General features: G+C 30.6%; 1 protein-coding gene across 5 annotated transcripts; it reads left to right on the plus strand.

Annotated features, from left to right (window-relative positions):
* Positions 1-14,248: 14,248 nt before the first annotated feature.
* Positions 14,249-73,008, plus strand: LOC126738135 (uncharacterized). Of its 5 annotated transcripts, none has more exons than XM_050443308.1 (5): positions 14,249-14,634; positions 20,213-20,567; positions 61,900-63,790; positions 67,015-69,656; positions 70,551-73,008. In XM_050443308.1, the coding sequence occupies exons 1-3, from the start codon at positions 14,554-14,556 to the stop codon at positions 62,022-62,024; spliced, it is 561 nt and encodes a 186-aa protein (XP_050299265.1). In that variant the 5' UTR covers positions 14,249-14,553; the 3' UTR covers positions 62,025-63,790; positions 67,015-69,656; positions 70,551-73,008. The 5 variants fall into 5 exon arrangements, with proteins under 5 accessions (XP_050299265.1, XP_050299263.1, XP_050299262.1 ...); XM_050443306.1 differs by having other exon boundaries at positions 67,015-69,215; positions 69,657-73,008; XM_050443305.1 differs by having other exon boundaries at positions 67,015-69,215.
* The last annotated feature ends 71,171 nt before the right edge of the window (positions 73,009-144,179 follow it).

A 144,179-nucleotide genomic window follows, 5' to 3' on the forward strand; every position in this document is an offset into this window, starting at 1 on the left:
CTTTAAATGTTAGGAAGAAAATAAGAGTCACTTGAAACCTTAAATCAAGAACAACAACGACTTTCATAAGGCCTTCGACATTGTTGACCTATATAGAACTCTGGAAGTACCTAGACCCTGAACATTAATTTTGTTATTGTTTGAAAAAAAAAATTTACCGTGGAACTTTTTCGACAAAACCTCTCTATTATCGTCGGGTTTAGTATAGGCGAGCCAAACTGTCTGTCTCGCAACCCAAACCGCGAAATTTCGATCGGATAATAAATAAATCACGTTCTGACACACTCTCACCGAAAAAATCGTTGGTGGATCGTGTCGTAATTGTTGTTTTTTTTCTGTTCTCTCGAATTTGTATTTGGACCGTACTGTTTTGTGGTTTCTCCTTGTTTTTTTTCTTAGGAAGGCTTATAATAGAACAGGTTCAGGTTTTAAGATGCATTTTGAGATTTATGGGAAAGTGGGCGTCGTCTGCTGGCAATAAATTTTCAAGACCACAAAAATAACGTTTTGATTAAAAGAGTCATTTTTGTTTAACATTTTTCAGGTACGTCTTTTCCATTTTCTCAAATTCCTGATAGTTAGTTATTTTGTATTTACTCCAAAAAGTAGATGAAATTTTGGTCTTTTTCCAGGCAGTTGAGGTCAGTTTTCCTTCCTTTAGGCTCTTGATCCAAACCAGGTATAATCAACATTTTTTTAATAAAATATACTTTACAATAAAATCTCTCTTTTTCTATAGAAGTCTAATAATTTTATTCGAGGTATCCCCATACAGAATTTTAAAAGTCTGGCAGTCTTCATTTTTGAGTCTAAATCCCTGTATTGTTCTTGTTCCAAGGAATTGACGAAATTTTGACGTTATTCCAGGCAGTAAAGGTCAGACTGTCATTGAAACCTCCGAAAAAAAAAAATTGGTTCTAAAACTTTAAAAATTCCAAAAAGTGAAAATTTTCCATTTTTCAAAAAAACATCTTAATTACCGTTGATCCAAAAAAGAACACATAACTTGGGAACCCCTGGAAATATTTTCATACTTTTTTCGCGACAAAATAGTAGGATTCCTGAGGATGAATTTGAGTATAGAAACGTCACTCTGAATTAAAGATTTAAATAGAAAGAGCATTTTTGGTTGGACTCTCTTTTCTTGCTAATTTTTTTACCAATTTCCCAATTTTTTTGCAAATATTTCTATGAAATAGTTGGAATATTATTAAATGAATTACACATGAAAAAGTCCAATTATTTTCGAACAATTTCCTATATAAACATTTTTTGTACCGCAAAAACTTTTCAAGTTAGAGGGGATTTTATTATCTAAGGTTCAAAAGCCATCAAATTTGATGAATTTAAAACCAAATTGCAATTTTATGATTTTTATTTTTTAACCGACCTTTTTGGTCATACCTTGAGAACCACTGGAAATATTTTCATAATTTTTCCAGGACAAAATAGTAGGATTCCTGAGGATGAATTTGAGTGTAGAAACGTCACTCTGAATTCAATATTTGAATAAAAAGGGCATTTTTGGTTAGACCACTTTTTTTGCTAATTTTTTTTACAAATTTCTCAATTTTATTGCAAATATTTCTATGAAATAGTTGGAATATTATTAAATGAATTATACATAAAATAGTTCAATTACTTCCGAACAATTTCATATGCAAACGTTTGTCGTACCTCAAAAACTTTTTGAGTTAGAGGTGATTTTGTCATCCAAGGTCCAAAAGCCACCGAATTTGATGAATTTAAAACCAAATTGTTATTTTATGATTTTAATTTTTTAAGAGACGTTTTTGGTCATAACTTGAGAACCACTCGAAATATTTTCATAATTTTTCCAGGACAAAATAGTAAAATTCCGGAGGATGAATTTGAGTGTAGAAACGGCACTGTGAATTCAAGATTTGAATAAAAAGGGCATTTTTGGTTAGACCACTTTTTTTTTGCTAATTTTTTTACGAATTTTCCAATTATTTTATAAATGTTTCTATGAAATAGTTGGAATATTATTAAATGAATTACACATAAAAAAGTTCAATTATTTCCGAACAATTTCATATGCAAACATTTGTCGTACCTCAAAAATTTTTGAGTTAGAGGTGATTTTGTCCTCCAAGGTCCAAAAGCCACCGAATTTGATGAATTTAAAACCAAATTGTTATTTTATGATTTTTATTTTTTAACAGACGTTTTTGGTCATAACTTGAGAACCACTGGTAATATTTTCAAAATTTTTGCATGACAAAGTAGTGAGATTTCTGAGGATAAATTTGAGTGTAGAAACTTTACTCTGAATTCAAGATTTAAACAGAAAGAGCATTTTTGGTTAGACCACTTTTTTTGCTAATTTTTTTTACGAATTTCTCAATTTTATTGCAAATATTTCTATGAAATAGTTGGAATATTGTTAAACGAATTACACATAAAAAAGTTCAATTATTTCCGAACAATTTTATATGCAAATGTTTGTCGTACCGCAAAAACTTTTCAAGTTAGAGGGGATTTTGTTATCTAAGGTCCAAAAGCCACCGAATTTGATGAATTTAAAACCAAATTGTAATTTTGTGATTTTTATTTTTTAACAGACATTTTTGTTCATAACTTCAGAACCACTGGAAATATTTTCATAATTTTTCCAGGACAAAATAGTGGAATTCCTGAGGATGAATTTGAGTGTAGGAACGTCACTGTGAATTCAAGATTTGAATAAAAAGGGCATTTTTGGTTAGACCACTTTTTTTGCTAATTTTTTTTACGAATTTCTCAATTTTATTGCAAATATTTCTATGAAATAGTTGGAATATTATTAAATGAATTACACATTAAAAAGTTCAATTATTTCCGAACAATTTTATATGCAAATGTTTGTCGTACCTCAAAAACTTTTTGAGTTAGAGGTGATTTTGTCCTCCAAGGTCCAAAAGCCATTAAATTTGATGAATTTAAAACCAAATTGTAATCTTATGATTTTAATTTTTTAAGGGACATTTTTAGTCATAACTTGAGAACCACTGGTAATATTTTCAAAATTTTTGCATGACAAAGTAGTGAGATTTCTGAGGATAAATTTGACAGTAAAAAAACGATTTTGAGTTCATAAGTTTGATAGTTAGGGTCATTTTGGTTGGAACACTTTTATGACGAGGGAATAGGCCTCAGGATCGGATATTGATAGACATGACAACAAATTGTGGGTAATCCAAGACTCTCTAAAGCGGAAACAAAAAATTCCTATTTTTCAAGAAAAATTTTAAAAATCATAATTACATTGAAATTTCTCAAAAAAAAAACAGTGGTTCTAAAAATTTAAAAATTCCAAAAAGTGAAAATTTTTAATTTTTTTTTTAATTGGTTCTAAATCCCATTGATCCTAACAGTGGTTCAAAAACTGCAAATAATTTGTAGAAAAACTGAGTCAAAAATCGTCAAGTTTCGCCCCTCAATAATTCCAATCAAACGAACAATCGTCATTATCACCATCAATTGTCGCTCTCAATTTAGCATTTAAATCACGTTTGTCACGGTCCAAAATTAATAAAAACGATGTTTTAATATTTACGGGGTCACCGCCATAATTGACCGCAGAAAAACAAAAGAAAACAACAAACATGGCGACGACAGTCACATCACTTAATATCATTGTTCATTATATTTTCTTTATCACGAGAAATTGTTATTATGATTATTATTATTGTTGCTACTGCACTTGTAAACAACTTTTATTGGTCTTAATGGTGTTTTAAGATGTGACCTTTGCGTTCAATCTCGTTCAATGCGAATTAGTGCAATTATATAGGTTTTAATTAATGTTCCTTTGCAAGAATGAACAAAGAAGAGGAAGGTAGAAATAAAAGTGAAATGAGATGAAAGAAGAACGGACGAAGAAGTAGAGAAACATATCATGGAAAAAGAAGAAGATGTAATGGTAATAGTTAAAGAGAAGAAAGAGGAGGTACAGGAGACGGGAAATTAGGAAAAGATGAGATAGAGAAAAGAGACATGAAAAGGAGAGCAATACTCATAATTCACTTCTTCTTCTTCTTCTTCTGCTAGCAAATTGCTTGGACCGCATTATGATAAGAAAAAAAAAGAAAGAAACATAAGAAGGTATGATTGAAAAGAAAAATTCTTCCACTTCTTGGAACAAAATAGCCGAAGTAATGAAAAGTGATATTTTTATCCCATTAAGAATATTGCTACAGAACACTCTTCAAATTAATCTACAATTTATTTCATAAGAATATTCCCAGTAGTTTTCTATATATAGAATTTTAAAGTGAGTGCTCACCTTGAAAAGCAAACCTTGTTCTTGGACATCACTATAAAAAAAGAAGGATAACTTCTAAAGTCTTACATGTATCATTTTACTTCATTAAGGGTATTGTTATAGAACACTCTTTTAAATAATTGACAATTTATTTCATAAAAATATTCCTAGCAGTTTTCTAGATACAGGACTTTAAAGCGAGCACTTACTTTGAAGATCAAACTTTGTTCTTGGACACTACTACTAAAAAGGAAGAATAAGTCCTAAAGTTTTACATGGATTATTTTACTCCATTAAGGATATTACTACAGAATACTCTTTCGAATATTCTACAGTTTATTTCATAAGAATATCCCCAGTAGTTTTCTATATATAGGACTTTAAAGTGAGTGCTTAGCTTGAAGAGCAAGCCTTGTTCTTAGACACCACTACTAAAAAGAGCAAATAACTCCTAAAGTTTTATCTAGATCCTTTTTCCTTATTTAGAAGATCTCTACAGAATACTCTTCTGAATATTCCTCAATTTATTTCATAAGAATATTCCCAGTAGTTTTCTATATATAGGACTTTAAAATGAGTACTCACCTTGAAGAGCAAGCCTTGTTCTTAGATACCACTACTAAAAAGAGCAAATAACTCCTAAAGTTTTATCTAGATCCTTTTTCCTTATTTAGAAGATCTCTACAGAATATTCTTCTGAATATTCCTCAATTTATTTCATAATAATATTCCCAGTAGTTTTCTATATATAGGACTTTAAAGTGAGTACTCACCTTGAAGAGCAAGCCTTGTTCTTAGACACCACTACTAAAAAATGCAAATAACTCCTAAAATTTTATCTAGATCCTTTTTCCTTATTTAGAAGATCTCTACAGAATACTCTTCTGAATATTCCTCAATTTATTTCATAAGAATATTCCCAGTAGTTTTTTATATATAAGACTTTAAATTGAGTGGTCACCTTAAAGAGCAAACTTTGTCCTTGGGCACCACTATTTAAAAGGGAGGATAATTTCTAAAGTTTTCCATGGATTATTTTACTCCATTAAGGATATTACTACAGAATACTCTTACGAATATTCTACAATTTATTTTATAGGAATATTCCAAGTAGTTTTCCATATATAGGACTTTAAAGTAAGTGCTCACCTTGAAGAGCAAACCTTGTTCTTAGACACCACTACTAAAAAGTGCAAATAACTCCTAAAGTTTTCCCTAGATCCTTTTTCCTTATTTAGAAGATCTCTACAGAATATTCTTCTCAATATTATTCAATTGATTTCATAAAAATATTCCCAGTAGTTTTCTAGATAGAGGACTTTAAAGTGAGTGCTCAGTTTGAAGAGCAAATCTTGTTCTTGGACACCACTATTGAAAAAGGGAGCATAACACCTAAAGTTTTACCTGAATCATTTTACTCCATTAAGGATAATGCTACAGAACACTCTTCTAAATAAATTACAATTTATTTCATAAGAATATTCCCAGTAGTTTTCTATATATAGGACTTTAAAATTGAAATTCTCTAAAAAAAGTTGGCAGCACTGCTGCTCACGTGTCATTGCTTTTGATTGATTTTCTGGATCTTTGTGATTGTTTGGTTTAGGTTGGTATGCAATTTATCATCAGCTGTCAATTTACTTGTCAACTGTTAATTTACTTGTCATTTTCCAGTCGGTTACTAGATAAAAATTACGTAATTTAACACAAACCACGTCGGAACTCGTTCATATATGATCTTTTGTTTACATCATTTTACGCCGACGTCATTAAGACTTTTCCCTCTACTGTATACTTAACATAAGACCACCGTGAAAAAGAAAGAGATAGAACATTTTGGAAAAAATCTGTCCGACTCCTTCTCCCTGCTAAAAAAAAAACAGTTGACGCCATAGTTTCTACTTAAGGCACTCTGTATACGAATTTTTTAACGCGCAAGTGATAATGCTAATCAATTACTCGTATATACAGGTTATATAAGTTAAGGCACATTATAACCTAAAAATCTTATTTAGCAGATGATTTGTTTTTTGTCATATTGACAAATTTAGTTTTTTGAGTGGTCTACGTAGTAATTTTCTTATTGTTACTTTATTTATTATTGGCCTTCAATATGGATCCATAATTGAGCATTTTTTTACATTCACACACAAATGTTACCCATGTTTTAAAAAAAATGTTGCTCTCTGTTGTTTGTATGCGTAGCGCCACCTATATCTTGAATATCAAATTAGTAGCAACGTTCGTTGACAGTCATTGATGTCAAAATGTCAATGAATATTATAAAAAAATAATGTGTGTAAAAAGTTAGTTTTATATGTGTACTGTATACACAAGAATGTCTTAAACGTAAAAACTTAAAAAAGCCCAAAACTCCTTGTTATATATCAAAATGATAACGCCCTCTTTGTTTTACACACGATTCTGGACATAAGTCCGTCTTTCTCCTATCAAACATTTCTTTGTTTTACAATATATTTGTAAATTTTTCCCACGCACCACTCCCCCAAAAAAACAGAGACGTGATTTCGATCCCTTTCAGTGGATGTTTCCTTCTTCCTGCAGCAGATGGTCTGGTGCACTCGCTCTTATTCGTCATCCCGTCGAACGGACGGGATTTTTGACGCGTACATCCGCCTTTATAGGGTCGCCCTAAAACCCGAAAAACCCTTAAAAGGTGTCAAACATTTTTACTTTCTTTTACATTCCAAGGACGACGAGAGGGTGAGATGATGAATTTCCTGCCTGTCAGAGGAAGGAACGAAGTTAGGTGGAAGATAAAATATGAAAACAGCAATAATAAACTAACTGCATATATTACATTAGAAATCTCTTCTTTGCAGAAGAGTATAACTGAATAAGGTTCTTAAAAATTGTTGCTCAAACTGAAACAATTTCTTATTTCTTATACAGGATGATTCATTAAGAATAAGCAATCGCTAAACTGGAGATACTATACATCAAAATATGGCGATTGAGCTTAACATGTCTTATACAAATGTTGCAGGCTTACCAGATACAGGGTATTTAAAGTTGGAATTTAATTTTGTGATTTTAAGCAGTATCGTCTTGAAAATTGTCGACTTTATGTGTTTTGACATGAAAATTATGAATTTTGTGGTGAATTTAGCATTATTTATACAGGGCGTTAGTTACACCCTGTTGTTTAGGAAAATTACAACATTTTTTGCCTAATTAGCTATGGCTAAAACGACTAGAAAATCTCAAAAAGCAGTTCAATTTTGAATCAAAAAGGTACTATTATAAGACTTTGTAATTAAAAGTAAGTTTCTAAAACCAATAGTTTTGGAAATAAAATAATTAAAAGAAAATTTGGCGTCTATAATAAAACACCCTGTAATTCACGAACTAATAAACATTTTGCAACGCGGTAAAAGGATTTAGAGTAAGCATCAAAATCGGCAACTTTTTTCTAATGTAACCGCCCTCGTATCTCCTATAACAATAGTCACACATAACAAATAGGACACCCTGTATATCAACCAATAAAACAAGAAAGAGACACAAATTCAGTCGCGTGTCGCGTCCCCCCCCGCCGCGCGTAGCCTACTACATTTGTTTTTCTTCTAAAATTACCGCGACACACCCGCCCTCTATACATCTCTCTCTCGCACTCACTCGCTTTCTCCCCCCCCTCTTATTTAATTCGCGTCTTTTTTCAAATAACCTTAAAAACCAACAGATATAACATTAATAATAATAATAATAACAATGTTAAAAGTCACCTTGAAAACGTCCAACGTTGTGCATAAAAATTAAAAAACCGAACGAATTTCATTCGATTTCTAATTTGCCGCCGTACGCCGCTCACCACGGCCCGCTAGATCGAGTTTTGTATCGTTCGTTTCCCGCTCTCCGCGCTCCACAACAAACAACGCTGCGACGTTGCCGGTTGTACCGATAAATAGTCGATTATGGGGAATTTATTATTTCCTACGTAAAATCGGTTAATTTCAATTAATAATTAATTCATCATATAAATTAGAATTATTACTTTTACAATGACAGATAGGATTACGTTGCGATCAGAAAAAAACCTAAAATATATTATTCATACAATTATTTGCGATTCAAATTTTAAGTGCATACAGATGTCTAATAAATATCTAATTAATTAAATAAATATATAAATGTAGAATGGCCTTTTATTCGGTTAAACAAATACACAAATTACAACTCATAACTTATAAATACATTAATTAATACGTCTCGCCATAATCGAGTCACGTTATAATAATCTCCAACTTAACAAAACGTAATAACTGTCAACACATATGACGTTATATCTAAAGGCGCGAAATTCAAATTTTAAAATTAAATGCTACATAAATAAAAAGATATATTCTCTAGATCTTGATTGAATTGCTCCTCTATTACAGGAAGGTTTTCACGTGAAAATGAGGTACACGATTGCAAATCTAATGCTATGCCGTAACATAAAATGATTTATACTGGATTTTATATCGGCAACATATAAAAAAATAGCAATGACTCCAAAATAGAATCTTAAAGAACATCGACATCGTTAGAAACAGAATTATAACCTGATTTTCTGGATTGAAACTCGACAATGTTTTCTGTTATTGAGATATGAGCTAAAGATTTTCATTTGATTTGTCGCACTTCTAGATATACAATCAATGAAAACTTTTGAGGTACTCTCTGTGTTAAACAGTTTTCGAAACCATTAAAAAATATCACCGGCAACCACTAATTGACATGTATGACATTTGAAGGCACTCTCCGCTATCTTAAGGACGATAGGCGTAGCCATAAACATAGCGAAACGCATGCGTATTGATTTTGCTTACATTATTGTCAAATAATAATAATTTATTTAGTCTCCTTTTGTCTGAAACGGTAAAAATAAATTTGTTTTTGTTTTAATTTTGCATAACAATGACCACGACTAACCCAAATCTAAATTTCAGTGTCTTGACAAAATTCAAGAGAAGTAGGTTTAGATTTAATGATGAAGATGACCAAATACTTCTAATGGACATCCTATGTTGATCCAGCATAATGGAACATGATACACAATAATTTTTGTCTGATTCTAGAGCTTCAAAATCCTCAATCATATTGTAACTTTAGGTACTTTCCAATTTTTAAATAACGCTACCTAATTAGATCTATTGTAGACCAAATATTAATAAAATATTTCTAGTTGGTTTAATATTAAATAAAAATGAGGTTAGAAAATTTAAGGATTAATGCTATCGTTAGGTTAGCGGTAAACGTATCACCCATATTGAAAACACTTTTTGGAGAGCTGTCAAACAGCGGCCAAGATAACGTTTACGTCTACGTTAAGCATCAAAACTCTATAACTATATTCTCCAGTCTATTTAATCAAGCAGGCTGGTTAAAGATTTGACAGCTGACAACAAAATGAAAATCATAATGGCACATGACCAGTGCTGCCAACTAAGAAAAATTGTAAGTAACAAAAGAAACCTTCATTTCAAATTTGTGACGTCATCACTATGCATGATGTTTTACTGTGAAGAGTCGCATTTTAAAAGTGGCATTTGTTAAAGAAATTCATTTTGGCAACATTGCATGTGTAATATGACAGACGGTTACGTCATGAGCGAGAACGACCGAGTTTGGTCGACATTATCCAATCCAATGAAAGTAAATCCAGGGTCACTTAAAAGAAAATAATCATTTTCAGGTTAAAAGCTTGACATTCTGTCATTGTTAATATGACATCGTATATTTTAAAGAATTTGAAAGTTCACTCGATATTCTTTGGTCAAAGAGTTTTCGAGATATAAGTAATTCAAAATCGCTTCTTTGGACCATTAAATATAAAGGAAAACAGCTTTTAAATCTATAACTAATTTTATCAAAGACTTCACTCATCTTAGTAAAAATATCAAAATCAATGCCATTTGTCACCAAAAAAAAAACACTTATTACTTTCCGGTGTAATCTGGCAATACCGCTTTACTTGTTTGTACTATTTGACAGACGTCAATAAAATTATCCAGCTGACACATTGATGTTTTATAGGTCAGGGTATTTCTCAATTTTAGAACAATAATGTAATGTTGGTTTATGTCTAAAAATCTAAAGGTATTTAGGTTTTTTTGACAAACTTCATTTTGACGTACGTCACTTGATTTCTTAGTGACAGCTGTCAAATAGATTTATTACGTGTTACATAATATATAGCAATTTCGCAAGACGGTGCCATGTTCCAAGTTCCAGTAAGACCTCCTCCAGCAGTTAATTTATTTTGACGTACATCACTTAATTTTTTACTGACGGCTGTCAAGTGATCAGTTTTTAATATCGCAAGATTGCGCCATTTTAAAAGTCCTCCTTGTCAGGGTACATCCTTTCACTTTGACGTACGTCACTTGATTTTTTCTGACAGCTGTCAAGTGATCTATTTTCAATGTCACAAGATGGCGCCGTTTTCAAAAATGCGAAGGTATGGTCAATGCGAGTAGAGCGCCGTTTTGCCGCCATTTTGACGTCAAATCATCATAGGCCCAAAAGAGGGAGGGATGTTGCACTTGCAAACTGTCTTCTTGTGCTGTCACATCATAGGCCTGAATAAGTTGTTCAAATTTCTTACAGTTGCTACATATTATTAAATCGAACGACCTGATTGCCGAGTTAAACCTAATCGTGCGTAAAACACCGTAAATAGTTGAAGGATTAAATTACCGTTAAGTACAACACTAACGGCGTTTAAGCATCTTCTAACGGGCAACAACAATAACTTAATTTTGATGAAATAAAAATTGTCACAGGACCGTTGTAAAACACGGTTTCACCGGCAGGAGCCAGGGTCTTAATAAAAAGAAAACTTTTCTTTTTCTGGACAATCTGGCTTTATTGCGTAGTTTTTAAAATACCTTCGCTTAGTACAACTATACAACTGCATTAGTCTGCATTACATTAAAAAACTAATTTATTTTAGACTGAAATCGATGACCCAGAGAGACCGGAGAGTGGAGACATACCTACTAGCACAGAACACAAATATATAAGAAAGTACGGGTTGCCGTGTTAACGAGAAGAAATTTTGGCCCTCTACTGAAGGTGCAATAATTCGAACTAATTTTGACATTTGTAAGCCGTAACTATTGGCAATCCTTCTAACCAATCAGATTTGAAAGAAGGCGTGGTCGGCACCAAATTTGAATATAGCGCGGGAAATTCGAATTCTAAGACGGCCCAACTTAAGAAAACTACTAAATGTCACAACCTGCGGGTACTCCACTCGATTAAAACAGATTGTCATCGATACTTGTCCTCTCACATTTCCTTTTTTTATTTCTTATCTTACAAAAATATAAAAAGAATTTGCATAAAGGGAACCAAATTCCCCATATACAAATCGATTTTAACCAAGAGAACACTGACTGTGCAATTTAATTTTCTAAATTGGGAAAATATGTATAGAAGATAACTTGCAAATTTAACTTTTGAAATTAAAAGAATTAAAAAACCTTTATACCATTAAATCCTCTGTAGAAGTACTTCTATTAAAGATCTAGGGGTTGTATTCGACGATAGGCTCACATTTGTGCCACATATTGAACAGACAGTGACCTCCTCGTTGAAACTTCTGGGTTTTGTCATTCGAAATAGCCGACTCTTTAACAACTCAAACTCAATAAAACTATTGTACTTTTCCTTTGTTAGATCAAGACTGGAATACAGTTCTTTGGTGTGGTGTCCTTTCTATGAATGCCATGTTGGCTACATCGAGAGTGTTCAGAGAAGGGTTTTAAAGTTTCTTATGTTTCGTGAGGATGGAATATATCCTGTTAGGGGCTATGATCATGATCTGATGTTAGGTAGATTTAATCTGCAATCTCTGGCCATTCTTATGGAAGTTGGTCAATAATCAAATAAATTCTCCTCCTCTCTTGAACGATATTCTATTTCATGTACCACGATTTGCTTCTAGAGCAAATATCACTTTTGCTTTAGATCGCGCCAGAACTAACATTAGGTTTCAGGATCCCGTATATCAAATGTGCAGAATTTTTAATTCAGTATCATCAACCTGTGACATATTTGTATGCTCCATAAAGGATCTAGTTTTGTCTCTGACAAACCAACTAAGTTACCATAATTCCTTTTCTTTTCCTTTTTTCCCTTGTCCCATGAATCCCTTTCTTTGTTCATTCTAATGTTAATTTACATCTCCTTTAATTTTGATATATATACTTGATGTTACTATAGTAATTTAAGTTTTTCTTATTTTTCTTTCTTTTTGTTATTTAATTTATAGTAATTTAATACTTGTTTACACTTTCAAAACATTAATTGTAGATTTTCCTGTAACTGGGCTTTGTCTGTTGGAAATAAAGTGCTAAATAAAGAAATAAATTAAACAACTTTTTCTACACACTGATGCTATATAAAAAAAATAAAAAAAAAGTGTCCCCCGGTATACTTGAAATGTCACCAAAATGTCAAAAAAAATTTGCAGCCGTTTTTGACATATCGCATTGTAACACTTTAAAAAACTCACCCTGTATATCTGTCTAGCTTTTCGCACGCTCAGTTTACTTTCTCTTATTTGAAAAATAGCCTCTTGTAAGGATTCCTCCCTGTATTGATGTATGGGAGGTTTACCGCCTTTTTTAATGTTTTTTTTCTGCTCTGAAGCTCTGTTTACTTTCACCATTTGCTGAAAAAAATTTTTTAAAAACCAAGATTAAAAAAAACGTCATTAATAATGTAATAAACTTAAAACAATCAGACAATAGGGCATGTGCACGTGACGTCAGCTTGTAGGTAAAACAAAAAATTTGAAAAAATAAAAAGTGCAAATGGTCAACATTTTTCAAAAGGTTGTCTTGCTGTTAACGTTTTTTGTTGTTTCACATGTATGGTTCTATGATTTTAATGTGTACCTACTGTGTATTATTTTTTATTTTTGAAAATTGTTTTACCTACAAGCATTTGTCATTACTGTCAAAATTAGCGTCATCAGGATCAATTTTCATTTTCATGCACATGCCCTATAGAGGTAAAAATACAGTAATAAACACGGTCGACTTCTAGAAAACGAAAATCCAAGTCGACCCACCTTAATATAAAATGTTTAAAAGCGGTCGTCAATTGGTAAAATGACAAATAATTACTGATAAGTTATTAAAAAAATATAGCTGTTAATTTTCTATTCATTTCTACATGAAATCTGTCTTAAAGCTTCTAAAAACACTTTATACCAGTAGTCTACCGGTTTTTTGCAGATTTTTGTATATCCAGAAGTCGACCTCTTAAAATTAATCGTATTTAGACTAGTTTTTTTCATTTTTTTCATTAAAAATGTGGAAAAAAGCTAATATTTAATAATCACAAGGGGATGTACAAACTCTATTTCAACAAATTCGTTCCTGGTGAAGTAATAAAATAGTGCAAATACTTACCAAATTTGTATATGAGATGCGCAAAAAGGTGTTACCACTGACTACGCCACATTGATAAACTTTGGTTATGTTTCTCCAGAGTAATGCTTCTTTCCGATTGGTCAAATTTGGCGCGAAACTATTTGATTGCTGGAGAAACTCAACATTCTATGTTAAAATTTTCAAAAAAAAAAATCAGTTTTTAGACGCCCCTTTAACTTTACCGGACCCTTAAACCAAATGACCTGATTTAAAAATTAAACCTAATCGTGCGTAAAACACCGTTAATAATAATCGAAGGATTAAATCACCGTTAAGTACACTCACGGCGGTCTTTTAATGGGCAACAATAAAATTAATATTTTAATAAAACAAAAAATAAAACTTTGCCAGAATCTATCTTGTTGGCCCGAGACGCCGTTTATTTACGTCGGGACGCACGGCAACGTCGCGTCGGTTTCACGTTGCCCGTAACAACGACGCATGTCCACGTTTTATTTTACAACATCGTAAAGACGAAGCCCGCGCGCTACGTACGCCGTTCGTTCGAAAACAGTCGCGTCACCAGCGTTGCCAGGGCGATTTGTACGCGAGCGTCGTTTCTACGTCGAATTTCCCTGAAATTTTCCCGTTTTTTTCACGCGTTTTCAGTGTTTTACGGCCGTTTCGTTTGATACGGCGGGTTCCGAGCGTAATTCCCGGTACGGTGCGAGCGTTGCCACAGTGGAAAACCGCGCGATTTTTTAACCACGACGGTGGATGATAAAAGTGTTGGAAACTTGAGTAAACTTGGCGCGTGGCTTTGTTGTTTAGTTGGTTGCCTAGTTTTATTATTTATTTTTTAAATTTGTTGGAGAGGTTTTTTTTTGAAGAGAAAAAATGAGTCCCAGTTTATATGGTTCGACGAGGTTGATATTACCGTCTACGAATCAGGATTTAAGGATGTTTAATAATAGCAAGGTTAGTTTATTAGGGGACAGCGGTTTTATGCCATGACAACTAATATTTGTGTGTGAAAAATTGGTTGAAAGGGGGTGATCTAATTACACGCTTTTAACCCTAAACCAACAGAGTTTTCTTTAATTATTTTAAATAATTAGTACATTAGAAGCATCAAGAGGCAGTGACATACTAAAAGATTCAATATGTCAACAGTTTTTCATTAGAAACATTCACCTAAGCTTTGTCTAACTAAATCAATGTTTTTGCATTAATTATACCCCTGAATCAACTTACAACATTCTACGTCTTAATCTCTAGATAATATTTGCCCAAACGCTACTGTAATATTAAATTAGATTATACCTAAGAGAATTTTAATTTAATAACCTAGAACTGTTATAATTTTTGATGGTGATTAATTAGAAAATATAACCTAAAAGAACATAACCTACAATTGGTGTTGAATCATCAAGTTAGAATCCTAAGGAGCACCTATAAGAACCAATTTTACATAAAGAAAACTGGTCTACTAGGCCTAACCTAAGTGACAAAAGTGTAGTAATTTTTTGTAGCAATTTCGCTTCCTCGCTATGAATTTAATTTTCATAATAAAAATGCTATGAATTTAAAAATTGCAAAAATTTTAACATTATAATTAAAAAATTCTTCCCACGGACATAAACAATCATTACAGGAGGTTTTTAATGAATTTTAACAGATTTTTTCAATGCTAAATGGCAATTCGCAGTTTGAAGTTTTTTATTTCAACATCATCACCTATAAAGTCTACTAAAAGTATGGACTATTCTTCATCATTTTTAATGCCTGAAAAAAACAATAAAAACTGTGTGCGTAAAAGTTGTACATTATACATAGGAATATAAAAATAAACACAATTTTTGAATTTTCAAAAAATTTATTGTCCCTTGAACAAACTATGATGTCTTATGCATTCTAATTTATTTGTTTTTTCTTTGGCAAGATAGTATAATCTAATATTTGTGTACCTATTTGCCACAGTTTTTATTAACAAAATTCGGTGGTTGTCAAATACTGACTGATCATAACTATGAACTACTAAATTTGAAAATATGTTTCTGTTCACAAACTTTTTAAGAGTTATATTTACTACAGATTCTGCTCAGACTTTTTTATAACTTTTTCAGTTTGCATACAAACATCTGTTGATACTGACGGATATTGAAGTCCTTTATTTTTATTATTTATAAAAGAAAAAATCCCTGGTAACGCTTGTCAAAGCAGATACACAGTCTGAACATATAATTTTTTTCTTTAAATACTGTACAACATATCCTGCTATATAGGTAATAATATGCTTAGAAAATTCTGAAAGAGGATCTGGCAAATAATCATGATCTCGGTTAACTAATTCGGCTAACTCTCCTTCAGTATTTTCATCAAATTCAAGAGCTCTATAATCTCTAAAAGTAATATTAATGTGACTTACAGGCCCACATTTTAAAATTGGAAGTTGCTCTAAGGGCACCGCATTTCCATGAAAACTGTAGAGCGGTGGGGTTATTATAATAACCTCCTTGAGAGTGGGTAGACCCAAAGAACAACTCCAAGTGATCTTGAGAAAATTTGTAAAGGGGTAAAAACTGTAAAATATTTGTGGTCACTAAATTTTTAAATAAGATCTTCAGACTGGCTATACATATTTTCAGCCCTAAAAATCCTGTATGTCTTGGAGAATCTAAAAGTAAAGTTTTTTTTTTAAAAAGCTTAAATATTCATCTGTAGAATTTAAGAACAAATGGATTTTTTCATAATTCTTGAGAGATAAAGGTTTTTTGAAATCATATTGAACTAAATTCCTAGAGTTTAAAATATCAAATAAATTGTTAATTATTAACATGAATCTCGCAGTAGCCCCAGCTCCAATGAATTGTTTTAAATGGAGTTCATTTTCACAAAAAGCTAATGCAGTGGCAACACTTTCACTAAACACTTGAGTAGCAAGTTTTACATTCATTTTTTGCTTAGTAAAAGCTACATGTTGTTCCCTTAATTTATTTGCCAAATGAAATGATTAATTTTTTTTTGTAAAGTAATTAATTCCTTAACATAGTTCCAAGACACTAATTATTCATCATTATCATCAGCAAGTGAACCCTTTTCACCCAGAGTATTACGAAGCAACTTCACCATATGATATGGATCTAAAAACAAAACAACATCATCGTTCGTTGAGGGATGTTTAAAAAAGGTTTTCAAATTTTTAAATTTAATTAAATTTTTCTCTAGTTTTGGGCATATATAAGATCCTTTTATCGGCATAGATTATTACTACTTAGGTATCTAAGTAGTCAATAGATAATATTATGTAGGTAGAAAACGAAATTTGTTAAGAGTTCATTCTCAAATATTATATTAAATATTAAAGCTAAAATTAAAATAAAAGCACCATTTATTTAATTGCCAAAAATTTATTAAACATAAGTATCCATTAATTTCTGATCACTGACAAAAGGGACACTGAAGTTCATCTTTATCACTCTCTGTTAAACCAAGACAAGCCTCATGGTAGTATTTCAGACAGAAAGTCCACAGACGCATGTCGAGCTGTTCGTCAGTATCGCACAATGTACAATACCAAGATTCTTCTAAAGGTTTAGATGTTGAAGCTTCAGTGGTTAAATGCCCAGTGACTGCAATATTTTCTTTTGTAGAAAACAGGTCCGTCTTAACATTCTGTACTTTATTTGTCACTCTTCGGTTAGAAATTCTTCTTGAAACCTTTTGTGGAACAGCAGTCTTAGTCTTAACCTTCTTCTTTTTGTTTCCCACTTCTTTCTTTTGGCTACGCTTTATCTTTCTTTCTAGCTTTAACTTGTTTCTTCTTTTTTTTTGATAATATTGTTGCCACTGAGATGAACTTGCTACAGCAGGTACCCTATCCTTAACTGGTTTAGGCTTAGCACTGTTTTCCTTAGGTGTAGGCCAAAATAAAATTTTCTTGAATGGAGTCGGAACAGATTCATCTAAAGCAACATTTTTGTTGCAAAGGCGACATTTTTTTTTCTTAATTCGAGTTTTTCTCGCTTATAGAATCTGTTTTATTGCTGGGCATTGTCGTAATTTGGTCAGAGCCAATTTGTTGAAAGTTTTATTTTACAGGAGAAGAAATATTATGCCAAGAGTTTTCCACATGTACGTCATGTTGAGATTCATCGAATGTATTTGCAATTATGATGGGAATATCTTCAACAACACCTACTGGAAGAGATAAATTTGTACAGTCAATCATTTCTGTAAGATCAATTTCAGTGTCTTCTTGAAGTTGATTATCCACTTGTGACTCGTCATTCATTAATTTGTCATTTTCATTGACACCTATGACATCTCTTGGAGTTCATTTTCACCTTGTGCTTCATCAACAAACTTTACTATTGCATTAGTATGTTTATTGGCTCCTTTGGTCTTCATTTTCATCCAGAGTGAAAACAGACTAGTATGTTCTATTGGTCCTTCCCAGACTGGGAATTGCATATTGGCACCTCTGCCGATAATTGGGTCACTAATTAATATTTACGTACTGATTATCGGCACTCATAAAATTCTCGAAAAAGCAAGAGAAAAATAGTTTTTAACAGAAAAAATATCAAAAACAATAGTTTCGAAACATAATCGTAAAATATGCAATAACAGCTTTCATAAAGCCTTTGGCACACATTGTTAATAATTTAATTAAAATCTGGCATACTGCCTCAGCAACTTAAACTAATAATAATTGTTACATCATATAAAAAGAGAAGACAAATCCAATATTGAGAATTAGTCTGTTACTTGATTTTCACAAGTGTTTGAAATTTTATGCTTTCTAATAACTTGCTAAGTAAATCAAAACATGGTTGTTTAAGGAACATGTCGACTTATATGACAACAACTTAGGTACTCAGATCTTTAGATGGAGGTAAAATCCCAATGTGTTTATATCTCGATCTAAGCAAGGCATTTGACACTTTTGAATTATGAAATTTTGTTTGAAAAGTATGGAATTCATTATATAAAATTGAAGTGGATTGGGTGGGTCATACTTATCTAGCTCTCGGGTAGGGTCCTTTCAGAAATTCCAAATATTACCTTTTCATTATTGAAACCATCGACAGATGATACCATTTTCTTTGAACATCCCTTGAAACTCTCTTTTTTAAGACAGATGACATACAAACTAATGATTGTAAAAAAATAAATTATTTTTTAATAAATTAAAGACTAGCATGGCACTCAACAATAATAAAACATTAGATCATACCTGGGACCAACATGTAGACTTTATTGCTGGAAAACTAAACAAATTTAATATGATGTTGCAAAGTGTATCAAAATATGTAAACAGGATATTATGATGTATGGATTATAGGGACATGGGTAGATTCATTCAAAAAAGAGTAATTAGAAAGTTTTTAAAGTTTGATGCTAAGAAGTCCTGTGGAGGAAAACTTACCATATATATCCAAGAATGTGTACCTATTGCATTTTTTTTAAAGAGTTCAAACCACAAAATGCGTTATCTATAAGAACATATAACTGCTTTTACAAATCTCTTCTCGCATTTTATTTGAATTATATATGTTTATGATGTACCTACTTTTTGTATATTTGTATCTATTTCTAAAATAGTTTGTGGAAACAACAATATCATAAAAGAGTATTTCATTATTTTTAATATTAAAACATTTTTGCCTAACATTTTGTTGACACTGTCTTCGGGATACAAATTACCCTGGACAGAGAAAAGTTAGGTTAGGGGATGAATCGCTATGCAGCACTACCAAGTTACTGTAATTTATTTTATCAGTTTTTAATGTAGAGACACTTTTATCATTTTAGTTACATCTTACAGGAGTACCTATATTCTAATGACACTATTGTTTGGGACACAAATAAAGCATGGAAAGAGAAAAGTTAGGTTAGGGGGTGACTCACTGTCCAGCACTACCAAGTTGCCGTTTTTTGCAATAAAACTGTTTACTTTTTTATTTATTTGTAAAAACTGTTTACCAAGAGCAAATCAAAGATCTGCCATGAACTATGAAATCTACTTTACATGTTACCTACATGTTGGTTCAATCGACTTTTTTCCATGTCGAACAATTTAATGGTTCACCCAAGCAGCTATTTAAATTAAGTTAAATCCTACACTAAACACTAACTAAGATTATTAATAAATACACAATTTTTCCACAAGAATTAAATAATTTTAGATAATAATAATAATAACACGTTTGGCGTGTTATTATTATTTACTTTACTATAACATAACCTAAAATTCGTAAAAAGAACCAACGGTTAAACTCGATGACACTTGACAGCACTGACGTTGCGCTTGTACTTGACGTTATTCTTATGAGTTGGTTTACACCGTGACTTTTATGGGAACTTTGAGTACGTTTACATTAGCATCTTTTTATATTTAGTTAGGAAAAATGTATGCGATATGTACAAAGAGATTAATATTGACACAGTTTATACTAGAGAAGATTTAGGTTGCTAAAATAATAAAATTTCACGTGGGAACAGTTACTGTTTAAACGATTTTATCAGGGTCTAATCGAAACCGAATTTCTAGGTGAAAAAAGTGAAACGAATGCTTTTCGGTCCGGTGGACCCGATCGCCACCCAAAAATTCCTCGAGCAAGAAATGAAGAAAATCATCACGGCCAAATCGGAAAAATGGAACATTAACCTCGAGACCGGGTCGACGTTGACCGCGGACGGTTTGTACACCTGGAGGCCGGCCACGCCCCAAAAGGAACGAGTACCGCTCAGAAGGATAGACGACTCAGAGACGGACATTTCCGATCAGTACTGTCCAATGGAGACGGATAACGTGAGGAGACAGCAGCCGTCGGATAAATGCGAAAACAACAACGTCCACCATCATCATCATCATCATCATCATAAAATCCAAAGCAGGATAACAGGTAAATGAGGTTAAGAACCGTAAAATTGAATTTATTTGTTCGTTAACGTTGCAGCAGCAGCAGCAGCAGCGGTTGCAACTGGCAGGAAAATTTTTTGTGTATTTTTAAAATTACGATTCCGAAAATAAAACTTGCGAAAACAAACAGTTTGTGTGTGTAGCAAACAGTCGAACAGACGCTTGTAAATTTTGCGGATTATGTTACCGCGTTTAGATGGTGCATAGAGATAAAACAAAAAATAAAATGGTTATTTATATCTTAAATAGGTACATTTCCTCTTGATCCTACAATAGGCTTACACAAAATGAGCATTTTATTAAAACCTCCAAATGTTTCCCTAGGGACTCATAAAGCCCTATCGTTCCTATGAGAATTTCAATTTTTTTTTTCAAGTGCATTTTATAATCTGCTTCCTCCCAGCTGTACAGTTTTTTCTTGCTCCCGATTTTAAACAATTAATTTATGACGTAACACGTTTACGACCGTCATACTACTAGAGCCATTAACTATTTAGGTCACATTATACAACTATATCAAGTGACATTTACCATGTGTTTTTTGGGTGTTAAGTACTGTTTCGGCTACTGTTTTCATGTCTTTGGGACATAAAGGTAATTTTTTTTTTTAATTGCAGGAATTTCTTGTTTTATTCAGGCGGATTATTGATGTCTTCTTCGATTTTTTATTTCTTATAAGAAGTTTATGTTTTGTGCAGGAATACACTAATACTGGAAAGAACCAGGAAAATCCATCCAAAGATTATTTATTGGTTTCTTGGGATTTTTTTAGATTGGGTTTGGTGCTGATTTTTCCATTGTAAACAAATTACATTATATTCCAGGCAGTTGGGTCCATTCTTCCCTTTTTCCAGGCAATTACATGAATTTTATTCAAGGCACTTGACGTAATTCCTGGATGTATGATCAACTGCCTGGAATTATTTATCCATGGTCTAATTTTATTTGTAATTCCAGGCAGTCAAACAACTCAGTCTCAATTGTCTGAGATTGAAAAAATAAGATTTACGTAGTTGAGGTAATTCTGTGAAGTAGGTTCAACTTCCTGGAATTCTCAATTTATAATTTTATTTGGTTTGTAATTCCAGGCATTGCATGCAGTCAAATAGCTCTCAATTGCCTGGAATAAAAAAAAAATATATTTACGATTAAATAATACCAGAAATTATATTATATTCCAGGCAGTTGGGTCCATTCCTCCCTTCTTTCAGGCAATTGCATGAATTTTATTCCAGGCACTTGAGGTAATTCCTGGATGTATGATCAACTGCCTGGAATTATTTATCCATGGTCTAATTTTATTTGTAATTCCAGGCAGTCAAACAACTCAGTCTCAATTGTCTGGAATTGAAAAAATAAGATTTACGTGTTATAGTCCATATAATTCAGGGGATATTTTTGGCTATTCTAGGCAGTTGAGGTAATTCTGGAACGTAGGTTCGACTTCCTGGAATTCTTGAGTCATAATTTTATTTGGTTTGTAATTCCAGGCATTGGATGCAGTCAAAGAGCTCTCAATTGCCTGGATTAAAAAAAAAAATGTATTTACGATTAAATAATACCAGTAATTCTGAGATATTTTTGGGAATACCAGCCAGTTGAGGTAATTTCGAGACGTATGTTCAAGGGTCTGGAATTCTTGATTAATGACTTAATTTATTTTATTTTATTTGTAATTCCAGGCTTTTAAGAGTTCAATCTCTATTGCCTAGAACTGAACAAAAAAAACAGGATTTACCACTGATATTTTCTATCGTTTCAGGATATTTCGGGGAATTCCAGGCAGTTTACGTAATTCCTGGACTTGCGTTTAACTGTCTGGAATTCTTGATTCATGATTTTATTTTATTTGCAATTCTAGGCAGGTAAGCTCAGTCTAAATTGCCTGGAATTAAAAAAATATATATACGACAATATAGTCCACATAATTTCATGTATTTGAAGGAAATTCTGGACGTGAATTGAACTGCCTGGAATTCCTTAACCACAATTTTATTTTATTTGTAATTCCAGGTAATTTGATGCTGTCAAACATCTCAGTCTCAAAAGCCTGGAATTAAAAAAAAAATATTTACGACTAAATAACCCCTGCAATTCTGGAATATTTTTGGGAATTCCAGGTTTTAAGGTAATTCCGGAATGTATGTTCAAGTGTCTGGAATTCTTGATTAATGATTTAATTTTATTTGTTGAATAATGATTTAATTTCAGGCAATTAAGGTAGTCAAACAGCTGTCTCAATTGCCTGGAATTGAAATAAAAAACAGGACTTTTTGGGAATTCCAGGTAGTTAATGTAGTTTCTGGATGTAAATTCAACTTTCCGAAATTCTGGATCTATTATTTAATTTGTAATTCCTGGCAGTTGAAGCAGTCAAACAGCTCAGTCTTAATTGCCTGGAATTGAAATAAAATTATTTACGTCTATGTAATCCCTGTAATTCTGCGATATTTTTGGGAGTTCCAAGCATTTGAGGGAACTCCAGGAAGTGGATTCCACTGTCTAGAATTCTTAATTTCCGAAAAAAGAGGATTTACATATCTTAAACTCCGAGATATTTTTGGGAATTACAGACATTTAAGGCAATTCCTGAACGTATGTTCAACTGCCTGGAATTATTCATCTATGATTTTAATTTATTTGTAATTTCAGGCAGTTGGGTCCGTCTGTCAGTCTTAATTGCCTGGAAATGAAAAAAAAAATTTACAAATATATAATCCCCGTAATTCTGGGACATTTTTGGGCATTCCAGGTAGTTAAGGTAATGCCTGGACGTGGCTTCAACTGTCTTGAATTCTTGATTCATGAGTTTATTTTATTTGTAATTTGAAGTAGTTGAAGTAGTCAAATAGCTCAGGTTCAATTGCCTGGAAATTAAAAAGAAAACAGAATTCACGAATAATAATTCCAGGATATTTTTGGGAATTCCAGTCAGTTGAGGTAATTCCTGGACGTGGACTCGACAGCCTGGAATTCTTGATTCATGATTTTATTTTATTTGTAATTCCAGGCAGTTGGGTCTGTCTGTAAATGGCTTGGAATTGATAAAAAAAATTATATATGGCTATATAGTCTCTATAATCGCAGGATATTTTGGGAATTCCAGGCGGTCGAGGTAATTCCTGGACATAGGTTCAACTGCCTGTAATTATTCATTTATTATTTTATTTGTAATTCCAATCAGTTGAGGTCAATCCGTGGCTCAACTGCCTGTTATAATAAAACGACTTTTTTATTACTTCAGATGTTGAAGGGACTCTGCAATTATCAACTATTTTTGTCCTCCTCTATTGATTTTTTGTTTCTTCCAATCAGTCGGTTTCTGTTGAATATTTCTGTCTCTTGCACACAGACGCGGTATTCATTTTAACTAGCTAAAAGAAGATTATAGAGGCAGCAGTGCTTCAGTTAAACTATCTGGAAAAAACAAATAAGGTCTTGAATATAGAAATAGAAGAACAGACAAATAAAAAAAGCGCTTTGTAATTGCATTCACGTCAGTACCGGAAGCGAATGATGACGTGTAAAACGAAACATGAGATTCCATCAAGTTGTTGAAGCAAACTTCTTGGAGCTGTATTTCCAAAACTGTCATTCTCACAAGAAAAATCATTCTTACCATTTTTGTTCGTCTCACTAAAAACTACAATTTTGAATATAACTCTTAACATCCTCAGATAAGTATTAACTGAGATATTAAGGCACAAGCGTGAGTGAACAGGTCCAAGTCTGAAATGCGTCGAAGCGAACTTCCAGGAGCTGTATCTCGAAAACTGACATTCTCACAAGAAAAATCATTCTTACCATTTTTGTTCGTCTCACTAAAAACTACAATTTTGAATATAACTCTTAACATCCTCAGATTAGTATTAACTGAGATATTAAGGCACAAGCGTGAGTGAACAGGTCCAAGTCTGAAATGCGTTGAAGCGAACTTCCAGGAGCTGTATCTCGAAAACTGTCATTCTCACAAGAAAAATCATTCTTACCATTTTTGTTCGTCTCATTAAGGACTACAATTTTGAATATAACTCTTAACATCCTCAGATTAGTATTAACGGAGATATTAAGGCAGAAGCGTGAGTGAACAGGTCCAAGTCTGAAATGCGTCGAAGCGAACTTCCAGGAGCTGTATCTCGAAAACTGTCATTCTCACAAGAAAAATCATTCTTACCATTTTTGTTCGTCTCACTAAAAACTACAATTTTGAATATAACTCTTAACATCCTCAGATAAGTATTAACTGAGATATTAAGGCACAAGCGTGAGTGAACAGGTCCAAGTCTGAAATGCGTCGAAGCGAACTTCCAGGAGCTGTATCTCGAAAACTGTCATTCTCACAAGAAAAATCATTCTTACCATTTTTGTTCGTCTCACTAAAAACTACAATTTTGAATATAACTCTTAACATCCTCAGATTAGTATTAACTGAGATATTAAGGCACAAGCGTGAGTGAACAGGTCCAAGTCTGAAATGCGTCGAAGCGAACTTCCAGGAGCTGTATCTCGAAAACTGTCATTCTCACAAGAAAAATCATTCTTACCATTTTTGTTCGTCTCACTAAAAACTACAATTTTGAATATAACTCTTAACATCCTCAGATAAGTATTAACTGAGATATTAAGGCACAAGCGGGAGTGAACAGGTCCAAGTCTGAAATGCGTCGAAGCGAACTTCCAGGAGCTGTATCTCGAAAACTGTCATTCTCACAAGAAAAATCATTCTTACCATTTTTGTTCGTCTCACTAAAAACTACAATTTTGAATATAACTCTTAACATCCTCAGATTAGTATTAACTGAGATATTAAGGCACAAGCGTGAGTGAACAGGTCCAAGTCTGAAATGCGTCGAAGCGAACTTCCAGGAGCTGTATCTCGAAAACTGTCATTCTCACAAGAAAAATCATTCTTACCATTTTTGTTCGTCTCATTAAGGACTACAATTTTGAATATAACTCTTAACATCCTCAGATTAGTATTAACTGAGATATTAAGGCACAAGCGTGAGTGAGCAGGTCCAAGTCTGAAATGCGTCGAAGCGAACTTCCAGGAGCTGTATCTCGAAAACTGACATTCTCATAAGAAAAATCATTCTTACCATTTTTGTTCGTCTCACTAAAAACTACAATTTTGAATATAACTCTTAACATCCTCAGATAAGTATTAACTGAGATATTAAGGCACAAGCGTGAGTGAACAGGTCCAAGTCTGAAATGCGTCGAAGCGAACTTCCAGGAGCTGTATCTCGAAAACTGACATTCTCACAAGAAAAATCATTCTTACCATTTTTGTTCGTCTCATTAAGGACTACAATTTTGAATATAACTCTTAACATCCTCAGATTAGTATTAACTGAGATATTAAGGCAGAAGCGTGAGTGAACAGGTCCAAGTCTGAAATGCGTCGAAGCAAACTTCCAGGAGCTGTATCTCGAAAACTGTCATTCTCACAAGAAAAATCATTCTTACCATTTTTGTTCGTCTCACTAAAAACTACAATTTTGAATATAACTCTTAACATCCTCAGATTAGTATTAACTGAGATATTAAGGCACAAGCGTGAGTGAGCAGGTCCAAGTCTGAAATGCGTCGAAGCGAACTTCCAGGAGCTGTATCTCGAAAACTGACATTCTCATAAGAAAAATCATTCTTACCATTTTTGTTCGTCTCACTAAAAACTACAATTTTGAATATAACTCTTAACATCCTCAGATAAGTATTAACTGAGATATTAAGGCACAAGCGTGAGTGAACAGGTCCAAGTCTGAAATGCGTCGAAGCGAACTTCCAGGAGCTGTATCTCGAAAACTGACATTCTCACAAGAAAAATCATTCTTACCATTTTTGTTCGTCTCACTAAAAACTACAATTTTGAATATAACTCTTAACATCCTCAGATTAGTATTAACTGAGATATTAAGGCACAAGCGTGAGTGAGCAGGTCCAAGTCTGAAATGCGTCGAAGCGAACTTCCAGGAGCTGTATCTCGAAAACTGACATTCTCACAAGAAAAATCATTCTTACCATTTTTGTTCCTCTCATTAGAAACTACTATTTTGGATATACTCAAACTCAAAAAGTGTTCATCAGGAGATTGAAATTACTGTGAAGGAAATTGTATTGGAGTGTTTGTACTAATATCGCATCACATACTTCAAGAATTTTAACAGTTTCATCGGTCACAGTTGAAGAAGACGTTAGGGGATCTCAGGATTTAAAACTGACCTAATTTTTATCTTCAGATGTCAAGATATCGAGCCAGAGATAATTGATTTTACTGAGTACAAGACCTCTTGTAATAAAACTTCAAATATTTCAAGTTCTACTGCAAGGATTCCGATGATTCCTTTGATCATGGTTGAAGCAGACGTTAGAGAATCTCAAGGTCCAAGAATGGCGTCAATGTCAAAATTTTGACGGTAATAAAACTTGCAATATTTCAACTTCTACTGCAAGTATTGCAATCATTTTTGAGACGTGAAATGAATCATTTTCTAGGAATCAACTCTTATATTAAAATCCCGTGTGCAAATCTGTCTGAAAAACAGCTGGTTAGAGGGTGAAGACCCATTATACAAACCGCAGACTGCACATAAAGCAGACCATACATCGACCGATTTAACTGAAAAATCCCATTTTCACATGCATATAGAACGTGTTTGTTCAATCGGTCCGCCCGTACACGGCGTCCACCTTAGGGCAGATGTGCGAAAAGGTGCACCCCACGAAGAGAGTGTGCTATGACGGGGTGGAATGGAAATAAACATTTTATTACGGGGGTGCCGTTAATGAAACAAACATATGACTAGAATGTGTGTATCTTTCTACGCGAGGGGGGTGGCTGCTTTTATAACGGTTTTTCCTCTTGTCAGGGGTGGAGTATTGATTTTCATCCACTGACAGAGCAGATAAGAACCGAACCCGAATGATATTCATTAACCTTTGCCTGCTATAAATTGAGACTCATTCGCTCCTGAGGGCGTTGAACTTTCGTGACGTCGTAATTAAAGTTTGATTGAATCTGTGAAGAGCACGACGAGCAACGGCATAATTGGACTGTCGTGCATCATTAGATCAGGAGAGATGTTAGAGGAATAAAGGACTTCTTGATTCGTTAATAAATGTTTCTTCTCGCTCATGCGGAAAAAATGAATAATCTTTAGCTTTTACTTTCCCTAAAGGCTTCTCTAATGACTTCTTCACGCCTCATTGAAGAAATCATTGAAATCCTTGCAGTAGATGAGGAGATATTGAAAGAATTAACATAAGAGTGCCTGTACTCAATAAAATCTTTATAAATCAGTCAATGTCTAAGCACAGGGCGATCAAAATGGTGTGATTCTTAAATCATGATTTACTCGAATGATTCTTTAACTATTATTGAAGAAATTATTGAATTTCTTGTAGTAGCTGATGAGATATTGAAAGATTCATCACAGGAGGGTCTGTACCCAATAAAATCATTGATCTGTCGTAAATCATCCAATATCTAAGCATTTAATGATCAAAATGGTGTCATTCTTGAGCTGTAAGTTCCTTGAACGATTCTTCAGCTCTAATCGAAAAAATCATTGAAATTCTTGCAGTAGATGAGGAGATATTGAGGTATTAATCATAGGAGCGCCTGCGCTCAATTATAAATTAGCCAATATCTAAGCACCCCATGTTCAAAATGGTGTGATTCTTGATTCGTGGGTTTCTCGAATGATTCTTCAATTATGACTAAAGGAATAATTAAAATTCTTGCAGTAGATGATCAGATATTGAAACATTAATGATTCTGTTGAGTACACGACCTCCTGTAATAAAACTTTTAATATTTTAATTTCTACTGCATGGATTTTAATGATTTCTTTGATCTTAGTTAAAGCATACTTCAAGGAGTCACTACGTTCAAGAATGATCTAAGTTGCATCACTAGGTGCTGAGATATTTAGTGGTTTGCAAGAAATTAATGATTTGTTTGAGTACAGGATCTCCTGTAATAAAACTTTTAATATCTCAACTTCTACTGCAAGGATTTCAATAATCCTTTCAGCATAGTTGAAGCATACTTCAAGGAGTCGCGTAATTCAAGAATAATTTAATTTGTATCACCAGGTGCTGAGATATTCACTGTTTAACCAGAGATTAATGATTCTGCTGAGCATAAGAGCTCCTGTAATAAAACTGCCAATAATTTCAACTTCTACTGCAAGGATTTTAATGTTTTCTTCGATCATAGTTGGATCAGACATCAAGGAGTCACAAAATTCAAGAATGATCCAATTTGCATCACTAGGTGCAGAGATATTCGCTGATTTGCAAGACATGAATGATTCTGTTGAGTACAGTAGCTCCTGTAATAAAACTTTCAATATTTCTACTTCTACTGCAAGGATTTCAATGTTTCCTTCGATCATAATTGGATCAGACATAAAGGAGTCACTAAATTCAAGAATGATCTGATTTGCATCACTAGGTGCTGAAATATTCACTGATTTGCAAGAGATAACAAAAAATGTCAATATCTCAACTTCTATGCAAGTATTTCAGTGAGTCGTTCGGTCACTTTTAAAGCAGACATCTGTGAATCTCAAACTTCAAGAATAACCTCATTTTGATCACCAATTACTGAGATACTAACTGATTTACGATAGGTTAAGGATTCTAGTGAGTAGAGGAGCTCCTATAACAACAAATGCGAATATCTCAACTTCTGCTGCAAGGATCTCAATGATTCCTTCAATGATAGTTGAAGCAGATATCAAGGAATCACAAAATTCAAGAATGATCTAATTTGCATCAGTAGGTGCTAAGATATTCACTGATTTGCAAGTGATGACTGATTCTGTTGAGTACAAAAGCTCTTGTAATAAAACTTTGAATATTTCAACTTCTTTTGCAAGGATTTTAAGTATTTTTTCGATTATAGTTGAAGCAGACATCAAGGAATCATAAAATTCAAGAATGATCTAATTTGCGTCACTAGGTGCTGAGATATTCACTGATTTGCAAGAAATAATCGATTCTGTTGATCACAGGAGCTCCTGTAACAAAAATTTCGATATCTCAACTTCTACTGCAAGGATTTCAATGATTCCTTCGATCATAGTTGAAGAAAACACCGAAGAATCACAAAATTCAAGTATGATCTAATTTGCATCACGAGGTGCTGAGATATTCACTGATTTGCAAGAGATGATTGATTCTGTTGAGTACAGGAGCTCCTGTAACAAAAAATGTCGATATCTCAACTTCTACTGCAAGGATTTCAATGATTCCTTCGATCATAGTTGAAGAAAACATCAAAGAATCACAAAATTCAAGAATGATCTAATTTGCACCACTAGGTGCCGATACATTCACTGATTTGCAAGATATGAATGATTCTGTCAAGTACCGAAACTTCTGTAATAAAACTTCCAATATCTCAACTTCTACTGTACGGATTTGGATAATTTTTTCGATGATAGTTAAAGCACACTTCAAGGAATCACAAAATTCAAGAATGACCTAATTTGCTTCACTAGGTGCTGAGATATTCACTGATTTGCAAGAGATAATCGATTCTGTTGATCACAGGAGCTCCTGTAACAAAAAATGGCGATATCTCAACTTCTACTTCAAGGATTTCAATGATACCTTCAATCATAGTTGAAGAAGACATCAAGGAATCACAAAAATCAAGTATGATCCAATTTGCGTCACTAGGTGCTGAGATATTCACTGATTTGCAAGAGATAATCGATTCTGTTGATCACAGGAGCTCCTGTAACAAAAAATGTCGATATCTCAACTTCTACTGCAAGGATTTCAATGATACCTTCAATCATAGTTGAAGAAAACACCGAAGAATCACAAAATGCAAGTATGATCTAATTTGCATCACGAGGTGCTGAGATATTCACTGATTTGCAAGAGATAATCAATTCTGTTGATCACAGGAGCTCCTGTAACAAAAATGTCAATATCTCAAGTTCTACTGCAAGGATTTCAATGATTCCTTCGATCATAGTTGATGAAAACATCAAAGAATCACAAAATTCAAGAATGATCTAATTTGCGTCACTAGGTGCTGAGATATTCACTGATTTGCAAGAGATAATCGATTCTGTTGATCACAGGAGCTCCTGTAACAAAAAATGTCGATATCTCAACTTCTACTGCAAGGATTTCAATGATTCCTTCGATCATAGTTGATGAAAACATCAAAGAATCACAAAATTCAAGAATGATCTAATTTGCGTCACTAGGTGCTGAGATATTCACTGATTTGCAAGAGATAATCGATTCTGTTGATCACAGGAGCTCCTGTAACAAAAAATGTCGATATCTCAACTTCTACTGCAAGGATTTCAATGATTCCTTCGATCATAGTTGAAGAAAACACCGAAGAATCACAAAATTCAAGTATGATCTAATTTGCATCACGAGGTGCTGAGATATTCACTGATTTGCAAGAGATAATCGATTCTGTTGATCACAGGAGCTCCTGTAACAAAAAATGTCGATATCTCAAGTTCTACTGCAAGGATTTCAATGATTCCTTCGATCATAGTTGATGAAAACATCAAAGAATCACAAAATTCAAAAATGATCTAATTTGCACCACTAGGTGCCGATACATTCACTGATTTGCAAGATATGAATGATTCTGTCAAGTACCGAAACTTCTGTAATAAAACTTCCAATATCTCAACTTCTACTGTACGGATTTCGATAATTTTTTCGATGATAGTTAAAGCACACTTCAAGGAATCACAAAATTCAAGAATGACCTAATTTGCTTCACTAGGTGCTGAGATATTCACTGAATTGAAAATTCCAATATCTCTTTCCCTACCCCAAAAAGTCAATCCCAATTGCCTGGAATAAATGATTCCAAATGTGTGACAAGATCGCCTTGACTGACTCCTTAAGTCACTACTTAACCATTTTCCATCAATAACCCTTTAAGATTCTCAGCAAATTCTCGAAAGAAACCTGTTCGTTCGCAAACATACCCCTCTGACACAAAAATTAGGGCCAAGAAGGGCCAGGTACAAGTCCCATTGTGTCACAAGTTAAAGACCCTCCCTTTGTTGCGAAACAATGAATGGCAAACAGGGTGGTTCGATACATCTAGGAGGGTCGTTGGTCATCTGTGCATCGTCATACCAAAAAAACATAATAAACAACCGAAAAATTTAACATGGCAGAAGCCGAATGGCCTACGGAAGGACAACGCCGGTCGTTCACATAGAAACATAACTGAACTTTAATCTCTTCTCGTGCTTCGGGTATGGACGGCCCATCAGATATATTAAGGTTAAGTTCTCGAATACCTTATGTGGTACCGCGGTACCGGTACCCGGTTAAAAAGGGAGTTTTCCAATTGACGTCCTCGTTAGAGAGGCATAATCTCCATGTTTCCATGAGGAATATCTTGGCGTTTGTTGATGAAAATGAGGCCATTATTGAACCTTAAGATCCCCTGATGTCTGATTTAACTATAATCGAAGGAATCATGGAAATCCTTGCAGCAGAAGTTGAGATATTGAAAGTTTTCATTACAGGAGCTCTTGTACTCACCAGAATCATTCATCTCTGGTAAATTCGTCAATATCTTGGTGGCTAGTGAAGAAAATTAGGTCATTATTGAACCTTAAGTTTCCCTGATGTCTGCCTTAAAGATAATCGAAGGAATCATTGAAATCCTTGCAGTAGAACTTGTGATATTGGCATTTTTGTTACAGGAGCTCCTGTACTCACCAGAATCATTCAGCTCGGGCAAATCGGTCAATATCGTGGAATTTTTCAAAAATTTTATTATATTTTTGATTTTGGAGTAAGAAATGCTGAAGTCTCTCATGAATAAAAAAATTTAATGGGCATAAGTAGGAAATCCTGGAATTATTCAAATAATTATTTAATTTCTTTTGATCGTGGTCATACGAAGTCAGGATAGAAAATGAAAAAAAAATACATTTAATTAACGAAATTCCTTTGAATGAAGTCGTTTTCCATTAAATAAAAGACTAAAAAGAGGAGAAAAAAAATCCAGAATTGAACATAGAAAATATTAATTTATGCGAATTAACAACAAATTGGCGCCCAACATGGGGGAAATATAGAAAACGTTATAGTAAACAATTCGGCTCGTGTAACCTAGAAAATCTATTGCTAACTAAATCTTCCTGGATGTTTCCGAGTAACTGAAGCTTATTTTCTCTTCCAGGTGGTTAAAGAAGGTGAATTTGGCTTAAAAAATTACCTTAACTGGATGGAAGAAACAACTTGATTTTCTAAAGATACGGTTTTTTGTAAAGGCTTAAGCATTTCAAAAATTAAAAAAATATCTGGATTAAAATATATAGTTTGGGTTAACTACAATCGAAGGAATTATTGAAATCGATGCAGTAGAAGTTGAGAGATTGAAAGTTTTCATTACAGGAGCTCCTATACTCATTTATCTCTTGCAAATCAGTGAATATCTCAGCACCTGGTGATCCAAATTAGATCATTCTTGAATTTTTTGATTCCTTGATGTGTGTTTTAAATATGATCGAAGGAATCATTAAAATCCCTGCAGTAGAAGTTGAGATATTGAAAGTTTTCATTACAGGAGCTCCTATACTCAACAGAATCAGTCATCTCTTGCAAATCAGTCAATATCTTGGCACCCGGTGACGAGAATGAGATCATTCTTGAACCATAAGACTCCCTAAGACCTTCTTCAACTGTAATCGAAGAAATTGTTGCAGTAGGTGATGAGATGTTAATACTCAACATCTCCAAGACAAGTTTTTCCATTCTTCTGACGAACTCGATCATCCCAGGAGGTCATTTAACGTTCGTCACAGCACAGATTTCGTCTCTTTTCAGCTTGACCCACTCTTCGATGTTCCTTTGATTGAATTTGATGACCTCTGTCGAGGTCACTAAACGACGACGCCTACTCGGAGCCGATCGAACGACCTCGAGAAGAGCGGCTCCCGTTTGCCGCCCCTGCTACGACTTCGGCACGAGCAGGACGGCTTGCCGTGTCTTTTCTCCTTAACGAGGTCCATTCTGCGAGAATTGTCTTGAAATTATCTTTTTAAATTTGCAAGAATCGTCGAAATCGGTGGGGTAAATGATGAGATATTGGCATTTTTTTGTTAGAGGAGCTCCTGTGAACAACACAATCGATCATCCCTTGCAAATTATTGAGTGTCTCAGCACCTAGTGGTGCAAATTAGATCATTTTTTAATTCAATGATTCCTTGATGTCTTCTTCAACTATGATCGAAGGAATCATTGAAATCCTTGCAGTAGAAGTTGAGATACTGATATTTTTTGTTACAGGAGCTCCTGTACTCAACAGAATCAATCAACTCTTGCAAATCAATGAATATCTCAACACCTTATGATGCAAATTAGATCACACTTGAATTTTGTGATTTCTTGATGTCTTCTTCAACTATGATTGAAGGAATCATTGAAATCCTTGCAGTAGAAGTTGAGATATAGGCATTTTTTGTTACAGGACCTCATGTACTCAACAAAATCAATCATCTCTTGCAAATCAGTGAATATCTCAACACCTCGTGGTGCAAATTAGATCATTCTTGAATTTAATGATTCCTTGATGTCTTCTTCAACTATGATTGAAGGAATCATTGAAATCCTTGCAGTAGAAGTTGAGATATTGGCATTTTTTGTTACAGGAGCTCCTGTACTCAACAGAATCAATCATCTCTTGCAAATCAGTGAATATCTCAGCACTTAGTGGTGCAAATTAGATCATTCTTGAATTTTCTGATTCCTTGATGTCTTCTTCAACTATGATTGAAGGAATCATTGAAATCCTTGCAGTAGAAGTTGAGATATTGGCATTTTTTGTTACAGGAGCTCCTGTACTCAACAGAATCAATCATCTCTTGCAAATCAGTGAATATCTCAGCACTTAGTAGTGCAAATTAGATCATTCTTGAATTTTCTGATTCCTTGATGTCTTCTTCAACTATGATTGAAGGAATCATTGAAATCCTTGCAGTAGAAGTTGAGATATTGGCATTTTTTGTTACAGGAGCTCCTGTACTCAACAGAATCAATCAACTCTTGCAAATCAATGAATATCTCAACACCTTATGATGCAAATTAGATCACACTTGAATTTTGTGATTTCTTGATGTCTTCTTCAACTATGATTGAAGGAATCATTGAAATCCTTGCAGTAGAAGTTGAGATATTGGCATTTTTTGTTACAGGACCTCATGTACTCAACAAAATCAATCATCTCTTGCAAATCAGTGAATATCTCAACACCTCGTGGTGCAAATTAGATCATTCTTGAATTTAATGATTCCTTGATGTCTTCTTCAACTATGATTGAAGGTATCATTGAAATCCTTGCAGTAGAAGTTGAGATATTGGCATTTTTTGTTACAGGAGCTCCTGTACTCAACAGAATCAATAAACTCTTGCAAATCAATGAATATCTCAACACCTTATGATGCAAATTAGATCACACTTGAATTTTGTGATTTCTTGATGTCTTCTTCAACTATGATTGAAGGTATCATTGAAATCCTTGCAGTAGAAGTTGAGATATTGGCATTTTTTGTTACAGGACCTCATGTACTCAACAAAATCAATCATCTCTTGCAAATCAGTAAATATCTCAACACCTCGTGGTGCAAATTAGATCATTCTTGAATTTAATGATTCCTTGATGTCTTCTTCAACTATGATTGAAGGTATCATTGAAATCCTTGCAGTAGAAGTTGAGATATTGGCATTTTTTGTTACAGGACCTCATGTACTCAACAAAATCAATCATCTCTTGCAAATCAGTGAATATCTCAACACCTCGTGGTGCAAATTAGATCATTCTTGAATTTAATGATTCCTTGATGTCTTCTTCAACTATGATTGAAGGAATCATTGAAATCCTTGCAGTAGAAGTTGAGATATTGGCATTTTTTGTTACAGGAGCTCCTGTACTCAACAGAATCAATCATCTCTTGCAAATCAGTGAATATCTCAACACCTCGTGGTGCAAATTAGATCATTCTTAATTTAATGATTCCTTGATGTCTTCTTCAACTATGATCGAAGGAATTATTGAAATCCTTGCAGTAGAAGTTGAGATATAGGCATTTTTTGTTACAGGACCTCATGTACTCAACAAAATCAATCATCTCTTGCAAATCAGTGAATATCTCAACACCTCGTGGTGCAAATTAGATCATTCTTGAATTTAATGATTCTTTGATGTCTTCTTCAACTATGATTGAAGGTATCATTGAAATCCTTGCAGTAGAAGTTGAGATATTGGCATTTTTTGTTACAGGAGCTCCTGTACTCAACAGAATCAATCATCTCTTGCAAATCAGTGAATATCTCAGCACCTAGTGGTGCAAAATAGATCATTCTTAATTTAATGATTCCTTGATGTCTTCTTCAACTATGATCGAAGGAATTATTGAAATCCTTGCAGTAGAAGTTGAGATATTGGAAGTTTTATTACAGAAGCTCTTATGCTTAGAAGAATCATCATCATATTTCATCTTCATCTCTATTACTCAAATTATTATCATTAACGTCAACTTTTTTCTAATCAACGCCATCTTCATTTTCAACATCAATATCATCATTATCATCTTCTTTAACGAAATTATTATCATTATCGTCTTCACCTTTACCTTTATCATCAATTTCTTTCCAATAAATATCATCTTTATCATTATTAGCATCATCATCATTGTCATCTTTATTAACCAAATTATTGTCGTTATCGTCTTTTCTTTAATCACATGATCAACTTCTCTTTATTCAAGGAAGCTTATGATCAGGTTAAGGGTGAAGACGATAATATGTTGGTTAATAAACAACATGATGATGATGACGTTGAACGAAAAGAAGTTGATAATAATTTTATTTAAAAAAAACCTGATGATCACGTTAAAGTTGAAGACGATAGTGAATGTTCCTTTGAAGTTGATAATGAAGATGACGTTAAATGAGACGAAAATGACATTAGTGATAATAATTCTATTAATAAAGATGATGATAACGTTGGATGAAAAGAAGTTGATCATGTTAAAGGTAAAGATGATGATAATAATAATGTTTAAGATGATGAAGATGACGTTTATTGAAACGAAACTGATGATCATGTTAAAGATGAAGACGAAAATAATGATGATTACGTTAAATGTTAATAAACTGATAATAACGTTAAGGATAAAGACAACAATGAAGTTTATAATGAAGATAATCACCTTAATAACTGATGATCACCTTAAGGTTGAAGATAACAATAACGTTGACGTTAATGATGATAATAATTTTATTAATAAAGATGATGATGATGATGACGCCGCTGGATGAATAGAAAATAATGATGAGGATCAAAACGAAAATGATGTTAATTATGGAGATGACGTTGATTAAAATGAAAATGACGTTAATGATAATAATTTAGTTAATAAAGATGATTATGATAAAGATGATGTGAAGGTGACGTTTATCGAAAAGAAATTGATGATCACATACTGATCTAACGGATGGTTATTATAGTGTAATGATAATGAAAATAATGATGGTGCTGATGAAGTTTATTAAACATAAAATGGTGATCAGGTTAAATTAAGAAGACGTTAATGAAGTTTTCTTTGAAGTTGATAACAAATATTAAGTTGAATTAAAGAAAGTTGATGTTCATGTTGAGGGTGAAGACAATAATGATAATAATGTAATTAGTAGTGACGTTGATAATAATTTAGTTAATAGAGATGATGATGATGATAATGATAATTTGGTTAAAAGAAATGATAATGATAAATATCATGAAGGTGACGTTTACGGAAAAGAAATTGTAGTGATAATCAAATTTTTTCTGAGGTTGATGTTGAATGAAATAATGTCGATGATTAAGTTAAGATGATAATGATAATGTAAGAGACCATAAAGAACACCTTTATTTTGAAGTTGATGTTCAATGAAAAGAGACCGATGATCATATGAGAATGCTAACGATGATGATGTTGAAGTTTATTGAACAGAAAATGATGATCAGGTTAGTAAAGTTCTCTTTGAAGTTGATAATATGATAATAAAGATTATGTTGAATTAAAGAAAGTTGATGATCATGTTAAAGGTAAAGGCGATGATGATAATAATGCTTAAGGTGATGAAGAAAATGTTGATGAAAATGATGAAGATGACGTTTATTGAAAAGAAAATGATGATCACGTTCAGGTTAAAAATGATAATGAAGTATGCCTGGAAGTTGATAAAGAAGAAGTTGATGATCACGTTAAAGATGAAGACGACAATCAAGGTGATATTGAAGATGACGTGGAATGAAAAAAAGCTCACGATGATGATAATAATTTGGTTAATAAAGATAGTGAAAATGATGATAATGTTGATGAAGCAGACGTTGAGTTTGAAGATGAGGTTGAATGAAAAGAAACTGATGATCATGTTAAAGATGAAGACGATAATGATAATAATATAATTAGTAAAGATGATGATGATAACGTTAAAGGTAAATACAATAATGAACGTTATAATCAAGATGATGTTGAATGAAAAGAAACTGTACTTGATTCAATTTTTTTCTGAAGTTGATGTTGAATGAAATAATGTCGATGATTAAGTTAAGATGATATTGATGTTGATGACGTTAATAAAGATAATGATAATGTGAAAGACCATGAACACGTTTACTTTGAAGTTGATGTTGAATGAAAAGAAACCGATGATCAGGTTATTATCATTTTCAGGTAAGAAGACATTAATAAAGTTGATAACAAAGATTGAGTTGAATTGAAGAAAGTTGATGATCATGTTAAAGGTAAAGGCGATGATGATAATAATGCTTAAGATGATGTTGATGAAAATGATGATGTATATTAAAAAGAAAATGATCACATTAAAGATGAAGATGACAATCAAGGTGATATTGAAGATGACGTTGAGACGTTTAAGATGAGGTTGAATGAACAGAAACTGATGTTTATGATAAAGCTGAAGATGATAATAAAGTGTGCCTTGAAGTTGAAAATGAAGAAGACGTTTACTTTGAAGTTGTTGATAAAAATAATAAAGGTGACGTTTATTAAAAATAAAATGATGATCATGTTCAGGTTAAAAATGATAATGAAGTACGCCTGGAAGTTGATAAAGAAAATTGCGTTGAATGAAAAGAAGTTGATGATTACTTTAAAAATGAAGACGACAATCAAGGTTATATTGAAGATGACGTGGAATGAAAAAATGCTGTCGATGATGATGATAATTTGGTTAATAAAGATAGTGAAAATGATGATGATGATAATGTTAATGAAGCAGACGTTCAGTTTTATGATGAGATCGAATGAAAAGAAACTGTACTTTAATCAATTTTTTTCTGAAGTTGATGTTGAATGAAATAATGTCGATGATTAAGTTAAGATGATAATGATAATCATTTATTTAAAAAAGATAATAATGATTTTCATGACGTTAATAGATGATGATAATGTGAAAGACCATGAAGAACACGTTTACTTTGTTGCTGTGAATGAAAAGAAATGACAATCAAAGTGATACCTAGTGAAGATGACGTTGAATGAAAAAAAGCTGCCGATGATGATAATAATTTGGTTAATAAAGATAGTGAAAATGATGATGATGATAATGTTGATGAAGCAGACCTTCAGTTTGAAGATGATGTTGAATGAAAAGTAACTGATGATCATGTTTAAGCTGAAGTTGAAAATGAAGAAGACGTTGATTATGATGCTGATAATGATGATAAAGTTAAAGATAATGAAGGAGACGTTTGCTTTGAAGTTGTTGATGAAGATGATGATGATGATCACATTAAAGATGAAGACGACTATTAAGGTGACATTGAAGAGGACGTGTCAAAAAAAGTGAATCAAAAAAAGCTCACGATGATGATGATAATTTGGTTAATAAAGTAGTGAAAATGGTGATAATGTTGATGAAGCAGACGTTGAGTTTGAAGATGAGGTTGAATGAAAAGAAACTGATGATCATGTTAAAGATGAAGACGATAATGATAATAATATAATTAGTAAAGATGATGATGATGATAACGTTAAAGGTAAAGACAATAATGAACGTTATAATCAAGATGATGTTGAATGAAAAGAAACTGTACTTTAATCAATTTTTTTCTGAAGTTGATGTTGAATGAAAAGAAACCGATGATCAGGTTATTATCATTTTCAGGTAAGAAGACATTAATAAAATTGATAACAAAGATTGAGTTGAATTAAAGAAAGTTGATGATCATGTTAAAGGTAAAGACGATGATGATAATAATGCTTAAAATGAAAATGATGACGTTTATTGAAAAGAAAATGATGATCACATTAAAGATGAAGATGACAATCAAGGTGATAGTGATGATGACGTTGAATAAAAAGAAACTGATGATCATGTTAAAACTGAAGTTGAAAATGAAGAAGACGTTGATTATGATGTTGATAATGATGATATAGTTAAAGATAATGAAGAAGACTTTTGCTTTGAAGTTGTTGATGAAGATGATGATGATGATGACATTAATGAAGTTTATAATGAAGATGACTTTGAGCTGATGATACGTGAAGAGAAAGTGCTTGACTACATTGCGGAGAATGACCCATGACAAAATTTTACAAAGGACAAAGAGCCGGAGAGAGACAGAGAGAGATAGAGGGAGAGAGAGAGTAAAAAAAAATGCACGTACCACACGCCATCGTATAAATGCACATGTGTGCATCGGCAGCAAACCTGGACCCGAGGAGATGGGTCGCATGCAGCGAATAATAAGAAATGGTTTATTTTCGTGTGTCAAACCGGGCGTAGGGAAAAAAAGAAAAAGGAAAAGAAAGACCCGCGCACACACACGCACACATTTACCCGATTTATTTTTAAAATCACATCGGGGCGTGGGCGTACGTGCGCTCCGGTAGGTTCGAACCCGCCGCCGCCGTCTCCCCCCCGCCATCGTCGGTGAGCGGATTTTTACCTACCGGGCGTGTGGAGAAAGAAGTCGGAGTCGGGGCGTGGGTTGTTCAACTTCGCCGGCCATATGGCCATGTACAACGTGGCCCGGGGGAGGCGGATTCTTCGATCGATTTTCAATTGTTTTACTGCTTCTGCTGCTGCTGCTGCTGCTCGTTACTGTCCCTTGATATCTTTCTTATTTTATCTCATCATCATCATCATCATCATCATCATCATGACGTGGCGAAGATCTTATTTTGGCTTTTAAGGTTACAATGTCAAATGCCTTAATAAGGTCCTTTAGATGGAAAAATGAATCTTCGGATCCCTAAAGCGGTGTTATCAGCATATCATACAATTAAATACAGCCACTTCCTTAAAGAAAACAATGATTAAATGGGGTGAATGCACTCATCAGTTATCTCCTAGATCCACTCTGAAAAGTCCGTTTTCTCACTCATATGCAGCGCATCCCTTTGATCTCACTCTATTTTAGCACTTAAGGAGGGCCATGTGCTTTTCTGTGGTACTTTGAGCCCTAATAGGCCCGTCTAAGTCTTCAAGTACCCCCCATGAGTGCATTTTTATATAGGGGTGGAATAATGCACCCTCTCAAACCTTTACCCTTATAATTTGATATTTTTTCTGTTAGGGGTTGATGTACTGTCTCTGTGTGTGTGTGAGTGTATATTGAAGGGCGGAACCTTTTTGAATCTTAAAGGTACTTAAGTGGGTCGATGACTTGTCTGTGCCTTCACCTGTTTCTCCAGAAAAGTCCCGAGGGAAGAATAGAAAAAATCACCGTATTTAAGTAACAAAAGCGCCTACCAGCATAATGCTCTAATTTCGTTTTTTTTTATTACCCATCACACATTCATAAATAACTTTGAATAGGACGTACGTAGATTGTCTAATTGATGGTTTACGAGATGCTCCAATCAGTGCATGTCATAAGGGTCAAATTATCAATTCTTTGAACTCGTCAATCTCACTTAATACTGATCTGATGATGTTAAGGGTTATATCAAAATTGTAGTTTTTAATTAGACGAATAAAAATGGTAAGAATATATTTTTTTGTAAACATGATAGTTGTCGAGATATAGCTCCTGGAAGTTTGCTTTGATGCATTTTAGGCTTGGAACTGCTCACTCACACTTATACCTTAATATCTCAGCTAAATGTCACGATGCTAAGATTGTATCCAAAATTGTTTTTTTTTCAAGATCTCATTTTCTCTATTTCTTTGGAATAATTGGATTTTCTTAACCCCTGGTTGGATGGACCAAGGTTTCTTTAACTATAGTTGAAGAAATCATTGAAATTTGCAGAAGCTGATGAGATATTGGAAGATTTATCACAGGAGTGCCTCTACTCAATAAAATCATTCATCTGTTGCAAATCTATGAATATCTAAGGGTCTTGTGATCAAAATGGTGTGATTCTTGAATCATGGGATCCCTTGAATGCATTTTCAACTATAACTGATTGAAATTTCCAAAGTGTTTCAATTTATATGCAAATATCGTGATAATTGAAAGAATGCGTGGTAGTGCGTTGACAGTGTAAAGACCATGACGTATAACGACAGTTTTTCTTTTCCAGGATTTTGGACTTTATACTAGTTTGAATTCAAAACAAATTTTATAAAGAATATTCTTCTGAATATCATGCTTTTTGTTTGACAAGAATAGTTCCATTAGCTCTTGAGATCTTGGACTTTGAAGTGAGTGGTCACCTTGAAAGTGAAACATTCTTTTGAGGCATCATTACGTAAGTCTTGATATCTCTGTACATTTTGCTTAAAATGGTTTGAATCTTAACCAATCTTTTAAGAATATTCTTCTGAATATTAGGTTTTTCATTTTATAAAAATAGCTCCATTAATTCTTGAGATTTTAGACTTTGAAGTAAGTGGTCACTTTAAAAAGTCACCACTATCTAAGACGTCTTACATCTCTGTAAATTTTGCTTAAACTGTTTTGAACCTTAATAAACATTTGTCAGGAATATTCTTCTGAACATTATGTTTTTTATTTCATGAAAATAGCGCCATTAGTTCTTGAGATCTTGGACTTTGAAGTGAGAGGTTACCTTGAAAGTGAAACATTCTTTTTAGGCACCATTACCTAAGAAGTCTGATATCTCTGTACATTTTGCTTAAAATGATTTAAACCTTAAACAATATTTCTTGAGAATATTCTTCTGAACATTAGGCTTCTTATTTTATGAAAATAGCCCCATTAGTTCTTGAGATTTTAGACTTTGAAGTAAGTGGTCACCTCAAAGGTGAAACATTATTCTTAGACATCATTGTCTAAGAATTTTAATATTTTTATAAATTTTGTTTAAACTGGTTTGAACCTTAAATAATATTTGTTAGGAATATTCTTTTGAATCTTGTGCTTTTTGTTTCATAAGAATAGTCCCATAAGTTCTTGAGATATTGAAGTTTAAAGTAAGTGGTCACTTTGCAAGTGAAACATTCTTCTTAGACACCACTACATAAGAAGTCTGATATGTCTGTAAATTTTACTCAAACTGGTTTGAACCTTAAACAACATTTGTCAAGAATATTCTTCTGAACATTATGTTTTTTATTTCATGAAAATAGCCTCATTAGTTCTTGTGATCTCGGACTTGTGACTGATCACTTTGAAGAGGAAACATTCTTCTGAGGCACCACTACGTAAGAAGTCTGATATCTTTATAAATTTTGTTTATACTGGTTTGAACCTTAAACAACATTGCTTAGGAATATTCTTCTGAACATTATACTCTTTATTTCCTGAAAGTAGCTCTATTAGTTCCTGATATATTGAGCTTCAAAGTAAGTAATCACTTTAAAGCTGAAACATTATTTTTAAGCATCACTACCTAGGACATCTGATATCTCCGTAAATTTTGTTTCAACTGGTTTGAACCTCAATGAACATTTGTCAGGAATATTCTTGAGAACATTATGTTTTTTATTTTATGAGAATAGCCCCATTATTTTCTGAGATTGACGATTTCGAAGTGAGTGATTATCTTGAAGATGAGGCATTATAATAATAATAATAGTAATCTATTTTATTGTCCAAATTTTTTTATAAATTTTATAGCCAAAGCTAATAAAGCACTGCTTAAGAAGTCTGATATTTGGGTAAATTTTGCTTAAACTACTTTGAACCTTAATCAATATTTGTCACGAATATTCTGCTAAGTATTATGTTTTTTATTACGTGAGAATAGCTCCTTTAGTTCCTGAGATATTGGACCTAGAAGATGAAACATTCTTCTTAGGCACCACTACCTAAAAAGTCTTATATCTCTGTAAATGTTGCTTCAACCGCTTTGAACCTTTACTAACATTTGTCAGGAATATTCTTGAGAACATTATGTTTTTTATTTCATGGAAATAGCCTCATTAGTTCTTGAGATCTCGGACTTTGAAGTGAGTGGTCACCTTGAAAGTGAAACATTCTTTTTAGGCACCTTTACCTAAGAAGTCTGATATCTCTGTACGTTTTGCTTAAAATGATTTAAACCTTAAACAATATTTCTTGAGAATATTCTTCCGAACATTAGGCTTCTTATTTTATAAAGATAGCCCCATTAGTTCTTGAGATTTTGGACTTTGAAGTAAGTGGTCATCTTAAAGGTGAAACATTCTTCTTAGACTTCACTGTCTAAGAATTTTAATATTTTTATAAGTTTTGTTCAAACTGGTTTGAACCTTACATAATATTTGTTAGGAATATTCTTTTGAATATTATGCTTTTTGTTTCATAAGAATAGTCCCATAAGTTCCTGAGATATTGAACCTTAAACTGAGTGGTCACTTTGCAGGTGAAACATTGTTTTTAGACACCACTACATAAGAAGTCAGATATGTCGGTAAATTTTACTCAAACTGGTTTGAACCTTAAACAACATTTGTCAGGAATATTCTTGAGAACATTATGTTTTTTATTTCATGAAAATAGCCTCATTAGTTCTTGTGATCTCGGACTTTGAAGTGAGTGGTCACCTTGAAAGTGAAACATTCTTTTTAGGTACCATTACCTAAAAAGTCTGATATCTCTGTACACATTGCTTTAAATGGTTTGAACCTTAATTAACATTTATCAGGAATATTCTCGAGAACATTATGTTTTTTATTTTATAAGAATAACTCCATTAGTTCCCTGGATATTGAACTTTTAAGTGACTGATCACTTTGAAGAGGAAACATTCTTCTGAGGCACCACTACGTAAGAAGTCTGATATCTTTATAAATTTTGTTTATACTGGTTTGAACCTTAAACAACCTTGCTTAGGAATATTCTTCTGAACATTATACTCTTTATTTCCTGAAAGTAGCTCTATTAGTTTCTAATATATTGTGCTTTAAAGTACGTGATCACTTTAAAGATGAAACATTATTTTTAAGCATCACTACCTAGGACGTCTGATATCTCCGTAAATTTTGTTTCAACTGGTTTGAACCTTAATGAACATTTGTCAGGAGTATTCCTGAGAACATGATGTTTTTTATTTTATGAGAATAGCCCCATTATTTTCTGAGATTGAGGATTTTGAAATGAGTGATTACCTTGAAGATGGGGCATAATAATAATAATAATAATAATAATAATAATAATAATAATAATAATAGTAATCTATTTTCTTGTCAATTTTTTTTAATAATTTTTTTAGACAAAGTTAATAATAAAAATCATACAAAAAACAAACAAAAGATCATAGTACAGACAACATAACATATAAATACTCATAAATATATATTATAAATCTTTGTACAATAAAATAAAATTTTGTACAATTTTACGTGGGCATAATTATAGTAGTATAGTACAGTCTTTGTATAAATTTAAAAAAAATGAAGTTAAAAAAATATTAAAAAATTTAAATAAAACGCACAATTCATTCTTTTTAGACAGCACTACTTAAGACGTCTGACATTTTGGTAAATTTTGCTTAAACTACTTTGACCCTTAAGAATTATTTGTCAGGAATATTCTGCTAAGCATTATGTTTTTTATTACGTGAGAATAGCTTCATTAGTTCATGAGATATTGGACTTTGAAGTGAGTGGTCACCTTGACAGTAAAACGTTCTTTTTAGGCCTTGTTGCTGATTAACCTGGTTTGAACCTTAAGTAATTTAAAACTAGAAACAATTCGTGGACTTAAGAAGGTCCTGGATCCGACCAAAAAAAAGTACCAAGATTGCGAATGTTTTTTATCTGATGATTCAAGATCTTCTTTTTGGAACGTTTTAACTTTAGATTTCAAGGACTTTACTCAATTTCAAGGGGTTTCTTTTGTGATAACCACTAAGTAAGTGGTTCTTAAAATTGCAATTACGAGGAAAACTCCCCCCAAAAAAAAAAACCATGAAAACAAATCGAATTCCGACCTACCCAACAACACAACGTTAATCAACCGCTATGAATAAAACGAAACAAAATAGAAAGTGGGTCGGATAACAGTCGGCGTTAGTTTATTACAAAACGTGATACGCGAGCGAATGTTTTTTTTTTTTTTTTTGCAGCAATTGAATGCCAACCAGGTTGTAAATTTATTATGACCAATGACGAACCGTGGACCGGTCGCATTGTGGGTAAACCTTGCAACTTTATTATTTTTATGCATTTCTATGATTTTATCGAAATAATTTTCTCGTTATTTTTGCCATGCTGCGTTCACATCTGGCCTGTTAAGGAGTTGTGTAATCGAGTGCAGATGGTGCCCTTGAAAATGACGCAGCTAATCGCGATTATGATCGTGATGATACAAACATGGGATCTATTTGTAAATATTGAGAGAACATCGTGCAAAATCTTGGGTACTGTACTGAAGTCTAAAATTCTTAAAGCTTATTCAGAAAAACATTGTTTCAGGTTCGAAGCAGTTCAAGTAAAATTTACCTGGAAATATCAGACTTCTTAGATGGAGGTCTTTTGAAAGAGAATTTTTGATATTCAAGGTGACCATCAAGTGCAATATCTTAGGAACCAATAGGGCTATTATCATAAAATAAAAAGCATAAAGTTCAGAAGAATATTCCTGATAAATGTACCCTTCTACCGTTTACGTGATATTTAAAAATATCAACAAGCTAGCTTGGAGCGTTCTTCAACATCCATTGAAAAAATTATGAAAATCCATGCATTAGAATCAATTTTATTCAATTTTTTGACAATCAGGTCCAAGACAAAAGACACTTCCAGGTACCTTGGGTCATAAATTTACTCCTAGTGCTTAGATTGGCTTCGTTTTTATGTTATAAGTTACCTGTAACTTCCAAGGAAAAATCGTGAGAATCTATCAAGACAAAATAGACTTCCAGGTACCTTAAGCATAATTTCATTTTTAGTGTTCAGATTGGCTTGGGTTTTATGCTAAAGGCTACATTAGGGTGTTCTTCACCTTCCCTTAAAAAATCACGAAGATCTATACATTAGAAGCATTTTTTTTTTCAAATTTTTGAAAATAAGGTACAAAACAAAAGACACTTCCAGGTACCTTGGGTCATAAGTTTACTTCTAGTGCTTAGATTGGCTTGGTTTTTATGTTATAAGCTACCTTGGAGTGTTTTTTAACTTCCATGAAAAAATTTATGAAAATTCATGCTTTAAGAGATTTTTTATTTAAGTTTTTGGAAATCAGGTCGGAGACTAAACACGCCCATGTACCTTGCTTACATTTTTTTGGTATTTATGTTACAAGCTAGCTTGGAGTGCTGATCAACTTTCATTACAAAATTAATCAAAATACATGCATTAGAATAATTTTATTCAACCTTTTAGAAATTAGGTGCAAGGCAAATGACACTTCCAGGTACCTTGGGTCATAAGTTTACTTCTAATGCTTAGATTGGCTTGGTTTTTGTGTTATAAGTTACCTTGCACTATTCTGCAGCTTCCATTAAAAAATCATGAAAATCTTTAAATTAGAAGTATTTTTATTCAAGTTTTTGAAAATCAGGTCCAAGTCAAAAGACACTTCCAGGTACCTTTGGTCAGAACTTCATTTCTAGTGTTCATATTGGCTCGTTTTTTGTGTTATAAGATACCTTGAAGTGTTCTTCAAAAATCAAAAAACGTTAAATAATACTTGTTTGCTTTCTGGTCGTTTTTTCGAAAAAACTATGAAAAGCTTTTCGATTGGCTTTTTATTGTAGAATAATTTACATAAATGAAAAGTTTAATTTTTTCCATAGGGCTCGAGAAAATCGACTTCAAAAAAATCCAGTTTTTCTCGATTTTCTCAAATTCTATTTAATGAAAAGTTAATTCTCTTTTACAAAAATATTCTTTCTTTTATTCCCGATAACTTTTACTTAAGACATTTCCTTGTAAATCGTTTGCTTTTTTCATTAAAAAAAATATAATTTTTTTCTCGTAATTTAAAAAAAAATATATTTCTGGCTCTCCTATAGGGAATACAATTTTTTGTCACTAAGCTTTTATTTTTATTTTTTTGTGTTTTATATAAAGAATTTTTTTGTTTTTCAATTGGACCAGTTTTGAATTTTGAGTTTTGATCATTTTAGGAAAATGCGTTTCTTCTAACTAATTTTCTCGCTCTTCTATGGGAAATAGAATTTTTTGTTATAAGAAGTTTTAAAATATTTTTTTATGTCCTATAAGATGCAAAAAAGATTTTTTTGATTTTGACAATTTTTTTAATTTTTCGATTTTTTTCTTACAAAATCAAAAAACGTTTAATAAGGTGCTTTCTGGTCGTTTTTTCGAAAAAACTGTAAAAAGCTTTTCGATTGGCTTTTTATCGTAGAATAATTTACAAAAATAAAAAGTTTAATTTTTGCCATAGGGCTCGAGAAAATCGACTTAAAAAAAATCCAGTTTTTCTCGATTTTCTCAAATTCTATTTAATAAAAAGCCAATTCTTTTTCACACAAATATTCTTTTTTTTATTCCCGACAACTTTTACTTGAGACATTTCCTTGTAAATCGTTTACTTTTTTCATTAAAAAAAATATAATTTTTTTTTCGTAATTTAAAAAAAAAATATTTTTTGCTCTCCTATGAGAAATACAAATTTTTGTCACTAAGCTTTTATTTTTCTTTTTTTGTTTTTTATATATAGGATTTTTTTGTTTTTCAATTGGACCAGTTTTGAATTTTGAGTTTTGGTCATTTTAGGAAAATGCGTTTCTTCTAACTCATTTTCTCGCTCTCCTATGGGAAATTGAATTTTTTGTTTTAAGAACTTTTCAAATATTTTTTTATATCCTATAAGACGCAAGAAAGATTTTTTTGATTTTTACAATTTTTTTAATTTCTCGATTTTATTTTACAAAATCAAAAAACGTTTAATAACGTGCTTTCTGGTCGTTTTTTCGAAAAAACTGTAAAAAGCTTTTTGATTGGCTTTTTATTGTAGAATAATCTACAGAAATAAAAAGTTTAATTTTTTCCATAGGGCTCGAGAAAATTGACTTCAAAAAATTCCAGTTTTTCTCGATTTTCTCAAATTCTATTTAATAAAAAGTCAATTTTCTTCTATACAACTTCCATTGAAAAAATCATGAGAATCTATGCATTAGCATAATTTTTATTTAAGTTTTTTAAAATTAAATCCAAGACAAGATAGACTTCCAGGTACCCTGAGGCAAAACTTCACTTTTAGTGTTCGGATTGGCTTAGTTTTTATGCTAAAAGCTACATTAGGGTGTTCTTCACCTTCCCTTAAAAAATCACAAAAATCTGTACATTAGAAGCATTTTTTTTTTAAATTTTTGAAAATAAGTTACAAGACAAAAGACACTTCCAGGTACCTTGGGTCATAAGTTTACTTCTAGTGCTTAGATTGGTTTGGTTTTTGTGTTATAAGTTACCTTGGACTATTCTGCAGCTTCCATTGAAAAATCATGAAAATCTATAAATTAGAAGTATTTTTGCTCAAGTTTTTGAAAATCAGGTCCAAGACAAAAGACACTTTGGGGTACCTTGAGTCATAACTTCATTTCTAGTGTTCATATTTGCTCGTTTTTTGTGTTATAAGCTACCTTGAAGTGTTTTTCAACTTCCATTGAAAAAATTATGAGAATCTATAAATTAGAATCAATTTTATTCAAGTTTTTTAAAATTAGATTTAAGATAAAATGGACTTCCAGGTACTTTAGGGCATAACTTCACTTTTAGTATTCAAATTGGCTTGGGTTTTATGTTAAAAACTACATTGGGGTGTTCTTCACCTTCCCTTAAAAAATCACGAAGATCTATACATTGGAAGCATTTTTTTTTCAATTTTTTGAAAATAAAGTACAAGACAAAAGATACTACCAGGTACATTGGGTCATAAGTTTACTTCTAGTACTTAGATTGGCTTGACTTATGTTTTAAAAGTTTCCTTGGAGTATTCTGGAATTTCCATTGAAAAAATCATGAAAATCTATGCATTAGCATAATTTTTATTCAAGTTTTTTTAAAAGTAAATCCAAGACAAGATAGACTTCCAGGTACCTTGGGGCATAACTTCACTTTTAGTGTTCAGATTGGGTTAGGTTTTATGCTAAAAGCTACATTAAGGTGTTCTTCATATTCCCTTAAATAAACGCAAAAATCTATACATTGGAAGCATTTTTATTCAAGTTTTTGAAAATCAGGTGCAAGGCAAAAGACACTTGCAGGTACCTTGGATCATAACTTCAGTTCTAGTGCACAGATTTGCTTGGTTTTTGTGTTAAAAAGTACTTTAAAGTGTTCTTCAACTTCCATTGAGAAAATCATGAAAATCCATGTATTAGAATCAATTTTATTCAAGTTTTTGGCAATCAGGTCCAAGACAAAAGACACTTCCAGGTACCTTGGGTCATAAGTTTGCTTCTAGTGCTTAGATTAACTTTGTTTTTGCGTTTTAGATTACCTTGGAGTGTTCCTTAAGTTCTACTGAAAAAAATTATGAAAATTTTATTCAAGTTTTTGGAAATCTGCTTCACTACACTTTTGTGTACCTTGGGCTATAACTTCATTTCTACTGCTTTTCGTTTAAAGTTTTTCGATTTTCGCTCTAAGACAAAAGACCCTTTAAGTTACCTTGGGTCATAACTTCACTTCTAGTGCTCAGATTGGCTTAGTTTTTGTATTTAAAGCCACCTTAAAGTGTGCTTCAATTTTCGTTCAATAAATAATGAAAATTCATGCATTAGAATAATTTTTATTCAAATTTTTGAAAATTACAAGACAAAAGACGCTTTCAGGTACCTTGGGTCATAACTTCACTTCGAGCGCTCCGATTGTGTTGTTTTTTGTGTTAAAGGGTGCATTGAAGTACTCTTCAGAAATCATGAAAATCAGTTTCTCCAGAGGCCTGGAACTATTAATAAATAACTTCAAAATCCTGGAAGAGAAACTCTAGTTTCTCCATAAGCCTGGAATACAATAATTCGGCGCTCCTAGAATTTATTAAGTTACTCGTACAGGCATTTGGTATCAAATTTTATTATATTTAAAAAAATTATTGCTGATACTTGAAGCTGTCTCTTCTTTCTAAAACTGGTCATAAAATGTTCTCTTTGTTTGCTTAAAAAAGATGAAATATTAACAATTATTATTTTTCATGTTACGATCTTAAATGTGTTAATAAATTTATCTCAACAGTGATTCAAATGATGACAAAAGGGTAGAAAAATTATTTTGTTCTTATGTGCCTGGACATAATACGTGATTTTCAACTTTGAAAATAAATAATAAAAGTACTATTAAAATGTGTAGCTGCTGTAGTAGGACCAGTTCGTTATCTACTGACCTCTAAAGCTTCTTAGTTTCAAGGATCAACAACTCCTCATATCAATCCCATTCTTGGTCAATATTTTCACTAATAATTTCATTATTACAAAATCAGTAATACTTTAGTGAGAGTTTTCGTATATTGAGCTCTTATGTCCATGTTCGTTTTGAAATTTCCAGGATTTTTCTAGATTATTAACGTCGACTTTCGACCGACTTCCTGGAATTCAAACTTGATTTAATCAAAACGTTTATTTACTATTTATGTCTTAAACAATTCCCCAGTAATTTCACCGTTTCCAGTTAAACCTAATTAACCCACACCCATAAATCCTTTACAAAAGAATCTTTCCCGGGCATAAGCATATTATAAAACCGTCGGTCGGCGTCACATCAAAGGCGTCTCCCAAGAAACGTGGAAATTTCAACAAACATGTCTCCTACGTCACCGAGATACCATCGGGAGGAGGAATTCCTTCTCGCTCCGATTAAATACCGTAATTATTAAAGAATTTAACCGCTCTCTGTGAGAAACCACGCATAGACCAAGGATAATACAAAAAAATTTATATAATAACAACAATTTAACTTAACCGGGCCATTTAATCAGTGAAAGGCCGGCCAGTGACCCAGATCCGCACCCCCTTGGGTTCGTTTTACTGCCTTAACGTCTGAACGGTTGAATTATTACGTATAATAAGGTGGGTTGTTGCTTCTTTTGTGGTCTAGACGTTTTTTTCGTTTAATTTAAACAGTTCGGAAAAAAATACGGCCTTAGAGTTCAATAAACGAAAACGCATTATTGATTATTTAGTAATCAAATTATTGATGAAGATGTTGATCAGGAATGGGATTGACCAGGATTTTGAGGCGATTTTTTTATTAGTTCCAGGCCTCTGGAATGAGTGATTTTCACGATTTTTTCAGTGGAAGTTGAAGAACACTCCAAGGTAGCTTTTAACACAAAACCCAAGTCAATCTGAGTACCAGAAGTGAATTTATGACCCAAGGTAACTGAAAGTGTGTTTTGTCTAGGATCTGATTTCCAATAACTTGAATTAAAATGCTTCTAATTTATAGATATTCGTGGTTTCTTCAATGGAAGTTGAAAAACACTCCAAAGTAGCTTTTGACATAAGAACCAAGTAAATCTAAGCACTAGAAGTGAAGTTATGACCCAAGGTACCTGAAAGTATCTTCTGTCTCGGACCTGATTTCCAAAAATTTGAATAAAAATAATTCTAATGCATGGATTTTCATGATCTTTTCAATGGAAGTTGAAGAACACTCCAAAGTACTTTTTAATACAAAAACCAAGCAAATCTGAGAATTAGAAGTGAAGTTATGACCCAAGGTACCTGAAAGTGTCTTTTGTCTAAGACCTGATTTTCAGTAAATGGAATAAAAATGATTCTAATGCATGGATTTTCATGATTTTTTCAATGGAAGTTGAAGAACACTCCAAAGTACTTTTTAACACAAAAATCAAACAAATCTAAGCACTAGAAGTTAAGTTATGACCCAAGGTACCTGAAAGTGTCTTCTGTCTCGGATCTGATTTCCAACAATTTGAATAAAAATGATTCTAATGCATGGATTTTCTTGATCTTTTCAATAGAAGTTGAAGAACACTACAAGGTAGCTTTTAACACAAAACCCAAGTCAATCTGAGCACTAGAAGTGAAGTTTTGACCCAAGGTACCTGGAAATGTCTTTTGTCTTGCACCTAATTTCCAAAAACTTGAATAAAAATGATTCTAAGGCATGGATTTTCATGATTTTCTTAATGGAAGTTGAAGAACACTCCAACGTATTTTTTAACACAAAAACCAAGCAAATCTAAGCACTAGAAGTGAAGTTCTGACCCAAGGTACCTGAAACTGTCCTTTGTCTTGAACTTGATTTCCCAAAACTTCAATAAAAATGCTTTTAATTCATAGATATTCAGGGTTGCTTCAATGGAAGTTGAAAAACACTCCAGGGGAGCCTTTGACATTAGAACCAAGCAAATCTGAACACTAGAAGTAAGATTATGACCCAAGGTACCTGGAAGTGTCTCTTGTCTTAGACTTGATTTCCAAAAACTTGAATAAAAATATTTCTAATGCGTGGATTTTCTTGATTTTTTCAGTGGAAGTTGAAGAACACCTTAAGGTAGCTCTTAAAAAAAATTAAGTCAATCTAAGCCCTAGATTAGCTTCTAGAGGAATGACTCAGATAAAGTCTTCCTCTGGAATTTCCAGGGGTAACTCAGACAGAAAGGCTCTACACTTTTAGGCACAGTTCTCTCTATGTCTCTTGCTCAAGTGCCTGGAAGAAATTAATAATTATTGGCAAATTCCAGGCAGTTGATCGAGTTATTCTATTACTCTTGTGACGCTCTCGCTCTCTTTCTATCTATCTTTCTGTTTCAATTGCTTGTAAGGGATAGAAATATTTTAATAATTCCAGGCAGTTTGATTGAGTCGTTCCTCCGACCCTGTCTGAAATTTCCAGGAGATAAAAAAAAGACAAGAAAGAGGGTTTTATGCTTTTAGACGCAGTTCTCTCTCTCTCTCTCTCTTTTTCAACTGCCTGGAAAAATAAATAATTAATTATTGACCAATTCCAGGCAGTTGACGGAACCATTCCTCAAAAATCAAAAAAGAGAAATAAAAAAAAAAGGAAGAGGGTTGTATGCACAGTTCTATCTGTGTGTTTCTATCTCTCGCAATAACTACAATGTTGGATATAATCATTAAGATCATTAGATCAGCAATAACTGAAATATTAAGGCATGCGTTGTAAGTGAGTAGTTCACGTCCAAGGTCAAGTCAAGATCACGTGGAAGGTCAAATCAGGTCGAATCGAGGTGACGTCGAGAGCCAAATAAAGGGCCACGTAAGTCTAAAATGTCAAAGTAAACTTCCAGGAGCTGTATCTCGAAAACCGTCATTCTTACAAGAAAAATCATTCTTACCATTTTTGTTCGTCTCATTAAAAACTGCAATTTTCGATATAACCCTGAACATCCTCCGATTAGTATTAACTGAGATATTAAGGCATAACTGTGAGTGAGCAGTTTCAAGTCTAATATGCATCAAAGCAAACTTTTAGGAGCTGTATCTCGAAAACTGTCATTCTTAGAAGAAAAATCATTCTTACCATTTTTGTTCATCTCATTAAAAACTACCATTTCGAACATAACCCTGAACATCGTCAGATTAGTATTCACTGAGATATTAAGGCATAAGTGTGATTGAACAGTTTTAAGCCTAATATACATCAAAGCAAACTTCCAGGAGCTGTATCTCAAAAACTGTCAAGTCTACAAGAAAAATCGTTCTTACCATTTTTGTTCATCTCATTTAAAACTACAATTTTTGATATAAACCTTAACACCATTAGATTAGTATTAACTGAGATATTAAGATATAACTGTGAGTGAGCAGTTTCAAGTCTAATATGCATCAAAGCAAACTTTTAGGAGCTGTATCTCAAAAACTGTCATTCCTACAAGAAAAATCATTCTTACCATTTTTGTTCGTCTCATTAAAAACTGCAATTTTCAATATAACCCTTAACACCATTAGATCAGTATTAACTGAGATATTAAGGTATAAGTGTGAGTGAGCAGTTTCAAGTCTAATATGCATCAAAGCAAACTTTTAGGAGCTGTATCTCAAAAACTGTCATTCCTACAAGAAAAATCATTCTTACCATTTTTGTTCGTCTCATTAAAAACTGCAATTTTCAATATAACCCTTAACACCATTAGATCAGTATTAACTGAGATATTAAGGTATAAGTGTGAGTGAGCAGTTTCAAGTCTAATATGCATCAAAGCAAACTTTTAGGAGCTGTATCTCAAAAACTGTCATTCCTACAAGAAAAATCATTCTTACCATTTTTGTTCGTCTCATTAAAAACTGCAATTTTCAATATAACCCTTAACACCATTAGATCAGTATTAACTGAGATATTAAGGTATAACTGTGAGTGAGCAGTTTCAAGTCTAATATGCATCAAAGCAAACTTTTAGGAGCTGTATCTCAAAAACTGTCATTCTTACAAGAAAAATCATTTTTACCATTTTTGTTCATTTCACTAAAAACTACAATTTTCGATACAAGCCTTAACACCATTAGATCTGTATTAACTGAGATATTAAGGTATAAGTGTGAGTACGCAGTTTTAAGTCTAATATGCATCAAATGAAACTTCCAGGAGCTGTATCTCAAAAACTGTCATTCTTAGAAGAAAAATCATTCTTACCATTTTTGTTCGTCTCATTAAAAACTGCAATTTTCGATATAACCCTTAACACCATTAGATCAGTATTAACTGAGATATTAAGGTATAAGTGTGAGTAAGCAGTTTCAAGTCTAATATGCATCAAAGCAAACTTTTAGGAGCTGTATCTCAAAAACTGTCAAGTCTACAAGAAAAATCGTTCTTACCATTTTTGTTCATCTCATTAAAAACTACCATTTCGAACATAACCCTGAACATCGTCAGATTAGTATTAACTGAGATATTAAGGTATAACTGTGAGTGAGCAGTTTCAAGTCTAATATGCATCAAAGCAAACTTTTAGGAGCTGTATCTCAAAAACTGTCATTCCTACAAGAAAAATCATTCTTACCATTTTTGTTCGTCTCATTAAAAACTGCAATTTTCAATATAACTCTTAACACCATTAGATCAGTATTAACTGAGATATTAAGGTATAAGTGTGAGTGAGCAGTTTCAAGCCTAATATGCATCAAAGCAAACTTCCAGGAGCTGTATCTCAAAAACTGTCATTCTTAGAAGAAAAATCGTTCTTACCATTTTTGTTGATCACATTAAAAACTACAATTTTGATATAACCCTTAGCATCGTCAAATCAGTACTAAGTGAGATTAATGATTTCAAAGAATTGATGATTTGACTTTTATGACATGCACTGATTGAAGCAACTTGTAAACCATCTATTAGACTCGACAAATGTATGATTTATCATCATTTTTAGTGCATTTAATAGCAAATCCAGTGCCATTGATTCCATTAAACTACATGGAGTAGTTTTTTGATTATAACGAGTTTGAATCCCAGGAAGTCCATTAAAAGTTAAGTGTTGCCAAGGTTCATCATCTCGAAATATCCAAGATATCTCAAAAAGTGTTGGTTAAAGACCCTTGGACCTTATAATATCATTTTTAAAGAACTAAATTCCAAATCCAATGAAATCAGTCCCATTGACCTACCTAAAGTAGTTTTTGAATAAGATCACTTTAAATCTATCAAACGCCTTTGTCAACTCCACCCTAATCACCAAACAACAAATTCATCATTTTTCCTTTGTTTTATCACGTACTAAGCCAGTGACTTTGTTTGCGTTTTTTTCCCGCTTATCTCGACATATTTAATCACCACTAAAGCGAGAGAGAGATAGAGAGAGCAAGACTGTTTTTCGCGCTCGTACGGTTAGTAGTAAAAATGGCTATATTTAACCGATAAGGTCACCGATAAATTGATGAAAATGTCAAGGATCTTTTGTTTATTTTGTTGAGAAATTGTTTTCGTCGAGTTAAGACGTTTGGAGTCCATCAAGTGCAATAGAATCGTCTTTTGTTTTTTCAGCAGGCATCTCTTTTCTTTGACGATTCAATCGGTTGTTTCTTTCTCACTTCTTCAACTTCACCTCATGTTTTTTACGCCAATAAATACTGATTAACGTAAAGTCACCTCGTGACGTCAAAGTTTGTTATGAAAAAAATCCCGCCATTTTTTTTTTGTTTGTTCACTCTCAGGCTATTTTCGCGGTTTGTTTGTCACGCGACGTAAATAATTCGCGCTGACGTGTGATGATCACGTGAGTTTCAAATGCGTTAGAGAGAGATGGAAGCATGTAAGTAGTTTAACAAACAGCTGAGAAGTGAGGTTAGGATTGAACCAAGTCTTTGATATACATAATGATTTATAAGTGAGGTAACCCTTAATAGGCCGTAACACCGACCAGATTTATTCCGTATTGACTTTTTTAAGCGAGCCAACGTATACGATGGTATCGTCGAACCTCGAAGTTCGGTGTCATCAACATCCCGGGTTACGAAGAGATAGGCCGTTGACTCCTCGCTTTGTTTAGATACGTTGCACTCCATTGGCTTTCTCTATCTCTCTCTCTCTCTCTCGCTCTGTTTTTCTCTTTAGTTGTTGTTATAGCGTGTAGTAGTGACATGAATTTCCCTGGCAGATGGTCTTTTGTTTACGTGAGTTGCACGTCATTTTACGTCAGTAAAAAGCGAATGTACGCAAGCGTCTGAAGCCGCCCTTACTGACGTTAAAACGAGGGTTGGTGCATAAGTGAGAGAGATTGGTCCAGGGTTGCTGCATATGACCTAATATTGTACAGTGACTAATAATAATTAGATATTCTTGTTGTAACTAATGTTTCTTTTATCTATGGCGATAGCGACAATTAGGCCAAACGTCTATTTGTTTTAACTGAGATAAAAATGACACGCGTTTGTTATCTCGCTCTGTCGCACAAGCGTCCATAGGAAGGAAGCGTTTATTTATACCGCTCAAAAATTTAATAATAATAATAATAATAATAGTAGTAGTAATAATAATGTAAGAACAAGGTTTCTAGGTTAGGTTATCGAAGTCTAAACAATTAGCATGTTTTTGGACCAGTTTGCAAGTTCAACTGTTTTCTGGGTTATTTTATCAAAAAAAAAAAATTACCAATTTTTGATTAATCGCTTAATAATCCTGGATAATGAATTATATATTTGATAAGACTCGGTCTTATGACAATATTAATTTTTCGATAGGTAATAAATCGGCGATTTTATATGCGGAAATCGATTTTTTTTCCGTGTTTTTGTTTCGCTTTTGGGTCACCGACACCGTTTGCTGCTGACCCGCGATTTTTCCGCGTTCGTGTTATTTATATGCAACAAATATGACTCATGTGTTTTTTATATTTGTTTTACTGTTTTATAAAACTGGTTTGTTGAAGTATATCAGTCGATAGGGATTAAAATTCTGATTAAAACGAGCCCAAACACTATGTGGTTATCTCTATTCGTTAGCGAGATATTTCGGTTTGAATGTAATAATATACAGGGTGGGTCAAGAAATGTCAAGAACGGTCAAAGATTAATGTATTAAGTGAGGTATTTTTGAAATTGGGAGAATGCTTTACATTGATTAATATTACGATACTTATATTCAAAAAATTTTTTTTTTTATTTTTTTGAAAAATTTGGAATATATCATTTTAGTTAAATAGAAGAAAATTTTCTGAATAAAATAACCCCAAACACCATATGGTTATCTCTATTCGTTAACGAGATATTTAAATTTGAATATTTTTATGTACAGGGTGTGTCAAGGATAATTAAATGTTTAAAGTTAAATATCTCGAGAACGGTCAAAGATAAATGTGTCGTGTGTGGTATTTTTATAATTGGAAAATTATTCTGCGTTTATTAGTACTAACTACGATTGAGACAATGAAAAAGTTTTTTTCTCGAAAAAAATGTATTGATAACTAATCAAGACTGAGTACCAATAAATAGACAATAATTTTCTGAATAAAATAAGCCCAAACACCATATGGTTATCTCTATTTGTTAACGAGATATTTCAATTTGAATATTTTTATGTACAGGGTGTGTCAAGGATAATTAAATGTTTAAAGTTAAATATCTCGAGAACGGTCAAAGATAAATGTGTCGTGTGTGGTATTTTTGTAATTAGAAAATTATTCTGCGTTTATTAGTACTAATTACGATTAAGACAGTACAAATATTTTTTTTTTTTAGAAAAAAATATTGATAATTAATCAAGACTGAATATCAATAAATAGACAATAATTTTCTGAATAAAATAAGCCCAAACACCATATGGTTATCTCTATTCGTTAACGAGATATTTAAATTTGAATATTTTTATGTACAGGGTGTGTCAAGGATAATTAAATGTTTAAAGTTAAATATCTCGAGAACGGTCAAAGATAAATGTGTCGTGTGTGGTATTTTTGTAATTGGAAAATTATTCTGCGTTTATTAGTACTAATTACGATTAAGACAGTACAAATAATTTTTTTTCAGGAAAAAATATTGATAATTAATCAAGACTAAGTACCAATAAATAGACAATAATTTTCTGAATAAAATAAGCCCAAACACCATATGGTTATCTCTATTCGTTAACGAGATATTTAAATTTGAATATTTTTATGTACAGGGTGTGTCAAGGATAATTAAATGTTTAAAGTTAAATATCTCGAGAACGGTCAAAGATAAATGTGTCGTGTGTGGTATTTTTGTAATTGGAAAATTATTCTGCGTTTATTAGTACTAATTACGATTAAGACAGTACAAATAATTTTTTTTTCAGGAAAAAATATTGATAATTAATCAAGACTAAGTACCAATAAATAGACAATAATTTTCTGAATAAAATAAGCCCAAACACCGTATGGTTATCTCCTTTCGTTACCGATTTATTTGAATTTAAATTTTTTAATATACAGGGTGTGTCAAGAATTATCAGTTTTAAAAAAATTAAATATCTCGTTTAGAGTTAAAGATAAACATGCGAAGTGTGATATTTTTGTAGTTGGGAAAATATTTTACATTGATTAATATTAATTACGGTAGTCAGGTAATTAATCGAAAATTTTTTTAAAAAATTTGGAAAAGTATAATTTTGGTTAAATAGAAAAAAATTTTCTGAATAAAATAAGCCCAAACACCATATGGTTATCTCTATTCGTTAACGAGATATTTAAATTTGAATATTTTTATGTACAGGGTGTGTCAAGGATAATTAAATGTTTAAAGTTAAATATATCGAGAACGGTCAAAGATAAATGTGTCGTGTGTGGTATTTTTGTAATTGGAAAATTATTCTGCGTTTATTAGTACATACTAATTACAATAATGAGTAAACATTTTTTTTCCCGGAAAAAATATTGAAATTTAATTCAAGACTAAGTACCAATAAATAGACAATAATTTTCTGAATAAAATAAGCCCAAACACCATATGGTTATCTCTATTCGTTAACGAGATATTTAAATTTGAATATTTTTATATACAGGGTGTGTCAAGGATAATTAAATGTTTAAAGTTAAATATATCGAAACGGTCAAAGATAAATGTGTCATGTGTGGTATTTTTGTAATTAGAAAATTATTCTGCGTTTATTAGTACTAATTACGATTAAGACAGTACAAATAATTTTTTTTTTTAGAAAAAAATATTGATAATTAATCAAGACTGAGTCTCAATAAATAGACAATAATTTTCTGAATAAAATAAATCCAAACACCATACGGTTATCTCTATTCGTTAACGAGATCTTTAAATTTGAATATTTTTATGTACAGGGTGTGTCAAGGATAATGTAATGTTTAAAGTTAAATATCTCGAGAACGGTCAAAGATAAATGTGTCGTGTGTGGTATTTTTATAATTGGAAAATTATTTTGCGTTTATTAGTACTAATTACGATTAAGACAATAAAAAAGTTTTTTTCTCGGAAAAAAATGTATTGATAACTAATCAAGACTGAGTACCAATAAATAGACAATAATTTTCTGAATAAAATAAGCCCAAACACCATATGGTTATCTCCTTTCGTTACCGATATATTTGAATTTAATTTTTTTAGTATACAGGGTGTGTCAAGAATTATCAGTTTTTTAAAAATTAAATATCTCGAAAACAGTTAAAGATAAACATGCAAAGTGTGGTATTTTTGTTTTTGTAATTGGGAACATATTCTCTATTGGTAATATATACGAAAATAGTTAAAATATCATAATGTCTAAAAAAAATTATTAAAAATTTTTCAAAAAGATGCCATTAAATAGATAACCATTTTCTGAATAAAATAAACCCAAACACCATACAGTTATCTCTTTCCGTTGGTGAGATATTTCAATTTGAATATTTTAGTATACAGGGTGTGTCAAGAATTTTTAAATGTTTTAAAACTTAATATATCGGGAACGGTTAAAGATAAACATGCGAAGTGTGGTATTTTTGAAATCAGGAAGCCATTCTGTATTCATTACTACTGGATTAGTTTAGATTGGAGTTAATATACGGGAATCACTCTAATAGAGACACATTTAAAAAAAAAAAATATTGATTTAAAAGCTGCTAAACTTTTAAGCATTTATGGTCCATTAATAGTCCAATTAATTCAGAGTTTTTCTTTCTCTTAAATATCCGTTTAAAAGCACACAAGTGGATGTTTTTTGTTTAGTTTTCTTATGATAACTCGAGTAGTATAAGCACGATTTTCATGGTTGATGCCTCGTATCAAAGGGCTCCTAAAGACCTACAATTTGATACCCCACTTGACCCGTCTAACCCTATTCTTTTTTTTTAATTCTACAGGGGCAGATCAAAAAGCCCTTTATATAAATAAATAATTTTTCACGATAACTTGACGTGTATAAGTTCGATCTCTGTGGTTGATAGCGCGTTCTAAAGTGCTCATCAAGACCTACAATTTGATACCCAACATGACCCACCTAAACCTATTATTAAATATTTTGTATATACCGGGGCTAATCAATAAATTCTTCTAAATAAAACTTGACGAGTTTTAATGATTTTTTTTTGTTTTCAGATTACATGAAAGTATCAAAAAGACCGCTATCCCCGTGCGACGTTTCGAAGAAACAACCGTCCTCGGGGTACCGCAACAACGACATACCGGCTTCAAAAATACCGAGACTCGATATGGCGAGTTAAGTTAACGTCTGAATCACACTCATCATTCTACGAGGGACGTTCACGAAGTGAATCGCTTTGAAAAAGTCGATTCGTTCGTTGACGACGTTTTTTTTTGTGGATAATTTACCTTCTTCCCCTGGATACAAAATATCGATGATCTCTAAAGTAATTTTATTATTATTATTATTTTTTTTTTAAGTAGAGTAAAATATTAAGTTTTTGTTCAGATGATTATATTATTTTTTTTTTTTTGGTTCTGAGAACAACAGTTAAATTTTTTAACGAATAAATTAATCTCCATTTTACCAAAGTATTTATTTATTTAATAAAAAAAAAAAGAAAAATGTTTTAAACCTTAAAAAAAAATATTTTTTTTGTAAATTTAACTGTTGCTCGGGCGTTAGGTTACTACTGTACGATAACTTTTGTTGGTCTATCAGACCATTATTATATTTATTTTTTTTTGTGTGATCTCTTCAAAATCCTGCATTTCTACCCCTTCCATTAGGTTACCTTTTTGTACAGGGTGGTTCTTCTGCAACTCCATGGACATTTTTTGATTCTACGTAAAATTTCATGAAATTTAAAGGGTCACATGATATAGTTTGCAAAAATTTAAGCGAGTCAAAATTTTAATTTTTTTTTGAAAATATTGGCGTTAATTAGAGGAGCGTTTTCTGAATAAAATGAGCCCAAACACTATATATTTATCTCCTTCCATTAGCGAGATATTTCAATTTGAATATATTAATATACAGGGTGTGTCAAGAAATATAAATATAAAAAGTTGAATATCTCGAGAACGCTTAAAGATAAATGAATGATGTTTGGTGTTTTTGAAATTGGAAACATTTTCTACATTTATTAGATATATCTTGATTTAAATTTTTTCGGAAAAAAAAATTGAATATTTTTTAAAAGCATACCGTTAAATAGACAATAATTTTCTGAATAAAATGAGCTCAAACATTATATAGTTATCTCCTTTCATTAGCGAGATATTTTAATTTGAATATATTAATATACAGGGTGTGTCAAGTATTATACATGTAAAAAATTGAATATCTCGAGAACGGTTAAAGATAAATGAATGATGTTTGGTATTTTTGTAATCGGGAAAATATTCTACATTGATTGGTACTAGATACAGTCAAGATGTTTTTGGAAAAAATTTTGAAAATGTTTTAAAAGCATACTATTAAATAGGCAATAATTTTCTAAATAAAACGAACCCAAACACCATATAGTTATTTGCATCCATTAGCGAGATATTTCAATCTGAATATATTAATATACAGGGTGCGCCAAGAATTGTAAATATAAAAAGTTGAATATCTCGAGAACGGGTAAAGATAAATATATTAAGTTTTGGTATTTTTGAAATTTGAAACATTTTCTACATTCATTAGTATTAGCTCGATTAAATTTTTTTCGGAAAAAAAATTTGAATATTTTTAAGCATACCGTTAAAAAGACAATAATTTTCTGAATAAAATGAGCTCAAACACTATATAGTTATCTCCTTCCATTAGCGAGATATTTCAATTTAAATATATTAATATACAGGTTGTGTCAAGAAATATAAATATAAAAAGGTGAATATCTCGAGAACGCTTAGAGATAAATGAATGATGTTTGGTATTTTTGTAATCGGAAAAATATTCTACATCGATTGGTACTAAATACAGTCAAGATTTTTTCGGAAAAAAATTGAAAATGTTTTAAGAGCATACCATTAAATAGACAATAATTTTCTGAATAAAACAAGCCCAAACACCATATACGTATCTCCTTCCATTAGTGAGATATTTCAATTTGAATATATTAATATACAGGGTGGGTCAAGAAATATAAATATAAAAAGTTGAATATCTCGAGAACGCTTAGAGATAAATGAATGATGTTTGGTATTTTTGTAATCGGAAAAATATTCTACATCGATTGGTACTAAATACAGTCAAGATTTTTTCGGAATTTTTTTTTTTTTAAAGCATACCGTTAAATAGACAATAATTTTCTGAATAAAATGAGCTCAAACACTATATATTTATCTCCTTCCATTAGCGAGATATTTCAATTTGAATATATTAATGTACATGGTGTGTCAAGTATTATAAATGTAAACAATTGAATATCTCGAGAACGGTCAAAGATAAATATATGATGTTAGGTATTTTTGAAATTGGAAAAATTTTCTACATTTATTAGTATTAGCTTGATTAAAATTTTTTAGGAAAAAAAATTGAATATTTTTTAAAAGCATACCGTTAAAAAGACAATAATTTTCTGAATAAAACAAGCCCAAACACTATATAGTTATCTCCTTCCATTAGCGAGATATTTCAATTTGAATATATTAATATACAGGTTGTGTCAAGTATTATAGATGTAAACAATTGAATATCTCGAGAACGGTTAAAGATAAATGCATGATGTTTGGTATTTTTGTAGTCAGAAAACTTCTCTACATCCATTGGTACTGGATACAGTCAAAATTTTCTTAAAAAAAAAATTGAAAATATTTTAAAAGCATGTCATTAAATACACAATAATTTTCTGAATAAAACAAGCCCAAACACTATATAGTTATCTCCTTCCATTAGCGAGATATTTCAATTCGAATATATTAATATACAGGGTGTGTCAAGTATTATAAATGTAAACAATTCATTATCTCGAGAACGGTTAAAGATAAATGCATGATGTTTGGTATTTTTGTAGTCAGAAAACTTCTCTACATCCATTGGTACTGGATACAGTCAAAATTTTCTTAAAAAAAAAATTGAAAATATTTTAAAAGCATGTCATTAAATACACAATAATTTTCTGAATAAAACAAGCCCAAACACTATATAGTTATCTCCTTCCATTAGCGAGATATTTCAATTCGAATATATTAATATACAGGGTGTGTCAAGTATTATAAATGTAAACAATTCATTATCTCGAGAACGGTTAAAGATAAATGCATGATGTTTGGTATTTTTGTAATTGGAAAAATATTCTACATCGATTGGTACTAAATACAGTCAAGATTTTTTCGGAGAAAAAAATGAAAATTATTTAAAAGCATACCGTTAAAAAGACAATAATTTTCTGAATAAAATGAGCTAAAACACTATATAGTTATCTCCTTCCATTAGCGAGATATTTCATTTGAATATATTGATATACAGGGTGTGTCAAGAAATATAAATATAAAAAGTTGAATATCTCGAGAACGGTTAAAGATAAATGCATGATGTTTGGTATTTTTGAAATTGGAAAAATTTTCTATATTCATTAGTTATAGCTTGATTAAATTTTTTCAGAAAAAAAAATTGAATATTTTTTAAAAGCATACCGTTAAAAAGACAATAATTTTCTGAATAAAATGAGCTCAAACACTATATATTTATCTCCTTTCATTAGCGAGATATTTCAATTTGAATATATTAATATACAGGGTGTGTCAAGTATTATAAATGAAAACAATTGAATATCTCGAGAACGGCTAAAGATAAATGAATGATGTTTGGTATTTTTGTAATCAGAAAAATATTCTACATCGATTGGTACTAAATGCAGTCAAGAATTTTTTGGAAAAAAAATTAAAAATGTTTTAAAAGCATACCATTAAATAGACAACAATTTTCTGAATAAAACAAGCCCAAACATTATATAGTTATCTCCTTCCATTAGCGAGATATTTCAATTTGAATATATTAATATACAGGGTGTGTCAAGAAATATAAATATAAAAAGTTGAATATCTCGAGAACGCTTAGAGATAAAGGAATGATGTTTGGTATTTTTGTAATCGGAAAAATATTCTACATCGATTGGTACTAAATACAGTCAAGATTTTTTCGGAAAAAAATTGAAAATGTTTTAAGAGCATACCATTAAATAGACAATAATTTTCTGAATAAAACAAGCCCAAACACCATATATGTATCTCCTTCCATTAGTGAGATATTTCAATTTGAATATATTAATATACAGGGTGGGTCAAGAATTATAAATATAAAAAGTTGAATATCTCGAGAACGGTTAGAGATAAATGAATGATGTTTAGTATTTTTGTGATCGGAAAAATATTCTACATCGATTGGTGGTACTGGATACAGTCGAAATTTTCTTGAAAAAAAAATTGAAAATGTTTTAAGAGCATACCATTAAATAGACAATAATTTTCTGAATAAAACAAATCCAAACACCATATGCGTATCTTCTTCCATTAGCGAGATATTTCAATTTGAATATATTAATATACAGGGTGCGTCAAGAATTGTAAATATAAAAAGTTGAATATCTCGAGAACGGTTAAAGATAAATATATAATGTTTGGTATTTTTGAAATTGGAAAAATTTTCTACATTCATTAGTATTAGCCTGATTAAAATTTTTTCGAAAAAAAAAATTAAATATTTTTTAAAAGCATACTGTTAATTAGACAATAATTTTCTGAATAAAACAAGCCCAAACACCATATACGTATCTCCTTCCATTAGTGAGATATTTCAATTTGAATATATTAATATACAGGGTGTGTCAAGTATTATAAATGTAAACAATTAAATATCTCGAGAACGGTTAAAGATAAATGAATGATGTTTGGTATTTTTGTAATCAGGAAAATATTCTACATCGATTGGTACTAAATGCAGTCATGATTTTTTCGGAAATTTTTTTTTTTTAAAGCATACCGTTAAATAGACAATAATTTTCTGAATAAAACAAGCTCAAACACTATATAGTTATCTCCTTCCATTAGCGAGATATTTCAATTTGAATATATTAATGTACAGGGTGTGTCAAGTATTATAAATGTAAACAATTGAATATCTCGAGAACGGTCAAAGATAAATATATGATGTTAGGTATTTTTGAAATTGGAAAAATTTTCTACATTTATTAGTATTAGCTTGATTAAAATTTTTTAGGAAAAAAAATTGAATATTTTTTAAAAGCATACCGTTAAAAAGACAATAATTTTTTGAATAAAATGAGCTCAAACACTATATAGTTATCTCCTTCCATTAGCGAGATATTTCAATTTGAATATATTAATATACAGGGTGCGTCAAGAATTGTAAATATAAAAAGTTGAATATCTCGAGAACGGTTAAAGATAAATATATAATGTTTGGTATTTTTGAAATTGGAAAAATTTTCTACATTTATTAGTATTAGCTTGATTAAAATTTTTTAGGAAAAAAAATTGAATATTTTTTAAAAGCATACCGTTAAAAAGACAATAATTTTTTGAATAAAATGAGCTCAAACACTATATAGTTATCTCCTTCCATTAGCGAGATATTTCAATTTGAATATATTAATATACAGGGTGTGTCAAGTACTATAAATGTAAACAATTAAATATCTCGAGAACGGTTAAAGATAAATGCTTGATGTTTGGTATTTTTGTAATCGGGAAAATATTCTACATCGATTGATCCGAGTTACAGTCAAAAATTTTTTCAAAAAAAAGGAAAATTTTCAAAAGCATACCGTTAAATAGAAAATAATTTTCTGAATCAAACGAGCCCAAACACCATATAGTTATCTCCTTCCATTAGCGAGATATTTCAATTTGAATATATTAATATACAGGGTGTGTCAAGAATAATAAAAGCTAATATTTCAAAAACGGTTAAAAATAAACATATTTCGAGTATTTTTAGCTATTTTTGATACACCCTCTAAAAATTCAAAAAAAAAATCATTTGTCAATATCTCCAAAACCGCCGAACCAAAGTATATCATGTGACCCATCAAATTTCCTAAAATTTCACGTACAATCCGAAAATTCAATAATATACAGGGCGTCATATATAAAGTAACAAAATTAGCCCCCAGTGATCAATTTCAATTTTGTTTTCTCACCCTATACACCTAAAGGTAACCGACCATACACCTTAAGCAGCCAAAAAAATCATCAAATTATACCTCTGCAAGGCATCACAACAAACGGGTGTAAATAGTTACATTAATACAAAAAAAAAAAACCGAACCCGCCCTGTATATTTTTGTAAATTAAGAAATTTAATCTGATTTTTAGGTTTAGGCGATACATTGTTTTCCCATTTATTTATTTTATTTTTTTGAATTGTATATAGTCGAATAAAAAAATTGTATTATGTATTATGCTACAGGGTCGTTCAGTTACGGTGGGTCAATTTTAAACTTACTGTGTGCAATGATGGATTATTAATAATTATAATATACCGGGTGTAAATATGAAGAGTTTTTTAATTTGGCCTATCGGGGTTTTTTTTAAACGTCATTTTGATGATTTTCCGTGGAAATTTTAAGGGTGGAAGAGACGATTTAAAAAAAAAATAACCTGATTTTCTTTTTTTTTTAATTATTGGCCCAAAGAAATTAGTACAAATTAATTAAACAAAAAAAAAAAAGAAACGTAAACAAAATTTTTTGCAGAGTTTTATGCTGTGGGGGGGATGGGGGGCACTATATATATATATATACAGGGTGCGTCAAAGTTCACTCCCCCACACGTAAATAAAGCAGCTTTGCGCCATTTTGTCTGACAAAAGGTCGAGAGTGTTTTTTTTTCCTGAATTTTGGCTACACACGGGGTCATTTTAGTAAAGTAAGGGTGCCTTTATATAATATTTCGTTCTTTATTAACTGGGGGCATTTTTCAAACGATTTTGTGCCAAAAAATTGACAGCAGTTAAATATACAGAGTGTGTCCCTCGTATATTTTTTTTTGTATGAAAATCAGTTGTTAATTTTTCTCCTCATAATAAACTTTATATATTATGTGTATACATACATGCAATTGTTTCTTTTTTAATTAATTAATAAATACTTTTTATATAGTGTTCAAAAATGCCTCCATATCGCGTTTGGTATGGAAAACAGACATATTGAGCCTGAGTTGCAGATCTCAGTTTTCTGCAATTAAATTATTAATTTTAAGGTTATATTGTTCGATTATAATTTTTTTTTTATGATTGTGGTTTTATGCCTTTATTTATATATGGCGGTGGATGTTTCCGGACTGTGGGAAAGCTGTCATTAAAAAAAAAAACATTTTTTAGGGTGAAAGTTTGTTATTTTTAATGGGACACCCTGTATTTTATGGCATTTTCGGATTCTGCGTGAAATTTCATGAAATTTGAGGGGTCACTCGGTATACTTTGGTCAAAGGGTTCTCGAGATATAAACAATTGAAAATCGTTGCTTTTTCAACTTCCAGAGGTTCTCAAACAAAGACTATTGAACTTACAGAAAAATGGTTTTCATATTCTTAATTAAAATCGCCGAAATTATGAGATTTCGCTTGTTTTGGTGAAAATCAAGGTCATCTGTCAAAAAAAGAAGCAATTTTCAACTGTTTCTATCTCAAAAACTATTGGAGTAAACCATGTCGAGTGACCCCTCAAATTTCTTGAAATTTGTCCAGGAATCCAAGAATGAAATAATATATAGGGTGTCCCGTTTGAAATAAGCAAGTTTCGGACCAAATTAGACTAAAATTGTTGGAAAATCCATTATTTTTATTGGGACAGTATATATTTTATTAAATTTTTAGAATCTCTGTAAAATTTCAAGAAATTTGAGGGGTCACTCGGTATACTTTGGTCAAAGGGTTCTCAAGATCTAAACAATTGAAAATCGTTGCTTTTTCAACTTCCAGAGGTTCTCAAACAAAGACTATTCAATTTACAGAAAAATGGTTTTCATATTCTGAATTAAAATCATCAAAATTATGAGATTTCGTTTGTTTTGGTGAAAATCAAGGTCATCTGTCAAAAAAAAAGAAGCAATTTTCAACTGTTTCTATCTCAAAAACTATTGGAGTAAACTATGTCGAGTGACCCCTCAAATTTCTTGAAATTTGTCCAGGAATCCAAGGATGAAATAATTCATAGGGTGTCCCACTTGAAATAAGCAAGTTTCCGACCAAAATTAGACTTAAATTGTTGGAAAATCCATTATTTTTATTGGGACGGTATATATTTTATTACATTTTTAGAATCTCTGTAAAATTTCAAGAAATTTGAGGGGTCACTCGGTATACTTTGGTCAAAGGGTTCTCGAGATATAAACAATTGAAAATCGTTGCTTTGTCAACTTCCAGAGGCTCTCAAACAAAGACTATTCAACTTACAGGAAAATGGTTTTCATATTCTGAATTAAAATCGCCGAAATTATGAGATTTCGCTTGTTTTGGTGAAAATGTCAAAATCAAGGTCATCTGTCAAAAAAAGGTGCAATTTTTAACTGTTTCTATCTCAAAAACTATTGGAGTAAACCATGTCGAGTGACCCCTCAAATTTCTTGAAATTTGTCCAGGAATCCAAGGATGAAATAATATATAGGGTGTCCCACTTCAAATAAGCAAGTTTCGGACCAAATTAGACTTAAATTGTTGGAAAATTTATTATTTTTATTGGGACAGTATATATTTTATTACATTTTTAGAATCTCTGTAAAATTTCAAGAAATTTGAGGGGTCACTCGGTATACTTTGGTCAAAGGGTTCTCGAGATATAAACAATTGAAAAATCGTTGCTTTTTCAACTTCCAGAGGTTCTCAAACAAAGACTATTCAACTTACAGAAAAATGGTTTTCATATTCTTAATTAAAATTGCCAAAATTATGTGATTTCGTTTGTTTTGGTGAAAATTAAGGTCATAAAAAAAGAAGCAATTTTCAACTGTTTCTATCTCAAAAACTATTGGAGTAAACTATGTCGAGTGACCCCTCAAATTTCTTGAAATTTGTCCAGGAATCCAGGAATGAAATAATATATAGGGTGTCCCATTTGTAATAAGCAAGTTTCGGACCAAAATTAGACTTAAATTGTTGGAAAATTCATTATTTTTATTGGAACGGTATATATTTTATTACATTTTTAGAATCTCTGTAAAATTTCAAGAAATTTGAGGGGTCACTCGGTATACTTTGGTCAAAGGGTTCTCGAGATATAAACAATTGAAAATCGTTGCTTTTTCAACTTCCAGAGGCTCTCAAACAAAGACTAATCAACTTACAGGAAAATGGTTTTCATATTCTGAATTAAAATCGCCGAAATTATGAGATTTCGCTTGTTTTGGTGAAAATTAAGGCCATCTGTAAAAAAAAAAAGCAATTTTCAAATGTTTCTATCTCAAAAACTATTGGAGTAAACCATGTCGAGTGACCCCTCAAATTTCTTGAAATTTGTCCAGGAATCCAAGAATGAAATAATATATAGGGTGTCCCACTTGAAATAAGCAAGTTTCGGACCAAAATTAGACTTAAATTGTTGGAAAATCCATTATTTTTATTGGGACGGTATCTATTTTATTACATTTTTAGAATCTCTGTAAAATTTCATGAAATTTGAGGGGTCACTCGGTATAATTTGGACAAAGCGTTTCTGAGATATAAACAATTGAAAATCGCCTCCTATTTAAATGCCAGAGGTTCTCAACCCTGAAATAATTGATATAGAAGAAAACGGTTTTCAAATTTTTGTTTAATTTGTTCAAAATTATCGGTTTCACTCATTTTAGTAAATATGTCAAAGTCAAGGTCATCTGTCAAAAAAGGAAGCGATTTTCAACTATTTCTATCTCAAAATCTATTCAAGCAAACTATACCGAGTGACCCCTCAAATTTCTCGAAATTTTATCAAGAATCTGAAAATGAAATAATATATAGGAGTTCCCGTTTGAAAAAATCTATTTTCTGCCCAAAAGGTTGTTATTTGTATTGGGACACCCTATATTTTATGACATTTTTAGAATCTCTGTAAAATTTTATGAAATTTGAGGGGTCACTCGGTATACTTTGGTCCAAGAGTTTTTGAGATATAAACAATTGAAAATCGACTCTTTCAACTTTCAGAGGTTCTCAAACGTATAGTATTTGATATAGAGAAAAATGGTTTTCAAATTTTTGTTTAATTTGTTCAAAATTATTGGTTTCACTAATTTTAGTAAATATGTCAAAATCAAGGTCATCTGTCAAAAAAGGAAGCGATTTTCAACTGTTTCTATCTCAAAATATATTCAAGCAAACTATATCGAGTGACCCCTCAAATTTCATGAAATTTTGCATAGATTCTAAAAATTTAATAAAATATAGTGTTTTCCATTAAAAAAATCATTTTTTTGCCTAATATCCGTTATTTTTGTCGAGACACCCTATATTTTATTTTATTTTTAGATTCTATATAAAATTTCATGAAATTTAAGGGGTCACTCGATATACTTCGATCAAACAGTTTTTAAGATAGAAACACTTGAAAATCTCCTCTTATTTAAATTCCAGACAACGACTACCATTCAACATAAAGAAAAATTCTTTTTACATTTTTATTTAAATTTATGAACATTTACTCAAAAATGTCAAATTCGGCCTGTCAAAAAAAAACTTCAACTGTTCATATCTTAAAAACTACTTAAGCAAACTATGTCGAGTGACCCCTCAAATTTCTCGAAATTTCACCAAGAATCCCAAAATTCAATAATATACAGGGTGTACCATTAAAGAAAATGCCCAATTTAACTTTGAAAGTTTTCCCACAATCCCTCCCACTGCGCATAAATGGTTAAATAAACAGGGTCTTCCCCCGTATATTTAACCATAAAAATTGAATATTAAGGCCTTAGACAATTATTTGTAAAAAAATACACATTTTGAGATATAAAAGAAAAATACAAAAAAAAAACTTAACATCTGTGATGTATTATGATATGATCTCAAAATAAGAAAGAGAAAATATATATTAATATATTTGCTTAGGAATTTTTTTGACGTCCCCCTGTATTTATTAATATACAGGGTTGAGGTGTATAAGCACTGGTTAAAATCGCATACGAGGGGCGTCAAAAAGTTCCTTGAATAATAGTTATTTAACGAGCGGTTAGGATTAATAATAATGAATTACATTTAGGATTAATTAATTATTATTGTACATTTGTTGTAAAAAAAAAAATGAATAACAATTTTAAAGTATATGTGGAGCTTGAATAATAAAGGCTTCCTTTTGTTAGTGTACTTTTTGTTGTTTTATTTTCGAATAATTCCCGCCAATTTTTTAAGCTCATTGGAAATTCCAATGGTCGCCGACGAAACTCGTATATGGGATCGCGATTATACCAAAAATATATTCAAGGTCTCCTAATCCGAATTTAGGACCAGTTTGACCTTTTATTGGGGAGTTTTCTCATGACTACGGTATTTAGTATTTATGCTATAACCTAAAAATTTAATGATTAAACCTGAGATTGGTTATAGGCGTCATTTTTAAACAAATATAGGTGGTGAAGGAGGCATATTTAAAGGATTTTAAACAAAACGACGGGGGAAAATCATAATGATTTACGGTATTTTTTAAGGCGTTAACGCAAAAACTCCCTCCCGAGATAGTACCGAAAATTAAAAAGAAGTAAAAAATCGATTTTGGCGCCAAATTTATGCGCCTGAATATCTTAACTTTCAGTTTTAAATGTTTTAAGAGCGTCACCTAATGGTATACGATCGTTTTCAAGGTGAAACCCAGGAACCACGTGTCTAAGGTATTTTAATATTTTTTACGGTTTAATGTATTTTAATGAATGTGAATGTTCCTATTTTAGAATGTTCTGAAAAAATTAATGGCTTCTGTATATAAGTGTGTGAAACACATTCAGGTTGCCTTTAAGTAGGCTTAATGTACCCTTAGGAACATTCTTAAATATACGTGATATTTCAAGGATATTCCAAAGAACCATGGTGTATATAAAGGGTGTCCCAATAAGAGCGCACGTTTTAATTGGTAAATAAAAGTCATAATTTATTTTAAACTGAGTGTTATTTATATTTTAATGTAAAGCTAATACACTGCAATTAAACGTGAAAAATAATATCTGGCAAATGGCCGCCTCGACTTTCGTGACAGACTCTTATTCGTTTTCAGAAATTTTCAATTACATTTTTACATAATTGCGGCCCAATTTTGTTTTTTAACTGTCGAATTGTTGTTGGTTTGATTTTAAAAAACCCTAAAGAAAAAAGTCACAAGGCGTTAAATCGCATGATCTTGCGGGCCAGTTCTGGTCTCCATTCCGTGAAATGACACGACCGGGAAACTTTCTTTGCAACAATTGAATTGCTTCACGTGTAGTGTGACATGTCGCACCATCCTGTTGGTACCACATACCGCCCGTATCCATACCATCCAATTGAGGCCATAAAAACTCAGTGAGCATAATATTACGATAGCGTTCGCTGTTCACGGTAACTGAATTTTCAACCTCGTCCTCGAAGAAGTACGGTCCAATTACTCCACCTGTCCAAAGTCCGCACCAAACAGTGACTCTTAATCGATGCATTTTCTTCTCATGAATGACTCTAGGATTTTCTTCGCCCCAAATTCGGCAATTTTGTTTATTAACAAAGCGATTAAGGTGAAAGTGTGCCTCATCGGTAAACAAAATTTTTTTCGAAAAATCGACATCCATTTGTTGTTTTTGCAATACCCAAGAAGAAAATGTACGGCGCGTCGCATGGTCCACTGGCTTTAATTCTTGGGTCAATTGAATATTATAGGCATGTAAATGAAGATCTTTTGTTAGAATTCGGTGGGTAGTGCTCTTCGAAATGTGCAACTGTTGTGCACGATGACGGATAGATGTTCCCGGATGCGTATTGGCATTCTCTACTACGATAGGACGCAGGCCTAAAAATTACAGCGTCGAAATGCAGTAGAAGATGCCAGAAGACATAGTACGCCGAAAAACGTTGGCCATTCTCTACTGCGATTGGACGCATATCTCAAAATTTGAGACGTCGAATTGCAATAGAAAATGCAAAAATCGACGTAATGTTATATCATACCTAACTACAATAGGATGCAAAAAAGTTAAGACTCCAATTTAATTATAAAAATGAATGCTGTAGCGAACGAAGCTGAACGACCTGTTGACAAAGTGATTTTCACCTTGTAAATAGGGACAGTGTTTTTGGAAATCTTGTTATTAAATAAATTAAAAAAAAACAACTAATTTAAGCTAAAAATACATTTTCACAAATAAAAAAATATTTAACCTCTTTAAATTAATGATCTTTGGCATTTGGGGTATTTTTATTGATATTAACTAAAAGATTTCTTTTCTTTTTTGGTACTCGTTTATTTTCGATGTTTGAGGGTCTCCCTGATTGAATTCTTTTAGAACCACTCTTCAAACCATCTCGATTTTTACGTCTGGCCGTAGAAGTAGGTTCTACCCCAATTTGTCTACCATACCTTTTTTTTAATTTGCCTGCTATATTAATAATGCAGGATTGCACTTCTGTCGCGGACAGTACTTTATTTAGTGTAATGTTAATTTTGTGCATAACTTCAATTACATCAGGTGTGGGGTTTTTAACAGCTATATCTAAGATTCTTATAAAATTATCTTTTAAAGCATCTGTTTCTTGGATACATAAAATATTGCTTGAACTTGCATCATCATTTTCTATTTCCTCCAATTCCACGGATTGCTCATTCTCGTTTAAATCCATCATACTCATATTATATTGTGTACTTGAAATAGATTTATTGCATTCTGTAGTTATGTCCATATCATTGTAAAAATTTACATTTGCTTTATCTCCTAAGGCCAATTTTGCCAGTAAAACTCTATCATCATAGCTTAATAATGGCGAAGTATCAATGACTAATGAAAACTGTTCTTGGACTGCACACAAATGCTTGCAAAATCGACTTCTTACGCCAAAGGGACAATCACAGAGTGCTATATCTGTGTATACCGTAAAAATAGAAGGCTGTCGTTTGCCGAAAACCAACTCTAAATGTGTGTGCTTTGATAAACATTTAGGTTCTTTGCCTTTTGGGAGAATTTTAAATAAAGTATTATTGGTTGACTTCGTCTAGAATTAGCAAATTCGAGTAAATGTTTTTAATGATAACTTTCGAAAACAGTAACTATAAACTCTAACAAGGACACAACCATTGAATGCTTTACAACGTTGAAGAACAATATCTTTAAATATAGAGGCCTCTATACGTAATTGTTTGTATTACTACCTCTTGTAATAAAATCTTTCCTCAAACATAAACACCATTCGACTCTTCTTTCCCAAATAGAAGCGACATGGCTTAAAATCAAAGGAAATTTTTTACATCGCTCATCATTCAAGATTTTGTTATATTCATATTCAGCGTCTTCAATGCAAGATGAATTAATTATAGTTTGAAGCATTTTCATTATAGGTCTTCTATGCTCTTTTGAAATACCATTTTTAGATGCCCAAAGCCACCCCCGGAATGCTCGGGCAAGATGAAATAAGCAGAGGAGCAAATGAGAAGAAGGAAAAACTGATTTTAGAGCATTCCGTTCACTAGGACTATCATCAGTCATAAAGACCAGTGGGTATCTTAAACCACCAAATCCTTTGGTAGATAAATGGTCTTTAAGAGTGTTAAAAGCTAGGGTGTAATTATTCTCGCTCTGCGATGTATGAAGTATGCATGCTAAAGGAACTGCACCAACTTTGGTGGCTGTGTACATAAATGTAACGCATGTTTTCATTTAGTCACATGACCCGCTGGAATCAACAAATACAATTTCTTTTGAAAATTTCTGAAAATGCGTTTGCCTCATAATGGGAGTTAAAACTACGATTATTAATGGATTGTCCTTCAGAATAATTTTAGCACCTTTAGCTTCTAGTGCACCTTTGTTCTTGCAAAGTACTTCAAATATACTCTCTTCACTCTGTGTACCGAAATTGTCAGTTCTAAAATAATCAAGATATTATTCAATATACAGGGTGTAATTTTTGTTTTTTATAAATAACTTTTGAAATATTTTAGTAAATTTTTTGTCTACGGTTTTTTTGACTTGAGAAATTAAAATTTTATATTAGTTTGGCCTCTACCTGTAAGTAGCGCCAACTACATTTATGTTTTCACCTATTTAAAGAGTCATAACTAAAGTTCGGCCACATTAACTCTATGGGTGTGTTGATAGTTTACCTTAAAAAAAAACGCAATAATTATTTAAAAAGTCATATTTTTCCACTTTTTTTATAGTATTACAGTTATAACTTACCTTTATAATGATATTCAGGCCTTCTTTTAACAAAATATCTTTCCTTAGACTGTTCTGAGTTGTTATTTTAATTTTAATGTCGATTTGGGCCTTGCAATTTTTATCACGAATCCTAGTGTCATTTCTCTTACGTTTCAGTGTTTTCCTATTAGGAAATGAATAGCGAACAATCCAATTTGTGCTCGTAACGTCTCTCGTTTATTATCTTGTCACAAAATGTTGACGGACATTTTTCGTTCTCATCAAAAGCAGTACGGAACACACAAATAAAATTAAAATAATGAATTAATTTGCTATTGGTATATATTTATATTATTGCAAAACTGACTTAGCAATTTTCGAACACTTTCCTCCATAATTCACATATAACTATATACCCTCTACTCTACACTTTATAAGCGATAATTAAATACTTAACACGTTAATTCCTGTCTAGCGTGCAAATAAAATCACAGCGTTGCAGCCAAATGCAACAAACGCACCAAACGCCGGCAAAGACCATTGCGGCCTAATAAAGTAGCCAATGTTAAAATTTTATGTTATTTAAGATATCTGGCATCTTCTACTGAGTTTCGACGCTGTAATTTTTAGGCCTGTGTCCTATCGTAGTAGAGAATGTCAAATACGCTTCCCGGATTCTCGCCAACACTGGTGTTTTTACATCCACGACAGAACCATTTTGTTCAAATTTATCAATTAGTCTTTGGACGGTCGTGTGATTTGGTGCATCGTGTCGACCAAAAATACCCCGCAATTTACAAACTGTTTCCGCAAAACATTCTCCATATTTGTAGTGTGTTTTAACAATAATAATTCGTTGTTCGACCATGGCTACTAATCGCAAACTGTTTACATTATTCTTTTCAGTTTTTTTTTTGACATACTGCAATAAAAAAAGAATGCTGCGCAATTCAAAACGTGCGTTCCTATTGGGACACCCTTTATTTTTTCTTAAGGGTCTTGTAAATAATAAACATTTAGTCCAGGAATATTCTTATAGTCTGTAGAATATTCCTAATTGGATCAAAATATTCAGTAGACGAGGCCAAAAAGATCGAATACTTTTTTTAAAATATTGAATATATTGTTTAATGTGTCTAAGTTATTAATTAAAATAAAATTATTGAATTATTGGATAAGAATTATTGGGACCTTAAATAAGAATAGTTAATCTGCCATTAAATGTAGTTGATTTTATTAAGGTAATATCACTAGTTTTCCGAAAAAAATCAATTTAAATTACAGTATTTTTTTAATCGTCATAAAAGTGGTCCAACCATAATAGGCCTATATACCAAACTTTCATTAACTCAAAATGAGTTTTTCACCCTTAAATTAATCCTCAAAAATTGTATTATTTTGTCGTGAAAAAATTATGGAAATATTTCCAGTGGTTCTCAAGTTATAACCAAAAATGTCCGTTGAAAAACAATTTTCTTTTAAATTCTTCAAATTTGTTGACTTCTGGACCTTGGATGGTAAAATTGCCTCTAACTCAAAAAGTTTTTGAGCTACAAAAATCATTTATATATGAAATTGTTCGAAAATAATTGGACTCTTTGATGAATAATTTTTTTCAAAATATTCCGATAATTTTATAGAAATATTTGCAATAAAATTGAGAATTTGGTAAAAAACTTTGAAAAAAAAGTAGCCCAACCAAAAATGCATTTCCTATTTAAAACTGAAATTCAGAGGGGCGTTTTTACACTAAAATTCATCCTCAGGAATCCCACTATTCTGTCGTAAAAAAAATATGAAAATATTGCCAGTAGTTCCCAAGTTATGACCAAAAATATCTGTCAAATAAAAAAAATCATAAAATTACATTTTGGTTTTCAATTCTTCAAATTTTGTGACTTTTGGACCTTGAATGACAAAATCGCCTCTAACTCAAAAAGTTTTTAAGGTACAAAAAACTTTTATATATGAAATTGTTCGGAAATAATTGCACTTTTTATAATGTAATTATTTTTAAAATATTGCAATAATTTCATAGAAATATTTGCAATAAAATGGAGAAATTGGTAAAAAAATTAGCAAAAAAAAAGTTGTGCAACCAAAAATGCATTTTCTATTAAAATCTTAAATTTACAGGGACGTTTTTACACTTAAATTTATCCTCAGAAATCCCACTATGTTGTCGTGAAAAAATTATGAAAATATTTCCAGTGGTTCTCAAGTTATGGCTTAAAATGTCCGTTGAAAAACAAAAATCATAAAATTACATTTTGGTTTTAAATTCTTCAAATTTGGTGACTTCTGCACCTTGGATGGTAAAATCGCCTCTAACTCAAAAAGTTTTTGAGCTACAAAAAGCGTTTATATATGAAATTGTTCGAAAATAATGCGTCTTTTTTATGTGTAATTCTCTTCAAAATATTCCAATAATTTTATAGAGATATTTGCACTAAAACGGAGAAATTGGTAACAAAATTAGCAAAAAAAGCGATTTAACCAAAAATGCTATTTTTATTCAAATCATCAATTCAACGTGATGTTTTGACACTCAAATTAATCTTCAGGAGTCGCACTATTTTGCCGTGAAAAAAAAATGAAAAAATTTCCAGTGGTTCTTAAGTTATGACCAAAAATGTCCGTTGAAAAACAAAAATCATGAAATTACAATTTGCTTTTAAATTCTTCAAATTTGTTGACTTCTGGACCTTGGATGCTAAAATCGCCTCTAACTCAAAAAGTTTTTGAGGTACAGAAATCATTTATATATGAAATTGTTCGAAAATAATTGGACTTTTGTATGTGTAATTTTTTTTTGAAATAGTCCAATAATTTTATAGAAATATTCACAATAAAATTTGAGTATTTGGTAAAAACATTGAAAAAAAGTAACCCAATGAAAAATGCATTTCCTATTTAAAACTTAAATTTAGAGGGAGGTTTTTACACTAAAATTCATCCTCAGGAATCCCACTATTCTGTCGTAAAAAAAATATGAAACTATTGCCAGTAGTTCCCAAGTACTGACCAAAAATATCTGTCAAATAAAAAAAAATCATAAAATTACATTTTGGTTTTCAATTCTTCAAATTTTGTGACTTTTGGACCTTGAATGACAAAATCGCCTCTAACTCAAAAAGTTTTTAAGGTACAAAAAACTTTTATATATGAAATTGTTCGGAAATAATTGCACTCTTTATAATGTAATTATTTTTAAAATATTCCAATAATTTCATAGAAATATTTGCAATAAAATGGAGAAATTGGTAAAAAAATTAGCAAAAAAAAAGTTGTGCAACCAAAAATGCATTTTCTATTCAAATCTTAAATTTACAGGGACGTTTTTACACTTAAATTTATCCTCAGAAATCCCACTATGTTGTCGTGAAAAAATTATGAAAATATTTCCAGTGGTTCTCAAGTTATGGCTTAAAATGTCCGTTGAAAAACAAAAATCATAAAATTACATTTTGGTTTTAAATTCTTCAAATTTGGTGACTTCTGCACCTTGGATGGTAAAATCGCCTCTAACTCAAAAAGTTTTTGAGCTACAAAAAACGTTTATATATAAAATTGTTCGAAAATAATTCGACTTTTTTATGTGTAATTTTATTAAAAATATTCCAATAATTTTATAGAGATATTTGAAATAAAATTGAGAATTTGGTAAAAAATTGTGAAGAAAAAAGTGGTCCAATCAAAAGTGCTCTTTTTATTCAATTCTTGATTCCAAAGGGACGTTTTTACACCCAAATTCATCATCAGGAATCCCACTATTTTCCGTGAAAAAATTATGAAAATATTTCCAGTGGTTCTCAAGTTATGACCAAAAATGTCCGTTGAAGAACAAAAATCATGAAATTGCAATGTGCTTTTAAATTCTTCAAATTTGCTGACTTCTGGACCTTGGATGGCAAAATTGCCTCTAACTCAAAAAGTTTTTGAGGTACAAAAAACGTTTATATATGAAATTGTTCAGAAATAATGCGACTTTTTTATGTGTTATTCTCTTTAAAATATTCCAATAATTTTATAGAGATATTTGCACTAAAACGGAGAAATTGGTAACAAAATTAGCAAAAAAAAGCGATTTAACCAAAAATGCTATTTTTATTCAAATCATCAATTCAACGTGACGTTTTGACACTCAAATTAATCTTCAGGAATCGCACTATTTTGCCGTGAAAAAAAAATGAAAAAATTTCCAGTGGTTCTTAAGTTATGACCAAAAATGTCCGTTGAAAAACAAAAATTATGAAATTACAATTTGCTTTTAAATTCTTCAAATTTGTTGACTTCTGGACCTTGGATGCTAAAATCGCCTCTAACTCAAAAAGTTTTTGAGGTACAGAAATCATTTATATATGAAATTGTTAGAAAATAATTGGACTTTTGTATGTGTAATTCTTTCTGAAATAGTCCAATAATTTCATAGAAATATTCACAATAAAATTGAGTATTTGGTAAAAAAACTTTGAAAAAAAGTAACCCAATGAAAAATGCATTTCCTATTTAAAACTTAAATTTAGAGGGAGGTTTTTACACTAAAATTCATCCTCAGGAATCGCACTATTTTGTCGTGAAAAAATAATGAAAATATTTCCAGTGGTTCTCAAGTTATGGCCAAAAATGTCCGTTGAAAAACAAAATTCATAAAATTACATTTCGGTTTTAAATTCTTCAAATTTGGTGACTTCTGGACCTTGGATGGTAAAATCGCCTCTAACTCAAAGAGTTTTTGAGATACAAAAAACGTTTATATATGAAATTGTTCAAAAATAACTGGACTTTTTTATGTGTAATTCTTTTAAAAATATTCCAATAATTTCATAGAAATATTTGTAATAAAATTGAGAATTTGGTAAAAAACTTTGAAAAAAAAAGTAGCCTAACTAAAAATGCATTTTTTATTCAAATCTTGCCTTTAGGGAGACTTTTTTTACACTCAAATTCATCCTCAGGAATCCCACTATTTTGTCGTGAAAAAATTATGAAAATATTTCCAGTGGTTCTCAAGTTATGACCAAAAATGTCCGTTGAAGAACAAAAATCATAAAATTACAATTTGGTTTTAAATTCTTCAAATTTAGTGACTTCTGGACCTTGGATGGTAAAATCGCTTCTAACTCAAAAAGTTTTTGAGCTACAAAAAGCGTTTATATATGAAATTGTTCGAAAATAATGCGACTTTTTTATGTGTAGTTCTCTTCAAAATATTCCAATAATTTTATAGAGATATTTGCAATAAAATGAAAAAATTGGTAAAAAAATTAGCAAAAAAAAGTTGTACAACCAAAAATGCATTTTCTATTCAAATCTTAAATTTAGAACGACGTTTTTACACTTAAATTCATCCTCAGGAATTGCACTATTTTATCGTGAAAAAATTATGAAAAAATTTCCAGTGGTTCTTAAGTTATGACCAAAAATGTCTGTTGAAAAACAAAAATCATAAAATTACATTTTGGTTTTCAATTCTTCAAATTTGGTGACTTCTGCACCTTGGATGGTAAAATCGCCTCTAACTCAAAAAGTTTTTGAGCTACAAAAAGCGTTTATATATGAAATTGTTTGGAAATAATGCGACTTTTTTATGTGTAATTCTCTTCGAAATATTCCAATAATTTTATAGAGATATTTGCACTAAAACGGAGAAATTGGTAACAAAATTAGCAAAAAAAAGTGATTTAACCAAAAATGCTATTTTTATTCAAATCTTCAATTCAACGTGACGTTTTGACACTCAAATTAATCTTCAGGAATCGCACTATTTTGCCGTAAAAAAAAATGAAAAAATTTCCAGTGGTTCTTAAGTTATGACCAAAAATGTCCGTTGAAAAACAAAAATCATGAAATTACAATTTGCTTTTAAATTCTTCAAATTTGTTGACTTCTGGACCTTGGATGCTAAAATCGCCTCTAACTCAAAAAGTTTTTGAGGTACAGAAATCATTTATATATTAAATTGTTCGAAAATAATTGGACTTTTTTATGTGTAATTCTTTTTAAAATATTTCAATAATTTCATAGAAATATTTACAATAAAATTGAGTATTTAGTAAAAAACTTTGAAAAAAAGTAACCCAATGAAAAATGCATTTCCTATTTAAAACTTAAATTTAGAGGGAGGTTTTTACACTAAAATTCATCCTCAGGAATCGCACTATTCTGTCGTAAAAAAAATATGAAAATATTGCCAGTAGCTCCCAAGTTATGACCAAAAATATCTGTCAAATAAAAAAAAATCATAAAATTACATTTTGGTTTTAAATTCTTCAAATTTAGTGACTTCTGGACCTTGGATGGTAAAATCGCTTCTAACTCAAAAAGTTTTTGAGCTACAAAAAACGTTTATATATGAAATTGTTCGAAAATAATTCGACTTTTTTATGTGTAATTCTATTAAAAATATTCCAATAATTTTATAGAGATATTTGAAATAAAATTGAGAATTTGGTAAAAAATTGTGAAGAAAAAAGTGGTCCAATCAAAAGTGCTCTTTTTATTCAATTCTTGATTCCAAAGGGACGTTTTTACACCCAAATTCATCATCAGGAATCCCACTATTTTCCGTGAAAAAATTATGAAAATATTTCCAGTGGTTCTCAAGTTATGACCAAAAATGTCCGTTGAAAAACACAAATCATAAAATTACATTTTGGTTTTCAATTCTTCAAATTTGGTGATTTGTAGACCTTGAATGACAAAATCGCCTCTAACTCAAACAGTTTTTGAGCTACAAAAAACGTTTATATATGAAATTGTTTGGAAATAATGCGACTTTTTTATGTGTAATTCTCTTCGAAATATTCCAATAATTTTATAGAGATATTTGCACTAAAACGGAGAAATTGGTAACAAAATTAGCAAAAAAAAGCGATTTAACCAAAAATGCTATTTTTATTCAAAACTCCAATTCAAAGTGATGTTTTGACACTCAAATTAATCTTCAGGAATCGCACTATTTTGCCGTGAAAAAAAAATGAAAAAATTTCCAGTGGTTCTTAAGTTATGACCAAAAATGTCCGTTGAAAAACAAAAATTATGAAATTACAATTTGCTTTTAAATTCTTCAAATTTGTTGACTTCTGGACCTTGGATGCTAAAATCGCCTCTAACTCAAAAAGTTTTTGAGGTACAGAAATCATTTATATATGAAATTGTTAGAAAATAATTGGACTTTTGTATGTGTAATTCTTTCTGAAATAGTCCAATAATTTCATAGAAATATTCACAATAAAATTGAGTATTTGGTAAAAAAACTTTGAAAAAAAGTAACCCAATGAAAAATGCATTTCCTATTTAAAACTTAAATTTAGAGGGAGGTTTTTACACTAAAATTCATCCTCAGGAATCGCACTATTTTGTCGTGAAAAAATAATGAAAATATTTCCAGTGGTTCTCAAGTTATGACCAAAAATGTCCGTTGAAGAACAAAAATCATAAAATTACAATTTGGTTTTAAATTCTTCAAATTTGGTGACTTCTGGAACTTGGATGACAAAATCGCCTCTATCTCAAAGAGTTTTTGAGATACAAAAAACGTTTATATATGAAATTGTTCAAAAATAACTGGACTTTTTTATGTGTAATTCTTTTAAAAATATTCCAATAATTTTATAGAAATATTTCCAATAAAAATGAAAAATTGGTAGAAAAAATGAGCAAAAAAAAGTGGTTCAATTAAAAATGCCCTTTTTATTAAATCTTAAATTCAATATATATAGAAATATACACAGGCAGATTTGGTAAAAAAATATTTAAATTTCGCGCCTTTTTTTGCTGTCAGTGACGTCATCATTTTAAGGCTATGAAAAAATGATGGTGAAACAGGTTATGTTTTATAATTACGTAGCCTAGTATGGATTATGTGAATGAAAAAATCGGCTATAGGCACGCATATGGCGCTATTAGTAGTAATATTTAAATAGTACAGAATTGTATTATTCGTACTATTTGACTCTCGATTTTATATTAAAATGTACTAATAGTCGGACCCTGTAGTACAACTAGCTAAAAAAGTCATTATTTGCAAAATTCTTAATTTTTTTGAAGTGAGATATATGTACTCCAAGTATTCAAAATGAACGTGCTGTGCATGTTCTATAAACATTTCCTGACTATCAATCCGAATATAATGGCAGTCGAGCTTTTGAGGTCCTAAGTATGAAATTCACATGAACCTGTAGCAGTACATCCAGTGTTAGACGTAACTATAGCTAAGTTCAATATTACCTGTAGATAGTACATCAAAAATTAAAGAGTACTAACTAAATCGCCCCCTGTTAAATTTCCCGGGGATGACGAGCGTTATTGTGTGTTAAAACTGGATGCATTTTTTGATGAACATTAATTAGGATAATTCACACGTATTTGTTGCACCGAGGAGGGATTTGAAGGCAAAAAATGTGATTCTAGGCAGTTTTATCATTGCCCGAGAAAGAACGTCAACTTCTACTTTAAAAACTTGATCATGACCGTCAAATTGCCGACCTGGAATGTGAATATTTCGACAGATGCACATAGTTCTCGTATTTGTAACCCAATTGCTCGTTCAGCACATACGACAGATGAGAGCACAGGAATGAACTAATAAGCATATTTATAGTTCTCCGTAATGCCCTTGTTACCTTGTCCTTCACAAAGTCAAGTATAATATTTCAAATCGGCTCATATTTTACGGCCCATTGTTCGAGAAGGCTGCGTGGCGGCCTTAAAGGTCAAAAACGGCATTATGCCGCGTTCTGCTTCGCGACAGACCTTTTGACTTTTCGTCGATCCTTTTTTTTCTGATGCAGATCGAGGAATTAGGTTACAATGAGAATAAACTACGTAAAATATTACTACTCAATATGTTTCAAGGACATTCTAAGAAAGTCTGTTAAATAACGTCCTAGGAATAATCCGAAATGTCAGGTATGTACTGTAAACTTATCAGTTACTATAGGCCAGCTTGTAATCTCAGCCTCTGTCTTAAATTTATTTTAAAAGGTTGTCGCACAGTGTATAAAACCATTGACATCATTCAAAAATCGTAATGCAAAATTTTTGGAATTTTTGACGATGTATATCAGACATACCATTATTAAAAATAGTGTGACAGAAAGAAACTCTTTTGTTCCAGAAATTGATTTAACGTATCTCAATAGCACTGGAAATCAATGCAAGGAAGGATAATCAATTATAAATGTAATTTTGACAAGCCTGCAATTGATTGAACATTTATTTAGTGAATTTTTTTGAAAATCAAAAAACAATGCGGTTGTTTTATTTTTATTCAACGTTATCATCAGCTTTATTCCTTCAAGAATACACCTATGGGATTTCGTTGCTTTTTTACTTCGAAAATTGATAATTAGACCACACGTTGGGCGCCAAAATTTCTTAAATATTGATCTTTTTGAATATTAATACATTATTATTAATTAAATGGAAAATGAATAACAATACTATAATATTGAGACTCATGAATTTTTTTTATAAATAAATAAATTTATTGCAGGGCCATATTAGTACAATTTTACACGCATAAGGCTGTTTTAGTACAATTTGAATATAAAACTTAGGGAGATATTAAAACACACAACGTAGACTAGACGTAAATATTGGTGATCAAAATCACCACTGTGATTATTAAAGATCATTTTAGTGATTGAAAACCGTCAATCTAAAAATGATTGAAAAAGTTGTTACTTTATAATAAAATTCAATCACATTGGTATTTACTTAATAAATGTATAATTGAATATGTTTTAAGTAAATTGACTTATAATCAATATAATCAATTCCTTATATGAAACATTATATTTTTTAGTAACTTTGGATCTTAGTAAACACTATGTTATTTAATTAATTCCACGTTTTAAAGATTAAAAAAAAAACAATAAAAATAAATTCCAAACTGATACAAATTTATTTTACTTTATTTATAAATTCAATCATACTGTATAATAATTTTTTTATTCTCTCAACCATGCTTATAAAATCACTGAATAGAATTTAATTATTTAGTAAAATGATAAATCAAGACAATATTTTCATTGATTTAATTGATGCCCTGATGATTGATTATTTAATCAATTCCTCAAGTTCTTATTTGAATGGATTCACAATCATTAAAACGTCTTAATACCGCTTGAAATCAATGCAAAGAAGCAAAATCAATGGAAAAATTATTTTAACGACCCTGGAATTGATTCAATATTTATCCAGTGGAGTTTTTGAAAAATCAAAACAAATCAACGTTTCGTTTTTGGAAAGTCATAATCAGGATCCATTGATTATACATTTAATTAATCAAAAAATATTCTTTTATTCACTTTTATTTTATTGATTACAAGTGTTTATCTCAATCATAAATAGAAGAAATTTTTCAGTGATGTGCAATGATGATTTCATCGATATAATTTTTGATTTGATTCCATAATTTCGCTATTACTAAAATTATTATTTAATCAATTCTACGCCTATAAAGTCGTATTTGAATTAAATATTTTATTGATTTCTTATAATTTTAATATGATGAAGATGATATCCGTTAATAATCTGCAATGTCAAGAAATCTGCATGCTTCATTAGCACCTAGAAACGATTTATTTGTAACAAAAGGTTTAGATTAGAATAGATTATCATAGAATTATTGAAAAAAAATTAAAGATTTAATTGAATTAGATGAATCAAGATAATATTCTCATTAATTTCATTGATGATTGATTATTTAATCAATTCCATAAGTTCTTATCTGAATGGATTCGAAATCATTAAAACGTCTTAATACCGCTTGAAATCAATGCAAAAAAGCAAAATCAATGGAAAAGTTATTTTAACGACCCTGGAATTGATTCAATATTTATCCAGTAAAGTTAGTGAAAAATCAAAAACAAATCAACGTTTCGTTTTTTGAACGTCATCATCAGCTTTAATCCTTCAAAAGTGGACGGATGGGATTTCCTCTAATATTAGTATTTTTATAGTGGCATGAATCTAAAATCATTGAAAAACTTGCTACGATTATTATAAAATTCAATGAAATTGATATTGATTCAATAAATGTAATATTGAATATGTAATATTAAATCATAATCAATAATTATTTGACTTAAAGAATTTTTATAATCAATTCCTGATTTAAATCATATTAAATTTTTCAGTAATTTTTGGTTTCAGTAATCACTATGATTATTTAATCAATTCCATGTTTTAAAGATTTTTTTAAACACATTAAAAAATCCATTAATCAATTCCAAACCGATACAAATTTAATTTGCTTTGCTCATAAATCTAATCATACTCAATAATAATTGTTCATCTAAATCAAATATGAAACAATTTTTTAACTTATTTTGAATTTGCAATGATAAGTTCATCAATTCTACATTAAGATATATTTTCTATAATCACAATTTTAATAATAACTGGGTAATAAAGTACAGGCATTTACAATTGATTTATTTGTATGCGATGAATGAAATTTGTCATGACTTACGTGAGAACTTATCAACTTGGAATTGATTAGATGACCATCATAGAATCAATGAAAAAATTATATTGATTTAAATAACAATTTTAATTTTAATATAAAACTTGAGAGATATTATAACACACAACGTAGACAAGCGCTACGTCTGGACTTGATTAAATCCACCACTGTGATTATTCAAGATCATTTTAGTGATTAAAATTAAACGTTGCTGGGAAAGAGAAAAGAATATTATTAAAAATAAAATAGGTCCTAATCGACCTATAATTGATTCAAAAATCAATAAAGTGATTAAAAACCGTCAATGTGTCATGGGTGAATCTAAAATCAATGAAAAAGTTGTTACGAGCAAATTAAAATTCAATTAAATTGGTATTGATTTAATAATTGTAATATTGAATATGTCTTAAGTAAAATCAGTAATAATCAATATAATCAATTCTTTATATGAAACATTATATTTTTCAGTAATTTTGTATCTTAGTAAACACTATGTTTATTTAATCAATTCCACGTTTCAAGGGTTTAAAAAAAATTAAAATCAATTCTAACAATTTTTTTTGCGTCGCTTATAAATCTAATCATACTCAATAATAATTTTTTTATTCTCTTGCCTATACAAGTATTCATCTGAATCAAATATGAAAAAAATTTTTCAGCGATTTTGAATTTGCTGTAATGATTTAATCAATTCTACATTAAGATCTATATTCTATTATTATATAATTTTTAAATTAATTTCATAATCTCGCAATCACTAAAATGGTTCTTTAATCAATTCTACGCCTATAAAGTCTTATTTGAATTACATATTTTATTGATTTCTTATGGTTTTATTACGATGATGATATTTGTTAATAATCTGCAATGTCAAGAAATCTGCGTACTGCATTAGCACCTAGAAAAGATTTATTTATAAAAAAATAGTTTAAATAAATTAGATTAAATTATCATAGAATCATTGAAAAAAAATAAAGATTTAGGTTAAGTGATGAATCCAGATAATATTTTTAATAATGATTTACTACCTAATCAATTCCATAAGTATTATTTAAATTCACCATTTTATTGATTGTGTTTGCAAAATGATAATAATTTTCATTGTTCCATGTGTGTAATGTAAGACATTATAACACACAACGCATACAAGCACTACATCTGGACTTGATTAAAATCAACACTGTGATTATTCCAGATTATAATTCTAAAAAAATGTTAAAGTTAGGATAAGTTCTTATCTGAATGGATTCAAAATCGTTAAAACGTCTTAATACCGCTCGAAATCAATATAAGGAAGCAGAATCATGGAAAAGTTATTTGAACGACCCTAGAATTGATTCAATATTTATGCAGTGAAGTTTTTAAAAAGTCAAAAATAAATCAACGTTTCGTTTTTGGAACATCATCAGCTTTAATCCTTCAAAAGTGGACGGATGGAATTCTCTCTAATATTGGTATTTTCATAATGGCATGGATCTAAAATCATTGAAAGAGTTGTTACGATTATATAATACAATTCAATCAAATTGATATCGATTTAATAATTGTAATATTGAATATGTTTTAAGTCAATTAAATCATAATCAATATTTATTTGAATTAAATAATTTTTACCATCAATTCCTGATATAAATCATATAAAATTTTTCAGTAATTTTTGGTCTCAGTAATCACTATGATTATTTAATCAATTCCACGTTTTAAGAATTTTTTTTAACTGTAAAAAAAATAATCAATTCTAAACCATTTAAATAATTAAAAACTACTTTCCATGATTAAATTTCTTTATTGATTCCATATCATTAACAATTGGATAATAAAGTCCAGGCCTATTTATCTGTAATGTCAGGCAATTTGTATGTCTCATCAACCTTCAATTGATTTATTTGTTAGCAATCAATGAAATTTGTCATGATTTACATGAGAACTTATCAACTTGGAATTGATTGACTAAACGTCGTAGAATCAATAAAAAAAATTATAATGATTTAAATAACAATTGTTTCATTGATCCATGGGTACAAATTTATCTATTAATTTATGTTGCATTGATTATAAATTTAAGTAATTAAAAATTTTTTTTTATTGATTTTTATTTTATTGATTACAACTGTTTGTCTAAATCATAAATGGAAGAAATTTTTTAATGATTTGCAATGATGATTTCATCAATATAATTTTTGAATTGATTCCATAATTTCGCTATTATTAAAATTATTATTTAATCAATTCTACGCCTATAAAGTCGTATTTGAATTACATAGAATTATTTTTAAAAAATCAGAATAAATGAATTAGATGAATCAAGATAATATTCTCATTAATTTTATTGATGATTGATTATTTAATCAATTCCATAAGTTCTTATCTGAATGGATTCGAAATCATTAAAACGTCTTAATACCGCTGGAAATCAATGCAAAATCAATAGAAAAGTTATTTTAACGATCCTGGAATTGATTCAATATTTTTCCGGTAAAGTTAGTGAAAAATCAAAAACAAATCAACGTTTCTAATATTGATTGTGTTTTGTGTGTTTGCAACGTGATAATAATTTTTGTTGTTCCATGTATGTAATGTGAGACATTGTAACATACAACGCATACAAGCACTACATCTGGACTTGATTAAAATCAACACTGTGATTATTCCAGATTATAGTTCTAAAAAAATGTTAAGATTAGGATAAGTTCTTATCTTAGCGGATTCAAACATTTATTATTAAAAACATATTATCATTTATTATTAAAGCGTCTGGAAATCAATGCAAGGAAGAAAAATCAATAGAAAAGTTATTTTAACGACCCTGGAATTGATTCAATATTTATCCAGTAAAATTTTTGAAAAATCAAAAACAAATTAACGTGCGTTTTTGGAACGTCATCATCAGCGTCAAATCATTGAAAAAGTTACCATTATTACAAAAAATGTAATGAAATAGAAATTTAAATAATTTTAAAAATAAATTCCTTATATGAATCTTATTAAATTTTTCAGTAAATTTTGGTCTCAGTAATCACTATGATTATTTAATCAATTCCCTGTTTTAAGGATTTTTTTAACACGAAAAAAAATTAATCAATTCTAAACCATCTAAATATTTAAAAACTACTTTCCATGATTAAATTTCTTTATTGATTCCATAATTTCACTATCATTAATAATTGGATAATAAAGTCCAGGCCTATTTATCTGTAATGTCAGGCAATTTGCATGCCTCATCAGCCTACAATTGATTTAATTTCTAAGCAATCAATGAAATTTATCATGATTTACATGAGAACTGATCAACTTGGAATTGATTGACTGAACGTCGTAGAATCAATGAAAAAATTATAATAATTTAAATAACAATTGTTTTATTGATCCTGGATCCATGGGTACAAATTTTTCTATTAATTTATGTTGCATTGATTATAAATTTAAGTAATTAAAAATTATTTTTTTATTGATTTTTATTTTATTGATTACAGCTGTTTATCTAAATCATAAATGAAAGAAATTTTTTAATGATTTTCATCAATATAATTTTTGAATTGATTCCATAATTTCGCTATTACTAAAATTATTATTTAATCAATTCTACGCCTATAAAGTCGTATTTGAATTACATAGAATTATTTTTAAAAAATTAAAGAATAATTGAATTAGATGAATTAAGATAATATTCTTTATAATTTCATTGATGCTTGATTATTTAACCAATTCCATAAGTTCTTATCTGAATGCATTCGAAATCATTAAAACGTCTTAATACCGCTGGAAATCAATACTAAATCAATAAAAAAGTTATTTTAACGATCCTGGAATTGATTCAATATTTATCCAGTAAAGTTATTGAAAAATCAAAAATTAATCAACGTTTCGTTTTTTGAACGTCATCATCAGCTTTAATCCTTCAAAAGTGGACGAATGGGATTTCCTCTAATATTAGTATTTTTATAGTGGCATAAATCTAAAATCATTGAAACAATTGTTACGATTATAATAACATTCAATGAAATTGATATTGATTTAATAAATGTAATATTGAATATGTAATATTGAATCATAATCAATAATTATTTGACTTAAAGAATTTTTATAATCAATTCCTGATTTAAATCATATTAAATTTTTCAGTAATTTTTGGTTTCAGTAATCACTATGATTATTTAATCAATTCCATGTTTTAAAGATTTTTTTAAACACATTAAAAAATCCATTAATCAATTCCAAACCGATACAAATTTAATTTGCTTTGCTCATAAATCTAATCATACTCAATAATAATTGTTCATCTAAATCAAATATGAAACAATTTTTTAACTTATTTTGAATTTGCAATGATAAGTTCATCAATTCTACATTAAGATATATTTTCTATAATCACAATTTTAATAATAACTGGGTAATAAAGTACAGGCATTTACAATTGATTTATTTGTATGCGATGAATGAAATTTGTCATGACTTACGTGAGAACTTATCAACTTGGAATTGATTAGATGACCATCATAGAATCAATGAAAAAATTATATTGATTTAAATAACAATTTTAATTTTAATATAAAACTTGAGAGATATTATAACACACAACGTAGACAAGCGCTACGTCTGGACTTGATTAAATCCACCACTGTGATTATTCAAGATCATTTTAGTGATTAAAATTAAACGTTGCTGGGAAAGAGAAAAGAATATTATTAAAAATAAAATAGGTCCTAATCGACCTATAATTGATTCAAAAATCAATAAAGTGATTAAAAACCGTCAATGTGTCATGGGTGAATCTAAAATCAATGAAAAAGTTGTTACGAGCAAATTAAAATTCAATTAAATTGGTATTGATTTAATAATTGTAATATTGAATATGTCTTAAGTAAAATCAGTAATAATCAATATAATCAATTCTTTATATGAAACATTATATTTTTCAGTAATTTTGTATCTTAGTAAACACTATGTTTATTTAATCAATTCCACGTTTCAAGGGTTTAAAAAAAATTAAAATCAATTCTAACAATTTTTTTTGCGTCGCTTATAAATCTAATCATACTCAATAATAATTTTTTTATTCTCTTGCCTATACAAGTATTCATCTGAATCAAATATGAAAAAAATTTTTCAGCGATTTTGAATTTGCTGTAATGATTTAATCAATTCTACATTAAGATCTATATTCTATTATTATATAATTTTTAAATTAATTTCATAATCTCGCAATCACTAAAATGGTTCTTTAATCAATTCTACGCCTATAAAGTCTTATTTGAATTACATATTTTATTGATTTCTTATGGTTTTATTACGATGATGATATTTGTTAATAATCTGCAATGTCAAGAAATCTGCGTACTGCATTAGCACCTAGAAAAGATTTATTTATAAAAAAATAGTTTAAATAAATTAGATTAAATTATCATAGAATCATTGAAAAAAAATAAAGATTTAGGTTAAGTGATGAATCCAGATAATATTTTTAATAATGATTTACTACCTAATCAATTCCATAAGTATTATTTAAATTCACCATTTTATTGATTGTGTTTGCAAAATGATAATAATTTTCATTGTTCCATGTGTGTAATGTAAGACATTATAACACACAACGCATACAAGCACTACATCTGGACTTGATTAAAATCAACACTGTGATTATTCCAGATTATAATTCTAAAAAAATGTTAAAGTTAGGATAAGTTCTTATCTGAATGGATTCAAAATCGTTAAAACGTCTTAATACCGCTCGAAATCAATATAAGGAAGCAGAATCATGGAAAAGTTATTTGAACGACCCTAGAATTGATTCAATATTTATGCAGTGAAGTTTTTAAAAAGTCAAAAATAAATCAACGTTTCGTTTTTGGAACATCATCAGCTTTAATCCTTCAAAAGTGGACGGATGGAATTCTCTCTAATATTGGTATTTTCATAATGGCATGGATCTAAAATCATTGAAAGAGTTGTTACGATTATATAATACAATTCAATCAAATTGATATCGATTTAATAATTGTAATATTGAATATGTTTTAAGTCAATTAAATCATAATCAATATTTATTTGAATTAAATAATTTTTACCATCAATTCCTGATATAAATCATATAAAATTTTTCAGTAATTTTTGGTCTCAGTAATCACTATGATTATTTAATCAATTCCACGTTTTAAGAATTTTTTTTAACTGTAAAAAAAATAATCAATTCTAAACCATTTAAATAATTAAAAACTACTTTCCATGATTAAATTTCTTTATTGATTCCATATCATTAACAATTGGATAATAAAGTCCAGGCCTATTTATCTGTAATGTCAGGCAATTTGTATGTCTCATCAACCTTCAATTGATTTATTTGTTAGCAATCAATGAAATTTGTCATGATTTACATGAGAACTTATCAACTTGGAATTGATTGACTAAACGTCGTAGAATCAATAAAAAAAATTATAATGATTTAAATAACAATTGTTTCATTGATCCATGGGTACAAATTTATCTATTAATTTATGTTGCATTGATTATAAATTTAAGTAATTAAAAATTTTTTTTTATTGATTTTTATTTTATTGATTACAACTGTTTGTCTAAATCATAAATGGAAGAAATTTTTTAATGATTTGCAATGATGATTTCATCAATATAATTTTTGAATTGATTCCATAATTTCGCTATTATTAAAATTATTATTTAATCAATTCTACGCCTATAAAGTCGTATTTGAATTACATAGAATTATTTTTAAAAAATCAGAATAAATGAATTAGATGAATCAAGATAATATTCTCATTAATTTTATTGATGATTGATTATTTAATCAATTCCATAAGTTCTTATCTGAATGGATTCGAAATCATTAAAACGTCTTAATACCGCTGGAAATCAATGCAAAATCAATAGAAAAGTTATTTTAACGATCCTGGAATTGATTCAATATTTTTCCGGTAAAGTTAGTGAAAAATCAAAAACAAATCAACGTTTCTAATATTGATTGTGTTTTGTGTGTTTGCAACGTGATAATAATTTTTGTTGTTCCATGTATGTAATGTGAGACATTGTAACATACAACGCATACAAGCACTACATCTGGACTTGATTAAAATCAACACTGTGATTATTCCAGATTATAGTTCTAAAAAAATGTTAAGATTAGGATAAGTTCTTATCTTAGCGGATTCAAACATTTATTATTAAAAACATATTATCATTTATTATTAAAGCGTCTGGAAATCAATGCAAGGAAGAAAAATCAATAGAAAAGTTATTTTAACGACCCTGGAATTGATTCAATATTTATCCAGTAAAATTTTTGAAAAATCAAAAACAAATTAACGTGCGTTTTTGGAACGTCATCATCAGCGTCAAATCATTGAAAAAGTTACCATTATTACAAAAAATGTAATGAAATAGAAATTTAAATAATTTTAAAAATAAATTCCTTATATGAATCTTATTAAATTTTTCAGTAAATTTTGGTCTCAGTAATCACTATGATTATTTAATCAATTCCCTGTTTTAAGGATTTTTTTAACACGAAAAAAAATTAATCAATTCTAAACCATCTAAATATTTAAAAACTACTTTCCATGATTAAATTTCTTTATTGATTCCATAATTTCACTATCATTAATAATTGGATAATAAAGTCCAGGCCTATTTATCTGTAATGTCAGGCAATTTGCATGCCTCATCAGCCTACAATTGATTTAATTTCTAAGCAATCAATGAAATTTATCATGATTTACATGAGAACTGATCAACTTGGAATTGATTGACTGAACGTCGTAGAATCAATGAAAAAATTATAATAATTTAAATAACAATTGTTTTATTGATCCTGGATCCATGGGTACAAATTTTTCTATTAATTTATGTTGCATTGATTATAAATTTAAGTAATTAAAAATTATTTTTTTATTGATTTTTATTTTATTGATTACAGCTGTTTATCTAAATCATAAATGAAAGAAATTTTTTAATGATTTTCATCAATATAATTTTTGAATTGATTCCATAATTTCGCTATTACTAAAATTATTATTTAATCAATTCTACGCCTATAAAGTCGTATTTGAATTACATAGAATTATTTTTAAAAAATTAAAGAATAATTGAATTAGATGAATTAAGATAATATTCTTTATAATTTCATTGATGCTTGATTATTTAACCAATTCCATAAGTTCTTATCTGAATGCATTCGAAATCATTAAAACGTCTTAATACCGCTGGAAATCAATACTAAATCAATAAAAAAGTTATTTTAACGATCCTGGAATTGATTCAATATTTATCCAGTAAAGTTATTGAAAAATCAAAAATTAATCAACGTTTCGTTTTTTGAACGTCATCATCAGCTTTAATCCTTCAAAAGTGGACGAATGGGATTTCCTCTAATATTAGTATTTTTATAGTGGCATAAATCTAAAATCATTGAAACAATTGTTACGATTATAATAACATTCAATGAAATTGATATTGATTTAATAAATGTAATATTGAATATGTAATATTGAATCATAATCAATAATTATTTGACTTAAAGAATTTTTATAATCAATTCCTGATTTAAATCATATTAAATTTTTCAGTAATTTTTGGTTTCAGTAATCACTATGATTATTTAATCAATTCCATGTTTTAAAGATTTTTTTAAACACATTAAAAAATCCATTAATCAATTCCAAACCGATACAAATTTAATTTGCTTTGCTTATAAATCTAATCATACTCAATAATAATTGTTCATCTAAATCAAATATGAAACAATTTTTTAACTTATTTTGAATTTGCAATGATAAGTTCATCAATTCTACATTAAGATATATTTTCTATAATCACAATTTTAATAATAACTGGGTAATAAAGTACAGGCATTTACAATTGATTTATTTGTTTGCGATGAATGAAATTTGTCATGACTTACGTGAGAACTTATCAACTTGGAATTGATTAGATGACCATCATAGAATCAATGAAAAAATTATAATAATTTAAATAACAATTTTAATTTTAATATAAAACTTGAGAGATATTATAACACACAACGTAGACAAGCGCTATATCTGGACTTGATTAAAACCACCACTGTGATTATTCAATATCATTTTAGTGATTAAAATTAAACGTTGCTGGGAAAGAGAAAAGAATATTATTAAAAATAAAATAGGTCCTAATCGACCTATAATTGATTCAAAAATCATTATAGTGATTAAAAACCGTCAATGTGTCATGGGTGAATCTAAAATCATTAAAAAAGTTGTTACGATCAAATTAAAATTCAATTAAATTCGTATTGATTTAATAATTGTAGTATTGAATATGTTTTAAGTAAATTAAGTCATAATCAATATAATCAATTCCTTATATGAAACATTATATTTTTCAGTAATTTTGTGTCTTGGTAAACACTATGATTTTTTAATTAATTCCACGTTTCAAGGGTTTAAAAAAAATTAAAATCAATTCTAACAATTTTTTTTGCTTCGCTTATAAATCTAATCATACTCAATAATATTTTTTTTATTTTCTCGCCTATACAAGTATTTATCTGATTCAAATCTGAAACACATTTTTCAGCGATTTTGAATTTGCTATGATGATTTAATCAATTCTACATCAAGAACTATATTCTATCATTATAATTTTTAAATTAATTGCATAATGTCGCAATCACTAAAAACAATTCTACGCCTATAAAGTCTTATTTGAATTACATATTTTATTGATGTCTTATTATTATAATATGATGACGATGATATTCGTTAATAATTTGCAATGTCAAGATATCTGCATGCGTCATTAGCACCTAGAAATGATTTGTTCACTGAAACAAATTTAAAGATTTAATAAAATAATGAATCAAGACAATATTTGCATTGATCTAATTGATGCCCTGATAATTGATTATTTAATCAATTCCAAAATAATTTAAATTCATTATTTTATTGATGGTTTTGTGTGTGTTTGTAACGTGATTATAAATGGCGTTATTCCATGTGTGCAATGTGAGACATTATAACACACAACGCATACAAGCACTACATCTGGACTTGATTAAAATCAACACTGTGATTATTCAAAATCATAGTTCTAAAAAAATATTAAGATTAGGATAAGTTCTTATCTTAGCGGATTCAAACATCATTAAAGCGTCTGGAAATCAATGCAAGGAAGCAAAATCAATAGAAAAGGTATTTTAACGACCCTGGAATTGATTCAATATTTATCCAGTAAAATTTTTGAAAAATCAAAAACAAATCAACGTTTCGTTTTTGGAACGTCATCATCAACTTTAATCCTTTAAAATTGGATGGATGAGATTCTCTGAGATGAGAATAAAAAAATATATTGATTTAAATAACAATTGTTTTATTGATCCTGGATCCATGGGTACAAATTTATTTATTCATTTATGTTACATTGATTATAAATTTAATGAGTCAAAAATTATTTTTTGTTGATTTTTATTTTATTGATTACAAGTGTTTATCTGAATCATAAATGGAAGAAATTTTTCAGTGATTTGCAATGATGATTTCATCAATTGATTATCAATAATTTTTGAGTTGATTCTATAATTTCGCTAATATAAAAATTATTGTTTAATCAATTCTACGCCTATAAAATCTTATTTGAATTACATATTCTATTGATTTCTTATGATTTTAATATACGTTAATAATCTGCAATGTCAAAAAATATGCATGGTTCATTAGCACCTAGAAACGATTTATTTATAACAAAAGATTTAGATTAGAATAAATCATTGAAAAAAAAATTAAGATTTAGTTGAATTTGATGAATCAAGATAATATTCTCATTAATTTCATTGATGATTGATTATTTAATAATTCAACAATTCCATAGATTCTTATCTGAATGGATTCAAAATTATTAAAATGTCTCAATACCGTTGGAAATCAATGCAAAGAAGCAAAATCAATAAAAAAGTTATTTTAATGATCCTGGAATTGATTCAATATTTATCCAGTAAAGTTATTGAAAAATCAAAAACAAATCGACGTTTCGTTTTTTGAACGTCATCATCAGCTTTAATCCTTCAAAAGTGGACGGATGGGATTCTCTCTAATATTGGCATTTTTTTATAATGGCATAAATTTAAAATTATTGAAAAAGTTGTTACGATTATAATAAAATTCAATGGAACTGATATTGATTTAATAAATGTAATATTGAATATGTTTTAAGTAAATTGAATCATAATCAATAATTATTTGACTTAAATAATTTTTATAATCAATTCCTGATATAAATCATATTAAAATTTTCAGTAATTCTCAGTAATCACTATGATTATTTAATCAATTCCATGTTTTAAAGATTTTTTTAAACACATTAAAAAAATCCATTAATCAATTCCAAACCGATACAAATTTAATTTGCTTTGCTTATAAATATGATCATACTCAATAATAATTGTTTAAAATTGAAAAAAGTTTTTAGATCTAATTGAAATTGATGAATCAAGATAATATTTTCATTAATTTCATTGATGATTGATTATTTAATCAATTCCGTAAGTTCCTATTTGAATGGATTCAAAATCACTAAAACCTCTTAATACCGCTGAAAATCAAAGCAAGGAAGCAAAATCAATAAAGAAGTTATTTTAACGACCCTAGAATTGATTCAATATTTATCCAATAGAGTTTTTGAAAAATCAAAAACAAATCAACGTGTTGTTTTTGGAACGTCATCATCAGCTTTAATTCTTTAAAAGTGGATAGTTGGGATTCCCTCTAATATCGGTAGTAACCACACGTTGGGCGCCAAAATTGCTTAATTATTTTAATTGATCTTTTTCAGTATTAATAAATTATTGAAATAATTGAGTGCAAAGAAAACGCTTACGTAAAATTGATTAATTAATTTCATACTGATACTGGATTCATGTCTTTTATAATCACTATTAAGGCGCTTTTAATCAACTCAACAAAGTGGCAAATATTTTTATGTGATTCTTTTCATCACTAATTACAACTCAATCCTCATTTTATTCTGCATCGATATTTTATTGTAATCACACTAAATATTAAATCAATAACAGAGTGAACGACTTTCACTCAATCACAGCTAGATCAATATGCTGAATTTAAAATATTCTTTGAGAGCGATTCCGTTCTTTCACCTTTGGCCTGAATTTCCTTATATTTTCCCACCTTATTTGTTCTTCTAAAACGCCTTAAATCTCTACATGAATAGGACCGTTTATATCTCGTGTGCGATATGGTTAAAGGGTCCTAGCACGTGTGTGTAAATCCACACGAAAACCTTATTGACTTTTCTATGCTGATATGAACTATTTTCACCTTGTCTTTGTGGGATTTTCTATGCAGCTGGTCTGGGATTTTTAAATCCTTTTTTCTATGTAAACACTCTTAAAGGGTTAAGAGTAATTAATAAATTATATATCAACATACACGTCTGATAAAACATTTTTTTATATTATTACAAGGTCGCGAAAAAAAAAGAAAATGATGCGAACGTCTGTACGAATGAAAGATGTTCGCGTTTTTTTTTTTAATTATTCTAATGGTCGTATTGTTTAAAAACGAACGTGCGAGAAATAGTGCAGTGTAAACGCGATAATTGCCTAACAATGGACTTTTATATTTCTTAAAAAAGTCGCGGGTTTCAAGGTCGTGATGTTATTTTTTTGCACTCAATTAACATTAATATTATGCAAAAAGATTAATTTATATGTTTAAGCAATTTTGGCGCCCAACGTGTGGGTCAATTTAAAATTTCCAGGAGAAAAGTGCTATAAAAACTCACTGGTCTATTTTTTGAGGAAATAAATTTGATATATATTCCAAATACAAAATGTTGATTTAAAACTTTACTGCATAAAGATTCAATCAATATCAGGCTCGTTAAAATATTCCTTCTATTGATTTGGTTCCTTGCATTGATTTGATCGCAGCGCTATCGAGAGACATTAAATCAATTCCTGGCTGAAAAAATTAGACGATAAGAACTTACTTTAACATTTTTTTCTTGAAATAATGATCCTGCTTAATTACAGTAATGATTTTATTCAGGTGCAAACATAGTGCTTGCGTCGAACATAATAAATATAACGATAATTTAATCAATATCAATTCTAAGGAATTTTATCCTAATCATAACAATTTTTTCATTGATTCAATATTTATGCTTTAAATCAATTTATTTATTGAAAAAGTCTGCTCTGAATTACTGTATTGATTTTTAAATCAATTAAATCAAGTCGATTGAAGTTTATTTTAAATTTAACAATTTTTTTATGTGGTACGTATTAATGCTTCATTTTAATCACTTAAATGATTACTTAATTAATACGAAGTCGATAAGTTTTATTTTAATCATCATTTCTGATTTTATCAAAACGCCTAAAATCACCTTTTAATTTAAAAAAGTTTTTCCTTAATCACTATAATAATTTTTAAATCAATAACAATTTCTTCTATGAAACATTAGAGTTTTCAATAATAATTTTATTAATCAATTCCTTACTGTACCTTTTGTCTTACTTATAAATCAAGTCATAATCAATAAAAAAAAATATTGATTACATCATGCCTACAAATGTTTTTCTAGATCATAAAAGGAACAAAATTTTCAGTGATTTTGCATCTGCAACAATGAATTCATCAATTCTACGTCTAGAGTTACTTTCCATCGTTACAATTTTTGTATTGATTTTATTATATTAATTTCTTATTATCACCATATTGATTGTATAATCAATTCTACACCTATAAAGTCCTGTTTGCATTACATATTATATTAATTTTAAGTTGATTATAATATGTTAATCAATTTCATTAAATCACCTGTGTTGTAATGTAATTAGCATAGAATTGATTTATTTATATATAATTATCGTTATGGCCATATACCAATCAATGAAATTCGCCATTATTGACATAAAAAGTTATCAACTTAGGATTGATTAGAAAATCATTACAAAAATCATAACGATTTAAATCAATTTTCATATTGAAAAAGTTTTCCTTCAATCATTTTTATGATCATGATTAATTTTACACCTGTTTCGCATCAATGCTTTATTTTAATCAATAAATTGATTAATCAATCAAGGTAAGAGTTTTTGACCGATAAGAAATTATCTAAACTTTTAACATTTTTTTAATTGTTTTCAAATAAATGATGTTTATAATTAATTCTTCATATGGAATACATTATAGCTTTCAGTAATCTTTATAATATTTATGATTATTTAATTAATTCTAGGTTAAAACGAACTTTTATAACCATTTAATAATTCCAATAATCAATACCGATTGCTTCTAAATTGGATAATAATTAATCATTATTTAATTAAATTGATTTAAATATATTTTTCAGTAATTTTGGGTCTTAGTAATTACTATGATTACTATATTTTGCTTTGCGTATAAATCTAACCATAATCAATAATTATTTTTTATAGATTTCTCGGTAAATACATTTTTCGGTCATTTTAAATTTGCAATAATGATTTCATCAATTCTACGTTAAGAACTATTTTCCATAATTTCACTACTACTTAAATGATTATTCAATCAAGTCCAGGCCTATATAGTACTAATTGAATTAAAGGTTTATTTGATTTAAAGTTGATTTTTTAATGATGATAATTCAGTTTCATTAATTCAGCTGCAGTGATACGCAATGTGCATGTTTTATCAGCCTAGAATTGATTTATTTATATATAATCATCGTTGTGTCCATACCAACCCAACCCAATGCCAAACTATGAAATTTGCTATGATTCACATAAGAAATGAATAATCAATAAAAAAATAAACTTATTTTAATTAAAAAAAAATTATTGATCTTAAATTCATGGACACCATTAAAAGGCTTAAAATCAATTTCTATGCTATAAAGCTTTTTCTCAATCACTGTAATGATTTTTAAATCAATTACAAGTCGGATAAGACATATTTTAATCTTAATAATTTTTTTATCTGTTCCACAATAATGCTTCATTTTATTCAATAAATAGATTTTTCAATCAATTATTAATTAAGACGACAAGACCTTCTGATCTATAAGAAATTGATTTTCATAATCAATTCTAGAATCTTTCTAATCTCCAGAATGATTTTCATACTCAATTCTACATTGCCAGAATTTAAAAAAAAATTAATCAATTCCAAGCCGAAATAAATTTTTTCTAAAATTATCTAAGTCAAAAAATGTAATTATTATTATTTGAGTTGGATAATTTTTAAAATCTATTCCTTGTATGAAACAGTAATTTTGGATCTCAGTAAACACCATCGTTATTTAATCAATTCCTCTTTGTAAGCAATTCTTTAATCTTTTAAACATTTTCAATCAATGCAACACCAATATAAATTTATTTTGCCTTGCTTATAAATCTAACCATAATCAATATATATACTTTTATTGATTACTGTCTATAACTGTAATAAAAGGAATTAATTTTTTAGTGATTTTAAGTCTGCAAAAATGATTTCATCAATTCTACGTCTAGAGTTACTTTCTAACATTAGAATTTTTATATTGATTTTATTATATTAATTTCTTATTATCACCATATTGATTGTTTAATCAATTCTATACCTATAATTCTATACCTATAATAAGTCCTATTTGAATTACATATTAAATTGATTGTTTTGTGATTATAAAATGTTAATTAATTATATTAAATCACCTGTGTTGTGATGTAATCAGCATAGAATTGATTTATTTGTATATAATCATCGTTATGCCAATCAATAAAATTTAGCTATTATTGACATAAGAATTTATCAGCTGATTGATTAGAAAATCATTATACAATTAATAAAAAAATTATAACGATTTAAATCAATTTTCTTATTGAAAAAGTTTTCCTTCAATCATTTTTATGATCATGATTATTTTTTCACCTATTTCGCATCAATGCTTTATTAAAATCAATAAAATGATTAATCAATCAAGATAAGAGTTTCTGATCGATAAGAAAGTTTTTTTAATTGATTTTAAATAAATGATGTTTATAATCAATTCCTTATATGGAATACATTATAGCTTTCAAAAATATTTATGATTATTTATTCAATTCTAGGTTAAAACGAACTTTTATAACCATTTAATAATTCCAATAATCAATACCGATTGCTTCTAAATTGGATAATAATCAATTATTATTTAATTGAATTGATTTGAATAAATGTTATAATCAATTCCTTATATAAAATGATTACTATTTTTAAAAACAATAAAGAAAATAGGTACATTAATCAATTCCAAACCGATACAAATATATTTTGCTTTGCTTAGAAATCTAACCATAATCAATAATTATTTGTTATTGATTTTTCGGTAAATACATTTTTCGGTCATTTTAAATTTGCTATAATGATTTCATCAATTCTACGTTAAGAACTACTTTCCATAATTCCACTACTACTTAAATGATTATTCAATCAAGTCCAGGCCTATATAGTACTAATTGAATTAAAGGTTTTATTGATTTTTTAATGATAATAATTCGGTTTCATTAATTCAGCTGCAGTGATACGCAATGTGCGTGTTTTATCAGCCTAGAATTGATTTATTTATAAATAATCATCGTTATGCCAAACTATGAAATTTGCTATGATTTACATAAGAAATCATTAATCAATAAAATAATTAAAATTATTTAAATTTAAAAAAATCATTGATCCTAAATTCATGGACACCAGCATCAATTTCTATGCCATAAAACTTTTTCCTCAATCACTATAATGATTTTTAAATCAATTACAAGTCAAAAAGTCATTTTTTTATCGGTTCCACAACAATGCTTTATTTTATTCAATTAATTTGATTTTTCAATCAATTATATAAGATGACAAGACCTTCTGATCTTTAAGGAATTATGTAAATTTAATATTTTCTTAATTGATTCTAAATAGATGATTTTCATAATCAATTCTACGTTGCAAGAATTAAAAAAAAAATTAATCAATTCCAAATTGAAATAAATGTTTTCTATAAATTTATTTTGCATCGCTTCAATTAATAATTATTTGACTTAGATAATTTTTAAAATCTATTTCTTATATGAAACAGAAATTTTGGATCCAGTAATCACCATCGTTAATTAATCAATTCTTTTTTGTAAGGAATTCTTTTGATCTTTTAAACATTTTCAATCAATGTAACACCCTTATAAATCTAACCAGTATCAATATACAATATACTTTTATTGATTACTGTCTATAACTGTCATAAAGGGAATTAATTTTTTAGTGATTTTAAATCTGTAAAGATGATTTCTTCAATTCTTGGTTAAGAATGATTTTCAATAATTACAACTTTTTTATTAATTCCATAATCTCACCATTACTAAATTAAAGATTCTAAGTTAATTTTTTTGTGATTATAATATAATGATGATATTCGTTAATTCCTTTATAGTGTGATGCAACCCTGCCTCTTTCATTAGCCTAGAATAGCCTTCAATCAATAAATTTTTCTATGATTATCATAAAAACTTATCAACTTGGATTAGATTAGATAATCACCATAGAATCAATAAAAACAATGTTAAGATTTAGAACGATGCCTTGATGATTGATTATCTAATCAATTCCAGATCTATGAAGTATCATAAAAATTCACTATTTTACTGATTTCTGTGTGTGTAAATGTAACGTGATAACAATTTTCGTTATCCCATGTGTGCAATGTGATGAATCTCGAAAATCCGTTGGCGCCTCAAAACAGGTATGGCATAATCACCTTAATATCCTTTTATGAATTTATTTCGCACACCTGAGCCCTCATCTTATTACGCACCGTCCTTGCCAATAAGAACGGGAAAACCGGACTATATAAAAATTTTTTTGAGCGGACCTTCGATGCCACACAAACGACCGGAAACGTTTAAAAATTGTTTATTAAGCAGATATACCGAGAATATTCCATCTGAAACATTCTCAGAACATACCCTCGACAAAGCAAAAACTCAAACCTCTATGGGACAACTTAGAATTCTATACTCAATTAAATAAAGAAACAAATTGGTTTGAAAATGGTTCATTATTTATAATAGTGATTTTGCAGAGTCCTGAATGTTTGCAATGATTCAGATAAGTTTAGAATTGATTTCAAAGGCAAATAATTAATATTTATATTAATTAATCAACACTTATTAGCCTGAGATTGATTTAATAATATCAAATCATAGTGAGTCTACTTGTTGATCTTTTGATATTAATTGAAAAATCAAAAAACATAATGTTATTGAGTAGGAGCCAAAATTATCAGAAACTATAATTTTAGTAATCCATTATCGTCTTGGAATTGATTAATTTTTTTTTTTAAAATCGCTAATATTGATTGAATAGTCTTTATTGTGATAATAGAGTTAAACCCAAAGTGGTACATCTATAACAAATGGATTTTATATGGTTGAAATAAATAATTATCGTATTGAAATTGATTAGAACGTTCTCAAACAATCAATAAAAATTACTATGATTTCAATAGATTCTTCCATTCACAGAGATTTTCTAGAAGCATGGACACAAAATCAATAAAACGGATTGAATGATGACTTAGAATTGATTCAAGAATCACAGAACGCTTAAAAAGTTATAGTATATTAATTAAATTCATTGGGTCACAGACACTTTATAAAGACATTGACTCGAAAATCATAAAACAGATTAATCAATAAACAGAGAGTTTTTAGAAACATGGACTTAAAATCAGAAAAACGGATTGAGTGATGTCTTGGAATTATTCTATTCAGTAGTTATCACTAAATGTATAGAAAAAAATTATAATGATATAAATTGATTCAACAAGTGACAGAGTGTTATTAGAGCTATATATATTAAGTCAATAAGACGGCTTAAAAATTAGTTAGAATTGATTCAGGAATGATTATAGAAATACCAGAAAAAAAAAATTGATTTAAATAGGTCCATCCGTTCACAGAGATTTTATGAAGATATGGATTCAAAATCAATAAAATGAATTGATTGATGCCTTGGAATTGATTAAGTAATTATCATATTAGTTAATAGAAAAAAATTAAAACGATTTAAATTGGAATTTTAGAAATCCACGAAAACATTGTAATGATTTCGGTATTACGCTTCCTACCTAAAAATTAGTAAATATTAAGTGTGAGACATAAAATCAATAAAAAAACTTGCCTGAAATTGATTTACTTATATATAATCATTGTTCTAGCCCTATATTAAACGCCAATCAATAAAATGTGACGTGATGTAGATAAGAACTTATCGGCTTAGAATTGATTCATCATTTATTATAACGGTTTTTTAATTAGATCAATACAATATGCATTTAAAAATTGTTGTAATTTAAATAGGACTGTAATAAAATCGGTCTCAACATCAGCGAAATGATGGAATTGATTATTCGATTGACATAGAGTTAAATAAAAAATAATAATTTATTTAATATGTCTCAAAGTGTAGACCATTAAAATAACTTGATTTATGACTTAGAAATGATTCAACACTTATCCTAATCATAAATATTAAATCAATATCTAAATTCACCCATTAAATTAGTCTAGTTTACTGCCTGTGAAACGATGAATATTTAATCAATTCTAGAACAAAGCAAATATTGACTATAACTTTATTACTGATGTGAAATGGTTTCATATATATATTGATTTAGGATTGATTACCTTTTTTATTTACTATGATAAATACTAAATCAATTCTAAACTATACATTAAGCAATTTTATTAGTTTAGGCCGGTGAAACAATGATTACTTCAGATCAGTTCTAGCATAAACTGAAAAATCATTCTAACTCTTCTGCTAATGTGAATTAAAGTCACATATATTAATTCAAAATTGATTGTCTTTTAAAATCACTATGATAAATATCGAATCAATTCCAAGCCAAAAATTATGCCATTCAGTTAGTTTATGAAACGATAAATCTTTAATCAATTCTAGAACATTTATTGTAACTCTTTTATTGATGTGAAGTGATAATCAATATAACTTTAACGAATCATGTGATCATCACAGAATCAATAAAAAATTTATATTCAATTTAAATCCCATCAATTAAAAAGTTATATTGTTTTATATATTATGCTCTTAGAATTAAAATATTTTGATGTATGAGATAATTCTTGCGTGGAACTGATTGAACAATAAACTATAAAAAATTATATTGGCTTAAATATGTTTATAGCATTGATTCAGTATTTCAGTTTCAGTTAAATGGAATTGATTTCTTTTAGACAAAAAATTTGCTATGATTTATCCTCGATGATTATCATACGTTTAAATGATTTAAATTCTTAAAGTTTATTATTGAATCAATTCCAAGTCATAAATAAAGACTTTAAAACCTATATATTCTGACTTTAAAACCATGATTATTTAATCAATTCTAGAATAGAGCCATCATTAATTTTAACTTCTTTATTGATTTTATTATGCTCTTAGAATTGATGAATAATCATAAAGGTTACAGGTATTTTATAGAGGTATAAACCATGAAAATAATTTGATTTCTACCTTAGAAATGATTCAATACTTCAATTTCCGTTTTAGTTAGTAGAGATTATTTAAAGATAGAATTAAATGACCAGAGCTGATAATCACTTAATTGATTTTAAGGATTGATGTGATTCTATAAATGTTAATAATTGATTTATTTGAGGCTAATCAATATAATTTGCTATGACTCATTCTAATAATGATCATTAGAGTATCAATGAAATATAATCTTTTTAAACATATCCATAAGACTTTCAAAAATTACAATTAATATTAAAAAAAAAATGGAGATTCCAAATAATTATTAATTACAATGGAATTGATTACACGATTTATACACAATCATTTTAACAGTTGTGATAATTTAAATAAATCCTTAAAATTATCATCAGGTCACTTCAATAAAAAAGTTAGAATGATCTAGATATATATTTAGGAATTGATTAAATAATCTTAATAAGTTCTATGAACGTTAATCATTGATTTATTTACATATGAAAATTGCTGTGATTTATACTTGATGATCACCACAGAAAAAAACATGTCTATATAGCGTTAAAAAAAATAGACTCAATATTAAGAACAAATTAGAATATTCCAAATAATTCTTGATCAGCATGGAATTGATTATGCAATTAATACACAATCATTTTAATAAAAAAGTTAAAATAATCTAGATTTATTTTAGGATTTGATTAAATAATTTTAATCAGTTCTATGAACGTTAATTATTGATTTATTTATATATAATCAAGAAGTCAATGAAAATTGCTGTGATTTGTACTTGATGATTATCACAAAAAAAGCATTAAAAAAATTAGACTCAATATTAAGAAAAACTTAGAATATTCCAAATAATTCTTAATCAGCATAGAATTAATTATGCAATTAATAAACAATCATTTCAACAGTTGTAATAATTTTAATAAATCCTTAAAATTGATTAAATTATCATCAGTTCTATAAACGTTAATCATTGATTTATTAACATATAATCAATAAGTCAATGAAAATTGCTGCGATTTATACTTGATGATTATCACAGAAAAAACAATATTAATAAAAAATTAGAATATTCCAAATGATTCTAGATGACTATGGAATTGATTATGCAATTAAGACACAATCATTTCAACGGTTGTAGTAATTTAAATAAATCCTTAAAATTGATTAAATTATCATCAGTTCATTTCAATAAAAAAGTTAGAATGATCTAGATATATTTTAGGAATTGATTAAATAATCCTAATCATTTCTATAAACGTTAATCATTGATTTATTTACATATAATCAATAAGTCAATGAAAATTGCTGTGATTTATACTTGATGATTATCACAGAAAAAAACATGTCTATAAAGTGTTAAAAAAATTAGACTTAATATTAAAGAAAAATTAGAATATTCCAGATATTTCTTGATCAGCATGGAATTGATTGAATATTTATTTATTACATTGATTCATAGACGAAATGTCTTAATAAAATAATAGTCACGCACTTGAGTTCTCTACTTGGAATTGATTACTATGAACGTTTATAATTGCTTTATTTATATATAATCATCGTTATTGCTATGGAACTAAGATGAATCAATAAAAATTGCTTTGATTGATAGACAAAAAAATGTGCTAATAGCGTGATAGTCATGCCGAGAATTAAGAAATTTGTGGTTCTTACCTTGGTATTGAATAAACGGTTTTTACACAATTATTTCAACAGTTGTAAGTATCAGTATTAATTAAATACTCTTAATTAATCAATTCTATGAACATCAATAATTGATTTATTTATATATAATCATCGTTAATGCCATGCAGTCAATGCGAACCTATTAAATTCGCCAGGATTCATCTTCATGTAATTAATTTAAAAAAATGATTTAAGCTGATCGTGATGTTTATAAAATTTTCAAAGCTATTAAAAATTGAAATGAATAATTAAATTGAGGTGAGAATTGATTGAAAAATTTAGGTTCATTTAGGATCGTCATGCTGACGCTAGTGAAACGTTTAGGGATAAAATCACGTATTCCGGCCTGGTTTTCACCCTATAAAACCACCCCGAACCCCTTTTTCGCATCTTAGAAGTCCTCCTAGTTCAGCCTAGTTCCCACAACAGGCTCACTTGTCAACATCCAACTATTACGTCACGGGAACAATGAATACACGCGGTACTTTACGACTAAACGACTTCTTTGTTAAAAAACAGTCCGAAACGCTTATAAATAATGGGAGGGCAGTAATTGGCCGGTTTCGACCCGGAGAACTAGAAAGGGCACCAAAGACATTATTTGCTATGAATTGAATGAGCGGTTTTCTTCGTCTTTTGTTTTTAAATGGTGCAGAAATAATTTTGTTAGTAATGAGGGTATTTTGCATATGCGACGCATATATTTTTATTGGGACAAAAGGGTTTGCAAGAAAGGGCGAAAATTGATATGTTTGTCTTGTGTAACGAATTTTCATGGTTTTTTTTTCATTTGTTTGTGTCGCTTGGATTTAAACGGGTGCGGGTATATTTGGATTTTTGTAAGGCTTTTGATAGTGTCAAGAGTTTGTCAGTTTATGGAAAAGCTACTCAATAACTCCACAACGCTTATAACACCTTGAAAGGACCTTTTTGAGAAATAAACTCCATAAAAAACCAATTGAATCGTTACAGAACTCTTCAAGATATTTAGAGTTTTGTAAAGCCTTTGACAGTATCAAGATTGCTTCAACACATTCAAAAACTTCTCAATAACTCTAAAACACTTATAGTTACAAGAAAATAGAACCATATAATCAATGCCTTGTTGTGATTCATCCTCGATAATCATCACAGAATCAATTTTTAAAAAAATATTTTCCCTAAAGGCTTTAAAGAATTAGACTGAATACTAATAAGAAATTTAGATAATTCTTGATCAGGGTGGAAGTGATTGAATAATTACCATATTGATTCATAGGTAAAAAATGTATTAGTAACATAATAGTTATGCTAGGGATTAAGGTCCTTTGATTCTTGACTGAGAATTGATTATCACAGAATCACTAATATAACAGCCACAGTAATATAAATAAATTAAAAATTACTGTCAATTTACATCAATAAAAAAGTTAAAGGAACAATATAAAACTGTTCTTAGAATCGATTGCATAATCAATTGTAACAATGGGAATATTCGTTTATAATCATCGGTTTGCTATTTAACTTATGCGAAACAATAAAAATTTATGTGAATTATACTCAAATACAATTAGAGAATCAATTAAAAAAATGAATTAAGTATATTTATAAAGCTTTGAATTAAAATTTGATCAGCGTGGAATTGATCGAACAATAATTATATTGACTTATAGACAATTCAGATACGGTTTTATTTAACCATTGAATCAATTTCAAGCCGTCACTGAATCTGTTTTATTGATTTTGTGTTCAGGCCTTTATAAACCCTCTTTAAACTGATGAACCTATTTGAATCATTATAATTTTTTTTTGTCAATTTTGTGATAATTATTTAATCAATTCCAAGCCATTCATTTTGTGTCAGTGCCTCTATAAAATATCTCTAAACCGATGATTTAATCAATTATAAAGCTCTTAGATCATTATAAGAGACAGACGTTGATAGTATCAAGATGTTCTAGGAAAAACTACTCGATAACTCTATTAAACGAAGAAACTTATATCGACTTCTTTGATAAAGAAACTCATCAGCTTTCATATGAAACTAAAATCAATAAGTTGCATGAGTTTCTAAACTAATTAGATTTTTGTAAAGCCTTTGACAATATCAAGATTTTGCCAATCTGTTGAAAAAGTGCTCAATAACTCCGAAAACACTGTAGTAACAAAAAAACTTGTAAAAACCTTTTTAGCAGAAAAACTCATCAGCTTTCATATGAAATTAAAATCAATAAAATAGTTGCATGAGTTTCCAAACTAATTAGATTTTTGTAAAGCCCTTGACAGTATAAGTATACAGTATTGTAAAGCCCCTCGTTGGTAAACTGTCGCTTCACTATTCGTTCATGTGACCCAGGTTTATCTAATAAGAGATGTGCGAAGCGAATTTTTTTACTACCGTGAGAACGTTTGCTCGTAATGAATGAAAAACCTTTAAAGGATTGTTTATATAGAAGCTGAAATATATTTTCAACAAGACGGCGCTCCTCCTCACTATGTTCTTCCCGTTCGGCAATGGCTAGACGACGAGTTTCCAGATAAATGGATAGGGCGAAGGAGGCCTATAGAATGGCCTGCTACATCTCCTGATATAACACCGTTAGACTTTTTTCTATGGGGTCATTTGAAATCTATTGTGTTTACTCCCCAACCTAAAAGTTTGTCTGCTGCCATGATATCCCACAATATGTTTTTTGAAAATGTCCGTCAGGAACTTGAACATCGCCTATATCATTGTTTGGCCAAAAACGGGCAACATTTTGAACACTTATTGAAATAAAAACTGATATTTTCATGTTTTTGTTTTCTATCTGAACAAATTAAGATAAACAAAGATTTTTCTAATTTTCTCGAAAACGAATCGATCGATTTAAAATAATTAAACGTCAAAATAAAAGACTTCGAAAGACCTTTTAAACAAGCTATTACTCGATACCCCTTGCCATTTAAAATTTTTAAGGGGATGACCCTGAGGGGCAGAGGGTGAAAGGGGGTAAAGTAATTTTAGGTTAGAAAGTTGTCCCCCTTAACAAACCTTCTGACGTATTTCGGCGTTTTTTTTTAAACAGTGGTTTTCGATAAATTTGTGGTGGGAAATTTTCAATTGAACACCCTGTATATGAAACCACTTTACATCAAAATTTCAATAAGTATTTATTATGTATACTTATAATAATTATTTTTATAATTATTATAAGTATACTCAGTTATAATAAATATTTGCTTTTTTCAAGAATTGATTAAATAATCGTCGTTTCACAGGCAGTAGACTAGACTAATTTAATGGGTTAATTTATATATTGATTTAATATTTATGATTTGGATAAGTGTTGAATCATTTCTAAGTCATAAATCAAGTTATTTTAATGGTCTACACTTTGAGACATATTAAATAAATTATTATTTTTTATTTAACTCTATGTCAATCGTATAATCAATTCCATCTTTTCGTTGATATAGAGCCCGATTTTATCGCATCCCTATTCAAATTACAACAATTTTTAAATGCATATAGTATTGATTTAATTAAAAAACCGTTATGATAAATGTGGAATCAATTCCAAGCTGATAAGTTCTTATCGAAATCACGTCACATTTTATTGATTGGCGTTTAATATATGGCTGTAACATTGATTTTATATATGAATAAGTCAATTTTAGGCAAGTTTTTTTAATGATTTTAGGTCTCACACTTAATATTTAATTATTTTTAGGTAGGACGGGTAATTCCGAAATCACTATAAATCGTTTTAATTTTTTTCTATTAACTAATGTGATCATAACTTAATCAATTCCAAGTCATCACTCAATCCATTTTATTGATTTTGAGTCCATGTCTTATAAAATCTTTGTAGATGGATAAACCTATTTAAATGTTTTTTATGTGATAGTTATTGAATAAATTCTAAGCAATCACTATCTGTCTAATAATAATCTGTTTTGTATTATTCTATTTTGAGGTCATACCCTCTATAAAATCTTTGTGAATGGATGGACCTATTTAAATCAATATTAATTTCTATAATCCTTCCTGAATCAATTCTAACTAAATTTTAAACCGTTCTATTGATTTAATATATATGGCTCTAAAAAAACTCTGTCACTTGTTGAATCAATTTATATCATTATAATTATTTCCTATTCATTTAGTGATAACTACAGAATTATTTCCAAGACATCACTGAATCCGTTTTATTGATTTTGCGTCCATGCTTCTAGAAAATCTTTGTGAATGGATGAACCTATTTAAACCGTAGTAATTGTTATTGATTGCTTGAGAATGTTTTAATCAATTTCAATATGATAATTGTTTATTTCAATCATTTGAATTTGGATTTAACCCTATAATCACAATAAAGACTTTCAATCAATAATAGCGAGTTTCTAAAAAATTTAATCAATTTCAAGCCGATAATTGATTACTAAAATTAGTTTTTAATCATCTTGGCTCCTACTCAATAACATCTGTTTGATGATTTTTTAATCAATATTAAAAGATCATCATTTCAAAATAATTTTCTAGTATTTCACTGATTTCGAATGTATTAATAAAACAAGTAGAGTCACTATGGGCTAATATTATTAAATAAATCTTAGGATAATAAACACATTTAATTATTAATTTTATTATTTAAGAGTTATTAATCAATTATGATTAAAAAGTAAATAAGTTAAATGTATAATAATTATATTGAAATACCTTGCATAAGCCTTAGTTATTTAAATGAATTATATTTGTTTAAAAAGTTGCTGTAGATGTAACTTAGGCTTAAAATTTCGGGCACGCCACATTTTCTATCGGAGTTGACGAATTAATAATAATAATAATAATAAATACGTCTTTATTAACCAAACCCTGCAAATTACAGTATTTGCCTGAACAGGCGAAGAATAGCTAAAAGCTACTCTTTATCTCTTAACCTATCCAGTTTAAAAAAAATAAATAAATAAATAAACTAAAATTAATACTACTTTAAAGTAAAACATATGTTCCATCAGCTAAGTAACAATTAAATAAATTAACTGAGAACAACCAATCATTGCTGTTCCAAGAATAGATCTTTATAGAATCTTCGATAACAATAAATGGTAAAATGAAAATTTGGCCTGAAATGATTAAATAGAATGACAGCTTGATAGGTGAAAGAACGTTCAAACATTGATGTAGTATGACGTGGCATTGAACGTATATTATACCTTATATTACATATTACGACTATGAACCTCAGTTCTGTAAATCATCTTTTCACACAAAGACACAGGTGTGCGTGTTTTAAATAGGCGATATAAAAATACTAATAAATACAACTTAAATATATTCACAATTTTTAGCCATTTAAGTTGTAGTATAGCTTGTGATACATGGTCGTATTTCCTAAGATTATTAATAAAACGACAACATGTGTTTTGAATACGCTGCAAGCGATTTTGCGTTATTCTATCTAGACATGGGTAATACACAATTATACAATAATTATTGATAGACATAACCAAGGATTCAGAAAGCTTTTTTCTTATTTTGTAATTTAAAATACTTTTATTTGCATAAAGCATTCGCAAGCGTAAATAACATTTTTGTAATAACATATTGCAGTGATCCCTAAATCTGAGAGATGTGTCAACAATGAGACCCAAAATGTTTACGTGATTTGAAAAAGTGAGAGTAGTATTATTAAGCGTAATATTAAGTGTATTTTCTATGTTATGCCGTAGACTGCGACCCGCAAACAATGGAACTTTAGTTTTAATAGGGTTAATCTGCAAATTATGTTCACTGGAGAAATTCATTATCTGCTCCAAATCAAAATTAATGGAGTCTGCTGCAAGCTGAACATTATGTGGATTAAGTAGATGAAGAATCTGAGTATCGTCCGCATACAGGTAGACGTCCGAGTTTAAGGCTACGTTAGGTAGATCAGAGATATACATTAGGAACAAAAAAAATGAATGTTGACATCTTGTATTTAATATTAGATAAATATTGACAGTAGCCTACTAGATAATGTATTAAATAAATGAGAAATATGCGTCAGGATATTTTTTTTTGCATAAAAACGGCGTTAAAAAACGTTAGGTAGATCAGAGGTATACATTAGGAACAAAAGTGGCCCCAATATAGATCCCTGCGGTATCCCGGAAACTATTATTTTTGATTCAGAATATTCATTTTGTACCCGTACTCGTTGCGACCGTCTCCATAAATACGATTTAAAAAACGATAAGACGGAGTCATCACAACCAAAATAAGACAACTTGGCAACGAGCAAGTCATGATCAATCAAGTCAAATGCCTTTGAATAATTCAGTGCCACCAAAATCACAGCCAACTTTTTGTCTAAGGCTGTAATGATATTATCTGTAATATTTAGAAGAGCACTAGTAGTGCTATGACCTTTTCTAAATCCGGATTGTTGAGCTGGCAGAATATTAGTCTCACAAAGGTGATCCATTAGTTGACTATGTACTATTCTTTCCAAGATTTTAGAGACAAGAGGCAAGAGACTTATGGACCCGTAGGTCTTGAACATTTTTGGGATTAGGAACTTTGGAAACTGGGCAGACTATAGATTCGCGCCATGGTCTAGGAAAATAACCAGTTTCCAGGCAAGTGTTTACAATGTGAGTAATATGATTAATAAGATGTGGCAAGCATAGACGCAACATATTAAGAGAAATTCCATCATTTCTAGCTGCATTGGATTTAATATCATCAATGACTTTAGAAACAGTAATCTGGTCCACCAGGGCAAAATGAAAGGTGTGATCTGCGCAAAACTTATGGTTTTGGTAATAGTTAATTTTGTTAAGACAAGCATTTGACTTGAAAATGCTTATGAAATAGTCATTAGGGCTGACTTAGCTCAATTGGTAGTTCAGATTCTGTTTTTGTTTTAATATTTAAGTTACCTAAATCTTTCCAAAGTCTCTTACCAGTTTTGACAGCTTCCAACTGGTGAAGATATGCCGTTTATTCACGTCTGATGGATGCAAGGGCAAAATTACGTCTATCCCTATAAAGACTCCAACATTGTTTATATTTCGTAAGTGCTCTATCCCTTTCATTAAGAATTAATTTTAAGCCATGGGGATGGCTTCTTACTAACTCTAATTTGTTTAAGTGGGGCATGTATGTTAAATAAGAAAGTTATGTTATTTTGCAAGAATAAAACCTTTTCGTTTCTATCTTTAATGTAAAATAAGTGGTCCCAGGCAATATTTTGCAAATCAGTTTCGAAATTAATTAAATTAAAATTCTTAAAACAACGGAGACTAATAATTTTTTGCTTCGGTTTTTCCATTTTTATATCTAAAGTACAGAATGACATATAGTTATGGTCACTTATATTTAAAATTATAGTGCCACTATTGTGACAAATATTTCTGCAACTTATAAAAATTGGATCAAGACAAGTAGCTGATGAGTTAGTTATACGTGTAGGCTCATTTATAAGTTGAATCCGTGAGAATCTAGAAAATTGAATAATGAATTTGGCTTAAGCATGTAAAAATTAAAGTCACCCATTATAATTTAAAAGTCATAAAAAGTAAGCAAATTAGGAATCTATTCATCAAAGAATTCAAGAATGTTAGTAACCCTTGTGTGGGGAGGACGATAAATCATAATCAATGCTACACTAGAGACATTTAGTTTTAGTTTTAGTAAAATAATCTCAAAACTTACATCGATCTCGACGTTGACAATCTCACAGGGAATGACGGACCTCACATAAACCCCCACACCACCACCTCTCCTGTTAACTCTATCTTTCCTATAAAATGAATAGCCGGGTAAAGATACATTATTGGATGAGATAGCTGGATTTAACCAAGTCTCTGATACTCCTATAATATCATATACATCAGTTACTAAATTAATAAGCTCTGCAATGCTAGGCAAAATAGATCTAATATTTGTATTGGCAATATTTAACAAAGAAGGCGCATTTTGAACCATTTAAGAAAAAAAGAAACAGAAATCAACAGTTATAATTAATTTTAGATCTTAGTTTCGAAAGATAACCTACATATACCGGACAATCCTTGTTATAAGCGTAATGATCGATTGGTGATTTATGCCTATTTTGCTTGTTTAGTCTAACACAATTTATACAACTCTTCTCACTGGACTTACACTCTTTCAGATTATGGTCCTTACTACATTTGGGACAGATATCCTTGCGCTCCCTACATTCCCTACTTGTGTGGCCGTATCCACAGCAACGGTAGCACTTAATAACACGTAAATAGTCCTCAATTTTAGATTTCCTCCATCCAATAAAAATAAATTTATTTTTGAGAAGCATTTCCCGAACCGTAGGGGAGGAAACAGCCTCCAAGTTATCATTTAAAGCAGTGATGTTATTGATTATCTGCTCAGGTGTTTCCAATCCCTCCAATCGCACATCCCTTACAAGTAACCTTGGATTGTATTTTAGAGCTTAATCAATTTTGTATTTGTCGCCCACTGTAGCGCTAAGAGAGGTTTTTAAAGCCTGTAACGATTTATCATCCTGACAATGGACAGCAACACCCCCACGTATTTTCCTGATGCTATTAATACAAGCCTTTAAATTTCCTGGATTGATTGAATGTGCTATTTCAGCCAAGATATTGTCCTGACCGTTTCCGCGATTGTTTTTGATAAGTAGAACAGAACTCGATTTTAATACATTACTATATGAGTTAGTAGCTGCCGTAGAGATATAGTTATTACTATTTGGAGGTGAGACGTCCCTTGATTTGGAATCATGTAAATTATGAGAATTAAGCACTGTTTTTTGCAACTCTATAGTATATTCAGAGCTTATAAGCAACTTTTTGGTTAATTCAAGTTCTCTCTTCAGACAATCCACCTCTTTTTCTAGCAAGACATTATCACAGCTGGTGGCTGTTGAATTAAGAATGTGCTTTTTGTTACAATCATCACATAACCAGTGCAAGTTAGGACAATCAACGATTATTTTAAGCCATGAATCTCTAATAGCCATGCAAAAAAGCCACTGCACTTAACAGACTTATTTACAACAATGAAAGTGTCCTTGCATTTACCACATGTATCTACTGTGATATCAGAAGGCATATTCTCATCCCCAAATTATCATGCTCAAACACCAACAGACTCCAATTACGATGCAAAGATTGCGTCAGGAATATCTGCACAATCCGGCAGCAGGAGCAAGACCAAGACAAAACCAGAGTTACTGCCCCACTTGAGTATTGATATTTTACTCAGCGTAGCAAAAACGTTGAATAAAAGCAATCTTAGGTTAGGTTAGGCCAGTAAAATGCTTACCAGATAAATGTTGTTTTTAGGTTCCGAATGCGAAAATTCGCTGTTTTAAAGGCGGATACTAGAAAACTATTGAAGATTAGTCACTCAGCAGATGTAGCATACTTTGATTGCACTTAAAAACTTATAATTTTACGAAAATCAACGGAGATCAAAACAGATCGATATATTTGATACAGTGTTGTCGAACCTTTCCTATGTTGTTAATGTTGTTAATAAATTAATGTTTTCCTATGTTGACAGTTTTTTCCTGTTTTCGAAAACTTGCAGTTTTGTTGTGTTGCTGATTTCCTGCCGGTTTTTATTTTGTTGGCTTCGTGTGGACCCGGCTTTAGTTCGGAACATGCAATTGATGGACAAAGAGGTAACTTGATGATGATATTTCTGTCAATATAGCATCGATATACTAACGCACGTCAATTTACGTGCAAAAATTGTGAAAATGGAAAAAAGTTTAACCCATAACATGTTTAGGTAAGATTACTGGATCATATCTTCCAAAAGTCCTGAAAAGATTTGCAACAATCCGTTATGAGCAAACGTTCTCACGAGTGTAAAAAAATTCGCTTCGCACATCTCTTATTAGATAAACCTGAACGAATAGTGAAGCGACAGTTTACCAACGAGGGGAAAACACTCCTCTGATGCAACTTTTTTCTTCTGGTCTCTTTGTTATTGAATATGACGTTTGATGTATTGCATAAATGCCTTTTTAAAACGTTAATTATTCATACTGAGTGAAGAACACTGCTTTGCTTCTTTGAAACCCACTTATTAGAAGGCGTAACCTCGTTCTTTCGCAAATGAGAGTTGAATGTTGAATTAAGAATGAGCGTCTCTATGCGTCTCTCCGCCTAGATTTAGATTGAACTAGGACTTAATTCTAGAGAAAGCTGAAAGGGTTTTTACTGTTGAATGAAACTGCCACGCCCACAAGGTAAAGAATCATTTTGCACTTGTAATGTGGGAAAGTAGGGCAACGCTCTTATATGTTAGGGTTTTATTGCAGTTTATGCATCTTCATTTTATTTTAAAGGATTTACTTTCAATTATAATTTTTGTCATTTTCTCAAAAGGTTTATGTAATGGATGAGATGTTTTTTATTTACGTTTCGATTTTGTTTCAAAAATGTTGGGAAACATTAAGTTTGCTGTTTTGTGTTTGCCGGGCATAAGAAGTAATGAGTGTTTAATTAATGAAATTGATTGGTTTCCAAACTGCCTTGTTCTGAATTTGTAAAAAGAAAAAACGTTCAAAAAATAATAGAAACTCCTAAAACGTTGAAGATTTCGGAATCGAATATCAATGAGGTAAAAATGAGTCTTTTCACAAGCAAATTTTACCAAAGATTGAAACCTTTATAAGAAAAAAAAACAAATTATAAACATTAAACGTAACACACTCCCTGCCATTAAACATCCTTCAAATCACAACCTGCACCATTTCATTACTTTCCCGTCATTTTTTCGAAATTTATGCGATGTTTTTACGATCGAACCAGCTGCCCGTGCTCTGTTATTTATGTCAAAGGCGTTTATGGTAATTGCAATATCTTCATGGTCCGCGGCCATTAAAGACTCAATATGTTTACACGAGATTGTCGGTACCAGATTGAATATAATAATTATTATATAAAGAAATTTCTCGGTTGCAATCGTTCAAACCGGACTCGAGTGGCTACCGAAGGACCACTCGACGAGATGTGAGAAAGCAAACACCTTCCTCGCTCGAACATCCATCCATTACCAATATTGGCAGAAGAGGTGCGATTTTTTTTTTCCGCTTATTTTCTTTGGTTAATTGCTAAATGACACCTAGTGCAAATCAGTTAAAATGCTGCCCAGTTAACTGATGTTTACTTTGGTTTATGTAAATATATTTTACATCTATCACACAGGCGTCTTTATTGGTTTAACCAACCTTGGAAGCCCAATGATGTGATAAGCAAGTAAAGTCTAGTTCTATTAGAATCTTTGATGTGCGCAGATGCCGTACTAAATAGTCCGTGCGCCTATGTCGTATTTATTGTCGCACGATATTTCATACAGTATATTTATGAAATTACTTTAAATATTTGTAAAACCCCATGTGTTAGAAGTCGTAAATGTATTTGCGAAGCTTGTTGCCTAATCATAATATGTAGTCTTTAATTAAGCTCGCGGAATATTTTAGACCCCTGTCAAAACATGACAATGGTACGCTTGCAGCGAACTATTGTTTTTCGGTTTTGTAAAATACAGAGTGTGGATCTTCCTGTTTCGTTGCAACTATGAGTGTGTAAACAGCCTTGGCACAAAACCAATACCTTTACCGGTATCTAAGTAGATTAATCTTGTAAAAAGTGATCAGAAACGATGGAACTTCACTTTTGTACCCAATAAATTACTAAAGAATGAAAGAACTTTTTTAATACACCCGACTGTCTATCGCATGACCAGGAGATCCTTATATACCATCACACACCATGTTTTATATTATTTTATATTTTTCTTTCGAATTTAAAATTTGAATTTCGCGCCTTTAGATATAACGTCATACGTGTTGATAGTTATTACGTTTTGTTAGGTTGGCATACAAGTGATTGACAAGTAAAGATTATGACGTGATTCGATTATGGCGAGACGTATTAATTTATGTATTTCAAATCATGGATTTATAAGTTATGAGTTGTAATTTGTGTATTTGTTTGACCGAATAAAAGGCCATTCGACACGAAAATGTCCATTTTTAGAAAGAAAATAATTGACCGCGGACTAAAATCCAAGTATTTTACAAAACATTTTAAGCACTCACATACTTCTCACCTCTTTTTAGCAAGTCTATTAAAGAAAGATAAAACACCTCCCTTCAGGCGATTCCTACTTTAGGCTGCGCAAGTGATATATGTGTATCTCTCTCTATCCCACTGATTTTGTCGATTACGACCAAAAATCCCGAATAATAAAAAAGTAAATACAAATAAATTTTAAGGTTGGACCTGTGCAACTTTTCACGCTTGCGTGACTGTGACTGGGGTCAGACGTTTTACAAAATAGTACGTGGGCATATGTACTCAAATGTCACGAATTAAATGTATAAATTTTTAAAAAAATTTTTATTATTTAATGTGATAAATTAAATCTCGCTTAGAATAATACTTTATGACTCTTTCCAGAAAATATTTTGCGAATTAAAGATGCATGTCATGCGACAATACAAGCCCACGGACCACGGACTATTGGCGGCATATCAAAGATTCTAATAAGATCTCTGAACTGGACTTTAATGTCATCTGCAAAAAGTCATGACTAGTAAATTATTCATACATGTCAGGAGCCTCTTCAGGTTTCTCTTCAAATTACCTGTACCTCATCAGTGATAACTAACGGATTTGAAAGCATCATGACTATTACAGAAAGAACTTCTAAAAAGTATGTTAGCAAGCTATAGAAAGACTAATGTTGGACATCAGTCAGTAAGAGATAGATGTAGTGGAAAAAATAGCTAAACTGAAATGAGCAAGAAGTGACACAGATAGATGGAAATCAAGATGGAGACAGAGACAAACAAAAAGGCAGACCTCAGAAAAGACATTATAAAGAAAATTGCGGGTAGAGACTGGTTAAAGGTAGCGCAGGATAGAAAGATGTGCAATGATTGAGGAGGAACACTAGAGGAGAAACATTACCTCTAAAATTTAATATTAAGAAATTATACTAAGAAATTTTCATTAAAAGAATACCAAATGCCTTTGAGAGATTAATAGTATCTCAGAATAGAGTTTCAGAAAATATAGATTTTATTTATTCTTGGCGATCATATGTCTCAAGCCAATACAGTTTTGAATTGTTTTTCTGGAGTTCCTGTTTGATTAACCTTAGAAAGTGTCTTAGGCGTTTTTAAAGTTTACTTAAATAGAAGAAGCTTCTTTTAGTAATGAGACACTCATTCTAGGCTCTTGGACTATTCAAGATTTTTAGTCCAAGCTCTTGAGTCGTAGTTTGAGGCACTTATTCCAGGTTTTTGATTTAAGTAGTCGTTTGTGTTAAAGAGTAATTCCGGACTATCTTTCTAATTAATTAACTAAAATTAATTTCTGGAAGGCTTTTAATTAATTAGCCACTTATTCCAAGTCGTTGGATTAATCACAATTTTTTCCAAGTTTTTTTTGGCACTTAGTTCAGATCTATTTATAGTCACTTATTCTAAGCTCTTCAGAATTTTCGCGCGTCATTTATTTCAGGCTTTTTTCGACACTTATTCCTGACTTTAAAAAAGTTACTTCCAGGCATTTGAATTCTTATAGTAACTTAACTTAGGTTCTTAGACTAAGTGTGTTATTATAAACTCCCCTTGGTCTAAGTGCCTGGAAGGAGCATTTTAAGAGTCTTTTATACAATAAGTGCTTAGACTAGGCTTCTGATTATTTTAATGCATAGAATAAATGAGTAATTGACTTTTCATTGCCTATTCTAGGTACTTAAAATAACTGAAATTACTTTTAGATATCTAGTATTAAAGAAACTAAAAAAGCCTTTTTAAGTAGATTATTTTCAAATGCCTCTTCGAAGGGCATTCCGAGTATTCAATTGACTATTCCAGGCACTTAAAATGACTCAAATGCCTGGAAGACATTTAAGGGTACTTAAACAATCATCCCAGGAGGCACTTAACATTCTGAAATTAGTCTTGGATGTCTAGTATTAAAAGATAAAGTCTTTAGCTTAGTTCAATTTTCTTCAAATGCCTGGAAGTACGTTAAGAGTATTCAATTGAATATTCTAGGCACTTAAATGCCAGGAGTAACATTCTGAAATTACTCTTAGATGTCTAGTATTAAAAGAGAAAGTTCTTAACTCAGTTTGATCGTCTTAAAATGCCTTAAGAGTAGGGTATTTCTTAGGGTTTTTTTTTGGAAAAAAACCAAAAAAAGCCTTAAAAAATTGCATTTTTTTTAGTCTTTCCTGTGTAAAATTTTTATGTTGTAAAATATAAAAAAAAGTCATTTAGATCAATTAAACCTGCATTATTTCCGAATAGAATGACGTATCAAGTTTAACGCTATCATTTATACAGGGTGAGCACTGTTCATTCGAAAATACGCTTCTTTTCACTTTTTTTTTCTACCTTTAATAACTTTTTAGTGGCGCCACCTAGAGCCAAATGGCTTATGGATGGTTTGTAGCCTATAATTAAAAGAACATTTTCCAATATTAACCGTACATCTAAGTAAAACCGTTTATGAGTTATGAATTTTTGAACATATTATTACTTTGGAAAATAATTGTGCGCACCCTGTATGTCATAGATGAACCATAGCTGCTTGAGCAAATGCGTCATTAATTTTAGTACAACATACTAAAATCTCAATTGTTCACCGTCATTATAAGTACCCCGAAAGTATTTTTTTATATATAAGTATATTTTTCAAAATTAATTCCAATGGCTAAAAATCACCCTGTACACTGGATATTTTCAAAGCAACCCATGGCCGCGTTTCCATAGCAACGAAAACGGGGATTTTCGCCGAGAAAAGACCCTTTTTATAATCGAAATTTAACTACTAAACCCGAATGAAATCGGGCCAGAATTGATGTTAATCTGTTCCTAAAGCTTTCCACTATTTTTCCATGTACAAATCGTAAGGTAAAAACCTTTTTTTATACACTAAAACATCGTCCGAAAACGGTCGATTTTGACGTCTATGCCCAATTTTAATGGCGCCTTTTACGTCAGATTTGCCAATATGGCGTCAAAGTGGATGAGTCGGCTCGGACTTGCTTCCTAATTTCATTGATAAAATGCTTAAAATAGCTCAGAGCTTCCTAAAATTAGTATGGAATTATTCAAGAGACTCTGGACAATCCGAATATGCACGTATCTTTTACCAAATCGTGTTCTTTTAGCCGTGATAATTCGGCAAAGTTTTGTCGTTTTAAGAATTTACCATGTATTATTATAATATTCATGAGACACAGTGGACCATACAAGGCATTTTACTAGGCAAAAATTACAAGACAGTGGGTCCTAATGATAAAAAAAAAACTAAACGGGATTTAATATGTTTATTATGTGGGACTATTTTTTTTTTAACTTTTTTGTTATTTGCCCGATTTGAATGAAATTTAGTATTTGGGGCTTATTTAGGAAATGATTATTGATTTTTAACAAATTCTTGAAGTATTGAGTTTTAAGGCCACGTGCCTATCAAAACTTTTTTCCTATTGGTCCGATTTGATTGAAGTTTCGTATTTGGGGTTTATTTGGGGCCAATATGTGTAAATACGGTATTTCCGTGGAACAACGTTGTATGCGACCTAAATAATCCGTCGACAAAGTAGTGGAGACAGGACAATTTTCTGGTGGTTTTTAGGCGCCATTTTAATTAGTCTAATTCATTCGTTCTGTGGAACAACGTTGTATGTGCCGCCAACGTTTTAAAGTTTCCGACACGTGTTTTATTAATACGTGTGTTAGGTGCGCTGTTCATTGTTATAAGCCGAAATGGATGTTACTTTGACCAACTCTGTGATGACACAGATTAATAGGGGAAAAAGGCGAAAGATGCAGATTGACAATTGGAAACAGAATGCCAGAAAACGGTGCAGAGATAGTGGAGACGCTTACGTTTCATCTAGAAATGTCCCTAAAGAAGCTTTAAAACGCCCAGATGAAGTAAGTTAATTTAAAGTACCTACCATTTAAAATTCAGTAACAGTGTTAATTTTTAGAGACGTGTCTGCAAGTGTTCTCAGTCGCTTAATGGGTGCTCTGCTGAATTATTGGTGGGAAAGCACCAAATATTATTCCAAAATTTCAGACAGCTAAGTTATGATAGTCAATCACAAATTATTTTTATTTAAGAGCCGAAGAGAAGGAGGGTTGAGGAGGCAATATCCCGCCGCCAAACCACTGTGAAATACGCCATAAATAATATACCCGTATGCAAATCAATAGTTTGTTATATATTCTCAATCACCCAGAGATGACTTCAGTGCCTTGTGGATAAAATAAAATCTGGTGCAAATATAACTGACCAACGTGGAAAGCATATGAATCGCCCAAAAAAACTAAAGCTAACAGATGCAGAGAAAATATGTGAACATATTATTAATTCATTTCCACAGCAGGAAAATCATTATAGCAGAAATGCATCCACAAAGAACTGCCTTCAGGCTGATTTGAGCATCTCAAAAATGGATAGCCTGTTCTTTGAAAAATACCTACAAAGTAAAGTCTCATTAAGGACTTATCATGATATATTTAAAAGTAAATTTAACCTACGTTTTGGACTTTCCAGATCAGACACCTGTTCATACTGTGACAAGCTGTTCATGAAACTTTGCTCAACGAACGATGAACACGAAATAAGGGAAACCGAAAATGAAAGTAAAATGTATCACATGCGAGCAGAAGCAGGCTACCAGGCATTCAGACAAGATACCGAAATCGCTAAGATAAATCCTAATTATGTGGTTTTATGCACAGATTTGCAGCAAGTACTTTTTTGCCCAAACCTAACTCATTCGTCCATTTTCTATCAGAGCCAATTTTCTACCTATAACTATTGTGTTCATAACATGAAAAATAGTATAGCTACAATGATGTTATGGCATGAAGTAATGACACATCGATGTTCTACTGAGATTGCATCGGCATTACTATTTTATGTCACCCAAAATTTCAATCGTCTTGGTCGAGGGCAGGTAAGAAAACTTGTGGTTTGGTCGGACCGATGCGTAGGACAAAATAACAATTGGAAGATGTTAACATTGCTTCGACTATTACTGAAAGAAACATATTTTACCCAGGTGGAGCAAAAGTTTTTGATTAGTGGACATAGCTTTTTACCCTGTGACTTTGCTCAGATTGAAAGGGTCAGAAAACTTTCCTCGGTTTATGTTCCATTCCAGTGGGCAGATGTGATCGCCAAATCAAAAGTAAACAATCCCTTCACAGTTATTTACATGCATCAGACATTTTTTAAAGATTTTACTGATGCAGAAAACTCAATTTGGAAGGATCCTAAATGCAAAATAACACAAGGAGTGTGGATTCAAATAACATCGGATGACCCGAACAGTATCCGGATAAGAAAATCCCATAACACAATTCAACCATGGATATGTCGTATTCTCTAAAATCACCCAAGAAAACGACGGTTGAAGTATCTCTGAATGACCTACGGGAGGCCTATAATGAACCTCTTCCAATCAAAAAAGAGAAACTTGCCAACTTATTACATACAGTGGCCCAGAAAAGTCATGGTACAATAGAGAATTACAATACAAATTTTATTTATAATTTTTTTATGAAATAAAAATCAATTTTTACTTTTATGTATTTATTTTTTCTAATGCCCTACATCATAACATAAACCTATTTCCATAATATATCTAACATACAATAAATAAAAAAATAAAATAAAATTTCTTACAAAAATTTAATCCACAAAAGTCAAGGTACATTTCAGACTATGGGCTAATAAAGTTCTGTCAATAACGCGTGGGAAAACCCTTCAGTTTAATAACCTCTTTTAAGCGATTTGGCATTGAATGAACTAGTTTTTTCGTCACATCGTTGGATATTTTTGGCCACTCTTCTAAAATTACATGTTTTAAGTCTAATTTATTATGAATCACATGTTGCCGAATTTTTCTCCCCAAAACATCCCATAAATGTTCTATAGGATTAAGATCGGGACTTTGGGGAGGAGTTTCCAGCAGATGGGGAGTATTAAAAACCAACCACTGACGTACTGTATAAGCTTTGTGCTTAGGGTCGTTATCCTGTTGAAAGTAATAGTTCTCATGCAACCCTAATTTTTCAGCACTGGCACGTAAATTTTCTTTTAAAATATTTAAGTATACTTTTTGATCCATTGTTTCGTCGATAAAAACAATATTTCCTACACCTGAAGTTGCCATGCAACCCCAAACCATTACTCCACCTCCTCCATGTTTCACTGTTTTGATTGTATTTTTCGGATTAAGAGCTTCACCGGGATTCCTCCACACCTTGACACGACCATCGGACCCAAAAATGTTAAATTTACTTTCATCTGACCAGATAACTTTATCCCAGAAATCAAGTTCAATAGACTTGTACTTTTCAGCGAATTACAGTCTCTTTTTTCTATTAATATCGCTAACATGGGGCTTCTTACGTGCACTACAGGATTTGTATCCACCCTGGTTAAGTTTCCGGCAAACAGTTTCTTCATGAACAGATACTCCAAACATTTCTCTTAACTCTGATGATATTTGTATGGCACTTTTCTTTGGGTCCTTCTTAATTTCATTTAATATGTACCGGGATTCGCGCTCTGACAGCTTCCGAGGACGTCCTGTTCGCGTTTTATTTTCAATTCTGTTTTCATTTTGAAAACGATTTACTACTTTTTGTATAGTGGACCTGCTTCTTTTAATCACTTCTGCAATTTTGGTGTATGATTTTCCCTCTCTATGCAAATTAATAATAATTTTCCGCTCACTGACACTTAATTCGGTTCTTCCCATGATTATCACTGTATTTACCAGTCAAAGTTAAGAAGAAATATTCTAGTGAATACTGAAAACGAATGCCAGAATAGTATTAGAGGAATGTTCTTATTAGCAAATAACAAAATAACAATAAATTTAAAAGATACTTGCATATTTTGATTTACACAAATTAAGAGTACCTTGACTTTTGTGGATTAAATTTTTATAGAAAATTTTATTTTATTTTTTTGTTTATTGTGTGTTAGATATATTATGCAAATAGGTTTATGTTATGATGTTGGGCATTGGAAAAAATAAATACATAAAAGTAAAAATTGATTTTTATTTCATATAAAAATTATAAATAAAATTTATATATAAATTGTCTATTGTACCATCACTTTTGTGGTCCACTGTATGTGTGATTATATTCCATTAAAATTATAAATTTCTATCATAATATTAAAAGCGGTGCCTGAAAATATGTAGTTTCCTTTTATTTTTGATTGACATGAAAAATAAAAATTATTTTTTCACTTTAACTTTAACTTTATTTTTAATCCTAAAACAACGTTATAACCGACGTAGATTACAACATTGTTTTATTGAAATAAGGAAAATATTCTCGTAAATCCAAATTCTGTATGTGGTCAAGTCTGCAATGCCTCTCTATGGTTAAGTTCTTTAGTGTTATTGATATTAGCCATATATTAAATTCATTTGATTAAGCAATCGGTTATTTTTCGTTTTTTTCGATTTCCCAACAAAACAATATTTGGCGGTTACAACGTTGTTCCAGCATAGGGTTCAATTATTGATTTTTAACAAATTTTTAGGGTCACGTGACCATCAAAACATCCTTTTCGACTGGTCCCAAACTAGCCAAAGTACCAGCTTCGTTCATACTTATTATTAAAGATTAATTGACTGAAGTGAATAAAGTGCGATTTTCCGACTTACATTTGTGCTTTCTTTACCTTACAAACCCAGGCACTAAAATCACATTACACTAATGAAATTTCAAGTGACATTTGAGAAGCAACTGGATTTAAAAAAATTAGGTTGGATATTCTTCAAACGGATTCATGCACATTAACAAGCCGAATAATAATGAGAATAATAAACGTCGGCGTCGTTTATCGCAACAAATTTTATCGGATTAATCCAAAGAAGGACAAACGCGAAGAATAATGATGACTATATGTTAACAAGTAGCGGCAAAAGAACCATCATCGGGACGCATAGGTAAAAGAGAGAAAAAAAGAGCACGAAACGGGAGGCAAGTAAGAAGCAGCAGCACCGGAGATAGATTATATGGCGGCATTTAGCCGGCACCTTTTGACGTTTATCGGCGGCATCTCCTTCAAAATAAATAGGCGTAAATGTGTGACAAACAAGCTGCATGCTACCGGTTTTTCTTTCTTCGCTTTATTGCTCTATTGTAATCCATTTTTAAAGTTTGTTTGCGTTACGGTACGCGGGCGACACTATTATTAGTATTATCAACATCAAAGAAGCCTCCCTCCCCTACCCCGCCCCTTAGTCTATTTTGTTTCGTACGCATCTTTTTCTGAACGGAAGTTGACTTATATATAGACCTTTTGTTAACGTTGAATTTGGGCTTTTTTTTATAAATATAACTTTATGAATAAATGTTATTTCAGTAGGATTAAAAACGATATTTTTCACGTTTTTCCAGCTGAAAATTAATGAGGAAGTTTAATGAATTTTCATTGAATTTCTCATTTCTTAGTTGGTTCTTGGAAGTTTTTCCTGGTCTCATGGAGATTTCTGTTAAAATTTCCTATGATTTTAATTTCCGTTAAATATTTTTGATCAATTCATACTAAAAATTTATGGAAAATTTGTCGTGGAAGTTTTTGTTTTTAGAATTTTTCAGATTTTTCAGAATTCGTTGAAAACGTTTTGATATTCGGTTTAGAATACGTAATTCTCCAATTTTTAGGATTTTTTGCAAGTTTTTAATAAACTCAAAAAAAAAGCGAGTCCAGATAATAAAAATAATTAATTTTTATTCGAATGTAGCACTGACAATAACCAAAAACTATACAGTTCAAGTTCACGTGAACTCTAATCAACCCGTTAAATTTTATTAATTTTAAAGAGCCGTTGCGACCTATATAGAGTCCCGTGTCCAAAAATTAAACAAAAAATAATTTTTGACTTCTAAGGCGTCTTTTTCTTGAAAAAATATCAAATTAAAATTTGTAAATAATTAAATTTTAGCCCCATATTTCTAGATTATAAAAAGGTCAACATCGTTTCTCTATCTTAAATAGAACCAAAGTTATAAGCATTTTTGTCCGACTGATCCCGATTTTTAGTGAGAAATCCCAAAAGGGAGAGTGTTTTTATGAGGCTCTAATTCCAGCGAAGTTCACTGTTACTGTACAGGGTGTTCCAAATTCGAGGGTGACCATTAGAATCTCGAAAACCGTAAGAGTTACGGGGTCGATTAAATGGAGGAAAAGTTGCGCAATTTGGAGCTTAATAAAATGGCATTTAAAGAATTTTAAAATTCCGGATACATCCGGAGTTATCTGAAAAAAATCGAAAATTGTCAAAATCGTTTTTACCTTCTACCGACTTTATTAATGACTTTTTTTATTTAAAATAATTTTTAAATAGTCAGTTAAAGGCTTTTCTATTCATTTCTATGTTTTTCAGGCATGGATAATAATTTTTTCATTTTATTCTAGGCATTTGACTTGTTTTTTAAAAAGTTTTTTTTTTAAATTTAATTCGTGGAATTTTATATTATTTTTTTAGGATCAGACTTAATTTTTCACATTTTCCAGGCATTTGAAGTAATCTTTTGTATTTTCATAAAGTTGCTAGTCTTCCAGTTACTTCAAATAGTTTTTTGCTTTATTTCAATTGTAATTTTCTTCTTCCAGGCATTTTAGGAAATTTTAAGTATTTTCTCTAGAGTTTCTACTTTATATAAAAAAAAACATTTTTTTTATTGATTAAATTCAGGCTTATATACAATTTTGTTTGTTTTTCGAACATTGCATAAAATTTAACGTTTTTAATGTCATAACCTTAAAGCAATTTCCTATTAATTCCACACTTCAAGCAGGCCTCAAAATTTTCACAGAAAATGGATAAAAGTAAGTTAATAGTTCATGTTCTTAAGTTTGGCAACACTGAATCCTAACTGTCAGTGTCATTTGTCAATACCATAATTCCAAAACAATTTACCATAGCTTGTAGGAAGCATACTGAACTTTAGAGTTTCTTTTATCCAATGTTTTATTATATTTGACTTTACATTCATAAATCAAATATGAACAAATTTCTTTTTCTAAAGAATTTAATAGTCAATGTCTTAAGCTTGGCAACCTTGGACCATGTCTAAATAATTAAATCTGTCAACTGTATAAGCAAATGTCAATAACGACCATTTAATAAAAAAATACCGCATAACCTAAAAGCAATTTACCAATAAGTACAAGGCTTATAGACAGCTTACTGAACTGTAGTGTTGCTTTTATTTCTGCTCAATGTTTAATGTTTTTTGACATTGAGCAAATTTTTTTCCAAGGTTATTTAATTTCAACTATTGCAGTTTTTTTTAACTGCAGATTAAGTTGGCTTTATTATGCCTTATAGGCAGCATTTTGAACAGAAAGTTTTTTTTTTAAATTAATTATTATTATATATTTTTAATTTAATGTTTGATGACATTTGACTTAAAATTTTAAATAGAAATATCAAAAATCTTCAGTTTCTTTAGAATTTAATAATCTATAGTCTCAATGTCAAATAACAATACCCAACTTAAAAACCATTTACCAATAATTCCACAGCTTATAGGCAGCATACTGAACTGCCGAATGTTTGATAACTGACTTTGATGACATTGACATTAAAAGCTACTCTTATATCAAAGTTTTTATAGCAAATAAATCTAAATAACTTTATAGCTTAGTGTGTTACATTTGGCAACACTGGATCACTTCTGAATAATAGAATGCAACTGTCCATAGCTTGTAAACAGCATACTGAACACAGAGATGCTTTTGTCCGATTTTTGACTTTAATTTCTGCAAGTCAACGCCTAAAAGCCATTTTACTTGAATTACATGAAAGCTTATAGGGAGCACACTGAACAACGACATTGCTTCTAATCAAACTCCTCTACACCTTGCTTAACTTAAAAACATATCTAGGCAACATCGAAAAAATTTGTCGGTTCTATGTGCTGCCTACAAGCCAGGGAAAACTCGTTTTAGATTATGGTATTGACAGTTACATTCAAATATTCACACGTGATTCAATGTTGCCAAACTAAAGTGCTATGGATTAGTGTCTGCTGAGTGCTATGAGCATAAAGGGCATTAAAGGGTTCTTAGAAGAAACTAAGTGCTGACATTGACGACTGACTTCTAAAACTAAAGCTTCTTACTGGAAAATGTTGCATAACTTAAAATGTCTTAGTGGAAACCATTATTACCCTGAGCGAAGTTTCTTGGGGAATGTTTCCTCAATTTTCCATTGTTTGTTTTATTAATATATATTGAGTAGGTTTTGAGATATAGGATCTGATCTTTAAAGCAAAACTTTCCTACTTGATAAGATTCTGTGTATTCCATAACATGATATGTCTAAATGGAAATTATTTACACCTGAGACAAAGTTTCTTGAGGAACGTTTCCTCAATCTTCCACTGTTTGTTTCACTAAGGTACATTGAGTAGTTTTAGAGTTACCAGACGTTTTAGACCAGATCATTTAATATCTGGAAGTCATAAAAAAACGTACAATTTATAAGTTGGTGTTAGTTAACTCTTATAAAGATCTCATACGCTTTTACGAGACGTTAACGGCCGTTTAACGTTTTGTCAACATTCAAACGACAACGATAAGCCGCAATCAAAGTCGTACCTACGATCGAAAAAAGCCATTTGTGCCTATGGGCGTGTTTCCTAGTCATCCGCCCATGCTCACCGTACCATATGGGGGGAGACAATTAAAACCCACACCGGCACCATACGTGGGTACGACTCTTAATTGCCCTCGGGTGCACATTTTTATAACGGACAAATCGCCTCTATTGTTTCAATCAGTTTTGGACCTTTTTGGCCCTCTGGAACATTCTTGGAATGTTTCGTGCACTCTAAAGAACCATTATATTATATTATACCAAAATAATTTGGTTTGTTATACGTGCTTGGATATGCCGAGAATGTCCTGCTATTTATTAAGTACAACATGGTCCACCCTATTCTATGAAAATCCCATCTGAGTTAAAAGAGTCATTATAACCGAAAAGTGGTGTTTGAGATGCCTACACAGAGGCGTGGTGTGTTTGTCTTACTTAGATAGCATAACAAACATGTCAAAGGCCTTCGAGAGACCTGGGTAAACAACTTAAAATTTCGAAAGAATAAAAAAGGGAACGCGTGTCCGGCTCGAAGGACCAATAATAAATGTCCGTAACAAATCGCATGCATTGTCTACGCGGAGGCAATTATGACGTATCCGAAAATAAATCACTTCAAGGCTCTCGGGCGAGAGGTGGTTCCGACAAAAGCGAATGCAAACACCTCCTTGCCTCTGCACTACCGCGGCTGCTGCTACCGTGCTACGGTGCAAGTGAACACACACGTCACGTATTATGAAAGTTTTTACGTTATAGTCCGGGTGATTTGGAAGAAAATTGATGGTAGATCGTTCCTTCTTGTGGTCAAGGTCAAAGAATACTACCATGAGCAACATAAGCTGATTGCATCAGACCAAGACATCTGACTACCATTAAGAAACCTCATTTGGATCCATCATTTCTAACATCAATGTGACCTGTAAGGGGTTGTGTACGTTTGAAACTGTTTCCAAACCATTCTTGATGCGCATGCGTAAAATATGACCACTTCTGATCGATTTGAAACCGTATTTGCGAACATCAAACACGCGTTGAGTGGAGTGGAAGAAGAGAAGGAAAATTAACCTCACTTTTAGATCACAGTACAAAAAAATATAAACATACTGTCGAGGAATTATATTACCATAGGCTCCCGTCTGTTGTTTATAGTATTCACTAGCTTCAAATCGCTCAGAAACATTGTTTGCTACTTCAGGGCTCACTCTAATGGACAAGAAGTTCAATTTTATTAAATAGGGACACGGTTTCATTTAAATAGTTTTGATTTTTGGGCCTTAACCGTTCTTCACGTAAATCTTCTAAGCTTGTGTCGGAATCTGAGAACTCAGATTCTTTCGAGGCTTCAAGACAAGGCACTCATTTCCTTAATGTGTATTTTTAGACTATTCCAACATTTTCAAAATAAATATCTGGTATTATACAAAACGATAAAACATAAAACACATGAACGCAGCCACTAAATTTGTTCATGTTCGGAAGATCGACGCTGACTGGCTGCAACACGAATTCTGTGACACTTTATTTAAAATAAATCCGAAAACAAGTCTGACTATCAGATGATGATTAGAAAACTACGTAAGAACATCAAACTTTTGATAAGAAATTTCTATACGAACGTATTTTACTCTATTGCGCATGTCTATTCATCGAAAACTTAACGATAAACCGTAACGATATTTCGTATGTGTCACATTCACATTTTTAAGTTTGGTGACTATTGTTCTTCTGTCAATTGTCACTACTGTTCTATAAACTTTGATCGATATGTATCGATATTCGATGCCTTCTTACTCTTCTTATCGATGTCTGCACAACACGAATGCACTCGATAAAAGTTGATTTGCCAACGCGGAATTTCGGAAGGCGGCCATCTTGGGGTCACTTGACATTAGGGAAATTTGACAGTAGTGATGTTGTTAGTGACACTCTTGACAATAATGACATTGACAATTTTTTTTTATTCCAAAAATGTTTCCTTTTTATTTGTGATTTTGGTCTCATCTCCTGAGTCAAGAATTATTTTTTGAAATATAACTGGCTTTCTATTTACGGTAATTCCGAGTTTCAAGTTTTATTTCTTGTGAAATTAGGGCATAAAAGTTTGGTCCCTGCTGAATTTGACATGTGGGACCTTTACTTAAACATGTTGGAAAATGCAGTAGAACCACTGATCCTAGAGATTATTGAAGACAATCCTCATGAATTTGAGTTGGAAACAATTTTTCAACAAGATGGGAATTTAACAGAAATGTTATATACAGGGTGATTCATTAATATTGCACGAAAATGAAACGCCGGTTTTTTTGGGTTAAATTATGACGAAAAGTTCCTATAAACATATGTCCGAAAGTGCTTCGTTTCCGAGATACAGGGTGTTCAAATTTTCTTAAAAAATCGATTTTTTATTAATATCTAAGAAATGCCTTTGCTGTTTGCAATGTCATTCACACCATTTCTGGATATCTTAATGATGTATCTTTTTGACATATGACAGTTGATTTGTTATTCCAGGGACGTGCCCACGGGGTAAGCGGGTTAGGTTTTTTGTACAAAAAACCAGTAGCACCTAGTAGATTTTTTGAACCTCCTGTACATTTTTTGGATGACGCAACTAAAGATGGAATTGTTTCAACTCTTGGGTGTTTTTCGTATCTCCCTCCGTTTTCGATAAAAAAATTAAGAATTGCTTTTTTGCATCCCTCTGTAAAAATACAAGTAAATGCATTTAAATCACGCGAAAGCAAAGAAATAATTTTCTTCCTAAAATGTAATACTTACCTATTCATAGTGTCGAATATCAAGTATAGCATTAACAACTGCTGATCTAAAAAATACTGCGGAATGTTGAAATTGTAAATACGTATTAAACAAAATTTAGTAAATACTATTATCGTTTTAGTTTTTGTCGCATTCTTTTCGTTGCTTTGAAAATGCAATAAATAAAATACCAGTTCATTTAACATTACTAGGTGTGGCTCAGTGATAAGGTGTTGTTTTTTTCCTGTCAAGTAGACAATTTCCTCATTTTTGTCTAAAATGGAGTACACTTATAGTGAAATGTGCGATATGCACTTTGTGTATGGTCTTGCTAATGGTAATTCACAAGCAGCGAGGCGTATTTACGCGGACAAATACCCTAACCGAGTACTTCCTCATAGTCAAATGTTTACTCGCCTCCAGCAACGTCTCAGAGAAAGTGGAAGTTTTAAAAAACTTACAGTCGACAATGGACGACCCCGCACAGTTGCAACCGCAGAAGCTGAAGAAGCAGTGCTCCACGAAATCGAGGATAATCCTTCAACGAGTACAAGACAGATTGCTGCCACTTTAAACATTAGTCAGCCAACAGTGTTTAGAATACTGAAAAATCAGCTTTTGTACCCGTATCACATCCAGCGGGTACAAGCACTTTTGCCAGACGACTATCCTCATAGAGTGGCTTTCTGTCGATGGTTACAACAAAACATTGTAGAAAATCCTCCTTTTTTATCAAAAATACTTTTCACGGACGAAGCTAATTTCTCCAGGAATTCGATAATGAATTTCCATAATAATCACATTTGGGCAGATGAAAATCCACATGGAATAAGTGAAAGTCGCCATCGACACCAATTTTCACTGAATGTTTGGGTTGGAATCATTGAAGACCACTTAATTGGTCCTTTCTTTTTGCAACAAAGGTTAAGTGGAGAAGTGTATCGGCGTTTTCTTCAAGAGGAGTTGCCAACACTATTAGAAAACGTCCCGCTTGACTTAAGGTACCAAATGTTTTTCATGCATGATGGCGCTCCGGCGCATTTCAGCTTAATTGCTCGACAGTATTTAGATAGAGTATATCGCAATCATTGGAGAGGTCGTGGAGGTATACAACCCTGGCCTGCGCAATCTCCCGATCTAAATCCAATAGACTTTTTCCTCTGGGGCCACCTCAAGCAATTAGTTTATACCACCCCCATCGAAAATGTTGAAGAATTAAGAAATCGTATTATTGCAAATTGCGATATTATTCGAAACACGCCAGGGATCTTTGAACGTGTTCGCCAGTCAATGCGTCGCAGGACAGACGCATGCATTGCAGTTGGAGGAACTCATTTTGAACAACTCTTATAGCGTACGTTTCTTAGTCCATAGCTTTTCATTACCTTCATCAATTTACTAATGTTTACTCTAAGAATTTAATTAATGTACCTAAGTTTAATTAAAACTATTTTTCAACAGGTAGTACAGTTAATGTCATGTCAAAATTCCAAATTACCGTATTTACTATTCTTCACCCTGTAAATCGATAAGTAGGCATTTTATTATGTTTATTCAAGTTTTTTCAAACGTTTGCATTAAACTAATTTTTTTATCGAAAACGGAGGGAGATACGAAAAACACCCAAGAGTTGAAACAATTCCATCTTTAGTTGCGTCATCCAAAAAATGTACAGGAGGTTCAAAAAATCTACTAGGTGCTATTTTTTGTACAAAAAACCTAACCCGCTTACCCCGTGGGCACGTCCCTGGAATAACAAATCAACTGTCATATGTCAAAAAGATACATCATTAAGATATCCAGAAATGGTGTGAATGACATTGCAAACAGCAAAGGCATTTCTTAGATATTAATAAAAAATCGATTTTTTAAGAAAATTTGAACACCCTGTATCTCGGAAACGAAGCACTTTCGGACATATGTTTATAGAAACTTTTCGTCATAATTTAACCCAAAAAAAACCGGCATTTCATTTTCGTGCAATATTAATAAATCACCCTGTATAATATTTGACTAATACTTACCTTAGCCGGTGGATTGGTCGTGGAGGGCCTACCGAGTGGCCAGCCAGATCGCCCGATCTTACACCTCGGGATTTTTTTTATGAGACTACTTGAAACAAAAAATCTACGTCACCCAGGCAGAATATCTCTTCGATCTACGTCAAAGTATAATTGATGCATGTCGCAATATATTGATGTTGCCACTTTCCACAATGTTCGTGAAGAGTTCTCCAATAGATTATTTTACTGTCTTGAAGTTAATGGTGCACATTTTCAACATCTTCTGTAGTAAAACAGTTACATTTTTGCCCCCTCAATTCTTAAATGAAGTTCATGACATTACAAGACGTACTTAAGGCACTTTTTTCCAATTAACCATCTCCAAGAAGTTAATTCTGGACGAATCAAACCAATTTTGAAACTCCTTAGATTAAATCTACGAGTGAACTAAATTGTTGTTGTACTTTGATGTTTCTGGACTTTTTTTATGAAAATCCAGTCAAAGAATTTCAAGGATTAAAGACTCAAGTTCTCTGGGAGAAAACTTTAATCAAGTGAATCAGGCTCTTGAATGCATGATTCGAGGTCTTAAAAAAAAACATATAAAATTTCAGTGTCCTATTTTTTGTTTATACTACATACAGTTAAGAAAGAGGTTTAAAAAACTTAATAATTAACTGACTTGCAGTCAATTGGGATAGGGCAGTACTATTGAGAAAAGTGACAACAAGTCAACTCTATATAACTTTTTTGTTAATAGGCAATCTATAACTACTCTACATATCTACACTACATATCCCTATGTATAGTGTCTTTTACTGTTCCATCTTTTATTACTTCATCCAGCTTTTACATCTTCAATTTTCTGACCCGATCCAATGCAGACTATACCAGCAACTTATTAATAAGTCATGTCCTCTATAAGATTTTCACATTAATTATGGTTGATTTTTATAATCTACATAACTATTTAGATTCTAAAAATCAACAATTCACAAAACTGTCACTTTTTTTATGTTTAATTCAAGAAATAAAACTTAACATGATACTATTATTTATTCATTGCAGTCTTTGAGATGCAAACAGAACATGTCCAAGACTATTTATTAATATAATTGTACAATAAATTAAATGTTGTATTAGAATACTTGAAATTTTGTAAATTTATTTTTAAGACGATGAAGTAGAGAGTGTAAAACTGTTTAATGGGGTACAAAGGTTTAAACAATTTAATTTTGGTTAATTTTTTTTAATTCTAAAAGTTAAATTCAATTTATAGGTAATTTTCTATACATATTTGCCCAATTTGGGAAACTACATCAAATTGCACAGTCAGTGCTTCTTAATAGATTTATATAAGGGAAAGTATGGATGACAATTTGTTTTAATAAGGTAAAAGACTCTACGGACATTTAGTAGTTTCAGGGCCGTCTCTAGCTCCCGGACAGCCGTCAGTTAAATGCTTTGGTCAAGTCACAAAACACTGCTGCAGCAATATCACCAAGGTTGTTCAAGCTCAAAAATAAGGACTCAAAGAATGAAAAGATTGCGTCTGATGTTCGCTTGGCACTTTGAAACCCAAATTGCTCCGATCTTATAATTTGCTTTGCAGCTAAATATGATACAAGTCGCTTTTTAACCAATTTCTCGATGATTTTTGAGAGGGTGGAAAGCAATGCTATTGGTCTGTAAGAAGAGGGTGATTCTGAAGTTCCCCCCTTAAACAAAGGCATGATTCTGGTTACTTTAAGACAATTGGGAAATTGGCCATTATTGAAAGAATGATTAACTGCAGATACAAGTACCTCCAGTGCCGAATCAGGTAAATTGAAATGAATATTAAATGGCAATTTTCTTCAGTGCATTGAAATGATTTCCAAATTTGACAACGTTATGGCAGATCACCTTAGACGCATCCAGAGCAATAAAAACTTGAAACGGTTTCACCACTATTTGGACCCAATTATTCAAAATGAGATAATCTCGCTAATTTCGGCAGAAATCAATAAAATTATTACTGGATGGTACCCCCTGATGTTGCGCATAAAGAACAATTATCAATCATAATTAGATTTGTGGATGTAATGAATGACTTAAAGAAGATAAGAATAAGAGAACATTTTTTAGGATTCTGCCAGATTACTGACGTAACAGGCGAAGGGATATCAAATTTTGTGACCGAAAAATTAAAGGAATTAAATTTGGTTATTTATAAATTGCGAGGACAAAGCTATGACAACGCAGCCAATATGAAAGGCAAAAATAAAGGAGTGCAGCGCCAAATTTTAAATATAAATCCTCGAGCTTTTTATGTGCCCTGCACTGTACATTCTTTAAACCTTTTGGTAAACGATGCTGCAAACAAACTTTCTTGATTTATTCCAAGAACTATATGTATTTTTCTCTTTTTTCATCAACCATTGGGATATTTTTAAAAACATTGTAAAGGACTGACACTAAAAGCATTATCAGATACTAGGTGGTCAAGTAGAATAGATGCCTTAAAACCACTCAGGCACTGTTTTGAAGATAGATGATGCAAGTAAGGATATGTCTGCGAGGAATCAAGCAAAAAATATTTTAGAAAAAATAATAAGTTACAAATTTATATGCTCGCTGGTAATGTGGTATAAAATACTTGAAAGGGTCAACGTTGTCAGTAAGATTTTGCAAGATCCATAACAAAGTTTGCCCAGAGTTAAAGAATATTTGACAAATCTTTTGGAATTTTTAGAAAGTAACAGATGCGATAAAAAGTTCAACGATCTATTAGATGAAGCAAAGAAAATTGCCCAAGATGTTGAAGCGGAACCAGAATTTCCTGTAACCCGAATTCGAAGGAAACGTCAATCATTTAGTTAAGAAGTTGAAGACGAAAATGTCGTCGATCCAACAGACAATTTCAAAATTAATTTATATTTATATATACTAGACATATAAAAGTTTCCATTAATTCAATCAAAGACAGATTCGATTTGATGAACAAAGTTAATGAACCATTTTCATTTTTAAACTCTCTATTTGACTTAGAGCTTTATCCGGATCAATTGTTGATGAAATGCTGCCAAGATCTACACCTACTTCTCACGGATGAGGCAAGAGATGAAAAAGACATAAATGGTGACGACTTATTCAGTGAAATCAAAGTGATACGCACTTTCATAAAATCGGAGGCTAGCGCCACAGTATAAAGAACAAGACAGTAGGTTCACTCTCTTGCGGCCGTTTGAAGTAGGGACTTCTAAACAGTGCCGACTTTTTTTACGCGGTCGTAAATCATTATTTAGTTTCGACGGCAATCCTTTACTATACGGGGGGTGTTTGAAACATTTTTAATAAGGAATATTTTCGTACATCGCGGCGTGTAATAATATGGAATTTTTTGAAATTAAAGGCACTTTGTATTATTGTTAAAATGAAATTGAAAGAATATTATTAAGTATCTCTTTTGAACAAATAACTGTAAGAAAAACACTTGGTAGATAGCTTTAAAATTAAGTTTATTAGAATGTACACAATTAAATCTTAGCTTTACGTTCCTTTCATGCTCTTTTCTCAACTGACCAAAAAACTACCTACCTAATATTACATACACTTAATTAATAATAATAACTTCGTTAATATAGCCATTTTTTAAATATTTAATAAAATTTACATAATAATGTGATAACAACACTCAGCATATGGAACTCGGTAACAGTGAAATATAAAAAGGCAGTTAAATAAAAAAAACTTATTAAATGCCTAATTATTTGCTTTTAAAATAGGGAATGAAAGAACAAACCACTAAAATTAAAATAAAACGAAAATAGGTGTTTTACAACCTAGAATTCACATAAATATGCAAAATAAATATAGTTTTACATTGGGGATTATAGTACACATCAATAATTTGAAACTTAAACCCTTAAAAACCACCCTTAATGACGAAAAAAATGTAGTTTTAAGTATGGTTAGACGGTATAAGTGGTTAAAATTTATATCATTCAAATGATTGCAATGCAACTAATAATAAATCGGATAGCTTTTACTATTAAAAACCACCACTAATAACAGAATATTACCAAAAATTTTGCATTTTTTTAGATTAAAATCACGATTAAAAAAAAATATGTACTCTAAATCGCTGATATTTTTGAACATATTATTGGTACCTATATATAGTCCATTGTAGAAGGCTACGCTTTAATTTTTGAAATAAATACATAATTTTTTATGATAAATTTTTTTAAAACTCTTAGAACATTGAAAGGCTAGAATTAGTAAACAACAACTTTGTTTGAGTCCAACATGTGCACAGGGGCAAGAGGGATGTTTTATTTACAAACATATGTGTCGATTCTCTGTTGTCAAGTCGACACAAATTTCCAACGGAGGAAATTTTTAGCTATATTTTAACAAACATTATAACCTTAATTTAATTTATTTCTGTTATATTTTATAGGAAAATTTAAAATAAAAAGTATAAATACTACAATTAACCTATTTTAAGAATAAATATAATATCCTTAAGCAAAAAAAAAAACAAAATTATTAACATTCTTATCCCTAAAACTGCTTCTAAAAAATTTGAAGCGACAACACCGGAGCTTAAGCGCCTAAACCATACGCGTTGTGTCATCTGTCAAACGGCTTTTTGTTTATATTCGGGATTCGTGTATTTTCTTTAATTTTTGGTTTAAAAAGGAAAAAAGGCCACGTTTTAGTGTTTTTTTAAATTGCTAGGATGGCAAAAACTTGTGTCGTTTGTGCCGCATCATGATAAAAACGTGATTCAAGCCGATCTTTTCACAAGTAAGTACCGATACTTTCATAACATCACATCATGGGGTAACCATCATCATAAACGTAGAATAGGGGATCTTATAGATATAAACCTAATAAAAATTTGAATGTGAAAGTGTGCGTAAAATACCAACATATTTATATTTTTAAATCTAAATATTTTTTTGAACATATTCATCTATTAATAGGCTATAAAAGATATAAAACTAGAATTTTGTCCCTGGTTTTATTACAGGATTTTATGTTTTTTTTGTTGTTTTGGCAGAAAAAATGCATAATACCTATGTACCTATCTATATATAGTTTAATATCTATGTATAA

The sequence above is a fragment of the Anthonomus grandis genome, chromosome 7 (genome assembly GCF_022605725.1).
Source record: "Anthonomus grandis grandis chromosome 7, icAntGran1.3, whole genome shotgun sequence".
NCBI classification, from domain to species: domain Eukaryota; kingdom Metazoa; phylum Arthropoda; class Insecta; order Coleoptera; family Curculionidae; genus Anthonomus; species Anthonomus grandis.

What these genes read in the sequence shown, in the direction of transcription:
- LOC126738135 (XM_050443304.1), top strand. Translation starts at nt 14,554, where the DNA reads ATGAGTCCCAGTTTATATGGTTCGACGAGGTTGATATTACCGTCTACG. An exon ending in GGATGTTTAATAATAGCAAG is followed by an intron (nt 14,635 to 20,212) that starts GTTAGTTTATTA and finishes CCGAATTTCTAG; the next exon opens with GTGAAAAAAGTGAAACGAAT. An exon ending in AATCCAAAGCAGGATAACAG is followed by an intron (nt 20,568 to 61,899) that starts GTAAATGAGGTT and finishes TTTTGTTTTCAG; the next exon opens with ATTACATGAAAGTATCAAAA.